The sequence below is a fragment of the Megalobrama amblycephala genome, linkage group LG6 (genome assembly GCF_018812025.1).
Source record: "Megalobrama amblycephala isolate DHTTF-2021 linkage group LG6, ASM1881202v1, whole genome shotgun sequence".
NCBI lineage: Eukaryota > Metazoa > Chordata > Actinopteri > Cypriniformes > Xenocyprididae > Megalobrama > Megalobrama amblycephala.
Window position 1 is genome coordinate 19,775,546 of NC_063049.1, and position 144,179 is coordinate 19,919,724.

General features: G+C 37.9%; 1 protein-coding gene across 1 annotated transcript; it reads right to left on the bottom strand.

Annotated features, from left to right (window-relative positions):
- Window positions 1-44,890: 44,890 nt before the first annotated feature.
- Window positions 44,891-115,419, bottom strand: znf804a (zinc finger protein 804A). The gene is made up of 4 exons (XM_048193256.1): window positions 114,673-115,419; window positions 54,614-54,757; window positions 50,991-51,121; window positions 44,891-50,522 (listed from the first exon to the last, which is right to left on the bottom strand). The coding sequence occupies exons 1-4, from the start codon at window positions 114,781-114,783 to the stop codon at window positions 47,498-47,500; spliced, it is 3,411 nt and encodes a 1,136-aa protein (XP_048049213.1). The 5' UTR covers window positions 114,784-115,419; the 3' UTR covers window positions 44,891-47,497.
- Window positions 115,420-144,179: the final 28,760 nt, after the last annotated feature.

Here is a 144,179-nt window from a genome sequence, read left to right on the forward strand (position 1 = left end):
AGATGTTGTTTAGAACTCTGATGGCATGACATCCAAACCAGAAGATTGGCATAAGACACAGGAGGCTCCAAATCATAACATTATCCATGTCAATCAGCATCACATGATCTAAACCAGGGGTACATACAGTATATACCAGGGGAAACTTGGAAAGATTTTGCTTTTGTAGACCCATAAAAAGAAATTACGACTTTAAAATATAAGAGCTGCCAATAGATTCAAATAATATTTTATGACTCAGAGCCTCCTGTCTTATATAAAGAACTTTTTCATTACTTTCTGGTCAAGAAAGGAAATAAATGGGTATATTATTCTACACTTTTAGAGGGGGTCTATATAGAACCCTAGGGTTGTTGACTCAATTTTAAAGAACTCTTTATTCCAAAAAGTTTCTATATGAGGAGAAATGTCTTAAATAATTGCATAATTCTTTGTTAAAGGTGCTCTAGATTCAAAAATTGAATTTACCTCAGCATAGTTAAATAACAAGAGTTCAGTACATGGAAATGACATACAGTGAGTCTCAAACTCCATTGTTTCCTCCTTCTTATATAAATCTCATTTGTTTAAAAGACCTCCGAAGAACAGGAGAATCTCAACATAACACCGACTGTTACGTAACAGTCGGGGTATACGACCCCCAATATTTGCATATGCCAGCCCACGTTCCCAACATTATGAAAGGCGTCTAATGGCAGAACGTCTGGATGTGCACAGCTGAATCAACAGACTACGTCCTAGCAAGCAAGGACAATAGCAAAAAATGGCAGATGGAGCAATAATAACTGACATGATTCATGATAACATGATATTTTTAGTGATATTTGTAAATTGTCTTTCTAAATGTTTCGTTAGCATGTTGCTAATGTACTGTTAAATGTGGTTAAAGTTTAACAGTACATTACAGGTACAGGTTTACCATTGGTTATTACTGTATTCACGGAGACAAGAGCCGTCGCTATTTTCATTTTTAAACACTTGCAGTCTGTATAATTCATAAATGCAACTTCATTCTTTATAAATCTCTCCAACAGTGTAGCATTAGCCGTTAGCCACGGAGCACTATCAAACTCATTCAGAATCAAATGTAAACATCAAAATAAACACTGTACTTACGCGATTAGACATGCTGTATGACGAACACTTTTTGTAAAGATCCATTTTGAGGGTTATATTAGCTGTTTGAACTTTTTTTTATGTTGTTTAAGGCGAGCGCGAGCTCTTGGGGTGTGGAGCACGAGATTTAAAGGGCCACACACCCTGAATCGGCTCATTTCTAATGATGCCCCAAAATAGGCAGTTAAAAAAATGAATTAAAAAAAATCTATGGGGTATTTTGAGCTGAAACTTCACAGACACATTCAGGGGACACCTTAGACTTATATTACATCTTTTAAAAAAACGTTCTAGGGCACCTTTAATGTTTAATGGGTTATTTCATATTTTTCTAGTTATAAAATATGTTTACAAGCTGTTTTATTCATAAAATATAATTACAATTAGAGATGTCAAAAGTACCAACTTCAGTATCAAGTCGGTAGTGAAATTTTAAAAATGTGATACTTTGAGCGCTGTTGAACGGATTCGTAAACACCTCTGATTGGCCATTGTGTTCACGCGCTCATCGGATATGTCAGTGATTGGCTACAATGATCAACGCACAGGAGCTTTTGAAAGCACATGGCAGTATTTGAATTAGAAAGCATTTAGAAAGTGTGAGCATTTGAAAGCAGGCAGACTGATCCACAATAGACGCCTGCTTTCAAATGCTCCCGTATGTATCTGCGTAAGCATTTAAAGGGTTAGTTCACCCACAAATGAAAAATTCTGTCATTAATTATTCACCCATGTGTTATTCCAAACCCGTTAGACCTTCGTTCATCTTCGATACACAAATGAAGATATTTTTGATGAAATCCGAGAGGTATATGACTCCTCCATAGACAGCAATTTAATTACCACTGTCAAGGTCCAGAAAGGTACTAAAGACATTGTTAAAATAGTCCATGTGACTACTGTGGTTCAACCTCAATGTTATGAAGCGACGAGAATACATTTTGTGCACAAAAACAAAACAAAAAGGTCTTACGGGTGTGGATCAACATGAGGGTAAGTAATTAATGACAGAATTTTCATTTTTGGGTGAGCTAACCCTTTAAGGTTCTAAGAACCTTTTCTTCTAAGAGTTAACTAAAAAAAGGTTCAATGGGATTCTATACAGAACCCTAGGGTTCCTGATTTAATTTTGGCATTATGCCAAAAATGTTCTATATAAAAAGAAATGTCTTAAATTACTGCATAATACTCACGTTTAACAGGTTATTGCAATTTTTTTATAGTTATAAATTATGTTTACAAGCAATGTAATGCATAAAATATACATGGGAAACACAAACATAAAATGTTTTATGAAAAAAAACACAAAGTGAATAATTGTAAAATTGTTTTTTAAATAATATCAATGATAACACTAAACTATATCCAATACAAAATACAAAACATCAAGACATGCTAACAACAGCAAGGCATGTGTTCGAAATGCATAAAAAAAAAAAAAAAAAATCTGATTTGGTATTGATGGGGTACTTGAGCCTTACTGATGGGGCTGTGGTTATATATATATATAATATATATTTTAAAAAAAAATCACCTCAGCCACCTCTTTTTATTTCTTTGTCTCAAAACTTGCCTCCATACTTCCCCTTGCCTGTGGGGAAATAGGATGGGGTGAAAGTGTCTGGAGCTTTCAAAGCCTCTCTGAAGAGGATTCAAAGTTAGCTTAGCTTTCATGTCATAAAACACTGTCAAAAAGTTTGTGGTTTTAGAAGTGTCATAAAGCCACCCACCATTAATTAAAATGAGAAGGGTTTTCTGAGGTAGCATACATTTCATCTTTACCCTTAACTATACAACTATTTGGAGAATTCAGCTTGGGCCACTATCATCTGTGAAAATTTGTCAGAATTAGCAATGCAGCTTCTTCATATCAAGCCTACTGTGAGATGAATTCAAAACCATGAGGAGATCAAAGGCAGGAAGCCTATATAGAGTAATAAGGGAAAGAATCCTTCAGATTTAACCAGAGATAATCAGTAAAAACACAAATCGCAGTAACACATCCTTTATTCAAGAGATGTCCATTTTGTGCATTACTGGTTTGACCATGTAGCTGCTTCACAATGCTGTAATGATCTTATTTTGAGCTGACCAAAACAGAGAAGTTAGATTACAAATGACACCCAGTATGGGGATGTCATGATTAATTATTATGATACTCAGATCGTGGATCGAGTTGGTGATTCTCTGTAATGACAATAAATTTTATTTCGTGAACAGCTGTCAGGCCCTGAGACAGGCTGCTAGGGAGTGTCAAGTGCACTTTGGCAAGTGCAATAATGAAAACATTATTCCCTAGATTGATATTTCTGGTAGGAAAATGATGTCTGTAGCTCCAAATTGAATTCTTCACAATAACAACCAACTCAGTTCATAACACAACAACAATTGTATATAACTATTATTAAAAAAAAAAAAAAAAAAACTGAAGTAAAGGCAATGGATACAATACCTTTTCTCTCTTATACACTGGAGCCCCTTCAGTATTCGAGTCCAATTCAGGGATTGTTTTAGGTCAACGGCAGATAACTTATGCAATCGGCTCGTTCACTATAATAACTTTAAAGAACTTCACGTGCATATTCACAATCTATAATGCAGGCAGTGCATCAAACGACAGGCCAACGAAGATGGAGAACAAGCTAGTGACATGTCCAACAACATCAGGATCTCATGTCAGGGCAACACATCAAAAAGAATCAGAAATGAGCTGTCTCTAGTCTCTGACTGCCACAAAATATCTCCATACACATTCACTGTGTCATTGTCTCATTATCTGTCATTTTCCTGCAACTCAATGCATAATAATGATGTCTTTACAAAGTGAATTATCAAAGCAGCCCAAGTCTTGTTCACATTCATTCAGGACAGAGGGAAGATCACATCTCTGATGTCTGCAATGACAGCTTGATGTGTGGAAAGGCAAGTGGGAACAAAAAAAGACGACTGATTATATGGAATAAATTTTGCAACATAAAATGTGTCAAATGTTTCATAATGTTAGTTTGATGACAAATTTGATGATCAGATAATTAGTTCATGTTTTTGTATTTTAAATTATTATCTGAGGAAGGCCAGACACTCTCAGTGACTATAGAGTCTTAAGAATTTTTTTTTTTTTTGTAATTAACATATTAAATCATTATATATATGAAAGCGAAGGCGAGATTTTAAGATATTATAAATAAATAGGGATCTTTTGTACATCCAAAATTACTAAAGGCGATATGCCGACCATAAATAATAATAATAATTAAAAAAAACAATAATTTAATTAAAGTGAATTAAAAAAAATATAAATGAGCAGTTTATTTGCTATAAAATAATTTTGGTGAGCATTTATTATTTTCAGACATCAGGCAATGTAGGCTGACGCAATCACTCAGTTAACTGCGCGCTTAGGATTCAAACAGTAGCATTAATTTTGTAAATTTAAGCTCAATGGTCAAATTTGTTATTAAAGAAAACATGGGAAGATAGAAGGAACTGCAAACAACAAGAGTCGCAGCATCAGCAGTAAGGTAAGAAGAATGGAAGAATGAGTTTGCTGTTAGGCCTATAGCGAGATCAGCCTTCCTGTTTGCTCTGTAAAAGTTTGACAAGCAAAACCTACAATTTCAAAAGACTGAACTAATTCATTTTTGTTTGAATTTTAAATCATAAAATAACCGCATACACATCAGCGCACCCGCGGCTTCCCAACTCTGCGCGCGCTCGCGGATCCGACGCTGCGCGATTCTACAAATGCTTGATCTAAGCTCATTCAGTGTTGTTTGTAAAAAGAGCTATAACATGATTGTTTGGTGAGGATGATGTTGAAGAGAGTCTTTACAGAATTAAATAGCTTAAAGTGATTGTGTTTGTGTGTTCTTGTAAAAATAAAGCAAATTTAGTTTTTATTTGTTATTTATTGTGTGCTTTGGGTTGAAACAACATTAAATCATTTGCATTGGTGACTGAATTAGATGCGGACCGTAACACTCTGGAAAATAGAACCACTAACAAGAATTTTTTTTTTTTTGTAATTAACTATTAAATCTTATATATATTTTTAAGATATTATAAATAAATAGGGATCTTTTGTACATCCAAAATTAATAAAGGTAAATAAATAATAATAAAAAAAAAAACACTTCATTTGGAAAACATGGGTAGACAAAAGAAAAGTGAATAACATTTTAATTTCATAGCAACTTTTTCAAAACTATGAAGGACTTTTCTCTTGTAAAAACAAATTTCTTTGGGTTGAAACAACACATTTGCCTGAATCTAACACTCTGGAAAATATAACAAGCTCTCACATTATTATCACTTCATTTGGGCAAAAGAAAAGTGAAGCAACTTTTTCACCTCTAACTGTGTTGAGTAGGAGGAGGCATTCTTAAACAGGAACTGAACATATGCAGGTCACAAATATGCATCCATATGCGCTATTGAATGGCCAGTGTAAAAAAAAATTATGAATATATGCTTATGTGGAGCACCTGTCACCAACTCTTTGAACTTCACAGCATGCAAGAAATATCTGCAGACTTTAAATGTCAAATTCAGATCAATGGTATCCTATCAAACTTAACTAATCTTTCCCTGGCCTTTTGAAGAAGAGCTACGCATGTGAAAACACAAGCTTAATTTCATTTCATTTTTTACAGAATGTGTTCAAATGAATTTTGAAGGTGAACTTGTCATCTCACCATATGCTCAGTATTTCTTGCAAAAAAAAAAAAAAAAAATCAGCTTTTGTCCCTTCAGACATTGATCTGCTGAGGTCAGCACACTGAAAAAAACATTAGAGAAGACAGATATTGTTTTCTTATAGCATTCAAGAGTAACCTTACATTGCACAGAGTGGCCTTTAAAATATTTTTTAACAGTATTTGCTGCATAACAATAAAATTTGCCAGAAGTTATAATATTTGGTCCCACTTTAAGGTGTCTTTAGCAACTATGTACTATAATTTGATACAAAGCACTTATTGTGTAGATACATATTTTTACATTGTACTATTTTTTTTTTTTTTAAATACATTACATCTGCAATCAATTTCTGTAATTACTTCTATAATTACACTTTACACTAATGACCCTTCCCTTACCCATACCACCCAACCTGTCCCTAACCTTAACCCGAATCCCAGCTTTTAACTGCAAAAGTATTTTGCAATACAACATGAACACAATTAGCACATTGTACTTTTTTTTTTTTTTTTGGAGTACAAAGTTGTTAAAGAAACTTACTGTAAAATGTGACTGAATATTCTTATGTCATTAGTAAAATTACAACACACATAGTGAAATGACTAATCTTTTGGATTTTTGTTACATCTTATCTGGGTTTCTCAAGTGTCTTTTTAAAGACAGAGAAAAATACTTCAGTCTGTTTTTTTTTTGTTTTTTTTCCCAAAGAATTGACTGTTTTGGCCACTTTAAAGGGGCTATAAGAATTTCCATGTATTAATCACTTTTTTGTTGCTAATGTATGAACAGCTTATGATGAAACTTAAAAAACAAGACCTTTCCTGACTTCCTAGGTTGTCTATGAAAGCCTGACTCGGGCTGGTTTCGCCAGGAAAATCAGAAGGATGTGACATTTATGCACGTTCCCGAGAGCCTCTCTTCTGTTTAATGACACATGAAATGAATGCTTATACAATGTTCAGGATAATGCCAAAAGAGCCATTTCTTACTATGTCGATGTGTCATGCAAAGAAAAGGGATTAATAGTCTCTATAATCTCACATAGCCTGATCTATATAGTCTATAGTCTCAAATATACTTTATAAACAAACTATCTGACAAATGTTCATATATTCATCTAAATCACTCTTAGCAGAGTGGATGGTGTATGGATGTTCGTTAACAGTATATCGCTGCAAAAAGATTTCCAACTTCTTTTTACTTCTAAGAATGAAAAAGAACTTTGGCATGAGTATAACAGGGTCTTGAATCACATTCAGCCTCTTGTACGTTGCATATGCATGAGTGAGAAGACGAGTGATTGCTGGCTGCAATTCTCTTAACGGCCACAGGTGTCACTAATAACAAGGGTTTCTGAATTCTATATCTAGCACCTTTAATAATATTAAAGGATCAGTTCACTTTCAAATAAAATTTTCCTGATAATTTACTCACCCCCATGTCATCCAAGATGTTCATGTCTTTCTTTCTTCAGTCGAAAAGAAATGAAGGTTTTTGATGAAAACATTCCAGGATTTTTCTCCATATAGTGGACTTCAATGTCCTCCAAATGGTTGAAGGTCAAAATTACAGTTTCAGTGCAGCTTCAGAGGGCTTTAAACAATACCAGACAAGGAATAAGGGTCTTATAGCGAAACGATCGGTCATTTTCTAAAAAAATACAACTGTATATGCTTTATATAAACAAATGATCGCCTTCCAAGTGGTTCTGCCAAAACCACACTTTCGTATTCTTCAAAAAGCTTACGCTGTATGTCCTACGCCTTCCCTATTCTACTTATGGAAGAACGGAACAGGCGCCGCGTTCATTCCGTAAGTAGAATAGGGAAGGCGTAGGACATACAGCGTAAGCTTTTTGAAGAATATGAAAGTGCGGTTTTGGCGGAACCACTTGGAAGGCGATCATTTGTTTATATAAAGCATATACAGTTGTATTTTTTTAGACATCTTTTTTTAAACATCTTTTAGACATGCCCCAACATCTTGGATGACATGGGGGTGAGTAAATTATCAGGAAAATGTTATTTGAAAGTGAACTAATCCTTTAATGATAATGCTAAATGATACAAATTAATATCATTACGAGTCAAAAGTAACACAAAAGTAAACACAATTGGTGTTGATGACAAGGGAATGTGGGGGTGAATAAGACAAATAACAATACTGGAGTACTGTAGCTCAGTCTTACTTAAAATGACATGTAGGACATCTATGAACAAAATGTTGTATTTATTATCTTGTATTTTTTTGTTTCTGTTTTTTTGTTTGTTAGTTTTTTTTTTCTTTTGTTTTGGGGGGGGGGGGGGGGCTGGACATATTAAAAGCCATTTTATTAATAAAAGTGCAATATATGTACTGCTGAAAAAAAAATGAACACATTTTAATTTTAATCAGAAACTCAGTCAAGCTGAAACAGCTTGATGTTTTCCAGTAATAGACCACTTTAAAATCAGTGCCCGACACTTGACGAGAAGGCTACAACTTTATAATCTTATAGACACTGTACAGACTCTGAACATGTGGTCAATTTTACTGCCAGCCAACTCAAGGGACTGGAACATCTGCATGGTTATAGAAAGATGTTTAAGAGATGCTGACTAAATAGCTTACCGCTGACCAAATGTTGATGGACTTTCTTTTTTTCTTTTTTTCTTTTTTTTTTGTGTGAGAAAATCCAGAAAAAGTACATTGCAAGGTTAGCATACAAAACAAAATGGTGGAGCTTTAAAGGCAGGAGAGTATCAATGTCAATGTCACAGAACTCACCAAAAATGACAGCAACAATAAAATGCTCAATAAAACAATCAAAAAACATGCTCAAGAACAGCTTAGATTCTTAAAGCTAATATTTGATACCCAAAAATTATTTGATATTTGAAGCCCAAAAATTATTTCATTTCAATTACGTTTTCCATTTTAGCATAAATATTTTCAAGGGCTCACCCAACATAAAGTTTAATAATCTAAAAGTCATCAAAAAAAGCGATGAAAGGGCCCTCGCACCCGGGATCACCGCCACCCATTGGCCTTAGGAAAACAGTGAACAGTGTGCGAAATGCATGTAAGCAAGTAAATACAGGAGAATTATGGCAAAGTCATTTCTAAGTGCCACACTTCCTGCTGCCAACAGGTGCCGCTTTGACCGAAACTTTGAATATTGCCATGTAGATGTTTTCAGGCCATGGCTGTTATCAAACATGGGAAGTTTGGAGCAGATCGGACATTGTATGCTTGAGTTAAAACAACTTCCTGTTTTGTGGCGTTAATTGTATACATTAGTACTTAGCCAAGTGTTGCATGATTTAACGTGTTTCTAACATGTTTGGTACTTCATGACATGTTTAAATGTGTTTCTGGGAGTGAATTACAGTGTAAAGCATGCCATTTCCTGTTGCCAGCAGGTGTCGCTATGACTAACTGAATATTGGCATGTAGATGTCTTCAGGCCAGGACTCTTATCACACATGAGAAGTTTGGGGCCGATCGGACATTGTATGCCTGAGTTACAACAGCTTCCTCTTTCACGGCGAAACATGAAACTTTGTCAGGCCGCCATGGACACACCCTTGAACAAAAACTCAAGATCTTCGCAATTTAACATCACTAAGGCCTTAAGATTAGACTGACAACATATGGTGTTTATCTGGTTTAATCTCTACGAGGAGTTAAAGTGTTAGTTCACCCAAAAATGAAAATAATGTCATATTACTCACCCTCATGCCGTTCCACACCCGTAAGACCTTCGTTCATCTTCGGAATCTTTTGTGTTGAATCAGCAGTTCGGATCGCCAAAGTCACGTGATTTCAGCAGTTTGGCGGTTTGACACGTGATCCGAATCACTGATTCGACACAAAAGATTCATAACGCTCCGAAGCTTAATGAAGCAGTGTTTTGAATCACTCTATAAGTCGTTATTTTGTTTTTTTGGTGCACCAAAAGCATTCTTGTCGCTTTATAATATTAATATTGAACCATAGTACTCACATGAACTGATTTAAATATGTTTTTAGTACATTAATCAATCTTGAGAGAGGAAGTACCATTGCTGTGAATGCAGGCCTCACTGAGCCATCAGATTTAATCAAAAATATCTTAATTTGTGTTCTGAAGATGAACAAAGGTTTTACGGGTGTGGAACAACATGAGGGTGAGTAATAAATGACAGAATTTTCATTTTTGGGTGAACTAACCCTTTAATCACAGTGTAAAGCATGCCATTTCCTGTTGCCAGCAGGTGTCGCTATGACTAACTGAATATTGGCATGTAGATGTCTTCAGGCCAGGACTCTTATCACACATGAGAAGTTTGGGGCAGATCGGACATTGTATGCCCAAGTTACAACAACTTCCTGTTTCATGGCGAAACATCAAACTTTGTCAGGCTGCCACTTCAGCGAAAACTCTAGATCTTCACAATTTAATATTGCAAAAGCCTTTCGATTAGGCTTATGTTGATCTGATTAAAGCTCTAGGAGGAGTTCGTTAAAGTACAACATCTGGAAATGGCAAAAACTGCAAAAAAAATTGCAGAGAAAAGTCAAAATATCTCACTTCCTGTTGGGTTTACAGATTTTGCACCCAGGGGCTTTTTTTGTAGGTATTGGGCTGTTACATCTGTCTACTAAATTTCATACTTAATTGACATTTTGTAGGTGTCGCTATTGAGCCATTTTGCCACACCTAATTCTGAAACCCATATCAGACGTACATTTTCACCACTTCTGAAGCGTGTGCAAAGTTTCATGAGTTTTCGAGCACGTTTAGGCCCTCAAAAATGTGATTCATTTCGGAGAAGAAGCAGAATTGACTGAGCAATTCCAATAGGGTCCTCACACCATCGGTGCTCGGGCCCTAATTAATGACAGGGATTTGATATATTACGATCAAAACAATTATGCTGTGCTGTGGTAATTTATGGGACCTAGAATTTTTGTTACATTTAAGAAAGGACTTCTTTCAGATTGGTTTCTAACTTGTTGCAGAACTACAGGTAAGAGTCACTTTGCTCTTTTCTGAAGCTTCTTATCTTATCTTAGACTAACCAGCAAAGTAAGAAATTTGCTTTGACATGGCCCATTTTAAGCACAGTATCTAGATTATTTGTTTTCTTTAAGCATTAGAGTGGCTTCTCATTTGCCTGAATTCCCTTTCTTCTCTCACACCTGCCAACCAATCAGCCATTAATCATCAGCATTATGCGCTCAGTGCATCTGCACTGCAGTGGCAGCCTCGTCCTACTCAGCCTCATCAGAGTCTGTCTGTGGGAGTTCAGTGAGGAAGGCTAATGGAGATTCTAGTTCTTCTGCCCTACAACTATAAGCACTTTATGTAAGCTCTCTCCTGTTGTCACAGAAATGATCCTCTTCCCGCTATTCCAGTCTGTTGCATACCTCATTTCAGACCACAAATGAAAAATCCCATCCCACTTAATCTATCCTTCACTAACTACTAGAGATTTCTCAGTACAGTGACATCCAATGGACTGCTAATCTGTTGTGAAGGAGGGAGACTTTACCTAGGCCTTTGCCAAGACTTTCCGGGCTTCATGTTGAGGATGTGGAACAGGTATTATTTCATGCTACAGTATTACAGTCATCCTCCTATACACTGTAAAAAAAAAAAAAAAAAAGATCATAATTTTACTGGTAAAAGGCTGTAAAATGCTATGATAAAAACCTATTAATTGGTTACTGGTAAGTTCCCTTACTCTAGATCTAATGAAACATTTCATGTAATTTTACGGTAAAAAAAAGTTAAATGTTCAAGTTTTGGAGGTGAAAAAGAACTAGTGACATTCTCAGAATCCTCTGTGTGGCAGCTCACATCTAATGAGTTTTCAAAATTCAGGTTTTGTTACATCTTATGTTGCTAAATTAATGTTTATTTCATTATTTTAGTGTAATGTCTGTGTTACCATGATAGTGTTTTAAGTATTTACCTTAAAAAACCTTCTTGTCATGAACTTTGATTAAACGTGGCTTCCTCTTTATCACCTGTGTTTTTAAGGTTGTTGTCAGTAAAATATAAAGGTAAAGGTTTTTTCTCTCTAAATTTAAGTCCAATCTGTAAAACTTATACCCCCAGTTTCACAGTCAAGGCTTAAGCTAGTCCTAGACTAAAATGCATGTTTGAGCTGCTTTAACTGAAAGTAACTTGCACTGACATATCTTAAAAAATGTCAAGAGCCGTTGTTTTATCTCAAGATGCACACCAGTAATGTTTTTTTTCTAGGGTATGTTTATAAAAGCTATTTAAATACCTTAATTGAAATAAAGCCTAATCCTGGCTTAGCCTAAACCCTGTCTGTGAAACTGGGCCATAGTGTTGCTTTTTATGGTAAAGTTCAGCAACCACAGCTGCCAGTTTTCTACTGTAAATTTCACAGATTTTTTCTTACAGTGTGTAGAGTTATATCTTGTAGTTGTAGAAAAAAAAAAACACCTAGAGACAAATCCTTGTCCCCATGCCCGCCTAGGCACATTTCTGAATAAGGTGGACATTCTTCTGAGCTGATTTCAATATTCGGGCTGATGTTCCCAGCTGCCCTTCAACATCAAATGTCTATCATCTGCTCTCCAACTCAACTGTGACTCTCAAGGTGGGAAAACAATTTGATTTTGTTTACAAGAAACTGTCCCACACCAGTTCCTGTTACCTTAGGCCATATGTCTGACTACTTCATCTCATTCCCACTTGCAGTGGAACAAACAGTGAAGACAAAGACTGTGGGATTTGTGGTGATACAGTTCAAAGAAGTGAATATAATAAAAAATAAATAAAAAGGAAAATAATCAGGGGCCAAGAAGGTGTGCAAGTCCATTGGGAATGATGGTATCCTCCTTGTCAGAAATGACTACTGGATTGTGTAGGGAAGGTCCAGAGGTACATGGCAGTCATTGCTTTGTGTCTGCCTGGATGTGGACCTCAAGGACACGAGATGCAGATGTAAACCAGCAATAGTAGAGACAAAACAACAATGATTTTAAAGGAACTGCACCATTCATCACAACTCCCACGACACCTCCACACCCTTTTACCCACTGCAAGTCATACTAAAGTGAAATTTTAAGATTCCCCCAGTGCCATTTCTCCAATGCTATTTCTGTTTTCATATCCCTCCTAACATCTCTGCAGATATTTTTTTATTTTATTTTTTGCACACAAAGACTTAACTTAGTAGCTACTGAAATCTTCTGCCCTATAGCCTCAAATCTATTTTTTTCACCCTGAGAACTTCTGAATTTGTTCTACAAATTGTGGTCATCATCTTGAGCACATTCTCACACAACTCACCCTAATCTCATGCCCACCTCTACTTCTACGCTTGTCCAAGAGAGCCTTGATTGTGCCTTTAACCAATTCTGCAACTGCTCACCTTCCTTGATGCATCTGACATTGCCTGAAATCATGATATTTACCTCTTCTTCTGTGGTGTCAACACAGACCTTACTAGAAGTTCTGTCCCATTAGACTTTACAAATAGATTTAATCTCTCTAAACCTCTAGAATCTAAAAGCTGGACTCACTCTTTTCTCCCTTTTTAAACAATTATTTTGGAACATGCTGTAATCAACATGTCTAGTCAATAACAACCTGCTGGACTATCCGTCCGACTTGCGTCACATTTAATCAACCTGCTTGACTCCAAACAATGACTAAGTTTCAAAAATAACAATAATGTGTTCAACAATAATGTGATTATTTCCATTAATCAGACTAAGGACTTAATTGCACAGACCTCTTTACTTTCATTTACATGCAATTTTCACTATTCATTGATTATTCACTAGGAACTGTGGTTATTTTTACCACCATTATTCACATACCTCAATGCACAGCACAAATGATGAACTCAAATACAGTACATATGTTATTGGCCACTGTTCACTGTTCATTTTGATGTTTTTGACCATCAATATACTTCATGTCGCACAACGTTGTCAACATGAACTTAGTTTCTTTAGCATCCCAAAAATGTGATTCCTTCTTACCTTCTTTTCAACCTGTTCCTTTAGTAAAATAACAAATCCTTCCTTGCTTTACCTCTCCACTCTAAAGCGACCAGTTACGCTCAATGATTCTTGATTATATTCTTTTGTGTGAGTTTGGTGTAAACCAAAACACAGCAAACTGCGCGGTCCAGAACAGTTGCTCTTGAGTGAGGTTCAAATCCGTGGTCCATGGTGTCAGTCATCGAACCTGTCTGGGATCTTTTTGAGTGCTTAAATAATGGACCAGTTTGGTGCCAAAATCTGACTCCCCACCAGATCATGTCTCCCTTGCTTCTCCCTACCACACAGGTAAATGGATACACGACAATGTGCTTTTGATGGCATTTACTGACACTGTTAAAATTTCCCCTAATTTCCCCACAGCAAAATTTGTGATTGGAATTTAAACTACACAATTACCACGGTTATATCGAACAACCTCAATTAGATCAAAATACTGTGATTATTAATTACAGTAAATCACTAATCACTACAGGCCTAGCTGGCTCAAGATAGTTGTAAATGACATGACATGGCAGGTAGTGCATGTTTCTGTCCTATAATTTCACCAAAAGGTCTGGCCCTTTACTACCTTCAGCCTTTTATTTGAACTGCACATGTGTGGTCATTGTGAACTCTATCTTGCTCCCTCTTCTCTCCACATGAAATTTTTTAACTTCACTAGAAACTTTAGAATTGAATAAAACAAGGTCGCAAAATGGTGGCCTGGCCCATCAGCTGCAACACACTCCCCCCTTCTTGGACTCATTCACCCTTTTTTAAGAATTTGATCAATTTAACAAAAGTTACATGGCCCTTTCAGAAAGAAATAGAGAAACATATACTTTTATGACTTTGAGAAAGACGTTAATACAAAGAGTTTGCCCTTTCATCATGTATCGACAACTCTCCTTGATATTTTCCCCATCACGCACAACAGGTATTGATGATCTCCTCAATGTCACAATAAAAATCCATTTCTCTGTGTGTGTTGCTTGAAATTGTAAGTGCCTTGTTGTTGTCTCCCTACGAGCGCTGTTGATGCTGTGTTTCTGTTGTTGAAGCTGGCAGGGGTTCTGTCACTATGAAAAGGCTTCACACTGCCTCTCAGTCTGACCTGCACACAGCACCAGTCCTCTCACAGTCTCGGCCATTGATCTTCTCTGCAGCCCGGCTCACCATGACCAGAACTTAGAAACAAAAGACTTCCCCTTTCTGAGAGATGGCCCTTATCCACAAAACGTCTATGACCTCTAAAGACACGCAAGTCTGACATTAAGCCCAGAGGCTGTAAGAGAGATCTTGTTTTGTAAATAAATATTATGCATTCAGCTCTGTAGACCATTGTATATAATGTGAATGGTGAATTCATCACAAAAGGTAATAAATGAGGTAAAATAAATAAATGAGAGATTCAACTCCTGAATTAAAATTTATGGCCACACTTTGGCCCAATCCCAATTCTACCCCTTACCCCTTCCCCTTTCCCCTTCCCCTTTGTTTCGCGCGTTCACGTGAAGGGGTAGGGGTGTCCCAATTCTCATTTGGTTGGAGGGGAAGGGGTAGGGGGAAGGGCCAGGTAGCCCTTCAAACGAAGATTTTTCGGGACCACACTTCAGACGAAGGGGTATGATAAATTTCCAACATGGCCGACCGAGCGAGCAGAGAGACCCATAAATGTAATTATTTTCTTACGGTAAACAGTATTTTAGTAATAAATAATCACTTGTTTTATGTTGCCTTTAATCTTGTGTTCATGTATACGGTTATGTTCTCCGAAAAAAGATTTGTTAAAATCGCTATGAAAAACGTTCGCTAATGTTTTTTACTTTATGATAGTTCCACAACATATTTTTTTATATTTTATTGAAACCCGCATTGATTTGACAACATAAATTCAAATCCAGTGGCAGCTAACTTGTCTTTTTGCCGCATGCCTGATTAATGTATTGTTTTGTTGTGGTTACGTCCATAAATACGTGTACGTTACATGATATAAACAAAAAGTGCATTCAGTTTGCGTGCTTATTCATCAGTATTGTATGTAGGGACTCCTGAGGAAACACGCAGGCTCATATGTTTTCGTGCAGAAAACGAGCAGCGTTTCTTGAAATCGAAATACACAGCAAAACAACTTTGGGAGTGAGTCATCTGTTAAACGTTTATGTTGCTTGTGCCTGATTACTGTGAGATATGTGCACTAATAGTAAAAATAGCTGTCGCCCAAGCAACAGAGATCACTACAGCTATCGATGGCATCTTAGAAGTGTGTGATAAACATCGGCGCATCTATGACGTAGGAGCTAGCGACGACTTATGATGACGTGTAATGGTCTAGTAGTGGTGTCCCATTTCTTAGGGGAATATTTTCAGCCCTACCCCTTGACACTCTGTTTCAAGGGGCAAGGGGAAGGGGTAAGGGGAAGGGGTATAAAATAGAATTGGGATTGGACCTTTATATTAAAGCTGCTGTGCGTAACTTTTTTTGAGTTCAAAATTTACAAATATTATATAACGAGAATGTACAACATGAATCCATTTTCCAAACCGTGTTTTTGTCTTACCCTGAATCATTTATGGTACACTTATAATAAGTGTTTATATTTGGACTATTTCAGACCGGACTGGTAGGACCCGCCACAGAGTATCACATAACTGCGTGACTCGCCATAGACATACACAGAGAAAAGTAGCTCCGGCAACAATGTTCTTCCGCAAGACACGTGCAGTTCTGTTTATTAACTGCTAGAGGGCCAAAAATCGCGGACTGTAGCTTTAAGTATCTACTACTATAACTACTATGTACTATATGTAAGGAATAATTGACGACGGACCATTGAATTCTTAGAAAATAATGCACACCCGAGGTGGTAATGCGGCCACGATGCTAAGCGGAGTGTGCATTATTTTCTAAGAATTCAATGGCCCGGAGTCAATTATTCTGCTTACATTGTTCCGATGTTGTATTACAAGACATTTGTCAGGTTTTTGTCCTTAAAACACTTGTATGTGGGAGTAATTTCTTATGCATCTCATCCCAAGCCTCTGTTGCTAATTCCAAAATGTCCTTTCAGAACTAGTAACAGAGGCTTGAGCCTTGATAGCAGAATAATACCGTCGATACAGTTATTAAGGCAGTTGAGAGAGAGAGAGAATAAGCGGCAGCAGTGTCCAGTGCTTCCCACACATAGACTTTACTTGGGCAGGCCGGCGCCCACGTATAATAACAGCCGCCCAAGTATATTTGGAGACACATTTTTGCTTTTATTATTTTTATCCTCTTATACTTTTATATCCGCGCAAGATAATGAAACCATCCGCGATCGATAAACTAGTCGTTTCATACCTGCTCGTTATGTGTGCGTCAGAACTGTTTACTCCCACTGACATTCCCACAGGCGCTGCATTTTGCAAAGTCACTAGGCGGCGCTGTTGCGCGTTCTACAAGCTCGCGCAACAGCGCTTCAGTCTGCTTCAAAGTGATTCTCAATCAATGAAAAGCGCAGATTTATGCCAAGTGATTGCTAATGAACTCAAGTTGATGAATTATTACAAAGTCTACTTTATGGCCTTTATATAAAATGTTTTAGACGATTGTAAGAATCTGAAGGATCAGCTTGCAATAGTACAGACATTTCAAAATAAGAGTACCTGTGTATTTCGGGCTTGTTTATAATTAAAAGTCACACGCTAAGTTTTTTCTTTTTCTTTTGGGCATTATTGGTATTTTGGTTACACAATAAATTGTATTTAATTTGATCTCCATTTAATTCATAGTAAATTATTGTAGTCTCTCCCACAGGAAGAAAAGACTAAGAACATTATTTGACACATATATTATTCATTTTATAAATTTTACTAGTAAAATCTGTGTCCCATTCACTGAGAGAGACACTATATGACAGCAAGGAGAACATAGTGAAAAGGTGAACCATTTAAATGCTGTAATTTTGCATAATTTACAATGCATAATAATGCATAATATTAGTATGTAATTAAATGTAATATGCTATGTAATTAAAATTAATTTCAATAAAAAAAAATAAAAAAATACTGTTAAAAATCACACATTACTTGTTTGTCACATGTAGTAGACCATTTTTGTGCCGTGGGTAATAGGAGGATTTTTCACCCGGCTACCACCGCAAGTATATTTCAAACCTGTGGGAAGCACTGGTGTCTCTACTAAATGCGAAATTCTGTCTACTAATAGCAAAACTATAAGTTTATCTCAAGGACCGCACAGTTATAACCACACTGGTAAGTCATGTATCTTAAGTTGCTAAACTATTTTACTGATTAATTTGTCAGAGCAGCGCTGACAGAACGTTTCTGTGCGAGTGTGTGTCCGTACTATGTACGTGTGTATGTTTGAAAGACAAAGAGAGAGGGAGAGAGAGTATGTGCTTTCAAGACACAATAAAACGTATTTTGTGGCAAAAACCATGACAATAATTTGTCGTTTTCATCCTATTGTTTACTATATTTACTTTCTTGGTCGTTGTTGCTGTGGGTTTTGGTTCTTTTGCTGTTATAGGCTGTAAGGACGTATTGAAATAACTGAACATTTTTTGGTGAAGTGATATGGAACTGCAATGAACAACTTTAGCGTTTCCCTGAAAATAACTGCACACCTTAGAACGTTGGTCAACCAATCAGATTCGAGCATTCAGCAGCCCGTAGTGTGTGTGTGTGTGTGTGTGTGTGTATATATATATATATATATATATATATATATATATATATATATATATATATATATAGTTAGGTACAATGTACTTTTTGCATTCTTGTTGTATTGCAAAACACTTTTACTGCTATTGAGGTGGGATAAGGGTATGGTAATAATAATAAAATGGTTTAAAATGTATTTAGGTGGTTTACAAAAATGATCACATATATTCACACATATATCTTCGCTCTCCCCGCCACACTGCACACTTGTCAAACATTTTGACGCCGAGTGACTTACATAGAGGGAGGTAATGCTACATAAATTCCATAATGCACTGTACGCCGTACCACTTTCTCTAAGAATACACCCCCACTGAATACAAGACGTTAGAATCTGTACTTTACTCTGAAAGGACTGTGTTCAATGGACTCTGGAAAGCAAGAGCCATTACATACTGTTTTTATGTCTTTAGTAAGGGAGGTACCACATAATAGGCCCTGTGTACCAGGAGGTTTAGACGGTACACAATAATGAAAGGTATTTGCTTCGCCAAGCACCGCTCCTAATATACAGCAAATTCAAAGAGACAACGCATAGCGTCAGTCTACCAGTATTCATGAGCACTTGAGAAGGAAAACATTTGGAGCTGAAATAGACCTCCAGTTTGTGTGAGGTACTGATAGTAAAAACAGAAGTTGGCGTAATGAATGTGGTTTGCTTTACTGAGAATCTGAAACCCCCTGGGAGACTGACAGTCTGGAGGTGAGCTGCTCTTCAGCATTCGTGAATGCCTGTTTACACGCTCATCTCAAATTGCGAGTCTTCGCCTCCCTTTGTTATTGTCAAACTCCTCTGTTGTTTAGTTTGTAAGAATGAACATGAGAGACTTGCGATCTTGACTGTGAATTTGGGGGCGCGCGTACGTGCAGTCAGATTTGTCAGAGACATTTTTCTCAGTGCATAAAGATCGTTTTCATATTCAGCGTCTGAATGCATGACTCATGGCTCTGAATACTGCAGCAGAAGGGAGCTCCTCAACCACTTTGCTAATTATCACAGATTGAATCATTTTTTAACAACTGAGCTCAAATGCAGTCAGTAAAGAGGGTGATCTGTCTAAATCATTTGCACCATGCATGGGAAATGACACTCGAAATTTCCTCTGTTAATTATTAAGCTTTCCCCATCAAATGGATTTTAAAATCCTCTTCTGTTTGGGTTTCTGTAAATTGAACTCAAGTTATGGCCTGATCTGTTAGGGCTTTGCAGAAGAAGATTTAGTAACGACTGAAAACTGTATGATTTTTCAAACTATAAAGCTTGGAACTTTGCCCGCGTCGTCATGAAAACAAAAATAGCGTCCTAACTGTTCAATTTGCCAGGGATGAAAGAGACATACGAAAGCATGAAAATAAAGACTGACATTAGCTATAATCTGTAGACATTTAAAAATACATTTTGAATAAGCACATTGGATATGGCTTTTTGAAGTCAAGACTTGTGCATTATCTGCTAGCACTGAAGTGAAAAAGAAGTGACAACGAAGGAGAATTTGCCCTTGTTGGTGTCAGCTCAATCAGCCTCCTTTGGAGGGCACTGTTTTGTGGCACAAACATATGCTTGCTATCGCAGCTGACCACATGTCCAGGCCTTAATAATATCTGACAGTAAATATATAACCTTGCCATCTGCTCGTATAATGGTGCTGTGCAAATCGAAAGCGCTAGTAACACAACATTGCAGGATGGCACCCTAAAGGAAAGAACAATAAATCGGCAGGTCGCGAGGGTCAGCACACTCCGTCTTCATTACTTAGATTAGTTTATAGAGCTAATAGAGCTGCATGGAAATGAGGCACTTGGAGCATGTTCTTCAAAGCAACATAACTGAAATGGTTTTATGTTGATGACCTGTACAAAATAAACAGATGTTGAAAAAGAGGAAAATTAAAGTTGGTGTACACACAGCATGCATCCTCGTATTCAAAAACAGCTAGACGGAGCACAATGGAATGGAACAGAATGTGGGGAGGGTCCGAAGACACACTGAGCTCTCAGGCTTGTTGCCAGTTACCCATTATTAAGATATTAATAAGACAGTGGAGCAGACATCATGTCTAGACTAGCGTTGCACAGTATACCGGTAATGAAAAGATACATTTCCATTAAAAAAAAAAACATTGTCAAAAAAGAACCCAAAACAGGGGGTTCTTGTTTGAGTTTATCACTCTTTTTTAAACTCTTTTTTAATTCTGTTGTGCCACACAACACATCTTAAAGGGCTGATTATGGCAAGATGGGCTTTTAATAAAACTTGGCTGTCTATGCCAGTGTTGCCAAGTCCGTGGTTTTCCCGCGGAATCGGGCTACTTTTACACTGTTACCGCGGGTTGTTTTATCATGTCCGCGGGTTGAAGCAACCCCAAATAACATGTTATTAATTGGGCGGGTTTTGTTGTGAAAACCTGGCCACCCTTGTCTATGCATTAAGAAGGCAGTGGCACATGACCTAGGGAAAATTGAGAAAAAGGGCTAGGGAAAGGGCTAGGCTCGATCCGACTGTCCATGAGCAAGATTACGATCTGTAGTTTTTACAAAAGCTCTAGAGCTGTCAAAAGTTTAACATCATCCGACAGGCTGAATAATAAATGGGGAGATCTGGGTTCAGGTAACATGGAGAAAGAGTAGCCTACACATTGTTGAAAATCTCTAGACCAGGGGTATCCAAAGTTGGTCCTGGAGGGCCACTGGCCTACAGAGTTTAGCTCCAACTTGCCTCAACACACCTGCCTGGAAGTTTGTAGTATGCCTAGTGAGACCTTGATTAGCTGGTCCAGGTGTGTTTAATTGGGATTGGAGCTAAACTTTGCACGACAGTGGCCCTCCAGGAGCAGGATCGGACACCCTTGCTCTAAACTTTTAGATGTTCCATAGTAGTTTTGACATATCTCACCCTTATATCTAGCATACTGCTGCTCTGCATGTTTAGTGGACTAATGATGCCTGAGATTCTGCTCTGTCTCATTAAGAGACCAGTAACATCACAATAGCCGCATTTCCACTGTTGGGCGAAAAGCGAGGTGCTAGTGCGTGCCAGGGCCAGACGCGTTCCTACTGTCTCTTCCGGGGCTTGATCAAGCCTCCTCAGGGCTTCCTTGGGGACAATGGTCAGGTTTTTTTGGCCCGCCGAATACCTTGGTACAAGACAGACCAACTGAGGCTTGAGGAGTAGTTATGAACAAAGGCAGAGTTTGAGAGAGTCAACATCGCTGTTCGTTTCCCATGTTTTCATATCAGGCTATCAGCTAACTTCAACATTAAAGACACAATTTTCAACTCAAAACTTACTTTCAGACACCAGCGAGTGTATGAAATAACTTCTGATTGTGATCCGATGGGGATTCTGATCACCGTATGAGGCAGAAATATATTTATATCTGATGCTAAAGGCTACTTATGCTAACAACATAAATGCACATAAGATTATGGAAAATACCAGAGACTGCTTCATTATAGTAGTGTATTTATTTGATTTCATGTTTCATCAGTACTTTTCCCTGTGCTTTTGTTGATACCTGACTTCTACATTCACACATGTCATAAATTATATAACTCCTGTTTTCTGCTCGTGAGCTCCCTCTGTTGCTCTGGCTGAAAGGATAACACTATAGTGAGATGGGAGAGATTGCGCAAACCTCCTCAGATCGCATAATTTCATGAAAAATTGCTCATTCTTTCTAAAGAAAGAATATGATATTTTATCAATATTTTTTAAATGTGTAAGCCTTTGGACTTAAAGGTGCCCTCGAATGAAAAATTGAATTTATCTTGGCATAGTTAAATAACAAGAGTTCAGTACATGGAAATGACATACAGTGAGTCTCAAACTCCATTGTTTCCTCCTTCTTATATAAATCTAATTTGTTTAAAAGACCTCCGAAGAACAGGCGAATCTCAACATAACACCGACTGTTACGTAACAGTCGGGGTGTACACCCCCAATATTTGCATATGCCAGCCCATGTTCCTAACATTATAAAAGGCATTAGACAAGGGCAGCCAGTATTAACGTCTGGATGTGCACAACCAAATCATCAGACTAGGTAAGCAAGCAAGAACAATAGCGAAAAATGGCAGATGGAGCAATAATAACTGACATGATCCATGATAACATGATATTTTTAGTGATATTTGCAAACTGTCTTTCTAAATGTTTCGTTAGCATGTTGCTAATGCACTGTTAAATGTGGTTAAAGTTACCATCGGTTATTACTGTATTCACGGAGACAAGAGAGCCGTCGCTATTTTCATTTTTAAACACTTGCAGTCTGTATAATGCATAAACACATCTCCATTCTTTATAAATCTCTCCAACAGTGTAGCATTAGCCGTTAGCCACGGAGCACTATCAAACTCATTCAAAATCAGAAGTAAACAATATAACAGTATACAATACTCACATAATCTGATGCATGTTTGCCGCATGCATGACGAACACTTTGTAAAGATCCATTTTGAGGGTTATATTAGCTGTGTAAACTTTGTTAAGGCACTGTTAAAGGCAAGCGCGAGCTCTGTGGGCGGAGAAGCACGGGATTTAAAGGGGCCGCAGCATAAAATCGGTGCGTTTATAATGATGCCCCAAAATAGGCAGTTAAAAAAATTAATTAAAAAAAATCTATGGGGTATTTTGAGCTGAAACTTCACAGACACATTCAGGGGACACCTTAGACTTATATTACATATTTTAAAAACATAATCTAGGGCACCTTTAACAAAAGCCTTAACATTGTTTTGTGCATTCCTGTGATCATGTATGAGTATGTGTGTGTTCTCATTTCATGTGAAATAATGATAAATATGGTTTAAATCAGCATTCAGCGTTGTGAAATTGGTGGGTTGTGTGACATTGTTCTACAGAGGCATGTTAAGGGCGGGTTTTAGGGTAGCGCTGAGGGGCTACAGACCCAACAATGGATATACAGCTTGATTTTGGCCTCGGGGCTCGAGACCCGCTCGGCATGTTGTTAGCCCTGGCTCGCACTGGCCTGACAGTGGAAAAGCAGCTAATCTGTCTTTGACAGAAGTTATAAATATATAAAAGACTACATTACATAGCAATCAATTACTCCATACAATATTTTCATTCATATAATTTATTCATTCAAATAAAGTCATTTTATTTCAGTTGGACAGACAAAATAAGGTGGACAGAGTAGCTGCACTTGAATATTAGAACATCCATCAAAAGAAAGCACATCATCTCAATGGGCGCACACAGACAGCTCTGTGCGAATCTTGTTGCGCACAAATCTGGTGTACTAGACATGCATATTATAATTATAATCGAACTGTTATTGATGGAGCTTATTTGTCATTGTTGTCACATAGGCTACAGCTGAGCCTGTGATAATATAATAATATATATATATATATATATATATATATCGGTCTTTATCTGAATAAAGATACACTATACAGGCATAGGTATGTCAATATGTAGGCATTATCTACAACTATAAGCAACTTGAGCAAATACAGTACCTCATGATATGACAAAATCACTTTGACTGATTTGAAATCTGGCTCAAACTCAGAGTACAAATTCACCAACAAATAAAGCCTATAAAACATGTCAGTTGTCACTTTTATAATCATTACACTAAAATGTATTACTTTTACTTCACTACAGCATAATTTGATCTGAATCTACACAATATTTTTTCATCAAATATCAACTGCAAATAAATAAATGCTCTATCCTTGCAACTTAACAATCAGAACTGACCCACAATAATGGGAATCGCACTGTGCAAATAGTGTTCAGCACAGATTTGCTTGCACCATTATCAGATTTGCATAATTCCTTTAGTGAACTGCTACAATGCAGACAGCTCATATAAATAAACACCACCATCAGTGAGTGCAATTCATTCTTAGTGAATTCCTGCCTAAATGTTTAAATGAGTTTTATGTGTAATTAAATATAATCTCTGTCTAGATTAACAATTTAGATATACACAATCATCTACTTAATCATATCCTTCAAGATCAAGTCTGTGATTTTGAAAACAAAGCCTACACAGTCAAATATTTAATTGCTGAGTTAGAAGTACAGCTGTTTTTACATAATATCCCTTGTTCAAACCTAAAGCAAAAATCAACTAATATCAAGCGATCCTTCTTTGCCTATATTTACATATATTAAATGTATTTGCTGATAATATGAGAATAAACAAGTTTTTGAAAGATAGCAGGTGCAGCAAGTGAACAGCCAAGCGATTCCCTGCCACCTTAAACATAGCAATCAACACACCTCACGGTGTACCATTTGCATTCAGACTCTATAATGATGCTCAGTGTAACAAACGCGATTTCAACAGGAGTCTGAGAGACATCACAGAGCTGGACCTGAAAGCACTAAAACACAAGAAGCCTGAGGCTCACTGGGAATCAACACATAATGCAGCATCATTAGCCCCTTAGCATGTCATAGACCAGATGCTCATTCATAAATGCTGAATATTAAGTGCACACTGTTCTCTCTCCATTGCTCTACCCTCTGTAAAATGTTTTAAAACAATGCAAACCAAAACCAATAGACACATGCAGAATCTTTCCACAACGCTCTATTCCAGTTCAAAAAGGACCTCAATCATTAAAGTGGTGAGGGCTCTATCAGCGCTGGGCCAGGTTGCAGAATGTAGAGACTATATAGCGCAATAATATTCACCTACTTTTTTTAGTGGCCTTGGTTCCAGATCCAGAAGGATATTTCTCATGCCTTTTCTCCATAGCATTTGCTTATAGGCCTATTGAAAAAAAAAAAAAAAAAAAAATATATATATATATATATATGTATATATATATATATATATATATAATATATATATTAATTTTCTTGATTTCCTTTTAGCTTTACATTTTTCTAATGAACAATGAAAGAAAAACAACCCCAACAATGAAAATTAAAGAATGAAAATGTTCTGTAATAGTTTACCCATAATGAAAATGCTGTCATTTACTCATCCTTGTTGCTCCAAATGACGTTTAAATATGAGTGAAGACAGTATGCTGATTGTAGCTGACAAATTCCAAAAAAGCACATAAATGTAGCATAAAAGTAGTCCACATGACACGCGCACGTTGTTCTATGGAGCCCCAAAGATGACATTGTGGTGGGAAAAAAATTTTCTTTTGTGTTCTCTCTGTTCCCCTGAGAAACTTTGCATTTGTTCGCAAAACCTTTGTGTGCCCTTTCAAAAACTTTGCATTTGTTTGTGTTCTTGGTTAGTGTGTTCTTTATTCTTTATTTGATACGTTTTTTTGTAAGCGATGCGTGTGTCGCATTTCGCATTCGTCTGTCATTAGCAAATCACTCCAGCAGCCTCGTTCAGCTCCCACAACACTCATCCTGCTCTGCTTCATACTACGGTAACGTTAATAATCTCATCCATGAACATGATTTCTGCTCGAGTCCTATCCCGATTCTTTTCCACCGGCTGTGAGGTGAAGATGACATCTCCCAAGATTCCTCGCTCAAACTTGGCATCATCAAGCTACGCCTTTGTTTTGAATAGGTGACCTCTAGAGGCGAAAATTTTTACATAGCTTTAAAGGTGGTACAGAGGATGTTTTGTTTTATGCATTTTTGCAATATTACTTGAAACTGTCTTTACTAACTGATGAAAGACTATTTATTAGGTGCACTGAAAGGAATAATATTAATATACATCATCTGTGCACGAGATAGGGACTTAAAAACATCAGCCAATCGTTTACGCGATCATACGCGTAAACGATGATCGATGAGAGACGTGCGCGGATTGGCCCTCTGGCTTGTCAATCACTGCCATGGCGTTCCTTGTGAGAGACGCGCGGCTGCGCGCTCTAGTAACTTTCCACACTCCGCATGCAATGTTTTTGTCAGGAGACAGGAGTAACAACTGCAGATTATGAGTCATCTGCGGTGAGTCCGACATAATGAATCCACGGCTTTAGGTCGCGCACACACTTAACGATTGTAAGGCCGATTATGAATGTAAATTGATACTTATGACTGATCGCGCTCAAACGCGTCCAGTCAGAGCCAGTTGCGTTTCTGTCTGCGATTACAGTCGGTGTTCAAATTCCTTGTGAAAGTATATAAATCTGCTTCAGGAGCAGGAAACAATCGCTGTATGTTGAGCACAGTCTTAGAATGTTTTAGCTAGTCGTTAACTGTGTGCCCGGCTTAATAACACAGCGAATGCCGGTGGTAAACAAACACTGAAGGAGGGGGGTTGTTCTTCCGCATGCGCTCATTTAAAAAATTCAGTCGACGAAAACATCCTCTGTACCACCTTTAATGACTATCATGTTTAATGAAGATCATTCATAGATGACTTACTGCATCCATTGTTTTCAGTAAATATCAGTGTTGCCAATTTAGGGATTTTGTCATTTTGTCAGTGACTGTCAGTGTCATTTTGTTTAGTGACTTCACCGTTCCTTTTGAGACTTTTTCAAAAGTTTAGGGACAAATCTAGCAACTTCTTGGACAAACCTTATCTAGATTCTTATTTGCCCACTGATCTATATTCATATTTATATAGATCAATGAATTTGCCATTATGATGTCGTTTAGTGACATTTAGCTACCAGTTTTTGCTACTTTCAATTGAAAGCAGTTGGCAACACTGGTAAATATGAAGATACTTTTTTCGATTAAAGATAAAGGTTGCATATGCACATTATGCAGTTATCATATGTATGCACAAGAACCACATGTAGGTTATATGAAAACCTCTCTAAAACGCACATATAAAAAGCATAGAATACACATACACTCCACAAAACAGATTATTAGATTAATGCACAGATAAATTGCAACTGTTTACATTTGTCTCAAAAAATAGTTACCACTTTGCATTTATGATATTTTTGGTGCAGATGCAAACAGTTTTATTTATTTTTGCATTCAATAATAAGTTTTACAGTTTTATTTTTGTGTACGATTTAACACTCCTGACTGCAAAAACACATTTGTATCAACATAAGGTAATACTTGTTTTATGTGCCGACATGCGTAGCATAAATTATTTTGCAGTTTATTTTGCATAACTGGGCAATAACATCATAACAACCCCCTATAACCAAACATAATATTAAAAATGAGATGCTTTGAAGATATGCAAACATGTTTGAAAGTTGGATAATCATGCTCATCACTAATGCATTTTCAATGCTGTTACTTAAATTTGAGATCAGATACTCAAGGGAAGCTATAAATTCTCTCAGTGCATCTCATGTCATCTCAAATTTGAAGGTTCTATTGAACAAGCAATATGGTATTACACTTAATATGCATATGCACAATGTGGTTTACAAAAGGACATGTTCTTGGAATAACATATTTTATTGTTTCTGGGACATCATTCATGTCAACAAATCCTTACCCTATTTCAACTTTACCCCGGATATCAGAGAATGATTGATAGAAATGTTTTTCCAGGAAAAACAAAGGATGTTGATCCAGGAGCATGTCCTACTTGCGTAAATCATGTTAAGGATATAGAAACATAGAAGGCATTATTAGTCATAAACAAATCTCGCTATATTGTGGTTTCTGAATTCACTTAGCTTTTTGTGTCCAGTGGCTTTTCTCATACACACAGGCCTGAAAAGGAAGAACAAATCAAAAATAGATCAAAGCGGCCCTGGGCTTGGAACGTCAGAATGTTTAAATTAAAGTCGCACTCAGTAACTGGGCCTCTTTCTCTAGGGTGCAGGGAAAAGAAAAAGAAAAAAAATCAAGTGCAATTTTTGAGTGGGTGCAGTTGCTTGTTATCTGGCCCTTTTAACTCGGGCTCTTGAGGGAAGTGCAACCTTTATGAGACATCACCGCAGACGCTGATGTGAAGAGCCCGGGTTTTGGAGAGACAGAGTGTATGTTGTAGGATGTGTGGTCCGTACAATCTGTCGGCATTCACAATGCATGCTCTGAGCCTTTCTGATGGTATTTTTCCATGCATTAGCTTGATGAGAGTCATGCACCAGGGGCTGGCCAAGCATCCATCCAATCACCTAGAAATGTGAAATCATGTGAATCCCTACGAGGGAAGATTCAACACCTTGGAAAATGTGAGTTGGGAATTGGTCTGTGTTTCGCCCCAGAGCATAAGCGGTGTGCAGTGAACAGTAGCTTGGTCTTTATGGTCAGTGAGTAGAGAAAGTTCCATCTTCAGGGCATGGCAGAGCCGGCCCTGACCAGACTGGAAAAACACGCCACTCTGAGCCGACATTTCCATAATGGAGGCTGTCTGTGTGATCTGGGCAAATAGACTGGGTGTTGCGAGGGGGGAGGGAAGCACCGCGAGGACCCACGCGGCCCGCGTTGCGGCAATTGTAATATTAAGATGCATTGAACAATACTCTCTAATTCTCCTCTCAGCTGATCTGTCTCAAGTGTTTGGTTTCTCTTTCAGTGCCCGCAAGCAAACAATTACAGTACCTATTGAACTGCATTAACGTGGCGTAATGTGCTCGATGCAATTACCAATTCTAATAACCTTGCCCATTTAAATAGAGATGGGGAGGAGATTGCCACATGGAATGGGTAATAGTTTGAAGTTGATCTCTGATTTTTATTGCGTTAATGAAAATGTAGTGCTCTGATTTGCCATTATAGGTCCATTGGTGTATGACATTCAGGGATAAGAGAGGTAATTTTTAATGACGCAGATGGCGGGCCATTTTTCACTCTTCAGGCCATGCACTTTTGTCTCTGCAGTGTGAAGAGGAAATATGAGAGACTTCAGGTTGACCAGTACCAAGACATCTTATCTATAAAGGGAGAAATATTTCACCCGACGTAGTATGACTGTCAGCCATTCAATTAGATCTAACCTCTCTTGAACAAGACATGGGAAGGAAGTCAAGACAATTTGGAATTACTTATCTCCTGGTATACAACCTCGAACGACAATACAGAAGTATCATCCTCTCCCAGCATTATACTGATTACACCATTAGACAATAACAATAGCTTCTTGAATTGTCCATCTCTATCTCGCCTAATCTGATTATTAGGCCATTAGCTACCATATGGAGATGGCAGAGATTGTGTGAAATTGCTATTATGCTGTAGACCACCACTATTTGTAAAATACAGTCATTAGGATGAAGACTAAATAACTGTGTAATGTAGAGAAGGCTGGAAAACATATGCAGGCCTCATCTGGCCTTCGTCTCCAGCTGACCATCAATACTGACTTTCAGCAATAGAACAGGGAAAAGAATAGAACACAAATTGAACAAAAGGGCATGGTTTGCTCTTTTTCGTATAATTTCTTCCAACAATAGGACTGAAAAATATTTAGATATTTTTTCTTGATTAACAATTAATTAGGTATCTATTGAACACGTCTAATCTTAAATAAATTGAAAAAAGGTATCTTTAAAGGGATAGTTTACCCAAAAATTAAATGATTATTTTTGTCATTCAAAACCTGTATGACACAAAAGATGATATTTTGAAGATTGTTTGTAACCAGCAGTATTATTTATATACTATTATAGTTTTTATTAACATTTTTTTCATGTTTATTTTACTTAAATTTTTAGGGTTAGGGTTAAGATTAGGGTAAAACACACACACACACACACACACACACACACACACACACACACACACACACACACACACACACACACACACACACACACACACACACACACACACACACACACACTATAGCCTTTTTGTCAAAATATCTTTTATTTCCCACAGAAGAAAGTAAGTCATACAGGTTTGAAACAACACAAAGATGAATAAATGAGGACAGAATTTTCAATTTTGAATAAACTGTCCCTTTAACACTGCCAGTGAAGTGCACAAGTAATACTGTATATAAAATCACTGTCAATTGAAAATGAGAAAGATAGATTCGATGTGCATCATGGTTAATGTGACAGTGCCGTTCAGTCTGTGTCAGATCTGATTACAACTAAAATAATAACAAGTTTGGAGAGTATGCGAGAGCCAACGCCTGCCTCAGATAGTAGTTTCCATAGCAATTAGGTCATAGTGATACTGGCAAATCCTAAAATACGGCCATGTCGGCAGTGTTTCTAAAAGCTGAGATTACTCTGTCACAGGGCAGTGGGTCTTGGAGAAGCCCAATCATAATGCTGGCTTTGCACTGAGAACTCCCCACTGATTAGGGCTCAACACCTCAAGTGACACCCTTCAAGTACAATTTGCTAAAGCCTTATCTACTGCTGCAGAGAAGCCCAGGAGAGCATTACCGCTATCTGTGCAAATTCCACAATGTTAAAGTACAAAAACACAAAATGTAATCTATTTATTAAGAGCAACAACAATATTCACCAAGATCTGAGTGCGCGGCCCCGTCCCAAATGGCACACTTAATATGCACTTGTGGTTCTGGAATGGCTCCCATGTGCATGTCTCCAAAAAGTCCATGAAACCATAAATTGTATGTCCATTTATCTTTTTATATTTTAAAAGAGTTTCACAAAAACAGTGGCCAGTTGCCATTTTGTTTCTTTACACACCATCTTCCAAGTCTTGGACAACAGATGGTCAGAAGACACTAAGAAGAAAAGTCTTAACTTAAATCAAATGCAGTATGATTAAAACCCCAACCATCATTTTCATCAACACCATCATAAATCATATAATCACGATTACATCTATAAGCCAGTAGGTAGTGACTAGGTAGATCTTTACTGTATGAATGATTCATTGGCTTGTTCAAAAACACTTATTCATCCAGAAACCAATTTAAAATAGAATTTTAGAATTTTCTCTTACTATGTTCATCACATATTTATCTTCTATCTTTATGTGGCGGAAATAGTAAGAGTACAGTAGTAGCCTATTGCATTTTTCATTGACTCATTCACTCAATTGATTCATTCACAATAATTATTAATTCATTTAGGAACAAAACGGTTATTATGCAAGATTCATTGAAACACCTTGTTTAATAACAGATCCGGCCAAAAATACCCCTGTGTTTGCTCTGCACACAAATTAACTCATTATGATCACTTATTATTGTAAAACGGTGGTAACACATTGATGCTTGTGTTTTAAATCTTTAAGTAAAAAATGTCTAAAAATGCCAACAAATGGCCGCTTTTATCATGTTTGTTTTGCAATCTCGCTAGTTTCCAGTGATTTCGTTCTGATTCGTTTTCTGATAAAACTTCCACTTGTTGGTGAAATGATGGGTTTGTGTGACGTTGTTCCAGAAAGGCGTGTTAAGGGCGGGTTTTATAGTGAAGTGCTGTGGACCAGGCTCAGGTTTTGGGCTCTGTGCTACAGGTCCGAGGCTAATAGCCCAGCCCGGCCCATTGAAAGCCTTGGCTTGCACTGGCCCGACAGTGGAAAAGCAGCTATTGATTTTTCTGTGGCTTCATTTGGACCTTTTCAGTGATGGAGCAAAAATAGACAAATTAACTGGTAATACTGTGTCTAAAATCTAGGTTAATCACCATTAACTTATTGCATTAACTGTTGTATAAAAGTAACCTCACACGCAATCGTGTTGTTTGAATTGTAGCATGTGCTGATTGTTTTGTCAGTGGAGGGTGTTTGATGAATATTTATTACATGTTTTCCACAGTGGGACTGAAACACAAGTTCTCAGTACTCAGGCCAGGCTTCACCTACTCAGCTTCCTTAAACACACTGTTGATTTTTCCATCATCGATTTCTGGATAATTCCACATAATTACTTTTATCTAAGCAGTCCTGATACCAGGACACTTTCCAGCTGGGACTTTCCTCCCTGGGGCGATGGGGTCAAGTTTTCTGAGTGCTTATTTTTTTTCCACAATTAATTAAATGCAATTAAATACTTGGAGTGCTCATGAGAGAAAAGTGTGTTAGAGAAGCTCCCAACACACACAAGCTCAAACCTCACTCTCTTTCACACACACACACACACCCCGTATGGGGGCTCTCTCACACTAGGGTCACGCTCAATCATAGCGCATTTCCGCTTAATCCAGCCAACCACTTGTACTGCAGTCATTTATGCTAAGCTCAGTTATTAGCTGACTGAATGGACAACGAGCGAGCGCGAATCACCGCTTAGCAATTATGATTGCTCTTTCAAATGAAGCATAATGATAGACATGATTCAACAGATCTCCCTGAAGTTGCCATGTCAATGCCGATGGAGTTAATTTTTCATTTATGAATGCAGGATTCGTTTCATTAATACGTGACAGTATCGTTAGAGAAATCAAACTGCTCACACATTGCCATTCCGAGAGTTGCTCGCATGAAAAAAAAAAAAAACCTTTAGTGAAAATCTATCATAAAGCTTTATGTTATAGAGTTGCAAAAGCATTTTTATCTCTGCAGCTGTCAAGAGCAATTGGACCAAAATGAAGGCCATTAGCAGAACAAGCAGAGCGGGAAAGCCTGAGTCATACTGTTGATTTTCTGATACTGCAAATCTGCACCTGTCACTTGTACCTGCTTCCATCACACATTACCACAAAACACATCCACAAGCTTATCTGAGACTGTTTAGATCAGAGTGCTTTTGTGAAAGAGAAATAGATAGGGAGTTTAGTAAAAAGTACCCTTAAAGGATTTAGTTCTATATGGAGTAAAGTATATTTTAAAGCATTGAACATTTTTTGGTTTCCTTGTCATTTTGATGTTTTTCAACTATGTACTTTAAGTGATGAATATGAAATACCTGACCATAAAGGGATAGTTCATTCAAAACATGACTTTGCTTCTTCTGTGGAACATTTTAACAGTTAAAAAAATTAAAGTATTCCAAGGACACAAACAAAATCCTTCAAATATCTTCTTTTGTGTTTGGCAGAAAAAAGTCACAGTTTTGGAATGATGAGTGAGTAAATAATGACAGAATTTAAATTTTTGGATGCACTAACACTTTAACATGTGTTGTTTTTTGTTAGGAATGCAACGGATGCTGTACGAGTCATTCATGTAGAACACCTGATGACAGCTGTTCTCTTGAGGGAATGCTGAGACCTCTCCATGACCTGGATATCAATATGTCCCTTACACAGTCAGGTACCATTGCTCCACAGTAACATTGTTTATAACAAGATATTTGCAGTCAGAAGCATCACTCCTGTTCAAACTGAAGGGGCCCCATGTGACCCACTCAGAGTTGATACCAAGTGTATGATGTATCTTTGATATTTAAGTTGCATTTGCACAATAACCAAACAATTTACCGCTAGACTAACTCATCTTAATGTGTACTCACACTCACCATTGATTGGCCAATATTCAAGGGCAAAATCTAGTAACTTCAATCGGAATTCACACAATTGCATGATAGGTTTCTACACGTGGATTTTGCTACATGCTCAAGTTGGTCATATGAATTCACGGCGTTAGCCAACAGAAAGCTGCTTGGTATGAAGGTGATTTCTGTATTAGCTATGTTTCATATATCACTACACCACAGACAATTGACAACCCTGTCGAAAAAAAACAGCATATGCTGATTAGGTATGTTTTGAAGAATGGCAGCTGGTTTGAGCTGCTTTATGCTGGTTCTGAGCTGGAGCTAGTTGCTTAGGACCAGCTTAGGACCAGCACTGGACCAGCTTAAAGGGGTCATATAATGCCACTTTTACAAGATGTAAAATAAGTCTCTGATGTCCCCAAAGTGTGAATGTGAAGTTTTAGCTCAAAATACCCTACAGATCTTTTTTTATAGCATGTTAAATTTGTCACTTTTTGAAGGTGAGCAAAAACGCTCCATTTTTGTGTGTGTCCCTTTAAGCCCTCTTCAGTCATTTTTGACCGAAAAATTGTATATTTTGAAATGTTAAAATTCGTAGCTTTATTGGAATGAGATGACACTTGGTGACTTTTGTCACATTAGCAATATGAACACACAAAAAAATCAATGACATGATTCGCACATGTTAAAGGGTCAAAAAAAAAGAGAAAAAATGTCACACTTACCTTCTTTGCGGTCAAAACAGGAAATGAATGGGAAATATGAAAAAATACGAAAACTCAGAGAATCTTTTGTTGGTACAAACTACAAATCAGCCACTGTGCAGAAAAAAGTGCACAGCAATGAAGGGGTGACACTCCTAAATGCCAAGAGTGCTAAATAGACACACCCAAACCCCCCCTCCCCCCACACACATATATATGAATTAGCACGACTATAAGACAGAGCAAGTTTATTAATGTGTGAAATAAAATCAATAATTCAGCCACAAAGCAGTAAAAAAAATGAACAGCAAGAAAGAGGTTACATTCAAAAACATTGAGAGTACAAAACAGAAACACACACTCACTTACACACATTCACAGACACACACAACACACCATTATACACACACAAATGAACCAGTGTGGCTGTAACAATATGGTCAAATTGAGCCAAAACTCAAATAAGAGGTTGAAATCAGATTTATTAAGCTGTAAAAAAACATACCTGTTCATTTTTGTTATATTTTTTATTGAATTGATGTTGTGTAACAAAATGACCTCCTCTGTGTTCAGGTTTGACAGTAGTAAAATTAATGCAAAAACTGACACTTCAAATCAACATTTCAAACCAAAAAATCTAAAAAAAAGTAGTCTTTGAGAATGTCTAAGTATAAATCAAAATCCAAAACTTATTAAAAATAAGTATTTGTGTCTAAAAACCACTAGAGAATTTATAAGCCACTTTATATAGAACTATATAGGAATCTAGTGGTTACACCATGGCATTACATAGGTTTTTCTTTTTTTACCCCCACCAGATGGCACTAATCTACCTTCAAAAAAAAAAGGTCTATATTTTAACATGGAATACTACGTAAGAGGATTAGGGCCAAGAAATAATAAAACAATAAAACCATCTCAAGATTAAAGTTGTTAAATTTCGAGAAAAAACTCGTTAAATTTCGAGAAAAAGGTCAAGATAAAATCAACATTTTATCTCGACTTTTTTCTTGAAATTTAACACGTTTTTTCTCATAATTTAATGAGTTTATTCTCAACATTTTATCGCGACTTTTTTCTCGAAATTTAACACGTTTTTTTCTCATAATTTAACGAGTTTATTCTCAACATTTTATTTCGATTTTTTTCTCGAAATTTAACAACTTTAATCTCGAGATGGTTTTAATTTTTTATTATTGCTTGGCCCTAATCCTCTTCCGTAGAATACTGCTTTAATTGAAAAATAATGAAAAATATATATTAGGAAAAAAATTTGTATTATTTTCAAATGGGAAAAGTAGCTAATAAAAATTTTATAAATATTGCATAGTATCATCAAATACCCTCAAAATTGTATAATCAAAAAATGTTATTGAACAAAAATATATTACATTGGTTTTCCTGAAAAACAAAAAAGTTACATTTCAAGGCTTCGGTCACTTTTGACCGTAAAGAAGGCAAGTGTGACACCTAAACGAAGAGGGCCAGAGGGTTAAATGCAAATGAGCTGCTGCTCTCAAGAAGAGGGCGGAGTTTCAAGACCTCATGTTAGCAGCGCTGATTACCTCACACAGACTCACTTAAAATGTTAGAAACTATTCAGCCTTTTATGTTCAAACCGGAGTTGGACAAAGATGGAGAGACTCAAGAAGAAGTGACAATGTGTAGAATAAAACGTTTCTGAATGGTTAGTTGATGAATTTATATAGCTGATGGAGTTAACTATCTTAAAGTCATTGATTATCATATTCTGTCATATAAATCTATAAATCGCTCATGTGGGAACTATTGTAAAATGCCTACAGATCTAGACAACATATGCTGCATGAAGATAGAACAGGTATAGTTTAGTTGAATTATGGTTATAACTTGTCATGTTGTCATTTGGTTTTATGACATGCTATTGCATTTGTGTTACATACTGTAATACAATAACATGGCCTCACTCCTTTGTTGCATGTTCTCGGGGGCAGGGTTTATGTAAATTTTAGGGTTAGTGATGTCACCAACCCAGGAAGAAGCTTGTTGTAGTCCCTACCGCCGTTTGTTGTAGTCCTTAAACAGAGAATTCTTTAAAAGAAAATATCACCCTTTGCTTTGAACTTTGAGCGTCCTAATTTTTCAGATGTTGTTTATGCTCTAACAGCAACATAACACACTAACTAAAGTTAAAAAAGTGAAATCATAATCAACCACCCCTTTAAACCAGCTCAAACCAGCTGCCATGCTTCAAAACATACCGAATCAGTATATGAAATTTTTGCCTTCAAAATTTTACTACTAAATGTGTGGTCAAATTTGCTGTCACTCTGCAAAATTTTGCTGCCGAGTTCTAGTTATTTTAATAGGAATCTGCGTGATTGGGAGTATCCATTAGGGTGAAAAAGTTCCCTACGCAGATTTTACTCATTTTCAGACTAGTTTTAGAACAGACCTTTTCTGCCAGTGAAATTTCATCAATGTGATCATACCTTTTTGCTTACATTAAGAATATTATACTGTTTTTGTTTTTCTTGTCAAGGACTGTCACTGGTGCCCCAATGCATAATGCCCTTGTACTTGCAGTCTATATGAATTTCACTTTATGTGGTGCTTGTAATTTTCATCATATTATAATACGTGATTTACAGGCAGCGAGAGCCTATTTCCGATATAAGACAATAAAGAAAATAGCTGTCAATGCGTAGGAATGTCTCCATTATGTTGAATTGGCCCTATTAGAGAACATTAAGCATATTCGGTCCTCTCTGAGCCTGCATTTATGACACGCATTCAGCCACTTCCAGTCTGGCTGAGCCTGTTTTGCAGGGGAAGGAGATAACAGCCAATCCCCAGTTAATAGCTACCTCTTGCCCTTTCCCTCATCATACAGTGGTGAACAACGCTTGATCTTGGTCCACTGAGTGAATACAATGAAGCACTGAGAAGCAGTATTTATTTATTTATTTATTTTTTTGCATTGCACTTGCGAGGGCAAAGTTTAATTAAATAATGTATTTTTTGTGAAGCAAAGACATTCTGTTCTGGCATGCTTAGGACAACGATGGGAAAAATACTGGGGAGAAATTTGCATGTAGTGGTTCTCTAAAAGAGCATAGCATGTTATTCACAGTGGCTCATTTAACATGGCCGATTGACTTGCACTTCACCAAGGCAACAGTGGTTTTCATTTCGCCTGCATGATGTTTTTTAATACAAAAGCAGTGCATTCTGAGAGCGTTACTTTAAGCATATTGCAATTTCACCACAAAGTCGAGTAACTGATACCTACTGCACTTAATTACTCTCAATTATGAGAACTTCAAATGACAGGACATCACATTGGTATAATTGCCGTTTAAGTAATTATCCTCATATACAGTTATTTTTGGTAGTCTTGTCAAAAAATATAGCTGCATTTCTCGAGTTACTATGTGCATAAGCACATATCTACCATGTGTTATTCTTTTCATTGTATTTTCTCATTTTACATAAACTATCAGTGGTTAACGTGAATGTATTTTTAAACAGCTTTCAAACTTTGTTAAATTATGCTACATGATTTCAGCCAGAGAAAAATGCTGTTTAACAGCCCTTGAACATTCTTAAGAGTTACTGCCAAAGCCAATCAATGGCACATTTGTAAATTAAGCATAGTATTACTTAAGGCAACACTATTTTAAGAATGCTCGCATATTTTCCCCCACAGTTGGAGAATATTTTGGCATTTAATTAAAGATGGCCTAAAGTACTGTTAGGACCAATACCAAGTGACAACAGGTTATTAATGTGAAAAACTAAAATGACCTTAATTGTGTAAATTGTCGGTGATCTGAAAATGACTAGAGTGAACTTCTGTGCATGTTCCTCATGAAAAGGTGTAAGAGGAAGTTCTTTCAGATAAACTTACTCAGAGGGGAAATTAAATGGAGCATTTTAGTGAAATATTTTTTGACAATAACAATAAATAAAAAAGCATATAGAAATTAATTCTAGAATATGAAAATTAATTCTAAATGTGAAACGTTCTCAACACAATACTCAGTACTGCCCAGAGGTTTGGTGTTCGGTCAAGAACAATATGAATATGTAGGCCAGTACATGACGCAGTGGATTCGTTTTGTTTTTGAAGAGAATGTGCCCCCACATACCTAAATTTGTTTATGTCTGCGCAAATCATTTTACACAAGACTGCTTTGTAAACGAGAATCAATACAAAGGAACAATAGAAAATAAGTTTTTGCTAAAAAGTTGTTACTCAAGGATGGATCAGTACCAACTGTTCATGATCCAGCTTATAGTCTCCAGAGCGATACTGGTTATGGCAGTAATGAAAGGGAGAGCGCACTCACTTTATTACATTTCATCGAGGTTGTTTTACCAGTTTACCAGTTTATTAAACACCCTTGGAAAAGGCATAAGGTCGGTATATATTTGTTTACTGTTAGTTACGACGAGTGTTTTTGTGTAATTCGCTGAGTATGTTGATGATAATGCAAGGGAGAGAGAGTTTATGGATGAGACTTTAAAGGGGCTCTATGTAATAATGACACCCAGTGTTCAAAATATTGTTTGGCCCGCCCCCTCGTTCAAAGACGCGGGTTGCCAGCTTTTACAGCATATGGTTGCCAGCAACAATAGGGAGCGCAATTGACAATGAAAGCTGAGGAGACTTAAACATTGTAAGCTGTAAGCTTAAACACTGTAAGACTTAAACACTGTGAATTATCTGTTTTGATATGCTGTTGTTCATAGAGATATTTAGATGGATTCAGAGGCTTTTTAGTAGAGATGCACCAATTGCAATTTTCTTGGCCGATTCCGATTTTTTGTTGGTGTGATCGGCCGATCCCTATTTTTTGCCGATTCCGATTTTCTTTCTAAGAATTATAAATGACAACATATACAAACAAAAATCTACTTTTCTTCAATGCAGAGTTTTATTTTCATTAAAAAAAACAAGTCTATGGGTTTTTTTATGAATGGGTTTTTGCTAAATCGCCTGAAATAAGGTCTGTGGTTAACAAAGCCTCTAAATACTTTCACGTTTTGATCTATGACATAAAATACACCGGTTATAACCCACTTGTGATTTTTTTAAACTTTTACTGTGTCTTAAAATCGGCGGTTGCTAACAAATTGCTAAAAGGGACTACTTCCTTTGGCGGGGACTTTAGACGTCATCATGACAAACAGGACATTTGGACAGCATTTCTCATGAAAAAGTGTGGATAAGTATTCATAACAGCACAGATCATAATCAGTGAGCATGTTTTTAAATAGAGTTGTTTTCTAAATAAAGTTTGAGGACGCTTGGTGGTGACGACGTTGATCCGCGACCATGGTGTGCTGTAGTCCGTTTATAGCCTGCTGTTAGCCTTTTATATCTGACGACTTTATTTAAGCTTCAAAATCTATAAATGTTGTGTTAACTTGTAAAGATTATCTTGATAGACCAAACGTGTAAGTGTCATAACCCTTTGTAAAACACAGAGCTTATTTTCTGCGATCTTCCAAAAGTCTATGGGAAAAATGCATAGGCTTTCAACCGAGGGAACCCGTGCGCCGCTAACTTCTGGGTTGGCCTAAAAAAACGCATCATCCCTGGGGCACTCTATACAAGCACTACTTACTGGAGCGAATGAGACGAGAGAGAGAGGAGGTGGGTGTGTGTCACTTCACCGTGACAGAGAAGCGAGCGGGAACGCGCAGCTGACGTTATTGCCTGATTCTCTGACCCAGTTCGTTTGCTGGTTTGCATGGTTGTAATACGCGGTGTTTTCCGCCAACTGGCAACCTGTGATGTCGAAATACTATTGGATAAACTGCAGCACGAGGTTTCGCACAGACCAAAACAAAAAAAGACATTCCGACACTGAACGCACATTTTCAAAGTAGAATATCTGGCTGTAGCATTGTTTTTCTGAGAAACAAGTAGGTGAACTTGGCATGTTTCCTAAATATATGTAAACATATTGGGGTATTTTTATGCTTTATTAAAGTAAAAATCTTACATAGAGCCCCTTTAATGCACATTTCTTGTACTGTGTTTTATTCAGCTCTTACTGTGATTTTCTGGAGTAAAAACAGACGCTTCATCTTTTGTGTGATGTACAATAAACTTCATAAAACTCATCAGTAATGTTTTGGCCATCATTCGGACGGAATCTGTTTGTTTGATGCATGATGCTCCGACCTCTTCTTGAAAGGGGTCGGGAGCAGCAGCTCATTTGCATTTAAAGGGACACACAAAAACGGCGTGTTTATGCTCACCCCCAAAAAGTGACAATTTTAACATGCTAACATCATTTTAACATTTGTGGGTTATTTTGAGCTAAAACTTCACAAACACACACTAGGGACATCAGAGGCTTATTTTACATCTTGTAAAAAGGGGCATAATAGGTGCTTTTAAAGTCCAGCTAATAGATAACTGTTTTTAATAGCAATTAAATTTGTTTTTCAGGAAACATTTGACTCTGTTATTAAACTGCTTCACTCAATGACAAGAAACTGTGAAACTGTGAAATTTTTACAGACAGAGGCACTGCTACATGAGTTAAGTAGATGAATGAATGATATAAACTAACAAATGCTATATCTGGGCTGAGCATGCTGCTTGTATTCTGCTGGTACAATATAATATAATAATCTGCATTCCTAATGATAATCTTTTTTTTTTTTTAGACACATAAAGACACAGAACATTAACAATCTGATGTAAACATTAACTATTAAAGTAATTATGTAAAAATGATATTTGTTCAAAATATTGGGGTCAGTGAGATTTTATTTTAAAATAAATTAAATCTGAAGACTTATTGCTACTTTTATTCAGCAAAGCATTAAGTGATAGTAAAGACTTTTATATTGTTCTATTTCAAATAAATCAAATAAATAAATCTTTTAAACTTTTATCACAAAAATATAAAGCAGCACTTTTTAAATGTTTATAATAGAAATGTTTCTTGAACACTAAATCAGCATATTAAAATGGTTTCTGATGGCCAACATGACACTGAAGATTGTATTTCAAAGTATTAGTGTTTTACTGTTTATTTTTAAAAGCAAATTATGCAAATAAAAAATCTTACCAAACGTTTCGAACAATATACACATGCAATACAATACTGCAATCTTATAGGTTGAGGCCTTTCTATTGAAATTACTAGCCCCTGACCCCTATTTTGACAGAAATCATCTCAGTACCAGTGCAGTGCATTTAGATCAATGACAGCAGGATCAATAAAGTGATCTAAGGGGACAGTCATTGGGGCCAGTATGAAGATAGCCTGTGTCATGAGAGCAACTAGGCAATTCATAGCCATCACAAACCATTCAGGGTGTTAAGATCCTGTGACCTCCTTCCCCTCACAGGGGAGATGTCTACAGCTCTCTGATGTGACTGAAACAGCACAATACATTCCCTGCTACATGCAGTATGCAAAAAGAAATCATAATACAGTAGGCAGGTGATACCTGGATGATGCACGTCATCTGAGGCACTTAATCAGTGCCAGTGGGCCAAAGATCACACCGGACAATGCCAACATGGCAGATGTAGAACATATACCACACACCTATAGTATGTATGTACTTCAAAAATGGTTCAGATGTAAGATCTACATCAAATTCAGTTCATATAAAGGGATTCAGATACAGCAATAGTTACTAACAGTTTGAACTACTAAATAAAAACTGATTTAAAGTTAAAAACCTACACTGTAAAAAGTAATACGCTATATCTACTCTATAAAATTTTGGCAACAGATTACAAGCAATATTATTAATTAAATTCACCAAATAGAATTGTGTTAGAATTAATCGAATCAATTCCTTAAATGTCAACCATTTAAAATGAGTAAAATTTAAGTAAAATTTAAACAAAAATATCTGAATAACAGAAAGATGTCAAAGATGAATTTAGATGTTGATTCTATTGAAAATATTTGGTCGCCATTATGGTGATCAGTGTTTCATTTAGTTGGGCAGTGTGACTCTTTGTTTTTTATGTCAGTTTGTCATTTTTGTAATGGTGTTTGCTAATTTTACACATTTTAAATGGTTGACTTTTAAGGAACTAGTTTGATTAATTCTAACTCAGTTCTTATGTTGAATTTAAATAATAATATTGCTTGTAATCTGTTGCCACAATTTGTTTTTTTGAACATATTACGTTTTACAGTGTATTCAAACTAAAGAATATGTGTATCTCTGTAACAAATCATACAAGCTGCAAAGATTCACCTCAAATCCTGCTGATCTGATCACTCATCAGATAATTATACACCCACTTAATATACATTGCAAAGCATTTACAGTCATGGTCTATATGCACATTTTTATGAGAATTACAGGCAATATGATATGCAGTACATTTATTCATTTATTTTTTGCTGCATGACAAATGATAAAACTGATAGTTCAGATATTAAAACATTTTTACATATCTCATGTTAGCACAGACCCTACCAAATCTAATATTTATATAGCCCACTGTGCATTTATTCAATCTATGCAGTGCTGTATATTATTGCGCTAAGCTGCTAGGCAATCGGAAACCGCCTACTGTTACTATAATCAACTATATGGTGGAAGAATTGTTTATTCCAATAATTACTAATCATAACTCTTTACTGCACACAAGTCATAGATTTTACATGGGTAAAGGGCTATTTGGCAATCCAGCTCATGCTCTGTCTAAGAACATGTTTTAGCCGTGGTCAAATGAATGGCCTGTCATGGTTTATTGGTTTCATATTCATTAGCCTGGAAACCCTGATTCTTGAATGTGTTTAGATGTTTATAGTATTTGATATTTCTTTATACGCTATTAATTTTTCATGCAGAGACTTGAGGCAATGAAATTTGTAAGCTTGCTACTGTCAAATCTGCTCTTATTGAGGTTAGCAATAACTTTCTTGACAATTTATTTGACTTACTGTGGGATTCGCTGTAACACGAGCACTTTAAGAGTCCCAGGCAGTCCCTATGAAGAAAAGCTACAAAGAGCTTCACTTGAGGTCAGACTTTAATACACACCACAGACGGTGTCTAATAAAAACCAAAGCCAGATTTAATAGTTTATAGTGCCTAATTCAGATGCTTCTCTTACCATTCAGAGCCACACAGACTATCCTTTCATTCTGTAATAATGAGGGTGAAATTATCCAGGAGCTCATCTTCGTTCAGTAATAAAAAAAACCCACTCTAAAAGAATGGAAGCGTTAATTAAAGTTTATTTAAAAGCTTGACAGTCCTGCGTGAGTCTGTGTGTTTTGCAGTTTCCTGCATCATTCTCTTGTGTATTTCCTTGACCTTGTGAGGAAAATAAAAAGAAAGGCAACAAACAAAAAGGATAACGAGACGACACAAATGAGATGCCTGGATTGTTAATTGCATCCCCAATATAGGATCCATCCTCTGAACGTGAGACTCTGATCAAGCGAACAAACAAGATGACTACGATAATGCTCCGATTCTGATGAATACGAGATCATGATTAGACCGGTACAATGCTCAGATTGCAGAGAATGCTTTTGTTTGAGGGTAGCCAGGCATTTGTTTATCCCTGGCTGTGAGAGGCAGTGCCGTACGTGGGTGTTTGTAAAGAGATGGTCCATAAGTCTGCAGGCAAGATACGCTCGGAGGAAACATAACATTCTAGATTGCAAAATGTTGCAATTTGCTGGTTTTATATAACAAAGGCTTTATGCAAATGCTGCGTGTCAGGGTAGGTAAAAGGAAATAAGTACAGACGTTAGTTGTTTAGCTGATTTCTCACGAGTACATGAGCCCGACAGCCATCATCCGGGTCGTCCAGGTTCAGGGAGAGGTGCTTAAACAGTAGTGTGGACAGCAGGAAGACCATGTTTTAGCTCTGTGGGATAGAGGTAGCGGGTGAGAAATCGTTTGCATCCGTTCCAGGGAAACAAAATGGCACAAGGGAGTGCTGTGACTGGGCCTATGAGTCACAAAGTATGAGGAAATCTACCGAGTGCTGTTTTGAGTGAAAAAGGTCGGCACACAAAACGGCTCAGAGAGCCTCCGATTGTAGCCGAGCAGAAAGAAGGTAATGCTGTCTAACAACAGAGGAGCCTTGGAGAGATGTGACTCAAGGACTGGAGGGGAAATAACAGCGGAACATCTGAGCTAATCAGTCTCATACAGGATGGCAGAATAATTCTGCATAATGATGTCACTCTCTCAGAGAGCTGCTGCAGGAGGCTGCCGAATGGAGTGTGAATTTTAAGCCGTGCGTAGTAGAAGCTCAAGCTTCCAATGGTCTAACACTGCCTCAGAGTTGCTAGAAAATGACCATAGCTGTCTCGCTCAATAACCTCTGCATCGCTTGTGCGAGACCTTAAAATGAAATATTCAACAGTTCTTTCCTAGCAGTGACAAAAACCCTGGATTTTCCCCGGCTTCAAAAAGCATGCATCTCCAGTGTGTTTGTACTCATATACTGTGGACTTTTTCACCTGAGTGTGTGGTGAACCCAAAAACACAACTTAAATGGACACACATGAAAGCAAGTGCTTGTTTCTTTGTTTTATTACATAGTACTTTAGCATCATTCATTTGGCAAAGTGGCGTAAAAAACATAGTTGTTTTATCTTATCTAAATAATTCATACATACAGGGTACCTGGCACAATAAAAACATAAAACATATGTACATGTACATTACATATTACATGATTTATAAATAGTACTGATTTACAGCATATACAATTTTCCAAAGCATGTTTTTTTGACTGCGGGGAAAAAAAAAAAAAGTATAACATTGTGCATTTACACAATTTCCTATGTGTTTAGGATTCAAGAATCAACATGAATTAAGAAGGGGCAATCTGGTGGTATTGGGGGATTTGTTGAACTGATGTTACAGAAAAACCAGTCTCTACACTACTTTTATTTTCATATACCACCTCATTTGGATGCAAATGTGTACATTGAGTAATGAAATTACATGCTTTTAAGATATTCAGAAAAAAAAAAAAAAAAAGCTCTGCTTAAATTCCTCCACTGGGGCATTTCTAATACAGAATCAGTCTACTTAACATTAACAGATTCATTATTATTATTATTTACTCATTAGGCATTGAATACAGCTATTACCTGTTATTATTGTTGTTATTATTGTTTAATTTGAAATAACCTTGATTTCTAAGTCCTGTTCACTAGCGGTGGTGCAATATCATTGTGGAGCTGTATAGCTTTTCATTTGTTAATTTTTCGGTTTTAAATAAAAAGATATCTAATAAAAAAACATATGGTTGAGCATAATTATCAAGTATTAAGTACAGTCTACTTTCCATATGGCTATTTGCAAAATCAATAAAGCTAAGTCATTTATTCCAGTTCAACACATCTCCTTTGAAAATAAAAGGATTGTGAGAATTCAAAGACACAGAATTTCAACTGTTCTTCTCTAGCTAACTTGACTTGCTTTTGGATTCAAGTATCTTAGAAGTTAGTATTTTAAATAAGTAAATGAATCCTTCTCTTGAGTTTAATCTCTTTCATCTGATGCAAGCAGGAGAAATTGAATCCTTTGCTAACAAAACCAAACTTCTGTTTTGGAGTTACCCTGAAGCAGGATTTCAATAAATTTCAGTTAAATATTTGTTAGAATTAATCATATTACCAGCATCACCAAGGCTTGTTATGTTTTTTTCTACATGTAATATGTAAATCAAACCAAAAATATTAATGAATTGAAAAGGGGAATTGCCTTAGTTGTATATGCTTATTTTGAATAACTGTTAATGTTAACTTTAACTCCACATGGTAGACCATTTGGCTGTGTATGGATATGTAAACCATTTAGATTTACACACTGGATAAAAAAATATATAGGTTAGGAAAAATTAAAAAAAATCCTTAAATAACTGCTACTGGGCAGGGTACTCCATGTTCTACAGATAGATCTAACCTATGTTCTCCTAATCCAAGCAGGTTACAATATGAGGGATACAGGAAACACCCATGTAAGGATTTGCACTTGGTAATTTTTGTGCTTCTTTTCAAACATTTTAGGCAACAGCATGTAAGATCTACAATTTGAAGTACATATTAAACCACACATAACACATTCTGTAGTCCGAACTTAACCGTAATTCTGTGTTTGTTTGTTTGTTTATTCACTGCACTGAGGTTAACCATAATTAGCAAAGTAAGAAATATAATTTGCCCATATCAGTTCAGCTTTCGAGTCACATTCAGTTCCCCATTACATGCTATGGGCTTTTTGATTTGCATAAAAACTACTCATAAAAATGAGCATTATGTATGTGTTCAACACGATGCTGTTGTAGCACATGGTGCATAGCGCTATTTTGCTGCATTCCGCTAGCCTTCGACAGGCACAGCAGCATTATATTTAAAGTAGTAATTACCATCGTACACTAGTGCTAGTGTGATTCATTTTAAATGCTGTCACACATGACGAATGTCTGTGTTACATCAATTCTCTGCAGGTTTACTATGGAGCTCTGAAAACTGCACATAATAACGCTTTGACCCTTTAGGACTTCCTGTATTCATTTCACTACAGATATGCAACCATCATATATTCTATTGTTATTGTATATATTATTATTATAACAGTATTTTGATATTATCTCTAAGTGTATATAGACTAAAGCGTACATATATACTATGTATTTATAATATTTTATAATTTATAATTTTGTAATTCTACAAAGATGTGCACCTAAATTGTATCAAATGATCATGCTCCTCTTAATCCAATAAAATGAAGGTCTTTGAGGTGATTAAAATCTGTCAAAATCTTCTTAACAACAAATACTAATAAAACAGGTACTGGATTTAATCAGGTAGGTGAGTTATATATTTCCTAATAAAAGTGTTATGCAGTTCTTTTCTGCAAGAATCTCTACTGACAACATGGCACAGAAACAGCATCCTTCCCAAACTGCAAATACAACTCTTTTGTATGTTACTCAAGGAAAACTTCCTATCTCAAAATTCTAACTAAGGGAGCAGTGCTGCGGATGTTTCTCTTGCTTCTGCAGTATAAAATAAATTTTTTTGTTACACAGAAATAGCTGTGGAGCTAGAAGAGAGGCTGAAGGGGAATGACAGCATGATGAGGGGGCAACATGGGTGGAAACATGGCAGGTCGTGGCAGGGCATGAAACGTCACAGTCATTGGGTGAATACTAGGGGGAGCCACTACCGATACCTGCGGAGGGGTCACGAAGGGAGGTGCAGTGGGCCGACAGATCTCCGGCCCCAGGGGGAGTCGAGAAACAGGCACTACCTGGGGGTAGATAGGGGGTTGTGGGGGCAAAAAAGCGCTGTGGTGCTGTAGAATGGTGTGACGTATTGTGATGGAGCCAGAAGGCAGGGAGGATGGCAGGTGAACTGGATGGAGAACAGCAGATGACATGGGCAGATGTGGCCTGGATAGGACAGATTTGAGCTTGGTAGGGAACACCTGCTGGTGTAGCACCTGTCCATGGCTCTGGATCTGCAGGAGACAGTGTCTCTCCATGCTTTCTGAGGGGGTCTGAAAAGATGCAGAGGGTTGGAACAGGCTGCTGGTGGTGTGGAAGCACTCCCTGCTCAACTTCTCCTCAGCCTGAATGCCTAGGTGAAATCTCTGCGGCGGGGTTTGAATGCTGTGCTGACATGATTTGTCGTGAGTGGCTTTTTCAGTCCTCTGCAGGGCTAACTCTCTCACATTAAGCAGGCAGGCCTGAGCAGCCGCTGAATACGTGTTACAGTTCTTTAAGGGGGTTTGTGCTGCTTTAGACTCGCTACTGAGGATGTTACTACTCTCCTTTGTCGGCTCTTTCGAGAGCTTTGAATCTGTCTCCAGTAGAGTTAGACTGCCCTTGGTGCATGAAGCATTGATCTCAGAGGAGGAGCTCAGTTGCCAGTCACTGCTCTCGACCACAGTATGACCCAGGGCACTGCTAATGGAAGTAAATGTCTGAGGATCAACCACACTGCTCTCTACATCATCAATACTGCATGAGATTTGGTCTGACCCATTCGAGCTGTCACACTCGCCTTTTAAAACAAGGCATTTCATGCTTGACTCCTCCACAGCCTTGTCCTGTTCTTCCAGAACACTGTTTTTAACAATGGGACATTCATTTGCAAGACATGGGGTTTGATCTTGGACATGTGACCGCCTCTTTCTTTTCCTCCCAATCCCATGCTCACAACAGGCAAGTTCTGTGCACCCATCAGAAATCTCTGCGGGCGACTGACAGGGGTCGTAAGACTCATCTCCATCACTTAAAGAATCTGTTCGTCGTCTTTTCGAACTTTGTCCTTCACATGGTCCATCTCTGTTGGTCTCTAGTGATGAAGGCGTCTCCTCTCGGCACCCTTCAGCTGCACTGGATCTCTGAGAGTGAGATGTGTCCTGGCTGCGAGAACACTGTCCTATGGTCGTTAGCTCCCCTGCAGTTGGATTGTCAGGCTTTTCCCTGCTGTTCCTAAGCACCTTTTCACCATCAGCACAGAACTCATCAGAGAGAATGGTGCAGCCCGCTGAGCCGTTTACATCGGCTGCTGCCTCCTGCCTCTTGCCTCCCAAGCCTTCCTCAACTACGGGAGCTGTGCTGCTGTCCTCAGCCTGATTTTGAGCTGATTGCTTTGACTTCTCTAATGGATGCACTTGCTGTGAAGTGGCGCCGCTAAATTGGCTATCAAGTCCTTCCACACACTCAGGTCGTCTGTGGAATTTCTTAGATTTCACCATATTGCTTTCTGTTTCCCGGTATCTGTCTCTCCTCCTCTTCCGTCTTCTACGCTTCCTTTTGCAGTGGCTCCTGTAATGACGTCGATCCCTGGTCCGCAATTTCTTTTCCACCCTCTTACTTGCATGAATCCAATCTTTTGAATGTCTACACCTGTCATGTGTTTTCAGCCTGACACAACTTTCTGTGTCACTTGAATACTGATAACACTTTCTGACCTTGCCTTCAGGTCCTTGGCTGGGACTGTTTCTAAGGCTGGCTGTGGATTCCTCAATGTGCTTGTCAGAGTGGCAGGATTTGAAACCTGAGCAGACAGATAATTCCTCATCAGTTTTGGGCTCAGTCATCTCCTGAGTGTCAGCAGACCTTCTAATCCGTGACCTCTTGAAATCAAAATGGAGGGGGTTGCAACTGAAAGACAGGGATGGCTCTGTCCTTGTGAAGGTCACCATCTCGGAGGGCCACTGGAAGATGGTGTTACCATCTCTGCTTAGGACAGAGAAAAAAGGCTGGCTGGGTTTTGTGAAAGAGTAAGGTGTCTTTGAAGTTGCATCCTCCACTTGTGTTTGTTTTTGAGCAGAGTCATTCTTAGGTGACACATCTGAGAAAGTCTTTTCCGGAGGTTCAATGATGGTTGAGTGCCCCTCCTCTGAAATGCTGTTCTCCTCTACTGTCACATCCACCGAGGTCTCAGGTTTACTTTCAGCAATGCTGCTTTTCAGGCTCTCAACAGAGTCCTCAGAGTCAAGAACAATATCAGCACTGTTTAAACGAAAGGGGGAAGTGTTTATGAGGGAGACGGCGGGACTGGGCACATCCTCTGAGTAAACGAGCAAAGCACACAAATCTGAGGCCGTTGACGAGGGGCTCTCCCTCTCCACAGGCATATCTGATGACCCCTGACTTCCAGTGCTGTCACTTTCTTGGAAGTGCTTGCCCTGCTGTGTGCCAGTGCTGTAAATTGCCTCCTCACAATTTAGTACTTTTTCCTCCATGGGGGAGCCGGGGAGGTCAAGCTCAACAGGGGGTGCTCTGAGTCTTTGTCTGCGGTTCCGCTCCATCGATCCCTCCTCCATACTCTCACAGAAAACCGCCGCTGATGACTCAAGCTTAATAGATGCTTTCTTTGGAAAGGAAAAAGAGAATGCAATTTTGCGTCTGAAAGTTTGCTTTTTGGCCCTCCCATTGTATGGCCATGGTGACTGCTTACTAGCTAAGCCACAACTGCTGGAATGGATCTGACCCCCTGAATCTTGAGCTGCACAGCTGTGGTTCTCTTCTTGGGCATCATCACAGCAGGACTCCCTGAAAGAACCCTCCACTGCCACCGTAGTAGACTTAAACATAGGACCACTTCCTGGGGCACTGCATCAAGAAAGAGAGGAAGAAAACACAGACAAAAACATGAAATGCATGTGCCATGTTCATTTACAGTTTTAACTAACAAAAATAGGGGGGAAATGAGGATTGGACTCCACAGGGAAACATGATGATGGTATCCAAAATGACTTCAGAATCAAATAACATATTGTGCTTCATGTGCTTCAATGAAAACAAGAACATCTGAAAATTTATACAAAGGAGTGAACAAGATCAATGTGACAAAATTGCTTATTTGATTAGTGACTTTAAATCTTTATTTACCTTTTTAATATTATTCTCTTTATTTCCATGTTTAAAAGAATGTTTCAGATGAAAAAGAGCAGATTTTCTTGACTTTTAGAAGACCCCATTCTATATATATATATATATATATATATATATATATATATATATATATATGGTACATTTTATATAAATATGGAAATAACAATTTAACAAAATGTCCCCCACCATTGCACCTCTCTGCGTTGTTCAGCAAGCTCGTGTAGGCGTCTGAGAGCTCTCTCCTGTTTCCTCTCATCCTTCCTGGATTTGGAGGCCACGTTGCGGGCAAACTCTCTCTGCTTCAGTTCCTTCAGCCTCTGAGGGGGGACAAAGAATCTCTCGTTCATTCACCTATCTCAGTATGTCAACTACGCCAAAGCAACAAAAGTTATTTGAATAATAATCCTCTTAGAGACCACAAATCTTTTTTCCATGCTTTAACAACCTTTTATTATAAAGACTGGGTATTGCTGTGTAGCACACATTGAGGTATACACAACAAAAAAGATTAAAAATCTCTTCAAGAGAGAAGGAAGGTAATTAAGGTGTTTGCACACCAATGTTATGTTTCATCAAATCCATTTTCTCTGCAAATGAAAAGAAGCTGAGGATGAGGTTGCTAAACTCCATGAAATTGTCCTATTTATTTTAGATAAAACTCAGTGATGCTAATTTGCATTTGTTTCCTGGTCTGAAAGGCTTTGTGCTTTGAATGCAAGATTGATGGAAGCTGCCATGAAGGCCTGATGCTAGGGCCTTAAGTGCATCTCAAGCAGTGAAATGTATTGATTAGGATTACGTCTGTACATGCAGTGATAATCTAAATTAACTTCCATTAAAAATTCACAAGGATATGATATTTATGGGTGTTTAAAGACTACATTCCTTTTGAAAGCACTAGATGTCTCCAAGCAACAACCAGCTCTAGAACAGTTATCACATCCAATTAATCCTGAAAGCTTTCTTTCAATTATCCATTAATAGTTGATGCTTAGCTTTAAGACAGATGACGAGCTCTTCTGAAAATCATTTTTATAGCAGAACGGACTATGTGTTGTACTTGGGCAAGGTAGACTTTGTGCTAGCGATAGCTGAGAGTAAAAACAACAATGGTTTCACCAGGCAGCCAAGAAGAGTCATCTGGCCCAACATTACGCATTCCACTCAGGTTGCACAGTTATACACAGTTCAGTGGCGCTGTAACCTCTCCTATTTGAGAAGGCTTCAGTGATTGCATTTACCGTGGCTGGGGCTCATAGTCAGGGGAATGCGAGGCGGTCACATCAGATATAATTTTGTCATGTTAAAGGGCCGCTCAGTGTGGAGTGGGCACATCAGGGTAACTAGTTTGATCCCATCAGGATAGGGTCTCTTTGTGCACCTGCCCTCTATCTTTCAGCACCTATCTTGTCGCTCTCTGCTGGCACAGTATGGGCAAACTCAGGCCTGATCCTCTGCGCTGGTTCACTGTCAGCCAGCCTTGCAGAAAATAGCAAACAGGTTGGCGTGGGCTATATTTATTTGACTCTCAGGTGCATTACTTGGAGGAGCAGCTCTTCATTGATTGTTAATGTATTTGGCGAGAGAAGCTCTGGAATGAGCCGTTAATGCATGTAGCCTGTATTTCACATGACTGGATGTGGTTACATCATTTATAGTAGGATGCAGCCCTGATGTGAGAGAGCTGTACTGCAAATACCCTGTGAAATTCTTTCATGTAAAGTGGGGGCAGACATGACCGACAGGCCACTTGAGAATGAATGAAAATTTTAACACAGTAATTTTTTGACCGGACATGTATCCTTAATTAAAAGCAACATTGAGACCAGTCGAAGGCAGACAGTGAAGGCTTGGCAGTGGTGATTCACACATTGACAGGAACACCAGGCTTTTCTGTAGCTCTGGGCTTCCTGTGGGGCCATGAGTCTCCCATACTCTATTATATTCTCAGCAGACATGCTCTGCCAGCTCCAGAGGGTTGCTGGGAAATTGTGCTATTCATCCATCAACCCAATTCGTTGAGAAGCTGTGCTTGCACTGTAGAATAGTTTGAACTGTGCAGATAGGAGGCCATGCGACAAACACATCTGAAAGACACAAACTAACAAGTGTAGCACCCATATCAGAGAGTGAGGGGGAGTGGCTTTTTCCTTCATAATCCATTCATTTCGCTCCTTTTGCAGTGTTCAATAGCAAGGTCATGGGTGGAGGGTTTGTAGATGGTGTTCAGTCAATAGTTCAGTGAGCCCTGTTATTGACAGCGCAGCAGGCCCCAGAGACTCCATGCATTTAGTTTCTGAGTGAGTCAGAGCACAGGGGTCAGGGCCGATATCAAACAGCAGGACAAGTGGTGGAATTAAAGCTTTAACTTGCTATTAAAGGTTACACTGCTATTTTTGGATGCTGCTGGTTCTTAAATCAACATATACTGAGTGTTCTTCCACCCTGCTCTACCTACATCCATCCATCCATCCATCCATCCATCCATCCATCTGAACGTTTTTTTGTCAATTAACTTTTGATTGATGCACACTGTAAAACTGAACGGTGAAATTAAATAAAATGAGTTCATTTCACTCAAATAATAAAGTTCATTGTACTTAATAGTTGTGTGAACTCAAAATTGGATTGTAGTAAGCTGAACTCAATATTATCGAGTTGCAGCAGATTTCTAATTCCCAGCATGCTTTGCGTCAGACTGTATAAGGAAAATAAATGTTGAAATTAAGCGTTATTTTGTGTGTTTTTGCTCAAGATTACCATAGGGAGACATAAGTTAGTGTTTGGTGTTGTGTTGTTTTTGGGATTCACAGGGAGTTCTGTAATGTTAGTTTTGTAAGGTTACCATTTGGTGAAGAGTAGAGCCTGTGGTTTGGTTGAGGATGGGCTGCAAAACTGTATGTTGTTTGATTATATACATAAAAGTATATAATGACAGTCTCTTTGATAGTTAAAATTGCATGTTTTATTTGCTATCTAACATTTAACCAAGATCTGAATGTGATGTTTATGTAAATGAGCTGTATGTAATTAACATTATGATGAGTGGGGCGAGGCTGAGAACTGTGGGAGCGAAGGAATGCCGGTGACATGATTGTTAATGAGAGACACCTGTGCACCACACTGGCCCTGCTCCGCTTCCGCGACTCTCGGCCCCACCCCCCAAAATTTAAGTTCTACCAACTTAAAAAAAGACTTAGTTTACTTAAATGTTTTGAGGTAACACGTTTCCTCAAATGTTTTGAGTATACTGAACTTATTGAGTTTGACAGTGCACAACACTGCTGCAAACATGTTCTTGTTGCTTTCTACGATTTGTTTGCAAACTAGCACTTTTGTTCACTTGTAATACTGAAATGTGTATAATATTCAAATGCCTCAGTGGACCTGGATACGGGTGGTACTATTAAGCTATTCTCAGCAAAAGTTCATGCACGTTGGCTTTATGGCTTAATACATTTGCAGTGCTTAAGAACAGGTCAACAAAACTAGCACACTAACTTGTTTATGCAGAATGCAGGGAAAGAGGCTTAACATTGTCTTGAGAAAAGAGGATAAACAACAGGAGCAAACAACAACAAAGCACTTGGACTTCCAATTGTCCTGCCTGCTTTTGATCTATGGCCTCCTAAATTAAAACTCCATAAGACCACCACCACTCCACTGACTCTGAGTCGAAGGGGAAGCCATTCATCTTGTGCTGCACACGTGTGCTACAAAATCCATTTGTTGTCATCTTCTAAAACACTCTATTATTGCTATGCATTGCATCAGAGGAAGTCTCAAGGGGCAGAAAACAGGCCCATTACCTGCTTGTGAGCGTGGTCGTACGAGTTGATGTGGTTGTCAAACTCCTGATGCTTGTAATACTGTTTGTCACACAGCTGACAGTAGAAGTTGGCCTTGAGGTCCTCCAGGGCTTTGGCCAAGGTTTTCCCCGTCTCAGCATAATCCTGGAGCAAAGGTAAACATCATAATCCATCAGGATAATAGCTTTCAACTTGTTAAAAAACATTTTATGAAATCACATAATTTAGAGACACTCTAAATGTAATGTCCTTGAGATGTAGTAGATGTTTTTGTGTTTTTGTCTTCCTTATGACTCAACATCATATAAATATACTAAAAAAGAAATTGATGGGGAAAACCATAATACAAGACAGAAATTGAAATGTCCTTTTCAATTACGTTTCTATACACATACAGTCATACATGAGAATTTTTCCTATTAATACAGAGAGACTCTTGTCCCTCAAGAAACTCTTTTTGTTAGATATAGTCAAATAAACTCACAGATATACACACAGATATTAGTAGACAAATTTATATATGCACAGTACACATGTTGCTGTCATACTGATATATATTTATAATTTGAGAGGGTGAATATTTGTGATGCTCTTCTTTGAAAATGATGCTCATAAAACCAAACTCAGCTCCCATGATGCCAGCCTCATTTTCTTCCTCTTCTTTAATACTCTTTATTAAATATTGATTTACAACAAATCTTAGATGGGAATACTTTCACCAGGGGCAGATTGTATTTCAAATCTAATTTCTTTAAAGCTCTGGATGTATGGAAACTTGCAGATTTAAAAACAAGATCTATTCCCAAAAGGTCTCCAATCCAAATGACCACAGGGAAGAGGAAAAGCACTTCCATTTTAATTGGAATCAGTATACCATAAAACTCTTTGTAGAGTCAAATGTGAGCCTGTCATTTCTGTGAAAAACAGCATGCAGAGAAGGACTAGTAAATCAGCCAAGGATGATTAAGTCAACTATCAAACTTGTCAACCAGAATGAGATGGCCAATAAATGATATACGATTGTCATCATCAGTCAAAGCTGACAAACATATGTCTGCTGTTATTACTGACATGATCGTGAGCTTTTCATAAAAGCATCAAACCCATCAGACTGAGAAACAGGGAACCCCGGCCCATTCAAATGATCTGATGCCTTGTGAAAATAGTCTGTCTCTCACTCATCTTAGGTGAGAATACGCTACCGCTAAACACACGTCTGTGATATGCAAAAATAATAACATCCCTCTCACTCACTCCCACTGTGAGACAGCATGAGACAATTGCCGTGTAATTGTACTTAATAAGTGGCTAGCTTACAGGTAATGAAAACTGAATCGCTTGATTAGCTGGATGTGCTAGGGAAAGTGACCCTTATTTTCTTTAGCTCAATAGCACTGGAAGGTTAGACCAAAATCGTTTGCTTTATTTCAGGAAATGGTTACTTATTCAGGGAAAGTCCTTCTGTGAGCACCTGGACTTTTGTGAAGCACTTAAGTTTTTATAAACTTATTAGCAACCCCCTGGATCTGAACATAACAGTGGAGTCAAGGGGGTTTTCACATAAAAAACTAAAATAAAAAAACAATCCAAGTTGGCTTTAGCAATTATTTTTCTACTTGATAGTGTTTGGGAGCGAAATTAAACAACAGAACGTATATGTGGAAAGAAGAAGAAAAAACACCAAAAGCAAGTGATGTGGTGTGAAGCTGTGAACTCATTTACACAGCAGATAGATCTAATCACTGCATGGGGGAAAGCAGCCACTTAACAACAACTTTGTGTCAAGCTGAGAAATCCCCCATACCTCTGTTCCTTTCAATATTTCAAAATAGAATGAGGTTGTTCTCAAGGGCATGTGACCATAGGCAAAATCTGAGGGTAATAAAAGAACATTACAATAATAAAAAACACATAAAACTCGTGATTTTTAGTGGTAATTTCTTAGGCAAACATCACTATTACTGTTTCTCATAGTTAGCACTTAGATAATACTTGGGTAATTTAATACTTAGTATTAAATTACCACACATAATGCATCTCCCGCTGTTTATAGGGACATAATTGATACTTGAAACCATGCAGATTTCTGAAGTTGTTGCAGAATTTAATAAAACAGGTGACAAAAAAAGACTTGCATTGAAGGAGGGACCGGAACCATATCTAGTGAATAAAATATTATAGAATTTTGGGGGAGGGCTCTTGTGCTAGTGCCCTGGCCAGTGTTGGGGAAAGTTACTTTTTAAAAAAATGCATTACAATATTGCGTTACTCCCTAAAAAAGTAACTAATTGCATTACTTAGTTACTTTTTATGAAAAGTAATGTGTAACATTACTTTTGCGTTACTTTTTCTAACCTGGGCTGGGCTTGATCTGTTTTTTTTTTTTTTTATATAACATCAAAAAAAGTTCTATTTTTGGCAAATGTAAAAGCCCTTTCACACCAAAAGTGAAATGCATATTTACGCCTGTACAGTAGAGGGCGCAGCTCAAACAAACCTTTCAGCTGTGCTGTCATTCTAGATTAAAGAACAGGATACAGCAGAAGGAAGTTCAAAAACACTAATCTAAAATAATTTTTGCTTATTAATATAGTTGAATTGAATCATTGAAGGTCAGCAGCAAAGACATTAGTTAATAAAGTGAGATTAAATAAAGTATATTTGCATAATTTAATATAGTTAATTATTACAAGTTTGCATGAAACTCTGAGATTACTGAATGTTTTCGTGGAAGTGAGATGAGTAAATATATGTTCACATTTAGTCTAGAACTACAATAACTAACATGTTCACACAGCGCATACAACACCTCTGCACTTTATTTCTCTCAACATGGGGACAAGGAGAGCTGTCAGTCAATAAATGTGAAAAAGTAATGAGTTAATTATTTGAAAAAGTAACTCAGATATTTTGCTGTAAATTGAAAAGGCAATGCGTTACTTTTCTAGTTATTTGAAAAAGTAATCTGATTACGTAACTTGTAAGTTACTTGTAACGTGTTACCCCCAACACTGGCACTGGCAACCACCTAGCAACACCCAAGTCACCACCCAACAGCATTGCAACACCAACTAATCATAAATAAATAAATAAATATGTGGGTAAAATAAATTATTTTTGTGACTAAACTAATAACAGAGTACTATAATGATTACATTATGAAGTTTGCTTTTGTACTGGCACGTCGGTCTCACAGCAGCAGTCTATCCTACTGTTGTTTTCTGTAGGCCAAGCCTAAAAATCAACAATCAATCAAAACTTTCCAGCACATTAAACACTGATGCCTGCTATTGTGATTTCTGTGCAAGTGATTGCAGACTATGTGCATTATATAATCAGTGTAAACGATTGTGGTACATTTGCCACATCCGATGCCCTAAGTGAAACTCCAACCTCAGCTCAGTAGATGTTAAGGTGCAATGTCCTAAAAGAATGTCCTCCTTATGGACTAGACTAGAGCTTATCTCTTTTAGATAGTCTCAAGACTAATCTAATACAGGGATAATTAATGCGGGCCACATTTAGAAACATTTTGCAAACTAAACATCTGTCTTTTGTTTAATATTTGTAGCAGCAGACTTCAGTCTGGCATTCTATTAAAACATCAAAAGACAAGGGTATTTACATACAGTGGATTACTGCCTGACTTAAAACAAATCCTGCGATAGGTTGACACACAGGGGGTGTTCATATAAATAGCACACTTCTGAAGCATCACAATGCATCTCCAAAATCTGAAGCGCTACTTAACATGGCTTCTCTTTTGTACTGAACATCAAGCACGAGAACACGAACCGTTGAAGATCAAGTGGCTCTTTATGCATTTGCGGGACTGCCTAACAAGGTCAACCACAAGGGTGGGAACCACAGAGCCACCTCACATCAGAAATTTATTGAAACATAAAGACAAAATATGATTGACATGAGGGTACATGAGTGGTGATCAGAGAGGCTGTGATTGCTCTTTTTATAGCACACCTGGGTTATGAGTGATGTCTTTTATGTGGCAGAGAAAAGGGGCAATTTCTGAGCGGAGGGTAGAGAGAGCGTATTTTGGTCCAAGTAGACACAATAAAGATGGTACTTCACAAAATCACATTAAGCGATTCATGAATTAAACAGTAAAATAAACCCTGTCTCAAATGAAATTAATTAAAAACAACATGCTGATTAATTAATGCACATTTCCTGAAGCCTTAGAACAATATCTAGTCAAGAAAATCAAAAATGCAATTTCATCAGGGATCATTTCATTTTTACAGATTCTCGCATAATTTATGAGGAAATAGAAAATATTAACTTTGCTCACGGGCAAATCTGTTGTAAATCTCATGCATATTTTCAGCCTGTTCTAATGAAGACTCTAAAGTCTTTTACAATAACCAGCAGTGATGGCAAAACACTTTGTGACAAATCACATAGATCAGAGCTGATCGTAATAATAATGTCATGAGCACAGCATCATGTGATTGCCCATTTATACATATATATATATACATACCAAACCTACTTAGTATTCAGCAACACTGATACACGCATGACAGTCAATCCTACCAGAGGACATTTAAAACTGCAGTCCGTAAGTTGTAAGTTTTGCATCTTTGTCGTCATCTCTGTTTGAAACCTGCAACTGCACTTATTTGTGGAATTATCATCTTTAGGTGGGTTGTGCATTGGCACGTCTCCTCAGCGCAGATGAATCTAATGTTTGCTGTCAGTCACCACACCAGTGTGAATACTGTACTTCGGAATCACAGATTGTAGTCTTGTATGACCAAAATAAGAATTTTCACAGGAAAATGTCATCAAATACCACGTCTGCCACTTTTGTTCTGACCAGCTGAGAATACAATAAATCGCGCTGCCAATGGAGATTAAATGTAATGGATCACGTCAAACTCAAATTTCCCATTACAAGCTTACCATTGTGAATCGGGCTAAGGTAAGGAGATAGTTTTGAACACTGGCTGGTTATGTACATGCTCAAAAATTGATTTTGGATAATTTTTTACCAATAAAAGTTACGGACTGCAGCTTTAAATATAATAGCTGTATTAATAAAATTATTCTATTAGTCTTATAGTATTTCAAATTAATTAATATTAATTATGTATTATAATTACATCAATAATACTCATTATTATTAATATTTATATGGGTGCAAGAAACCTTGACTAACATTATAAGTGGGGGAAAAAATTTATTCTAGAAGGATAAGATTAAAAAATGATTGCATATGGCCCTTTTACACAGTTACTTTTACATTCTTCATCTAATTACATTGTTCTGTGTGTTTAAACAGTGTCAGTCATCAAAGAGCCTGATTCAGTTCTTGATTAAGTATCACATCTTTCACGTCTTTTAAAATCAAAATTATAATTAAAATACACACTGTGTACACTAGTTCCACTTCAAGCTACAGCAAACAGCAAAAAACCACAACACTGACTCTGCTGGCTGGCGGAACAGTAGCGTAAATGTATTTTGACATGATCCGCTTGTTTCTGCCCACTCAAGTAGTTTTTTTATAGGAGTAATTTTACTCTTCCTCGAGCAGATCGGTTGTGATGGAACATTGACTGTACCATTCTCAATACAAACTCCTCTAATAGCACACCACTCACTACTACTTCTACAGTGTATAGACGACACAATACAAGGTTCAAGCCACACTTCACGGCAATGCAAGTTGAAGCCATTTTCAGAAACTGCACACTGACTTTGAAGCAGCGTAATAAACCCAACAGGCTCCAGCCTTAATAATGATGCAGTGTCATTTTACGCTGAAGACTGCAGGAGAGCGAGATCTCTCCGAGCAGACGCTTACATCTCTCCTGTTGTGATTAATTGTATCCCTTCTGGTGGGATTCCTGTTGGCTGTTGTTTCTAAATTGCTGACACACACTGAATCTATCTCCATTATTGACTGAAGAGTCTCCTCTAGAGGGCATGATGGGAGCTCCTGCATTTGTCTCCAGCTCTCGTTTGCTGTAATGTGCTCTTCCAACGACCACCTGATTACGACACGTAATTGTATGAGGATTAAGAAAAAGTGTTGTGGGTGTCTAGGGAGCAACACATTTGATAAGATTTGTGATAACACAATTTTCAGCCAACGACTACACAATGGCACACTGCTCCTTGGACAATGTAACTGCACTAAAATCTGCACTAGAAAGTACACTATGTGAATGGTGTTTTGGGTAATTTGGATAATTTTAGTGAATCTGTGTACATTTATGTAAGAAGCAAGAAAGTCAGATGCACCACTGATTTGCACTGAATTGATGGTAAGGCAAGTGACTGTTTCCCCAGGCTTAAGTAAATCACAAGAGAATCACTCTTGAACTTTGTATATTGTAACTTGACTAACTTGGAATGCATTTATTCTATAAAGGCGAAGAGGGTACACTTTAGCATCATTTAGCACAGGGTTTCAAAACAGCCTTCAGCCATGTTTTGTCATGTGAAGCACTTCATATCTGAGCCAGGCATTACATTACCTCTGAATAAACACTGCTGAGGAGGATATACAGTATCGCACACTGTATAGCAGTCACTGAATACTATTCATATTCATTAGCTGCAAGTTCTTTATGCTGTGAATGCATAAACAAACAGGTGCTTCTCACTTTTGCATGTATGTTTCTTCACGTTTTTATTATAAAAATTAAGGCTTGGGTTTAGAATTATCTGAACTATCAACAATAAATTAAAGGTGCCATTGAATTGAAAATTTAATTTACCTTGGCATAGTCGAATAACAAGAGTTCAGTACAAGGAAATGACATACAGTGAGTCTCAATCTCCATTGTTTCCTCCTTCTTATATAAATCTCATTTGTTTAAAAAACCTCTAGGTAAGACTAGGTAAGCAAGCAAGGACAACAGCGAAAAATGGCAGATGGAGCAATAATAACTGACATGATCCATGATAACATAATATTTTTAGTGATATTTGTAAATTGTCTTTCTAAATGTTTCGTTAGCATGTTGCTAATGTACTGTTAAATGTGGTTAAAGTTACCATAGTTTATTACTGTATTCACGGAGACAAGAGCCGTCGCTATTTTCATTTTTAAACACTTGCAGTCTGTATAATTCATAAACACAACTTCATTCTCTATAAATCTCTCCAACAGTGTGTAATGTTAGCTTTAGCCATGGAGCATACTATCAAACTCATTCAGAATCAAATGTAAACATCCAAATAAATACTATACTTACGCGATTAGACATGCTGCATGATAAATACTTTGTAAAGATCCATTTTGAGGGTTATATTAGCTGTGTGAACTTTGTTTATGCAGTGACAGAGTCGAGAGCTCGGGAGGGGGCCGAGAGTGCGCGATTTAAAGGGGCCGCAACCTGAATCGGTGCATTTCTAATTATGCCTCAAAATAGGCAGTTAAAAAAAATAATTAAAAAAAATCTATGGGGTATTTTGAGCTGAAACTTCACAGACACATTCAGGGGACACCTTAGACATATTACATCTTGTAAAAAAACATTTGATGGCACCTTTAAACTGCCATGACAGCAAAAACTTTTGTTGAGTTTGAGTTTTTTTGTAGATAATTGATCATATATTTGGAAGTCAAAGATTGAAACTTTTGTTTTGCTACAATTGAACTCAAAATAATATTTTCATTCTGATTTTTAAAGCATATTGTGAGATTATCAGAGCAATCTCTACCCTGTAAAAATAATTTTCTAAATCAGTATTTTTGCTTTAAATTTTCAGTAAACATCCTAAAAAAACAAAGATAAAAGTAAAAGCAATTGCCCAGGAAATTATTTATTTCCGAGAATATACTTAAATTTTTACTGGAAAATAAATAAGACCATTTAATAGTTACGGACAGATGGGACGGAGACACAGAGGTGAACGTGGATGGATGTTTATTGTCAAACAGCATACAGAGAAGCAGGTAAGTGAAACAGATGGAAGTTGCGGAGAGATATTGGTAATGATATTGTCCTTTGTATTGCAGGAACGTGGATCTTGGAAGGATGGGTGATCGTCGATGGAGGGAACACGCATAGGAGGTAAGTTGACATACACAGAGACAACAAAGCACAGAGACTGAGGAAACACGCTGGAGTGGAACAGGAAGGAAGCTTGGGAGTCTTGGCGATATAACATGAACTAGTCCTTTACGTGTGACCGTATAAACGAGACCGGACACTGACTGAACTGAGTGGAGTGCTTATATGTCTGGTGTGATGAGGTGCTGATGGGGAACAGGTGTGTGTGTGATTAGCTGATGGTGGAGTGAGTGCAGGTGAGGGCCAGGGAGGATGATGGGAAATGGAGTCCAGGACAGATGAAGACTGTGACATTAATGAGGTTTATGCAAAACGATAAATGCCAGTATGGTAAGAAAAATAAACGTAATTGTTGTTTTAATAGTGTTTCAATATTTCTACTGGACATCAATACAAAAAGGAGTAAGAAAATGATCTCTGAAAACGTTATGATTTGTTCCTGCTAAATTAAAACTCTTTATTTCACATCACATTGTGTGCACATTGTAGTTGTTGAGCACAATAGTCCATATCCAATAGTCCACAACACTGTACATTAGTTCCTTATTCTTGCACCACTTTTAAAAATCATATATTTGCTGGGTTTTGCACCAATTTCCAAGCATCCTTTTTTTTTTTTTGCTACTAGTAGTTGCAGAGAGTGGGTTGTAATTGGAGGCTGTGTAGACTGTAGACACAAAGCCTGGAGAGAGAAGAATCCCTGAAGACCCAAGTAAATGATAAGTTGACTGGGACAAGGCTGATTTAGGTGCTAGATGAGAATTTCAGCCTTATACTCTCGGTTTATACATCAGGGATCTGTAAGTGTCTCATGTGAGGTTTTGTACCAAAGTGATCTGCATTACAATTTGGCCTCTATAAGCACTAGCCCCCCGGCCGGCACTGGGAGAGGATGTAGTTGAATTAAGACAAGAGAGGAGAGGGAGATCACACACGCGCACACACACACACACTTATACGCAGGGCTGAGTTAAAAGCTGGTTTCCATCCGCTTTGTGCCTGTGGATTTGGGGCAGGGAGTAAAAAGAAGAATTCTCTTGTAAAGACTACAATCAAATGCCCTTGACTTGCAGCTGCAATTCCTATAGGAAAGTTGCACAGCACCCATTGACAAGGTAAAAAGTAAGAAAGACGCAAAAAAAGAAGAGAAAGGGTGTGGGACTACGCTGACAAGCAGTCAGAGGAGATGTGCCTCCGTTTGACAGCTGCTAATTTTCCTAAGGTTGCCCTCCTATTGTGAGGGAGGGAGAGATGTGATAATTATCATCTGCAATCAACTGAGGTTATGAAGGGAACAGCGTATGTTTTTCTTTGGCTTTTCAGAGACACGACACGGGAGCTTGGATAAATCACAGGGAGCATGCAGCAATTAGAGGGACGTTTTTCTGCTTGATGAAGCTGAGCTTGATAAGCCTTACCCAAATGTCTCAAAAAAAAAAAAAAAAAAAAAAATGCAGCTGTAGTCAGGTGCTCTGGAAATTGTATCTGAGGAAAGAACAGTGAGCGCTAAAACAACCTGTCAAAAATAAAGAAACACAAAAGACACAATTCAAATTACACATGATTCCCTTTCATCCCTAACAGGTAATATTCGGTTTGTATTGATCCTGTGTGCGCTAATTATTGATCTACGGTGTGCCTAGGAAATCAAAGTCAACTCATGCATGCATATTCATTTCATGCATGCATATTCATCTTAAGCATACATATTCATAAATAATTACATGCCGGTATTGTCATTATTATTGCTCCACACTGAAGCTGAAATGCAGTATGAACCGCAAATTATTTTCCAGGTCTGAAAATAAAACCAAATGTTTGGCTGAAGAACAGAAAGGGAAATGGCATATGCAGTACACTACTCAAAATCAACATGAGTAGTTCTTGCACAATCACACTGTTGCAAGCAAATAAGTCACAAAAACATGTGCATAGTGGGTTTGTAGCACATTTTCATTCAGTGGCATGCTTGTAAAAACTGCAATAGAATGTGAGCTGGAACAAACGAGATTAAAAGCAACCCACAAACGACAGTGACGATGAAAGATGACTAATTTGCTAATTCCCTCATTGGCATGATGGTGTGCTGAGAGTGTGAAGTGCAGGACTTACAGGTTTGAGTGTTTCTGTAGCTTGCAAGCTTCAAGCTTGTAAACAAGGCCATTACTAGTGCCTCATTTCATTTTAAGTGTTTTTTACTAGGTTTGAATCTCACACATTTACTGTAGATATCTCACAATCAAACTCTACCCATTTTCTTAATCACTGTTGGAGGTTTATAATATCTGGAGAAACTATCAATGATCATATTCATTCATCTCAGTTGGTCAGTTGGCCAAGAGCTTTGGAGTTTTGTTTTGGGAACTCCCTGTCCTCACCAAAATTTGACCACTCATCATCTGTATTAAACATCAAAGATGGATGAGGGGAAACTTAGTGTGCAAGTGAAGAACAAACCCCTCAAGTTCTACAAGGAAAACCATAAAAGTATGCAATACAGAGAGGACTGTTTTGATTGGCTGTTTTAGGATTGATTACATCACTCCGCAATTTCACATTTAGTGTGGACAAGCAAAAAGGGGGCTCAGTTAAACAATGAAAAAATTGTGAATATTATTTTGATGTTAGTTAATACAAATTTTCATGTCAGTTCACAGAGCATTACCTTGTGTTAAAAGACACAACATTTGAGCTTGACACCATAACTGAAGAAACGTAAAAAATACTCATGTTTTAAAGGTGATAAAGAGGATCTTTTCGTCGACTGAGAAACCAAAGACTGTTATTGAGTTTTTGAAATGAGCGCATGCGTAAGAACAACCCCCTTCCTTCACAGCTCATTTCGAGGGAACGCCTCCCAAAACGCGTGCACGAGTATTGGAACACGAGTGTTTACCACCGGCATTCACTGTGTTGTGTTAGTGGATTCATTATGTCGGACTCACCGCAGGTAACTCATAATCTGCAGTTGTTACTCCTGTCTCCTGACAAAAACATTGCATGCGGCGCCTGTAAAGTGTGGAATGTTACTGGAGCGCGCAGCCGCGCACGTCGCGCACGTCTCGCACGTCTCGCACAAGGAATGTCATGGCAGTGATTGACAAGCCAGAGGGCCAATCGTTTATGCGATGATCGCGTAAAGGATTGGCTGATGTTTTTAAGGCCCTACCTCGTGCACAGATGATGTATATTAATATTATTCCTTTCAGTGCACCTAATAAATAGTCTTTTATCAGTTAGTAAAGACAGTTTCAAGTAATATTGCAAAAATGTATAAAACAAAACATCCTCTGTAGCACCTTTAATCATACTTGTGAACTAGAGTTTGTGAGATAGTGTTGAAGATTTTGAAAAGAACACATACTGTAAGAGTATGCAATGCAAAAAGAATAATAAAAAAAAAAAAAGATAAGATGATATGAAGTCTCAAAAGATTTGTTTGATTCTTTTTGTTGGTTGAAGTGGTTGGTTGCAGTGGGTCAATCTAAGTATGTGTGTATAGCCCCTTTCACACAGTGCGTTAATCCCAGAAAATTGCCATAAAATTGCTAAAGTGCCTTCTATATGAATGCAAACATGTCCCGGGATTGATGCCGGAATCAATCCCAGGATGGGGACCTAGTAACATTGCCGGTGTTGTGGCAAATTATTACCGCCCTTAATGAAGTTGCAAGCTGATTGCCTAATCCTAATTCTACCCCTAATCCTAACCCCTGCCCCACACCTAATCCTAAACCTACCAATACTTGGGGGGTAATAATTTGGTGGGGGTAGGAATTCGGCACAATGCCAGGATCAGTCCCGGAACACGCTTAGTGAAACGGTAAGCAATACGCTAGCTAGTTTATGACCGAATCAGGAAAAAAAAAAAAAAAAAAAAAAACACAAGCGTGGTTTCTCACAGATCATAAGCAAACTTGAGACGCTGCAGAGACATTACACGTCACATCTTGATGTCACGTGTCTTTGCGGGATCTTTACGTGATGTGTGTGAACGCACGCACAAATTCCAGAAAAATCACTGTCAGTGTGAATGAACCAAAATCAAATGATCCCGGAACAAATCCCGGGACATATTATCCATGTATTTTAAGGGGCTTAAATGTCTTTGTGGAAGTGTTTATGTGTACCTGCTGGTTATTTTGATGAATAATATATGGTTGTGTGTATTATAGCATCAAGGCATCAATTTGTGTGGAGGGTGTGTGAGTGTGTGTGTTGCTGTGTATTCATTCATCTCACATCCACTGTGGCTGTTTCTCATTAAAACCAATGAAAATTTAATTGATAGTTCATGGTCACTTTGAAGACATAAATAAAATGTTTGAAGCTCGATCAGATTAAGTTAGGGGTCATATCTTAATTGTGATTGGTTAATCAGGAACCAATCAGTGACCAGGCATACATTTTTATTGATTTAAAAAAGACGACATGTGATGTCTATTCCAATGGGCGCAGAGTCTGAAGGGGTTAAACCTTATTCTAAAGTGTTACCTTAATTTCTTTAAAGAAAAAATCTTACTGACCCCAAACTTTTGAACGGTAGTGTATGTTCCTTTCAAGTATTTATTTATTTAGATGGCCATTAATGGACAAAGACTTTTTTGCAAACCAGATGGTGTAGTTACAGTATCTAGCAGCATAAACTAAAACTGCTGTGCTAACTATCCAAACCTTGACCTCTTGTTTTCAACCACATCAAGTGAAGATGTGTATTTGAACCACATCTAAGCTATAATATGACTTCAATAAGCTTTTCGATCATCAGAGCTATGTGATGCCTTCCCTGTGAGCTTTGAGTCTGCTGCTATTCTCACTCAGTGACTGAGCACATGAAGCCAAGCCATACCTTTTATCCCTCACATCATGCTATGTTGTTTAGTGTAGCATATGCGCATGTGAGCCACACTAAAGCACAACGTGACAGGGTTTAATCTAAGTTTAGGCTCCGCAGTCACTCTGTAATGAATGAGTAGCCTCAGTTTGATAGCTGCTAGCGCTGCCTATGCATCAGCGTTCTGCTTCAAATGAGCAGCATCTTCGAAGTCTCATCTCCACCACCTCAATCGATAATAATAAGAGAGACTCTGCCGAAATGAGACAGGCTGTAATTAATCCTTCCAATCGCGCCAGCCGGCCCCTGCCAGCCACTTCTGTCTTAATAATGTCGAAAGGCCTCATGACCCAGCCACTGAAACAACCATTTAATCACAGCATGACACAGAGAAACGGGCCAGGAGACACATACGCCACACATATCACATAAAGGCCAAGGGGAGAGCACAAAGGTCTGAAGGGTCCTCAGAAAATGCTTTCAGTCTGTTAACTCTACAAGCAAGACTGAGCTTCTTGTCCTGTTAAATCAGAAAATGAGAAAAGCTATTCAGAATGAAAAAAAACGTGAATCAATCTATTCAGACAGAACGTCCCTGGGTTGTAGGATTGAATGACTTCCCAGGCTACAATCAAACGTACAAGTAATAATGTCTGACAGCAGAAAGCACATTTCTCCATTGATGGCCATTCGAAAGTATCCATGTTTTCTTACTTATTTTTTGGGAGCAACATTTAAATGATAAATATTTCATTTTAGCATAGCAGATGTTTACCATGAAGGGCTCTTAAAAGCGTGAAATGGATTGTGGAAATGGAAATGACTTTTTTCCTGTCTGTTGCTTTTCATGTCAAATCTCAGGATAGAAAATGGGTTGGGACTGTGTATATTATAGTAGTGCCATCTGCCAATCATGGCATTTATGACACTGTTTGATTGGATCAAAATAACCTAGCAACAAAACTGAGTGCTCATGAGCAAAGATGGCAGTTTTCAAATCACATATACCATTCAAAAGTTTATGGTCAGTACATTTTTTTTGTTTGTTAGTTTGAAAGAAATTAATACTTTTATTCAGCAAGGACAGATTAAACTAATTGAAAATCCATTTACATTGTTAAAAAAGATTTCTATTTAACGTAAATGCTGTCCTTTTGAACTTTCAATTCATCCAAGAATCTTAAAGACCCCCTGTGGTGAAAAACAAGTTTTTAATGTTGTTTATATGTCTATGTAGTGTTTTAATATGCTTTAAGACAAACCATGTGCAAATTCATAAGTCAGCACCATTGCTGAGTATTTTATGTTTAAAACTGCAGTAAACCAAAAACCCGTGGTTTGAAATCGTGGGTGTTTGTGACGTCACAGACTACCTTGTAACCAATCACAACAACCTGCTGCCAGGCTTTACCATATCATTAACTATAAGCGCTCTGAAGCTGGAAAGTCTCGAGAGAAGCCAGGTTATCCCAGTAAATTTTCTGTTGATATGAAAAATTGTGTAGATTTAGCAATATAGCGAGTCTATTACGATGTTATGATGAACTATATGCCGTTCTCCACTGACGTTCTGAGTTGTTCAAAGCGTTTGTAAGGATACTGATCGTTAGAAGGCAGCTGTCTGACTCGCGAACGGGAACATGGTTATGTGCATATGTCAGTCAGTGTGGAATCGCACATCAAGTTCAGAGAGAGCTATTCAGTGAATTTCGGTCCATTATAAATTCTGATTTTGGCCGCCTCTGGAATGGATCAAACCGTAGATATTAGCCTACCTGATAAGTTCAAGTAAATACGCTGGACATCCGTGCTCATTCAAGGATGTGCATTTATTTCATGTAGCCACAACACAAACAACAAATCGTCACTGCAGAGACTCTCCGAGCTGGCGTGAGTGGAGGCGTAGCTAATTTGCATATTCATTGATCCGTGTATATTAAATGAGGCAAGGGTGTAGAGTTACATTCAAGCTATTTTAAGGCATGAATAATTGTTTTTCACTTGAATTTTTTTTAAATATGTCATTTTGGTGATCAAAGATGATAAAATAATTGACTACAGGGGGACTTTAACAAAAATGTATCATGGTTTTCACAAAAATATTAAGCAACTTTGATAATAATAAGAAATATTTCTTGACCAGCAAATGAGCATATTAGAATGATTTCTGAAGGATCATGTGACACTGAAGACTGGAAATTCAGCTTTGCCATCAAAGAAATAAATTACTTTTTAAAATATATTAAAATGTGTGGTAAATTTTAATAATATTTCACAATATCACTGTTACTGACCTCCTTGAGCATAAGATGCTGAAAAATCTGACGGCGGCTATTTGCACTAAGTGAAAATAGTATATTTTCTTAGTGATAGATGCTATTTACACTAGGCGAAAATAGCGATAGATTCTATTTACACCATGTAAAAGTAGCCTGTCAGTTCTTTGCAATAAGAGTAAATAGTAATTAGATGCTATCTATACTTTATATTGGCAGATACAATTTGCACCTCGGTATTTTTGTACATTAACAGGATGCAATAATATCATAGGGTGTAAGTGATTATATTTATTAAAAGTATTAAATGGATCCTGCCTTATTGGAAGAATAAAGACCCTTCCTACACCTTCCCTTAACCCTACCCAATAAACACTTTTAATATTACTAAACACTCTTTCTTAGTTTATTTCCACTTTTAGAACAATATTTTAGATTTTTATTGAAATTAAATGCGAGCTCGGCAAAAAGTGGATTCGAACCCGCATCGATCGCATTAAAAGCCAAGTCTGCGAACCTTAATCGCTACTGCTACGCCACTGAAGATGTTGAATTCTGCAAGCCTTTTTTAAAACTTGAGTGGCCCAACCAGACATTGGTGGGCGGAGTTAGTGTAAATAGCATTTGCCAACAAGGGACGCTATTGGCACTTAGTGTAAATAGACACTCCGTTTATTTTGTTGTTGTTGTTGTTGTTTCTTTGTTTTGTTTTTTTTGGGTTGGGGTCCTGTGCTGGCCAGGCAAGTGCCACTGAGATGAAGAGGAATGCTAACAGAGAGCTTTCTCCAGATATATCTTCCCTGTAGCATGCAGAACACCATTTGATTTTGAAGTGCTGGTCAAATCGAATGTACCGACAGCACACAAAAACAACAGGCACAAACAAACTTCAAAGCGCAAAAAGAGTGTCTTGGCTTTGATGACATGATATGTGATTACCATTTGAATATCCTGAGGCCCAATTTCTGCCCCTCCCACCCCCCAAGAACTGGAGCAGAGACCGAAAAGAACAAAAATGAGGGGGGAAAAATGTAAAATAATTCTAATGACCTACTTCTACTCCCTTTCCCCAGAGCTCTCTTACAGGGATCTGTTTGCAGGATTATAATAACAGGGCTCTAGGTAGAGAAGAGTGCAGGACTGGGGAGGAATACGCAAAACAACTTCAAGATCAGTGGGCCGAGATCAATGGGAGCTGATATTTCTGTTGTCATCATTATCTCGACATCATTTAATATCTGAAGAGTGTTTGCATGCATACACACAGACAGCGTTTAATTTCTAAATTATGAGGACCCGGAACAAGAACTGGTGATGAATTCGACATGTTTGTTGATAACGATCGTGTTGCATTGTGACACTTGCTTGTAATGTAAATGATATGCAAAAAAAAAAAGAGGCGGTGAGTTTCTTAACCACTTGTATAAGGATAAAGCAGTGAAGTTTCATCTGTGCAAGCATATGTATCATATATTTTTTAACATGTTTTAAAGACATTATTGTTATAGGTCATAATAGGTCATTCAAAAGTGGGGGATCAAATAAATAAATGGTGGATCCAGATCCAGCTTGTACCGCCATAGATTAAGCGATGCTTTGAGGAATTCACTCAAGAGTTCTGACAAAATGATTCACGAACTACATTTCCATAAACTAATGTCCTGATATTCTAACTCCTCTTTGCAATCTGCAAAAGGAAATCTGTTTGATTAATTCATAAATATTTCCCGTAAAAGTGGACATTCAAAAAGATTTGGTTTGCGAATGGATATGGAATAGATTATGCCATTGGCGTTGCATTACAAGCTGTCACAGGACATGGATTACCCATAAAACAGTTTGATTCATTCAGTGATGAATGATCAGTGGCCCAGTAATGAATGTGTCTCAGATAGCCTCTGCAAACAATTACTGTGACATAGACTTGACAGCTGTGATTTAGCTGTGATGGCATTATATGGTAACTCATAACCTTTGTAGGCCCCATGAAGACTGTAGCTGATGGAAGAACACAGAATAAGAGAGGCTAAAATGTAAAAGGTTAATATATTCTACATTTGTGTTCAGAGACACACAGAGATACCACAAACAAACACATAAATAAATAAATAAATAAATAAATAAATAAATAAAAACACCCAATATTAGTAGACCATATTATTGATTAATAAAATATAATTAATTTAATAAAAATATTTTTTAAATGGATAAAAACTTTAAGAATATTATAATGTTTTAATAAATTATTATAATGATTATTATTTTACAGCATGGGTTATATTACCTAATAGCATGAACATATTATTGAATAATAACATTAAATTAAGGTCATAATTCAAAATAATATAATTTATTATAATAAGGAATATTATAAAAAGGAATAATATAATATAATAAGGAAATATTTCTTTTGGTAACACTTTCAGTGTCGCTGTTACACATCTTACATGTAGTTGCTATAAGTAATAACAGTTAATTATGCATACACTACCCAAGTCCTGGGTTGAGCCTTTTGGGTCCTTTTTTTGGGTTATTTTTCCAGTGTTTGGTTAGTTTTTGTGTTACTCAGATCCTGGGTCAACCGAGGGGCTGAGTTATTTATTGTGGGCTTTTTGCAACCTCTTCAGGAGAGAGCAGTGCAGCTCTGTCAAATTGGTGCATATCTTCGGTAAAATACAAGTTTGTGTACGTTTTATTTGATCTAAAAATGTGTTATTCTTCTGTATATCGTTTAATTTTATGCTAAATTAAACGATATACAGGAGCACGACGTGAGTCACCTACACGAGTGTCGCGCCAGTCTTTTCGCGTGATGGAAATTCCTGATGCCTTGCATAAAATGTTATGATTTTTTTTCAAACATACAGAATATAAACACTTAGGATGTTAAAATATGTTCTCAGAATTGTTAACTGATTATTTATGGACAGGTTATGGAGCCAGTCACAACATTTTTCGGCAACGAGTGAAACGCAGGGCGGCCGTCTGAAGTTAGCAGTTCCCCCACCGAACACAAGTCATCTCCAGCATCATGGAGATCCATGGACAACGGAGACTGGTCGATTACACTTTAATTACTTCTAAATGTTTAATTTTTACTTAATAATTGTTAATATTAAAGGTGCTAAAGAGGATCTTTTCGTCGACTGAGAAACCAAAGACTGTTAGTGAGTTTTTGAAATGAGCGCATGCGTAAGAACAACCCCCCTCCTTCACAGCTCATTTCGAGGGAACGCCTCCCAAAACTCGTGCACGAATATTGGAACACGAGTGATTGTTTACCCCCGGCATTCGCTGTGTCGTGTTAGTGGATTCATTATGTCGGACTCACCGCAGGTAACTCATAATCTGCAGTTGTTACTCCTGTCTCCTGATAAAAACATTGCATGCGGCGCCTGTAGAGTGTGGAAAGTTACTGGAGCGTGTAGCCGCGCTCGTCTCTCACAAGGAACGTAATGGCAGTGATTGACAAGCCATAGGGCCAATCGTTTAAGCAATGATCACGTAAACGATTGGCTGATGTTTTTAAGGCCCTACCTCGTGCACAGATGATGTATATTAATATTATTCCTTTCAGTGCACCTAATAAATAGTCTTTTATCAGTTAGTAAAGACAGTTTCAAGTAATATTGCAAAAATGTATAAAACAAAACATCCTCTTTAGCACCTTTAATTGTTTAATACTGTATTTGTTAAACAAGCTTAAACGTAGGCAATATGTATTAAAAACATTATAAAATATGCTATACTATAAAATATGATCGAAATTAAAAGAATTATCATGCAAATCAGTTGTTATGTGGAGTATTTAAAAAAGTTTAGAAGATTTAAGTAAAACCGTAAACATTAATTCATGTATGAAGTAAAAGAAAAAAAAAAGAAGCTAGTATTATGGTAAAAATGAATCAACTCATTGACTGGTTAAATCAACCCATTATACTGGGTTAAATAAACAACCTAATTTGCTGGGTAAAATAACCTAACATGTGTTCTGTCCTATATTTACCCAGCCCTTTGAAAATGAGCAAAATTGGGTTGTGTTTTTTAGGGGGTAATTACAAGCAATCAATCCTAACTCTAACCCTAATTATGTAGTAAGTACTTGTAGTTAATTAATATTACTCAGTATTTTTTTTATAATGACGCTGTAACAACATCTCTAAAATAAAGTGTAACATTTAGATTTTTTGGGGGGAGGGGGTTGTTTATAGTTTCTGTTTTCAAACACTTTCAAATATGAACTCCTTTTTTCTTTTTCTGGTTTCGCTGTTCGTTACATAAAAATTTTGTCCCCATCAGTAAGTAAGCTTGGAGCTGTAATTATGGCTGGCTTCCCTTTCAGCTGCGAGGCAGGTTCTCTCAAAGACAGTCCCCACCAAGGTTCTATAAAAAGTAAATTGCACGTCAAGAGTATCATTAGGGTGCAAAATTACTGAAACAGTAATTCCAATGGCAATGAAAACTATTATCTCAACCAAATAATGAGAATACTGTATGTAGGCCATAGAAGCTAGGATAATGAGCAAAGATAATTAATAAAGTGCATAAGCATTACATTACAGCTAGCCAAAATCCACGTTAGTAACAGCATGTGCTCCTCTGTTCCATTTCCCATGCAGGGTAATGTAGATGAACTACAATCAAATCTCAACAAAGGGCCACACTAACCTTTGAAAGAAATCAACCAGACGTGAATTATTCTGATTGTCAAATGAATCAATTAGCCGTGCTGGAAGCCTCATTTTCCTCTCGGCAACTTTCACGGGCAACTTGAGAATGAACACGTGTGTCAACGCTTTAAAGAGAACACCCCTCAAATTGACAAAAGGCTGTGTATTCTTCTTTCTCTATAACTGATTGCAAGCTATCTGCCTTTGTTTGCGAGTGAGAGGCAATTAAACAAGTGGGTGCCTTTCTCTTCTCACAGCGTGATGGAAATTGTAGAAGATGGAATAATTCTCTGTAGTTAATAAAATAAGTGTCATAGACTGGAACAATGGTTGCAGGACCCACTGTCACCGCAGTTTGGATTCAGAGAGAAATTTCGTGCTCCTCTATTCATTCTTTTAATCCTCGCTGTCTCCATCTCTTGGGGAAGTGTTTGCTTTATCAAAACCAGGCTTAAGACAAGCAACCATGGAAACCGAAAAAAAAACAAAAAACATCTTTCCACACAAGACCCGCGTTCACGTAAAGCAGCAAAGAGAGCGTTTGGAGTGGTATTTTTGAACTGTGTGTAGATGTGATCAGAGATGTGATAATGTGTCTTCTGTGCCTTGTCTCATCTGAAGTCTGCTTGAGCTCCGCATCCCAACCCTCAGCTATGCCAACACAATGCACCGCCAAGGTTCTCGAGATTTACCGTTGGAAAACAGATGAGCTTAGATAATTGCTAAAAATATTTCTTTCAGAAAAAAGTTTTTGACATTTTGGAAAGAAAACAAAACACTAAAGTTTGTCCAGCTGCCTTTGTCATATACAATCTATGTTATTGTGGAACTCCTACAAACATGAAATCCTGCAATTAGTTAATAAAGGCTTTCTGAAGCGAAACAATGCGTTTTTGTAAGAAAAATATCCATATTTAAAACTTCATAAATTCAAATAACTAGCTTCCGGCGGACGACTTGTATGCATACTGCGCAAGTTGCTTCAAAATGTGGCCCCCATTCACAACCATTATAAAGCTTGGATATTTTTAAATATATCTCCGATTGTGTTCGTCTGAAAGAAGATAATCATATACACCTAGGATGGCTTGAGGGTGAGTAAATCATTTTTGGGTTAACTAATCCTTTAAATTAATAGTTTGATACAATGCACTTATTGTGTACATACATTGTACTTATATTTTAAAAAATTCTTGCATGTAATTACATCCGTAATTAAGTTCTGTAATTATGTATAATGTGTAATTACACTGTTGACCCATTCCTTACACCTTAACTCACCTAACTATACCACAAAACTAGTCCCTAACCTTACCCGTATCCACCTCAATAGCAGCAAATGTGTTTTGCAATACAATATGAACACAATAAGTACATTGTACTTATTTTTTGATGTAAGTATATAGTAGTTAAGGCCACCTAATATAAAGTGGGATCAAAATATCTAATCATCCTTAAAAGAAGATAAATGTTACTGTGAAGTAAAATTGCATGGGCAACACTTAAAGCCTTTATGTATAATGCATTATAAAATTATTTTAATGCATTAATTATTCCTTGTAATGCACCTTATAATGCGTTGCATGACCTCAACAATAATTTTAACCACAGTTATAATATATTATAATACACCTTTAGAAAGCATAATGCATTAAAACATGACAAACAACCAATTTCAGATGTAACAAGGAATCTGTGAATATTAAAATGCATTTTAATTTTGGTTACAATTATTTATGAAAAGATGTAATGCATTATAACATACATTATGAATATCTTTACAATGCATTATACATAAAGGCTTTAAAGTAAAGTGTTACCAAAAGTTCTAATTAATTAATATAATTTATAATATAACTTACTGTATTCTTATAATTTTGCTTCACAATATAATTTTGATTCACAATTAAATGCGTCTCATTTTAAAGTCACTTTTTAATAGAAAACAAGAAAGGGTTTTGCAGTGCAGAATAAATTAATAAATCTTATTTGTTGCACATATTTACAAGTGAACAGAGAATCAAATCTATGAAATAAGGAATCTGCTCAGTATGCTTTAATGAACAATCTAAAAGTACACTCGATAATTTTTTCATCTTACGCCCCACTGACAAATTATCTACCTTTGAGAAGCCATCACTGGAAATGAGTTCAATTTCTAATGTGTAAACCACATCACAAGCAGAACTAATGTGCGTGAACAACTTTTTCCATGACACCCTGGTCCTCCGCAACAAAAGAATCTCTCCAGATGTTCAGAGATGTTCACTCCAGGACAGAATGATGATTATGAGCGCTCACAGCCTAGTTTGCACACAAAGCACCCGGGCTCCCCTCGTTCAGCATGCTCTTATCAAGTTAATGAAATAGCACTGCTAGAGGGAATTTGATTAAGGATGCAGACTTTTAATCATGGAGGAATCTGAGATTTTTTTGGGGGGGGGGGGGTTGGTATACAGAGGTCTCAGTGGTACACGAGCAACAACAGAGCGAATAAGCGTCGACTGATAAGTCCCAAGGACAACGGGAATCAGGTGTCAGGAGCTATAAACATTGCGGCTCGGGCGCTAGCTGTGCGCAGTCTGTTGTTTGGGATCCTGTCGTGGGTTATTAGCAGCAGTGGGGGCTATGTTCGCTGGGAGAGTCCACGATCAGGCAGCTGCGTGCAGGCGGTCAGGGGAGGAAGATGAAGCATCTGGGCCGGAGGTCTCTGAGGACATGGGGTACATCTGTACATCAGTGATATCACATGCTGCTCTACTGACAACACTGACTCAATCGGTCTATCTGAGCAAACACAACTGCAACCCATGGAAAAAGACATTACTCTGACATATTAGCAATAAAATCAGATCTTTTGCCTTTAGCGTAATGAGTGCTTTGATCTGTGCCCCATTGGTATCAATGCAATTGTGTCTGATACCTCACAGTCTGCTCCAACAAAAGCCAATTATTAAAATCAATATGTAACAAAGCCCTGGGTATACTTCGTTTTTTTTATGCGTACGTTAGTGTACACGCACAGTTGAACGCACGGCCTTGGAAAGTATACTCCATTTGACTATACACAAGCGTTCGATGCATGCGCAGTTTTGAGCAATCTCTCGCCACGAGTTACGACCCATGTAAACATATTGTATTCTTTTATGTACAAATAAGGGTATTTTCTAACCTCTTCTCTCGTCTATGTAGGCCTCCATTGTTGCTGTAGCTTGCACGTGTTCCGTGTTCTGTTTTTGCAGTTTTTCTTTGACTACCTTGTGAATCAATGCCCCCAGGGCATGGTTGCTACCTTGTGGATAAACTAATTACTACAACAACAAAAAAAAAAAAAAAAAAAAAAAAAAAGAATACGCATGTGCGATACTTGTACAAGTATGTGCATGTTACAAAAATTCGGTTCCGTACGCACGTACTCTTCTGATGACTTAATTCGCATCACGAGCACTGTATGCTGACCCTCGCTTACGCGTAAAAAGTTAACTATATTTGGCCTTATTGTTTTTAACTTAGTGATAGAAATGAAAATTCTGTCATCGTTTACTCACCCTCATTTCATTCTACACCTGTCTGACTTTCTTTCATCTATGGAATGTAACATATTTTGAAAAATGTCCAAAATCCGTGGAGTCCAATGATTTTTCATTGACCTTCATTCTACAAAAAAAAAAAAAGTATCTGAAAAAAAAGTGTGATTGCTATTTAACATGTGATTTAAAAAAAGAAGACAAAAAAGGTCCAGGTTTGCTGTGCTTTTTGGTAGAGCCGCATAATTTGGCCAAAATCATTGTGATTATATATGACTATAAAATAATAATAATAATAATAATAAATACAAATATTAAACAAAATAAGAAATTTACCATTGTAAATATTACTAATGTAAACATTTCACTATAAAATTAAAAAAGTAATAATAAAAGTAATATTTAATAAATAATATAGTAATTTCAACTTAAAAAGTTACAACATATTTATAGCTGTTTTAATTTCTTTACTCCAAACATTCGGACACTAAAAATACACACAGTGCTGCGCTTTACTCTGAAACATGCAGTGCAGATATTTATCTTATTAAAGCCTTTGCAATTTAATAATTGCACTAATCCATATTGCAGTTTTGGTTTTGATTTGATTCATGGTGTTTTGTAACATTGTTAAAAGATTCTTCAAAATATCTTGTATTTTGCCAAAGAAAGAAAGTCATACAGGCTTGGAAAAACATAATAAATAAATTAAATAATGACAGAATTTTGGGTGAACCATCTCTTCAAGGCATAAAAAGAAGAGCAAGTGTATATGTGTTGAGGTTAGGTGACAGTGCAATAGCACCCTTTAAGCCCAAACAGAGTTAAAGCACACAACTGACTGTGAAATGTCTAAAAGGCTATGGCTTTGCACATAAAAGTGTTGGTCCCTTTTGACTGCATCGGTTTCAGTCCTCGGTTCATTTTGAAATGTCAGCTCTGTTTTGACTGCCACAATCACAGGAACTGATACAGGCATCTCTGCCATTCCAAGGGGAAATAAAAGGTGAAAGCTCTCAAAATCTCCCTTTAATATGACCTTTACTGACCTCAGAAACGGGTTAAGATGGGAGTGCTGGCGATGAACTGTTTTAGAGGGTTTAAAGGAACGAAACTCAATTTCATACAGCAGTGAGAAGCTGTAAGAATTGTAAGTGGATTTATAGGAAACGCTACCACAGTTAAAAAGAATTCAGAGTATGCATAGAAATATAGTGACAAAAATAAAAGCACAATGGCAAGTATACTGACACAAGTATAGCTGTTCTAATAGTTGTTATGGTTCTATCAAATCTGACACACTTTTATAGACTCTCTATTATTCAGTCTTATGCCAAGTTCATTTTACAGCAATCGACACTGCTTCTTGTCATAACTGTACAGGAATGTGTTTGTACTTCTGAAGTAGAGGAAAGATAAAAAGCCATCGATTCTTGTGATTTATCGTTGTAGCAGATGTTTCCTGCTGTTAATGTTAAACTTCCACCAGCAGTGAGGAAAAAAACTGATCTGATGATAATAAGAGACATGGCATGTGAATTTTCAAGCATATCACCAAAGACTGTGCAGTGTTTGTACCTGATGATCTATCATTTTACTTCTAAGAAAGATTTGTCTAGACCAATTATTAGTTTTAAACTGAACATATGAAAAAAAATCTGGTATTTTTTTTATTCATTCTCAAAGCTGAAATGTGTATTTTCAACCAAAAATGAAAATTCTGTTATCATTTAGTTTCAAACCCACATGATTTACTTCCTTCTTTTTTTGTCCATACAATGAAAGTCAGTGGGGTTCAAAACAACACTGAATTGTATATAGACCCCACCAAAAAAAACAAAAAACATTGAGACAGAAAAAAAGAAAGTCAGACACGTTTTGGAACACGAAGGTGAGTAAATAATGACAGAATTTGCACTGGTCTGTACGGTGGCCCAGTAGTGCACAACACAACGAAATTAAAAAAGCAAACATAAGTTCACAACACAACGAAATCGAGCCACAACACAACGGAAACAAGCCACAACACAACGAAATAAAGCCACAACACAACGAAATGAAGCCACAACACAACGAAATGAAGCCACAACACAACGAAATCGAGCCACAACACAACAGAATAAAGCCACAACACAACGAAATCGAGCCACAACACAACGAAATCGAGCCACAACACAACGGAATAAAGCCACAACACAACGGAATCAAGCCACAACACAACGAAATAAAGCCACAACACAATGGAATAAAGCCACAACACAACGAAATCGAGCCACAACACAACGGAATCAAGCCACAACACAACGGAATAAAGCCACAACACAACGGAATCGAGCCACAACACAACGGAATCAAGCCACAACACAACGGAATAAAGCCACAACACAACGGAATAAAGCCACAACACAACGGAATCAAGCCACAACACAACGAAATAAAGCCACAACACAACGAAATCGAGCCACAACACAACGAAATCGAGCCACAACACAACGAAATAAAGCCACAACACAACGGAATAAAGCCACAACACAACGGAATCAAGCCACAACACAACGAAATAAAGCCACAACACAACGAAATCGAGCCACAACACAACGAAATCGAGCCACAACACAACGAAATAAAGCCACAACACAACGGAATAAAGCCACAACACAACGAAATCGAGCCACAACACAACGGAATCAAGCCACAACACAACGGAATAAAGCCACAACACAACGGAATCAAGCCACAACACAACGGAATCAAGCCACAACACAACGAAATAAAGCCACAACACAACGAAATCGAGCCACAACACAACGGAATAAAGCCACAACACAACAGAATCAAGCCACAACACAACAGAATAAAGCCACAACACAACAGAATAAAGCCACAACACAACGAAATCGAGCCACAACACAACGAAATCGAGCCACAACACAACGGAATAAAGCCACAACACAACGGAATAAAGCCACAACACAACAGAATAAAGCCACAACACAACGAAATAAAGCCACAACACAATGGAATAAAGCCACAACACAACGAAATCGAGCCACAACACAACGGAATCAAGCCACAACACAACAGAATAAAGCCACAACACAACGAAATCGAGCCACAACACAACGAAATCGAGCCACAACACAACGGAATAAAGCCACAACACAACGAAATAAAGCCACAACACAACGAAATTGAGCCACAACACAACGAAATAAAGCCACAACACAACGGAATAAAGCCACAACACAACGAAATAAAGCCACAACACAACGGAATAAAGCCACAACACAACGGAATAAAGCCACAACACAACGAAATCGAGCCACAACACAACGAAATAAAGCCACAACCCAACGAAATAAAGCCACAACACAACGAAATAAAGCCACAACACAACGGAAATGCTCCCGACCACTAGGGGGCTCTCAGATCTCGGTAATATTAGTATTCCTTGCCACTGTTCTATAACGTCGACAGTCTTACAAAGATATCAACACCATGATTAGTTTTAAGTATGTAAACATTGTATATCAACAATATTAATTAAAAATCAACTACGTGCACAATAGCTTCATATTTATACTTGTGAATGATTTGACGCGATACAGCGCATGATGAAAGGAACATCCACCAATTCCACCAAGTGGTTAAAACGTATAATTTGTATTCATTACAATGACTTTGGTTAACATTTAAAAACAGACATGTTCAAATTCCAAAGCTTGTTAGTTCCTGTTGGTAAGACTGACAAGCTTTGTAATTTGAATATGTCTGTTTTTAAATGTTATAAGTAATTTTAATGATTACAAATTATACGTTTTAACCACTTGGTGGAATTGGCAGATGTTCCCTTCACCATGCACAGTGGTAGCACGTCAAATCATTCACAGGTATAAATATGAAGGTATTTTGCACGTAGGTGATTTTTAATTAATATTTCATGTCGATATACAATGTTTACATACTGTTAAAACTAATTGTAGTATTGATATTACTGCCAACTCTATAGAACATTGGCTAGGAAAACTAACTTTACCGAGCTCTGAGAGCCCTCTAGTGGTTGGGAGCATTTCCATTGTGGTGTGGCTTTTTTCATTGTGTTGTGGCTCGATTCCGTTGTGTTGTGGCTTTATTCCGTTGTGTTGTGGCTTTATTCCGTTGTGTTGTGGCTCGATTTCGTTGTGTTGTGAACTTATGTTTGCTTTTTTAATTTCGTTGTGTTGTGCACTACTGGGCCACCGTAGGTCTGGGGTGCGTTTCCCAAACAACGATGTAACTCGCTGCTGAACTACCATAGTACGATGCATCGTTGAACAAATCAACTAGCTAGTCACGACTGTTTCCCGAAACCGTATTGTCGCAAACCTGTCGTTCAACCACGTTGGTGAATGAAGTCACGCAGGTGGTGGAGTAATAACTTCTTTAAATGAATCCGTTTGAGATCGAATTAATGCTAGAATTTCTGCTATAAATTACAGACATGGCATTAGAGGACTAATTCTCATTTTCCTCAGTTATTTTGCTTTATTTCCAGATTAAATCAAATGCTTGTTCTTACGTACTAGAGCACGTACGCACATGCGCACTCTCCAAAAACGGTGCTTCAAATCTCTTGACAAACTAAAATATATAAATGACATTTGTATATATATTCGAAATAAAAGATATACATTGTACTTGAAGTCAGCTTGCTTATTTTGCTCAAGATAACGATTTATTAAGTTCACATGTTATAAAAACAGGAAACTATGCTTCTAACCACAGCTCGAGAGCTGTCGTTCCAACCACACAATTTTGCGATGCAGTTTGCGAATGTTCATTTGAACCATGATTTCGGGAAACACCAAATCGTTGAACTATGTAAGTAAGGACAGAACTTGCGATGTTAGTTGGCTAACGATGCTATTGGGAAACGCACCCCTGTATGTTTGAGCATCACAACCAACCTGACACAGCAACATTAGCTCAACCAATGGCATTTAATTGGGGGCGGGACTGTCTTTTTCTCCGACCAGTTATTTTTGCAAGTTCACTGCAAGTGATGAGAAAGCAATCAATGAAAATGTGTTTTCCTATCAGTGCATGTGTAAAAATTGGCATTGGATACTGGAGAGACATTCGTTTCACTTCACGCTGGGCACCATGACAATGAATTTATTCACATGATGTACACAGTCTGACAGAGTGAAAAGGTACAGTATGTAAGCAACTAATTATTCATCTGTTGCTAAAACGTTACTAGAATCCAGGGCCTTGACTGATCTGACAGCAACTGTGAAACAGCATGTTCAGATTTAGAATGAAATGACATTCGATGTGAAATTCTCACTGGCCATCTCAAAAACATGAGAAAAAAATGTTGGATGTAAACTGGGCTTTCCGTCTCAGTCAGAGAGCGTTTGCTTTCAAACCACCCTCTAAATACAAATTCTTTCTTGGTTAATGGTTAAATATTAATACGGTACTGCATGAGAAAGATGCTAGAGCTAGAGAATGAATCTAGTTTATAGTTCCATTTTCTGTGCACGCAGCCAAAGTGATCAAAGGTTTTTTTTTTTTTGCAGCCACTTTGAAATAGAGTCTGCAATATCGAGTTTAAAACTAAACCAATGGCAGTACTGCAATCCCAAACACAGAAAACAGAACCGCAAGCCAGATCCTAAAGGTCAATGATTGCAGTTAGAGTCTATTCATTGAGTTACAAACAGCAATGGATGACTTTGTTCAGAATTGCTATCAAAAATGTGGACACATGTTGACAGCAACAACACAAACAAAGATTTTGTTTTGTGGGGGAGATGTTGTTATACCGCAAGTTATAGAAGTGGTTTTCGAGATCTAAGCGCACAGGAATTCCCCATCTACTCCCCTGAGTCCAGCGCTATAGGGGCTAGAACAGCAACATTGCTTTATGGATTTTTTTTCTTATCCTCTCTGATGCTTACATCAGTGAGCGCTGCTCTTGTGTGAGCTGAGGCCATATCATGATTGGGTTTTTACAAGAAGCTCCAAGCCATTTGAATCTGGCTAGTAATATGTTTTTTTTATGACCATCCTCTCATTCTATCTGACAAATTTTGTGTGTGTTTTATAGCTTATCTAATTATGTGTCAGGTCTGGGCCTGGAAAAATATTATATCATTATACCCCCAACTTAACATTTTGCTAAGGCCACATTGCGTAATAAAGCAGTTGTGAGAGCAAGACATTCAAAACTCAAAGTGTCAATCAGCAGGATGCCAAAAAAAAAAAAAGCCATCGAGCAACACAATCACAACACAACAATTCATCTCCACCATGTCACAATTCATAGGTCAGTGTGTTATTTTTTTTATGTTGAAAACATGTGTCTGCTACAGGAAGGTGGAGACATGCCCTCACCACTTCTTTCAATGACTGATAAATCTAATACAGAGGAAGCATCTCCATTTGTCGAGCAAGAATTTTCATTTCAGTTCATTCGCATGTTTTACAATGAGTGGCACTGGAAATGTTTTAATGTTTTGCTGAGTGGTTGCAGCCGTTATCAGAAAAGCAAGGAGAAGGGAATAGCGACAATATGTTCTCACACAGTTCCGTTTATTACTTGTCAATGGCTCTCTACATGTATGAAATAACAAAAAACAATTTGCAAACAAATGCATTCCCACAACTGATTCACATCAATTGACATGCAGACATACAACTGTTTTTATCCAATCATGGCTCATTGGAAAAACGTGCCTGTACCTACATATTTTGAAAACTCCAGCGGTTTTTAGCTGACATGAACAATTTTTATATCTTTTAACTCAAATTATGATTACAGGGGCAGATTTTCAATTAATCAATACTCATTTTTATGCCATTCACAATACACAATATAATGTTATGACCTCAAAACACTTTTACCAGATTGCATGATTTGTACACTAATACATTTTGTCATTTGCATAAGGTAACCAACCCCCACATGTTTGACTTTTCTGACATAGTAAACTTGCTAGCTCACCTGGTACAGCATTCATGAGAAAGTCATGAGAAAAGAGCTCAAAGACTTCTAAAATGGCATGGTTGCTTCACCAAATGTGTATTTATTTGGCATTTGCTTGGTGGGGTTAGGTTAGGGTAAGGTTCATTGTGTGAGGTATTTCATTTTCAAACGCGATAAAGCATTAACCCTTTTAGCGCCACTCGCCAGATATTTAACTGCTGTGAACCAAACATTGACACATTCACATTCATATGTTTTATATTAAAACTAGTCGTGCTATTAGCACCACTCACTTTGAAAGTTTCATGAAACTTGCAAGAAGCAATCTAATATCATTTTGCAAAAATTTTGCCACAGGCTTGTTTTTTCCAATGAGCCTGAGTGTTTTTATAATATGGTTGTTTACATTTCAGTTCCACTTAATGAGCAAATACTCTACTCCAAACATGAAATCTATTTATCCAAATAGTTCTGTGCATAACGTAATTAATATTCATAAGCCTAATTAATATCAATAAGCTGCTGCTATTTTGTGATGTCACAACCAGCATGTCTGTAACCCCCACACCATCCAGTCCTTTGGATGTAATCTTGAACCTCCGTACATTAAAGATTGAAGGTGAGCAAACATCTCGTCAAGGTATAATGGTGTCGGATGACTTAATGGAGCTTTGAATGTGCTCCTATATCACTGCTGTAATGACGATCTCCTATTAATGTAAATTAAAACAATAAAGCCCCATTTCCACCGCAGGAACTTTCCCCAGGAACTAGGGACTTTGGGGTGGTACTTGGTGTGTTTTGACCTCAGCAACCAGGGTCTAAATAAAGTTCCGGGTAGAAATTCTCCCCTCAAAAAGTCCCTGCTGGTGAGGTAGTACTTTTTCAAAGTTCAGGAACCTTCGGGGGTGGGACTTGGACGCTGAACATGCTGATTGGTTGAGTTCACACAGCTTTTTATTTCAACCACCATTTTTAAAAGTCTGTTGAGGTGTGTGCAGTAAGAGTTGTTTGCTATTCGAATCAACATTGGAGTTTAAAAATACGACCGATGGACCAACGACGAGCTTCAGGCTTTATGAAGTTTATATGTGGAGGACAAAATCCAGCGGGAACTGGAAAGTCTTGCGCAGTCCTACGTCACCGGACTTATCTTCACAGTACTTTAGAACGCTATGGAAACACAGACAGCAACAGGTCTGGGGGGGGAAAAAAAGTTGCTGGGACGAATTGTTCTGGGTAACTTCGGTGGAAATGAGGCTTAAGTCTCAAGAGAAGCTTTGCGTTACAGTGATTTTATAGTACAAAGGTTAAGAGTTGCTTAGGCACAACATGAAGGATCGCAACAACAATATGATAAATAACTTGTTCAGCAAATAAATGTGTTTATTTATAACAACAATATTCAAAATTCTTCTGCCAATGCCAATAATATACTGCATTAGTCTACTGTAGGCCATTTATGGTTTCCAAGCAACTTAGTAAAAGAGAGATTAGCTTGATAATTAGAAGAAACTGATGTGTGATCACAGGTGTTCATATCTGCTACATTACAAGGAGCGTGGCCTATCCAATCAAAATTTTAAACCAGAGCATTTATATTTAAATTGGGTATTTCAAGGTGCACAAAGAATTATTTTCTTATTAAAAAAGGTTTACAGATAAAGAATATGATAATGTACTTGGAGGCAAACAGGCTAACTAGAAAAACCAAGACAACACAACAAAAAGAATTACTGCGCACACCTTTACTTTTGTGAATTCTTTTCAATGCATTTCAAAAATAATTGTTTACGCATTTGTCTGTTTACTTGTGTAATATTCTTATAAGATTATCCTTAGTTTGTGTGGGTGGGTTAGCGTGATTTAGTTGTTCCTCTTAGCTTGTTTCCACGCTGACTGATAATGACTTCTTGCCTCCATCCCAGAGCGTCTGCATTCCTCTATCTCAATCCCTCTACACTCAGACTCTGCTCATCTGTAACCACATTCTCTCCCATCCCCACACCCCCCCCAATTAAGGGTCTCTGTAACAGACCCTCTGGAGTATGAGACGTGGAGGCACACACAATCACTAGCCACACCCGAACACAGAGAAACACACACACATATGCAAACGGCCCGTGAAGCAACCCACACACGGTCATGCAACAGATATTCCTATGCAGTAAAAAAAGGAAAAGACTCCATTATGAGCCTCAAACAGCATGAAGCACATTCACAAGAGTGAGGAAAGATTAAATGCTGGAGGACTGAGCACTAAAAATATACTAATGCCTTTGTAACTAACCTACTCTGCTCCATTGCAAGTCAGCAGGGACCGCATTACAAGCGCCGTCATTCTATAAAGGATAGCAATCAAAAGAACTCTGAATGCGAGGTTGCCATAGCAGAGAGAGAGAGTGTATTTCTGTCTTGTGATGTGGCAGAGAGGATCAGAGTGAATACTTCAGCTCTAGCATATTTAATATGGTCATAGTCACTCTGCCCTGCCTCTACAGAGACGCACTACAAAGATTCGCAATGTATGGGTGTAACAGAATCTGAGCCGCAGATAAAGAGATAGCTGATTGAAAGGGAGAGGAGAGAGTGGCTGTTGTTGGCCCAGATAGCAGCAAAACAACAGAGATAATTGGATAAAAGCGAGTTTTGCTAGGGTTACCGTATCTAATCTGTCCAGGACTGCCAGTGTGTGACGGTGGCGTGGGATGTTCCCTAAAGCCCTTTCTGAGAGATAGAGGCACTCTAATTCACTGTACTGTGAACTCGCCACAGCTTGCTCGACAAGAATGTGCGACATTTGAAGAGAGAGTGAGAATTTGAAGAAGAGGGGGGAAAAAACGAGTGAAGGGACCGGCACTCTACTAATTGGTAGTTTTACTCTGTACCGCAATGGCACTTTTTAGATTGCACCAAAAAAGGGGTTTACAAAGAAAAACACTTCTTTCTAAGAAAAATGCATTTACCTAAAATTTTGAACTTGCAGATTCTGCTTCAGTTCTCACATTAGGATATAAACAGACATGTAAGTAAGGTTGTATGTAAATCTAATTGCGATTTTTCTGATAAAACAGTGAGAAAAAAAACAACAACAAAAAAACTACAACTAAACAACTACATTTTCGCCTGAAAAACTCTTAAAACTACAAGTTATGACAACAGAAGTAGTATTTTTAAAATTTTGCGGGTTTTCTCCTCTGCCATTGAACCTTTCTGGTTGGTGTGAGATGCATTCTGGGATACCTGGCTGTCTCAAGTCACCTCCTGATGCATCCATGATAAAAGGGGTGGAGCAAGAACACATCCAGTTATTCTGAACAGTACTTGGCTAGATGTAAAAATTTGAATTGGAACAGTACTTGTGCAGCGACTGATGACGTTTCACAAGACACAAGTACAGAAAGGAACGCATACTGAGAAAGGGCTATTGTAGTAGTGACGTTTGAAGTAGATTCATCATCTGCTTTACATTTACCTGGCACTGGCAGTCCTTTCACAAACTTGTCCATGCTTAGTGCAGAACCATGTATTATTAATATGTTTTTACATGGCTCCCTGCAATACTCAATTCTGATCTTTAAATCGTGCCATCTAGAGGTCTGTTATTGTAAGACAACAACCACTACAACTGACTTGGAATTGGATTCTACGAGTCATCTTGAGGTTATAAAATATGTCAAATTAATGTTTTGAGTTCAGTTCCTTACTTATGTGACTAGTAGCAGCATAATAAGCAGGATTGGGGTCTTGTATCACCCTGACTGTTCAGTACTTATATGCCCCCCTCTTTATAACTCCGGGCGCCCCCCAGTTTGGGAACCAATGCACTAAGACATCACGATTTCGCTTGACAACTTTTGTTGGTTGAATGAATTATGTGATAAGAAACATAGTACTTCATGTTACTTTAATGCATTTTGTACACAGAAAGACAAAATGCAACTGGCTCTTGTCACAAGTCAGCACTAAACTCAAACCCGCACAAAATGTACCAAGCATGTCACAAAATGCTTTTCGTCCATCAAATGCTTTGAATGAGATATGTAATTTATCCACAAAAAAAAAAAAAATAAAAAATAAAAAATCAGCATGCCACAAAATGCATTTCATTCACAAAATACTCCTTCTGTGGAGGGCATATGCATTTTGTTTACAAAAGAGGTTGTCATAAAATACATGGTCAAAAAACATTTCATGGACAAAAAGAATTTTGTGACAATGCAAGGTACAAAAAAAATTCTTGGGGAAAAAAATTGTATTTAAAGTCCTTTTCAAGGAGGCTATTTGCAAAGCCTCCAGGCAGCTATTTCGGGCATCCAAGACCAAGTCCTATCTATTTGAATGGGGGAATCCTGAAATCTCAAAAACTGTTTGGCAAACTCACCATTAAATAACATATTTCAAATCTGCAACAAAATCTGACATAATCTCAAATAGCATTAAAAAAAGCTTATTTTTCAGACTAGATGAGCCAATCTGCATGTGCAGTCCTAAGTGTGAGTCTCAGGTTTCTATGGGAACCGGAGCTTCTAACGGCAGCTGCAGTGATGTGATGACTTTACCAATCAGCGATTGGCTCTTTTACTTAGAAGGCGGGAACTATATCATCATATTGCACATTGCAGTTTCTCCCATTCATAACTAATAAAAGCGAACTGTCTTTCTATATCTATAGCCTTTGATGCCATCCACAGGATGAGAAATTTGTTGATGTATGCAAACATTCCGTCTTCCTATGTATGCAATGCATAAAAAACTTTTTAGTTTTATGTCTCATAATTCATTCAGTCTGCAAAATTAGTCAGATCACATTAGGCATATCATATATACTGTATGTAGATTATTTTAGTCCAATTAATTTTGAGCTCAACATTGAGCTCTGCAAACTGCTCATATGCCTACTGCGGGTTCATGCACACAGTGAGGCATGCTGGGACGCAGCTGAAATGAGATGATAAAGCACCACGACTGGACCACACGCTGAGGGTGTCTCCTGCCTTCTGGAGCTGCACCGTACCACCCAGTGAGGTTGAGCCTATAGAAATCTGTCATTCCTCTGTTGAGCCGACAGAGGGTCAAATTTCAGCATGTACAACGTTCCTCATTTATAAAGTAATGAGAAATGAATAAGTAAATGAATGAATGTACCTTGATGTAGCAAGAAAGTCAGTCTTGACCTCCATCGGATTTGTAAGACCTGACAGAAAGGCAACCACCAGTGAGGATGAACAATGGAGTAAAAGGTCAAACAAGGTGATTTTTAATGGAAAGCGAGCCTGCGCGGAGACAATATGCCAATCTGGTGCTAGTTGTGACAAAATGAATTCCCATCACAAAAGAAATCAATACTCATTGTAGCCTTCTTCCTCTTACACAGCCATTTGTCTTTTGAACAGAACCCTGTCACTTTTTCTGTCCGTCTGCAAATTATTCACACTTATTCGGTGGATCTTAAATTCCCAAGGTGCCTGCACAGGCATCTAGCTCCTACGAGTCCAGTTTAATCAGTAAATTGTGTCTTTTTTCGCCAGACAGAAGAAGAGGTGCTAGTATTGTGCCCAGGAGAATCTATCAACTGGAGGAGGATTGCTTTTCCCTCTCACGTATGAGGAAGTATATAATACACATTATTTAGATACAGGACAGTGGATGTGAAATGAAAGGAGTGAATTGATAGGTTGCAGACTCCACGCTGGATCTTGGAAAACCCATTTCTCTTCCATATCAGACCTTCAGCTGACACTAGCTGAACAACAGCTGCAGATATTGCACTCTGCAATTTTATTTCACTACATGTCTGATCGAGGGGTTGACAGCAAACAAGACGCCCGCCAAGACAGGGCATTTCTGTCTCCCTGTGGGTGTCTGCCTGAAAATAACCTCAAAAAGAGTGTGATAGGACATGCTTGTATACAAATATTAAATTGGTCATTTGAATAGTTAAAGAATTAGTTCAAGAAAAAAAAGATAATTGTCATTATTTACTCAGCCATATTTTTTTCCCACCGTGGAATGCAAAAGAAGAAATTCTGAATAACATACTGGTTGTTCTTTTCCATGCAGTAACAATGAATGGGGACTGTACAGTAGCAATGAATGAGAATTGTTAAAACACACACACAGAAAATCACCATAAATGTAGCATAAATGATGTACATATTACTCACATGATGTGTGGAAGCAGAAATTAAAGTAATCTTTTTGAGACAATCTTCCACTTCAGTGGTTGTTCACTGCTATGACCGGATGATAGCATCATCGAGTCAGTGAGTTAATCATTGAGTTAACAAATCATTCAGACCAGTTCTGTGAATTGGATTAGTCAATGCATTAAAAAGATCTGACTCAAAAGAACATTTTTTTTTTTTTTTCTCCATGAACTACATGAACTACCTTTTCTTCTCTAATGAACTACAAGGTGAGCTCATGTAGATGTCAAGACTTTCAGTGAATAATGACTGCTGGACTTCTCCAATCACTTAATTCACTTAAATCTGCCCCTTTCTTACAATTGACTTCAAGCTTGCATTCAGATCTCATGGTAATCAATATGTATTTTACATTTTGGTGAACTGGTGGCTAATTCTGGGGGGAAAAAAGAGCTGTTTAAGGATGGACCCTCATGTTTAAATATTCTTTTGTTGTTGTTGTATGTCATACCATTTACATCATAGGAATTCATACAATAGTACCACATTGTAAAATAGTTATATTTTCCTGTGAGATTGTTTGATCTGTCTCCATTCAATCAACAACCAATATACACAGAAGAACCAAGCCCTTCCCCAAATTATTTTCATTATCGATATACACCACTATATGGGAGAAAAAATCTGTCACTACTTCTGATTCATTGCATCTTTAAAGGGTTAGTTCACCCAAAAATGAAATTTCTGTCATTGATTACCAGTGTTGGGGGTAACTCATTACAAGTAACTTGAGTTACTCAATCAGATTACTTTTTCAAATAAGTAACGCAGCTCTCCTGTCCCCATGTTGAAAGAAATAAAGTGCAGAGGTGTTGTGTGCGCTGTGTGAACATGATGGTTATTGTAGTTCTAGACTAAATGTGAACATGCATTTACTCATCTCACTTGCACAAAAAACATTCCTCAAAATGAATAAAAACAGTGAAATGCAATCTCAGAATTTTATGCAAACCTGTAATAATTAACTATAATAAATTACACAAATATACTTTATGCATTTAATCTCAATTTATTAACCAATGTCTTTGCTGCTGAACTTCAATGATCTAATTCAACCATACTAATTACTTTAGATTAGATTTAGAAATAAGAGTGTTGAACTTCCTTCTCCTGTATCCTATTTTTCTTTAATTCAAAAAGGCAGCAGATCCGAAAGGTTTGTTTGAGCTGCGCCCTTTATTGTACAGGCGTAAATATGCATTTCCTTCAGCCTGAGGCTTATTCATTTCACTTTTGGTGTAAAAGGGCCTTAACATTTGCCAAAATGCAAGCAAGCCCAGCCCAGGTGAGAAATAGTAACGCAAAAGTAACGTAACACATTATTTTTCATAAAAAGTAACTAAGTAATGCAATTAGTTACTTTTTTATGGAGTAACGCAATATTGTAATGCATTACTTTTTAAAAAGTAACTTTCCCCAACACTGTTAATTACTCACCCTCATGTCATTCCACACCCGTAAGACCTTCATTCATCTTTGGAACACAAATTAATTATAGTCAACGCGACTACAGTGGTTAAAAATACAAATAATACAATACAATATACAATAAAAATAAGGACTTTATTCAACAAATTTGTCTCTCCCCTGTCATTCTGCTACGTTATTTAGGTTGCAGACCTTCAGCGTTTACGTCCGAATGCGGGTTCAGTATTAGCTGTGAGCAGCATGACGCTTGCATGTGATGATGACGCAGGAGCCGGCCAATAATACTGAGCCGGTGTTTGGACGTACAACCTGGAAGCACTGCAATGTTAATAGGTTATGAGAATGACGGGGAGAGATTAATTTGTTGAATAAAGTCACTACTTTTGTTTTGTTTTTGTGCACAAAAAGTATTCTTGTCCGACTCAGCTCAGCCATGCTCGATGGCACCGCGGATTCCCCACAGCGGCGAGGGCCCTATCCCGGGCTTCGGCACCAATGTAATCAGTGCTTGAAATGGGCCGGTACGCAGTACTTCTCTATTTTTACCTTTGTAGTACCGGCAGTTTTTCTTGCGTACCGGCACTTCCGAAATGTTGCATGTACGGAAGCCCGCCACGCCCTCCCTTATTCAGGAACACATTTTGAACTGAGTATCGGGAGTACCAGCACTTTTATTTTACCACTTCAAGCACTGAATGTAATGAGGTTAGTAGATAAGGGAAGGAGGTGGGAACCGGCAAATGTTCAAACACACTTTATTAATCATAAAATAAACTAACACCAAAATGAAAGTAAAACAAGACATAACGTGAAGTCCAGGCCTTGTCCTCTCTCGTCCTTCATTGTCATCACTCCTCCTTTTATGCTCCCAGAGCTCCTCCGTGAGAAACTCGAGACCGGTGCAGTGCGCAGGTGGAGCTCATCAGCAATTACGTCCTGCTAGCCACAGTAAAATCCATTGTTATAATGGTTTTGCACTGTTCTCCACTTAAAATTCATGACTCTACCTTTAGAGAATCAGGCGGTTGTTATTGAGTAGCCCTTTTAATCAGTCATCAGCCAAGTGTCTTTCCCTCTTAAATGAGAGCACAAATGCCACCAATTTCTGCAGAGAAAAATAACTGCAGTTGCAAATGTCACAAGACCCAAAATCAACAGTAATAAGCTCTTTGATCAATAATAGATCACACTGTCAGGTACAAACACGTTCTGCATTAATTAGCAGTGCACAGCGGAGGCTGACTCAGGTTCATGTGCTGCACCCCTGGCCTCGGAAACAGATCCGATAGGCTCGATCCTATGGAAATGAGGATTTTGATTAGCCTATGACATCTGAGAGGAGAAAGACATTAAGTTGGAGGCCACAGCTCCAGTGGATATCTGTCTGAGATCAGCAGCGTGAGAGAATTGCCTCCGAACTGCTGATATACACAGGGTGTGATCATATCATGAAAAAACAGAAGAAAGATTGACAGAGAAGCCATTTGCAAACAGATGATTTACCACAGGTAAAGGGCAGAAAAGTCAATTATATGATACGTGATCCTGTATTCAACACCTTAACCCTATAATGTAGCTACCTTCCACTCCCTATAAATGTACAATCCAAGGGATACACGGATTGATGATTAGATGCATATTAATTGTAACTATACTCGTTTTGTCAATGAACATGAATTTTAATGTTAATTTAGATTCTTCTACAGTAGATCAGGTTTTGTCTACACTGTGGGGACCAAATTTCCCCACAAGAATAGTAACACCTGAAATCACTAACATTATGGGGCAGCCAATGGTCCCCATGAGTATAACGGCTCAATAAACATACTAAATATTGTCTTAATGAAAATCTAAAAATGTAGACAGGTTTCTATTAAGTCCCCAACATGATATAAAAATAATGTGTGTGTGTGTGTGTGTGTGTGTGTGTGTGTGTGTGTGTGTGTATGTACCTAACCTCAGGTTGCTCCAGGAGGAGTGTCGCTGTTATAAAGTACATTATACAAGCATCTGCTGAATGACAGCTTGCATTTAATTTCTCACTAAATATAAATCTTGAAATGACACATTGCCTATATGTAATCACAGATATAGACACAGATGGAAAATTATAAAAAAAAGCGGGGACAAATATGTAAACAAGTGGCCTTAAAGGAATATTTCAGGAGGTTCAAAACAAGTTGAGCTCAGCTCAACAACATTTGTCGCATAAGGTTGATGAGCAGAAAATTAATTTAAAATAAAACAACTTATGCCTTGTGTGTGTGTGTTTGTTTGTTTGTTTGTTTGTTTCATTTAAAAAGGCACCAGGCACTTAAAATGGAAGTGAATGGATTTAAACGCAGAAGCTTATAATTTAATGAAGCACTTAAATTAATTCTTCTGTTAAATCATTAAAACGGTCGTTATAGGGTTTTAGATGTTATGTTGTCATGGCAACAAGTTGAAAATTTAAATATAACTTCACACAGAAAAGGTTAGTAAAGGACTGGGAAATGTGTTAACAGGTATATTGTTTACATTATTTGTGGCTATACTATTAAACAGTGCGCAACATGTAACAGTAGCAGAGTAAGTGCATCACTGTAAGGATTTTTCCTCATTCAAACCAAAATTTCACTTCACATTTCAATTCAGAAGCATGCAGCGTCATAATACCACAACCTGTTCAACTGGTCCCTTTATTACCCCAGCTCTATTTTTATGTGCGTAGGTTTTAAGTCAGTTCACAGCCTCAATGCCTCTGTTTATTACTACTGCTCTTCAAAGATGAATTGCATTAGTGACGAGCGCACTCAGCCCAATACAATAACCAAGCGCTACCTGGACAGGCGCCAGAACAGTTCTAACATTAGCTCCACATCGCATATGTCAGAGTCGGTGCGTGATCGGCTCCCCGAGCCTCTGATTGGGGCAGTCCAGAATGGCAAATCAAATCTGCTTTTACAGGGGACGGCTGTAAGTGCTAGAGAAACACTGACCACACATTAATTATTAAACACGGAGATATCAGGCTTATAAATGCACACTGCAGATACACCTCTACGGCGGCGAGGAGATGCTATCTGAACCTCACAAATAGGGCCCTTAAGTGCCCCTGAACCTGAGATAAATTTGGGCAATCGAAGAGCTTGTACACACCGCACAGCAAGATACTGAAAGATTGCACGTCTCCATTAAACTGCAGCAACTTGTGCTCAGGTTATTTTGAGGCAAACAATCGAGGCTGGATAGTGAGCAAGCAATGTGAGGGCGAACATCACCCCGCTTTGCGGTGACAGCTGTAGTCATTGTGCCATTTAAAGCAAGACCACGGGAGCACAGTATTCAGGCGAACGCGCCAATATTTACAAAAGCATTGTGCAAGCACAATGGCCGACACAATGCCTCTGGACCGCAATGAAGAGGTGAAAATCCCTTCAAAGCTTCCAAGTCAATAATTGTTTGCTTAATAATATAGATAAAACAATGTTTTGTTTCCTTTTGTTTGCAAAAACGACCCTTTCGTCTCACTAGGGTCTGTTGTTGACTAATATAGTGCAGGGAATCATGCCTCTGGCAGCGTTGTAGAATCCCAATACATGTTCCCTCTGTCATGCATTTCAAAAAGAAGCTTAATTAGTCTTCCAGCTTTTAAGATGCTCTGGCTAATGAATTTCATTAAACAAGAAAGTGGCCTGATATGTGGGCACTACTCTGACAGATGAGAGGAGGGGAGTGGGTGGAGAGGGAGGCTAGCTGCGTGGGTAGTCCAACAAAGATACAGCCTCCAGCAAAGACTTTATAAAACACACAAAGATGCCCTGCAAAGCTACTCATTATGTAGACAATGACAGCCATCATACTGCTGGGAACGTACATTCTCCTGCATCCCAGCAGTCTTCTTTTAATGAAGCGGGTGTGGGATAACTGGGAAGAAAGTCTTTGGGGTCGCAGAGATGCTTTTACCTTCTGCGAGTCTGAGCTCTCTGCTGATACTGCGAGAACATAAGCCAACTCCTGGCACCTGCCCAGGCCCTGAGCCGAACTCGACCCCTCCCCTGGGTCCTAGCCTACCCCCTCCCCTTCATGTAATTTTAGTCCACCACTCTACAATCGCACCGGAGCTTTTGAGCAGAGCCACTACACAGATAAACACTGCAGCAAGGAAACTAAAACAATGTATTAAATGTAACCCAAAACATCTCAAGGTGGTCTGCACTTTCAAACCCAGCACTGCGGTAAAGCACTCAATTTATGAGCTGGATACGGAGTGTTGCAAAAACCAAGAATGCATTTTAAATCAGTTTTGAATATGTATTAAAAGGATAGTTCACCTAAAAATTTAAATTCTGCTTCTTACCCTCATGTTGTTCCAAACATGTCTTCTGTGAAATAACAAAAGGAAATATTTTGAACAACTGTTTTTGTACATACAATGAAAGTTAGTGGGGTCTGATCATTTCAAGCTCCAAAAAGGACATAGTGAACTTTATCCATATGACTTGACTGGTATATTTGACTGGTATATCTTTTGTGTCATGAACAGTTTCAAATGTAAGCCTCTCAAAACAAATCAAAACAATGATTAATGTTATATTTAATATAGTCTTTGTATTTATGCTTTGATCAATGTTTTTATTTAAAGGTTCCGTAGAACGTCTTTTTAAAATATGTAATATAAGTCTAAGGTGTCCCCTGAATGTGTCTGTGAAGTTTCAGCTCAAAATACCCCATAGATTTTTTTTTATTCATTTTTTTAACTGCCTATTTTGGGGCATCATTAAATATGCGCCGATTCAGGCTGCGGCCCCTTTAAATCCTCACAGCTAATATAACCCTAAAAAAGAATCTTTACAAAGTGTTCGTCATGCAGCATGTCTAATCGCGTAAGTATGGTATTTATTTGGATGTTTACATTTGATTCTGAATGAGTTTGATAGTGCTCCGTGGCTAAAGCTAACATTACACAGTGTTGGAGAGATTTATAAAGAATGAAGTTGTGTTTATGAATTATACAGACTGCAAGTGTTTAAAAAAATGAAAATAACGAGTCTTGTCTCCGTGAATACAGTAAGAAACGATGGTAACTTTAACCACATTTAACAGTACATTAGCAACATGCTAACGAAACATTTAGAAAGACAATTTACAAACATCACTAAAAATATCATGTAATCATGGATCATGGCAGTTATTATTGCTCCATCTGTCATTTTTCGCTATTTTCCCTGCTTGCTTACCTAGTCTGATGATTCAGCTGTGCACAGATCCAGACGTTAATACTGGCTGCCCTTGTGTAATGCCTTGAACATGAGCTGGCATATGCAAATATTGGGGGCGTACATATTAATGATCCCAACTGTTACGTAACAGTTGGTGTTATGTTGAGATTTGCCTGTTCTTTGGAGGTCTTTTAAACAAATGAGATTTATATAAGGAGGATATAAGAAGGAGGAAACAATGGTGTTTGAGACTCACTGTATGTCATTTCCATGTACTGAACTCTTGTTATTTAACTATGCCAAGGTAAATTCAATTTTTAATTCTAGGGCACCTTTAATTTGAGAGACCTCAATTCAATCTATCATACACTCTAATGGCTTGTTTCCACCGAGTGGTATGGTTCAGTACAGTACAGTATGGTTATGCAATTATTTCTGTTTCCATTGTCAGAAGTTGTGAATGGTACCAAAATACCAAACCGTACCGTAGCACTTTTTTGGGACCCTTCCATTGGAGTACCTAGCACAATAGTACCAACAGTATCAGTACCAAAAGGGTGGAGCTACACTCACTCATTGGTTGACAGAGAATCGTCACTTGCGCATGCTACAAGGGGAATGACAACACAATACCATCATCATTGTATCATCTTATTTTGTTTCGGCTGTTTTTTCATGCAGCATTCAGCCTTTGGTCAAACAAAGCTGCTGTATTTCATCCAATGTTGTTTACTGTCACTTTCTTCTTCACGCGAGAATGACATTGACGTAAGGGTACTGTTGGCAGTGGAAACGCAAGCCGGATCAGGATTTACCGTCCCAAATCGTACTGAACTGTACTGAACTGAACCATACCACATAAGAAAAAAATGCTACTTTAGTGGTACAACAGCATGTCACTGGGTTAGTACCCTTAAAGGGATACTTTTGTACCTTATCTACCCTTAAAAGGTAGTATATAGTGTAAAGTTTGAAGTAAACTGTAAAGTAAACCCTAATGCTCAAAATACTTAATTGGTTTGAGCAGGACACACTTAAATTGAACAAATTAGTTCAGTTAGATTAACTGTTATGAGTATTTAGAACTTTCTTTTTCTTTTGTGTTCACAGCACTGACATATTTCAAGTAAACTGAACTGTTTCATTGTTTTGAGTTGTATGAACTCATATCTTTTAATTTAGATTAACTTTAGTTTAACTGAAAGTGGGCTGGGATTTCTATTTCCCATATTTGCCCCTGGCACTCGAAAGGGAGAGTAAATGCTAAAATTAAGTGTTATGTAATGTTTTTTTGTGAAAAAAAAGTAATGGTAAGGGAGATTAAGTAGTGATCAGTGTTTTATTATGCTAATTTAGAAGAGTTTCTGTTAATGTGGGTTTTGGAGAGTTTCCATCATTGTGACAAGTGGTGCATGCTGCTTTGTTTGAGAGCAGGTAAGTTTCATGTTTTAAGTTGCTGTACTCATTCAGAAAGGTCTATACTATGCTATTATTAACATATTAGACAATTAGCAAGTTGGCATTTTCTGAATTTTCTTATTAGGTTTTACAGTGAAATAAATAACTCACGTAATTTGCAAGAACTCAAAATAAAAAGTTAATTAACTAAATCTTTTATGTTAATTGCTATTAAAATGTATGAGTTCGCTAACTCAGTACTTCAAGTTAGGAGAAATTAACACACGAGTACTACAAACTCAAAACTTGGTAGTTCTGCTTACTTAAAATTGGGAACGTCATAACTCAAAAAATTGATGTAACAGATTACCTCAAATTTTTTGAGTTAGCTCAACTTATCTGGGTTTACAGTGTACCTTAAGGATTCACATTACTAATCTAAGACACTAATATACAGTTTAAGGACAGATAAGGTACAATTTGTCCCTTAAATGGTTCTTCTCCAGTGACAAGGTACCCCCAGAGGTATAATTTTTGCACATTTTGTTCTAGCAGTATACGATTGTACTGCCTCAGAAGACTTAATTTTACATTACCTTCCTGTCCTTTTTTGAGCTTGAAAGTTTTGGACCCCTTTGACTTTCATAATATAAAAAAAAAAAAAAAAAAAAAAAAAACAGCTCAAAGAATCTTCAAAATATTGCGCACACACAATTAGCAAGTTGGCATTTTCTGAATTTTCTTATTAGGGTTTATATATATATATATATATATATATATATATATATATATATATAAATGTGTTCCACAGAATAAAGTCATTTGAGTTTGCAACAAAACAAGGGTGAGTAAATGATGAGGTATCCCATTAAAGCAATCTCAAGGTGGTCTGCTCTTGCGAACCCAGCACTGCAGTGAAGCAGTCAATTCATGAGCTGGATATTGAGAGTTGCAGGACCTAAAAATGCATTTTAAATCAGTACTGAATATGTATTAAGGTGAAGGAGGCTGTAGGTATAGAAACGGGGTCAAATTCGCCATTCATCGCGGAAAAGGGAAGTTATAAAGGAGATAATGTTTTCACACAGGTGGAAACATTCTAATAAAGAGGATAAGTGTTTGAAATGACATTTACGCTCTCAACCGCAGCACCACACACACAGAAACCCCGCACGCAGAAATCGAAACACACAAACACAGATACTTTCTCACACACAGGGACCTGCTCCATAAAACTGTCTCTTTGAGCTCCGCTGCTTTAATTTACACAGCCAGCACCAACTCTATCTCTCTTCACGCTGACCATGCACATTCCCCGGGATCCTTCCACTGCCATTACCGCTGCTGTTGTTTCAAGCAGAGATTAAATGAGAGGCCAGAGGAAGATAAATTCTGAGGATCTGCTAGGCTGCCAGACCAAAAAAATCAATGCTTTTTCTATGGGAGAATTCTAATGAAGGTACAGAGGAACTAGCCTTACAAATCACCGGCAGGTTTAGAGCATTTGAAGCTCTATGTGATCTTCAGAACCTTTTGTGTAAAGCTAAAGAAAGAACTAATTGAGGGTGTTACGCAAAAAAAGAAGCCTCTCGCTCTAATGTGTCAAATGTTTGTCAGTCAGATGCACTATTTGCATTGGGCGAATAATGCATGTCAACAAGATGCTGAATTAATGGTCAGAGCTGAAACATACGAGGGTTTGTTGTTGTCATCAGTATCTTCTGGCACAGTGAGCATCTCACTCACAAATACAGCTATTCAATCTTACTTTTTTGGCTCTCAGATCTATCTTCAGATTTAAAGCCCCGCTTGTATGTGTGATATTGATTATTGGACCGGTGCTGACAGCATTGTCTACAATAAAAATGCTTGAGAAGAAAGTTTGGGGATGTCATTAAAAAGGAGAGATTACAGGGGTCATTCAAAGGTTGCTTTGGGGACTGTTCTAGAATGCCATCAGGAGGGAGTGGGGGATTATGGGATAGTGTGTGTATACACAGACACACACACATACACCATCCTTTGGTCAGAGGCTGAGAGAGATCCTGCAGTATTTCTGTGTCCAAAATCAGAAAGACCTGTCTGATGCAACGTGTGCCTCTGCGGTGTGAAATATGCACATATTAAAACTTACATTTCACACTGTCTCTCAACCTGTGTAATAAAAAGGGGCCTATATGCAATAACAGCTGTACTTTTCAACCAGATTTCAAATGCTATGGAGTTTATGGCTGAAAGCTTGTCACAGCACTCTCTTATTTGGCTGTGTTTGTATATTTGTTTGTAAAACTTTCATCTCACCAAGCACACCGCAAGACAAGCAGTCTCACACCAGAGCTCAGGGGCAGAAGGCGTGAAATTGCTGTGATCGTGTGCACGTGCAATATATGAAGTGAAACACCACAGGCTTTAAACGCATGACAGGCACCGACGACGTTGGAATCCCAGAGTCGTAAGTCAACCGGTTTTCTGAACCGAACATCAACATGGATCGCTTTGTTATCTGCTTAGGTGTTTATTAAAGCTTTGAAACAGGGCATTAAATGTCAATAATCGCCATGGCTACCACATGAAAGGCTGGTGGTTTGGTGGTTTTCTCCTTTCTGAAGTCCAGATTAAAGCCCTCACAGAATGAGAAGACGTAATTATGGGGAAGCAATCGGAAATGATCTAACCAGCAGATTTCAAATATTGTTGAATATTATAAGTTAATTAGGAACACATTCGTTCAAAAGTTTGGGGTCAGTTAAATATTTTTATTTGTTTTATTAATAATTTATTCAGAAAGGATGCATTAAACTGATCAAAATGTACATTTTTACATTAGATTTCTGTTTAAAATAGATGTGGTTCTTTTGAACTTTCTGAAATCACAGTTTCCATAAAAATATTAAAGGGTTAGTTCACCCAAAAATGAAAACCCTCATGTCATTCTACATCCGTAAGACCTTTGTTCATCTTCAGAACACAAATTAAGATATTTTTGATAAAATCTGATGGCTCAGTGAGGCCTCCATTGCCAGCAATGTCACTGAACCTCTCAAGATCCAGAAAGGTGCTAAAGACATATTTAAAACAGCTCATGTGACTACAGTGGATCTACCTTAATATTATAAAGCGACAAGAATACTTTTTGTGCACCAAAAAAAAAAAAAAAATAAGGACTTTTCAACAATATCTAGTGATGGGCGATTTCAAAACACTGCTTCATGAAGCTTCAAAGCTTTACGAATCTTTTGTTTCGAATCAGTGGTTTGGATCGCATAAACGAAGCCTTGTTTACTGAAATCACGTGACTTTGGTGCTCCGAACCACTGATTCGAAACAAAAGATTCATAAAGCTTCGAAGCAGTGTTTTGAAATAGTCCATCACTAGATATCGTTGAAAAGTCGTTATTTTGTTTTTTTCGCGCACAAAAAGTATTCTCGTCGCTTTATAATATTAAAGTAAAACCACTGTAGTTACATAAACTGTTTTAAATATGTCTTTAGTACCTTTCTGGGTCTTGAAGGTTCAGTGACATTGCTGGCAATGGAGACCTCACTGAGCCATCGGATTTTATCAAAAATATCTTAATTTGTGTTCCAAAGATGAATAAAGGTCTTAAGGGTGTAGAACGACATGAGGGTAAATAATAAATGACATTATTTTCATTTTTGGGTGAACTAGCCCTTTAAGTAGCACAACTGTTAATAAAATAAAATAAATAAATGTTCCTTGAGCAGCAAATCAGCATATTAGAATGAAGGATCATGTGACACTCAATACTGGAGAAATGAATTCTGAAAAAAATTATATAATCATTTCATCAGTGATTTCAATACCTCTTTGAACACTAACACTATCTGTGTTCTAGTTACAAATAACAATGCCCAAATCAGACAGGCCAAGGCTGAAATGTCAAGTAGCGTGAGTTTTTTTCTTTCTGACATCTCATGATCTTTAAACACACAGTAGACCTCCATCAATTAGTTCTTGTTCTGATCATTAGAAACTGCTCACGAGCAGAGCTCAGTCTCCCAGCAAACCCTGGTGAAAGGGTTTAAATGCGCGTGGAACACAAACACATTGACGTGCACAAATACACACAGGAGAAATAAGAAAACAAGGCACAGACACAAGTACACAACCAGGTTCACACACACGCGCACACACACTAACACAAGCTGCAGTTCAATATTCAACAGCTAAATAAATGTATCAAAGAGGAGAGTGTTTTGAAATTGTAGCCAGAAAAATATAATCAGCATTTTGTAGTGGATGTTTATGGTGATTAGGTAGTTCTGATGGATCTATTTCCTACAGTTATTTTGTACACTTAAACATAAATCAGTCTACTATCAAGCTCAAGTGCTAGTGTCTGACCCTGACTCCGCCTCCCAGATCTAAATGATTGCAGATTAAGAGGCGGCTGGCAGGAGACAGCAGAGGCGCTGCCTCTCCAGTCTGACTCCATTTTGCCCAGAGACGAAGGTGACGACACTTGAATAATTAACAACCACAAATAGAGACTTTAAGCCGCTCTCTCTCTCTCTCTGGAGTAGAAGAAGAAAATAGAACATTGTGAGACAGGAAAGCCACTCTTAGAAATACCGGCATACTTTCCAGGCACGAAGATCAGTGTTATTATACTTTCAGTTTTATTCTGTATTCAGCTTCAGTATTTTTTATTTATTAGGATGCTAATTTAGTTAGACTCCTAATATAGCACCCCTTTGCTTCCATGATGCATACTACACTTTATCAGAAACTGTACCATACTAAAAAAAAAATGAACCCAAGTTTAAGGTAAAAGTTTTATTCACTCAAATATACTACAAAAGCACACCATGCTACTTGCTGACAATAAAATGTGCTATAAATGTGCCACTGCTACATTTTACAGTAAAGTATAACTACCCTCAGTCTGGCATCTCTGGGACATTTATGATTCAGCAGCATGCACCGGACCTGCTCAGATTTAATGTTCATTTCAGATGGCCCGCACTGGATAACGACTATAGTCAGTGGTTTTGCGTAGCAGACAGACAGACGAAGATTCCGAAAGGATAAAATTCCAGTATGAAGTTTTAATCCAAACAGGCAATAATCCAATACAGGGAAGAGAAACACACCAAACATAAACGTGACCGAACAGAGAATGAAAGAGAGGGCACAACTTAATGGGATAGTTCACCTAAAAAGAAAATTATCCCATGATTTACTCACCCTCAAGCCATCACTGTAAAAAAAATCCCAGTAAAATTTATGGTAAAAAACCGGCAGCTGTGGTTGCCAGAACATTATCTTAAAAAAATACAGTAGCAACGTAAAAAAAATCTGTTACATTTACGGTAAAATAACGTATTTCATTAACTGATATAATGTTAATTTACCAACCTAATGAAGTACTAATATCTGTTTTGTATCTTTATAATACACTGACAACCACCAATAACACAGTGGTGATAAGAGTCACATGATGAATCAAAGTTCATCACAAGCAGCTTTTCCACAAGCTCAGGAGGACAATACTAATATATAGAAGGTGCACACAGTGTCATTCACACACACACTAAACACCATCATGGTAACATGCATGAAATTTTAAAAATGCAATAAACATTAATTTAACAACATTAGATGTAACATAAAACCCTAATGTACATAACTGATTAGAAAAAATGAGAAAAACGAAGAAGTTATTTCAACGAAAATATATCAAATGTGAAGTGTCACGCAGGGAATTGTGGAAATGTCAATTTACGGTTTTTCACTGTAAATTTTACAATGAATTGTTATTTTTCACTTCCAAAAACTGTGAATTTAACGGTATTTTACCGTAAAATTACATTAAATGTACCATTAGATCTATTACAGTTATTCACCGTATATAGTACGGAAACTTTCTGTAAACCAATTGACAGTTTTTCACCGCAGCATTTTTACAGTCTTTTACTGTTAAAATCACGGTCATTTTTTACAGTGTAGGTGCATATGACTATCTTCTTTCAGACGAACACAATCGGAGATATGTTTAAAAATTTCATTTATAATGGTTGTGAATTGGGGACCACATTTTGAAGCAAAAAAAAAAATGCATCCATCCATAATCAAAGTAATCCATACGGCTCCAGGGGTTAATAAAGGCCTTCTGAAGCGAAGTGATGACTTTGTAAGAAAAATATCCATATTCAAAACTATAAATTCAAATAACTAGCTTTCGGCAAACAACTGTACGCATACTGCACAAGTCGACTTGCACCAAATAAGTAACCCCTGACGCGATGTATGACGCAGGATGTAGGAGTAGCTCAAGCTTACCTTGAACTGCCTCTCAAGATTCAAACAAATATGGCTGGGCAACAAACTCAAGCTCCTTTTCTCTTATATTAAAATCCTCCGACATTTCTCTTTAAAATTTCTTGTTTTAGACCGGTGTTTTGTTTTGCTCTATCCTCTGCGCTTCCGCATTCGTCATTGCGTCATGCAATCAGAGGTTGCTCTTCCACCACAAATTATATTATAATAAAGTTTTAAATATGGATATTTTTCTTACAAAAACCCATCGCTTCACTTCAGAAGGCCTTTATTAACCCACTGGAGCCATATGGATTACTTTTATTATGAATGGATGCATTTTTTCTTTTGCTTCAAAATGTGGCCCCCCATTCAAAACCTTTATAAAGCTCGGAGGAGCAAGGATATTTTTAAATATATCACCTATTGTGTTCATCTGAAAGAAGATAGTCATATACACCTAGGATGGCTTGAGGGTGAATAAATCATGGGATAATTTTCATTTTTGGGTGAACTAACCCTAAGTAGGAAGAGAAACGAGACTAATTAATTAAACAGTTGAAACCAATGTAAACAAATGAGAAGTGGGAAAACTGAACAAAGGAAACAGGAAACTAATGAAAACATACTAAGGTCCAGTTTCACAGACAGAGACTAGCCTAAGACAGGATTAGGCTTTAGTTCAATTAGGATATTTAAGTAGCTTTTATAAATATACACTAGAAAAAAACATTACTGCAGGGGCGGTTTCTTCATTAGGGCAATGGGGCGACGCACCACCAAAGTGAGAAAGGGACGGATTTTTCAATCACATTCAACCACAGAGTTACGCTAGCTGTCACTGCTAGGCTGTTTATTCTGCCTCTGGATATAGTCCAATCAGCGTCGAGTCACGCTCTGTGGAGTACCGCCTCTTTTTGGGCATTTCAGTCTGGCGAAGATTTGCCCCGACTGCTCCCATAGACTTCCATTCAAAGAACTTTTTTTTCGAACTGCAGGCACTGCAATGCAATCTCTATGGGTTCCGGGAGGGCTCGCACTAACGTGCTTTCGTCATCATACGTAACCTTATCTTGTGCAGCGATTGGTGGAAACAAACATACCTCTATTAATACATTTATTTAAGCTGAAGTGACATTTAATAATTTCCTCAGTGCATAATTTACATTTCACAGACATATTCTCCATCTGTAAAAGTTAGAAAGTCGAGAAAATATTTCCATTTTGCAGTCAGGCGTGGACGAGCCTTCAGCAAGCACAAACTTCCGTGAACGAGCGCCGCCGCGCGCCGAACAGACGGAGTTCAATAAGTAAAATACATTTTGCTCAAAATATTTGTTGAAAAATTGTTTTTGTTGGCGAACATAATTATGTCATATGTAGAATTTAGAACCTACAACTACGTGTATTTGTACGATAGCAGTAACTGTGTAAAGTGACTATTCTAGGGTAATCAAAATAATAATAATTATTAGTCTGTTCTTTTGTTTTTATTTATTTTCATTTTTAGTTTAGTGTATTTAATTTCTGCTTCAAAAACATTTTGTTTTTAGATTGTAAAGGTACAATTTTAGAATGTAGCCTAGGCCTAATGTGATTTGACCCCTTTTTTGCACATAATTTATAGCAGATACTACACAGTTACATTCATGTTTGTTTTTATAGCCTTCAATATGAACATTGTTTCTTGGACAATATTGGGCAGGATCTTAAATAACATTTTTTTTTTTAAGTTTTTTTTTTTTTTTTTTAGATATCAGCCCTATGGCATGCTTTAAATACTGAATTTTCCATGTTTTAGATACATTATTATATCACTTGTTAAATGGATATTTAACAATTAGCCTATTCATTCCTGCATTTCTAAAAAATTTTTTTTTTTTTTTTTGCGCCCCCCCCAAATATTTTTTGCACCAGCCGCCACTGCATTACTGGTGTGCATCTTGAAACAAAACAATCACACTGATATATTTTAAGATATGTCAGTGCAAGTTGCTTTCAGTTAAAACAGCTCAAACATGCGTTTTAGTCTGGGACTAGCTTAAGACTTGTCTGTGAAACCGGGGGTAAAAGTCTGTGAATAACAAAACTGACAAGCCATAACTGTGACAATTAGTAGACTGCCTGCTTAATATCTGCTAACACTTTATTTTGATGGTCCTCCAACAGATATTCTACTGACTGACTTTGCAACTATATGTCAACCCTAACCCTAACCAAGTGTAACCAAGTTTGTTTTGAGGAAAATAATTTTATTCAGCAAGGATGCATTAAACTGATCAAACATGAGCGTAAAGATTTCTGTTTTAAATAAATGCTGTCTTTTAAACTTTCTATTTAATCAAAAAATCCTGAAAAAATGTATTATGGTTTCCACAAAATAGTAAGCAGCACAACACAAATGTTTTCAACACTGATGATAATAAGAAATGTTTCTTGAGCACCAAAGAAACTCTGTATGATGAACTTAAATAGGCAAATGTATTTATAAAGTGAATTCTGATGAGAATTTAATTATTATCAAAGCTCAACAAGTATGAAATACATGTGAAACAGCATTCATGTTACAGTCTAGCATTCTATCATCCACTGGCACAGTGCTTCAGACTTCACACAGATCAGAAATCACATTGAATTAAGTATAATGTGTGAAAATAAGTGTAAAATTAAGTGTTTTAAATGTGATTTTAGTATTTTACTCATCCATTTACATGTAAATATTTAATGTATTATAAATACAGTAAAATCAAGCTAAAAACAGATTCTGTCATTACATGAATAACATACGTTTTGGTGTCTCTCCAAATGTATGAAAATGTATGTGTGCCAGAACCGCACGAATATTAATGAATAGTAATGAGATCAGGTTGGATTTAGAAAGAAAGTGAAAAAAGAGAGTCTAACAAGGCAGAGTGAGAGGAGGTGAGAGAAAGAGAGAGAATGAAAGAGCAGGATAAGAGCAGAGCAGACGTTAATTGACTTGAGTCAAAGACAAAGGGCCTACTAGTATTCAGCATTTTAATAATATCATTGCTTGCTGAAGTATCTGAATACTAGACAGATAAAACGAGAGACAGAGAGAGGTAGGAGGTTCAGTAAACACCTACACACTTAACTCAGAGCTCATCAGAAATACTGTGGTCACCTGGAGGACTCCTCACAGTCCGCCTCTTTCCTCGAATCCATATCTGTATTCATTCTCAAACACGGACCAATGGCGATCGTCTCCCTGAGATCGGCTCCGGTAAAGTGGGAGGTGGGCAGCGGTAAGGCTCAATGAGCTGAAGGTCTGCCGCTGTGTTACTCAGTGTTCACGCGGTCTTCTGCAGCACATTTTTTTTTTTGAAAAGGAGGAAAAGAAGCGCTTCACTTCTATCAAGCATCAAATCAAGTGAGACGAGGCAGCTGGGATGCTCTGCATTATAATATCACTCAAAGGAATGGGGAACATTAAAAGGCTCTCAGCACTCATATTGCGGTGAGTGGCTAGGAGCAACGATGGGGACTCGTTCAATTACTGGCACAACCACAGGGCTCTCTTTCCAAGTGCTGCACCTGTACCTTTCCATATCTACCACATTTATTGCACTGCAAATTTCACACTGCATCTGTATCATTTAGCATGAATACAAAAGCATAAGGAGTGATAAAGGGATAGTTCACACAAAAAAAAAAAATTCTTTTTTTACTCACCCTCATGTCACTCAAAACTTATATGGGTCCCACTTTATATTAAGTGGCTTTAACTACTATGTATTTACATCAAAAAATAAGTACAATGTACTTATTGGGTTCATATTGAATTGCAAAACACTTGTGCTGCTATTGAGGTGGGATATGGATAAGGTTAGGGAAAGCTTTGATGGTATGGGTAGGTTTAAGGGTAGGGGTAAGGGTTAAGGGATGGGTCAACAGTGTAATTATAAATGTAATTACAGAAATTAATTACAGATCTAATTACATGCAGGTGTTTTAAAAAATATAAGTACAATGTAAAAACATGTATGTACACAATAAGTGCATTGTATCAAATGATTAATTTAAATGTAAGTACATAGTAGTTAAGGCCACTTAATATAAAGTGGGACCCTTATATGTTATTTTTCTGTTAAACAAAAAGGGGAATTTTGAAGGTTTTTTTTTTTTTTTTTCCCAAAACCTATTCGAAGTTCTCTGATGTTATACTTTTGATTTTTTTTTTTCTCCATAATTAACAGTAAATGCATTGGATCTCATTACCAACTATCATGTCATGGAACCAGAGATGCTACAATGATGAATAAAAAGGTGAATAAAAACAAACTAAAAGTTTTGGTGTACTTTTATGATCTTTTTTGCAACTCAAAATAAAAGGGGAAAAAAAGGATAAAATGTCAAGTTTGGGGTTGGTATGATTATTGATTTATTGATTGATTGATTGATTGATTGATTGATTTTTGTTATATATACATCTCTTATTCTCACCAATGCCGCATTTAGTTCATTGAAAATGCAATAAAAAAACTGTAATATTGTGAAATATTATTACAATTTAAAATAACGGTTTTCTATTTGAACGAATTTTAAAATTTATTTATTCCTGTGATGAGAAGCCTGAATTTTCAGAAGCTGTTATATCAATGTCAAATGATCCTTCAGAAATCATTCTAATATGCTTACTTGGTGCTCAAGAAACATCTTTTATTATTATTATTATCACTGTTGTGATCAGTTGTGGTGCTTAATATATTGTTATGGAAACCATGATATATTTTATCAGGATTCTTTAATTAATAGAAAAAAAAACAGCATTTTTTGAAACAGAAATCATTATTACACTTTTGTAACCCAAACTTTTGAACGACAGTATAAGTATAATGTAAGCAAATGTATGAAATCATCTGCCAAATGCATACAAAAAAAGTTACAAATTAAAGTCACATTTTTTCTTTTACTTTCTGAAGCTCGTGGTCACTATTAAATGTCTTTGAATGGAAAACAACAACATAAATATTCCTCAAAAATTCTTTGTTTGCAATCCACTGGGAAAAAAAATTATAGCATGCAGGTTTGGATCAACATACGGGTAAATAATGACAAAATTTTTATTTCTGGATGAACAATTCCTTTTATAGTGGTATGCTTTCAGGGTCAGAGTGGATGTGTCACAGGCAATGATATGGCAGAAAGTGTCCCTCAGGAGGCAGGAACGCTGTAAGGAAGCCTCACTATATGCTGCCCTTCAGTTGTACAAGGCCAGAGCTCAGGGATGGCAGGGTATTTTTACTCCACTGCTTACGAGTGCAAAACCCTTCCGACGCGTAAAAAAATACCTGGCAAAGTTCAAGCGATTATATAGAGGCAAGCGCTTTGGAGCAGGAAATCGGTCTTACCGAGTTAGATGCTTATTCTGCATTGAAACAGCAGGTAAATTATAGTTCCTTGTGGCCAGCGACTTAAATATTTATGAGGGTAAGATGACAACAATGGGTTGACGGCATTGAATCGCCATAAACGTTTCATCTCCGAACATCAGGTGAGCGAAACACAGGAAGGAGAAAGGGTAAAGCTGCCATGCTACTGTGTAATTGTGCTATTATACCTCAGCAGCAAGCCTACAGTGAAACCCCGCTGTGCCTTTGTGCCTTCTAAGTACACAGTTTATTCAATGGGGTATTTTCTGTGAATCAGTGTGAAAATGGGTTCACCGTCAGTAGAAAACATGGGATTAGCACTTTTATAAGGGCCCCTGGAATCTGCACCATGCTTCTTTTGTGCAGAGAGGAGGAGAACAACACAACCAGGGCAAGAGATTTGATTTGTCACAGTGAATACCTCCAAAACACACACACACACAAAGAAACAAACACCGTGTCTGCGGGGTTCAGAGAGAATGATTCCATTGTTATAAAGTTAACAGCACTGTGAAATGAAATTGATGCAGCACTAGAAGGCAAAACGCCACGTTCAGGGTATTTAAATGAACCTGGCGTTTATGAGTAACAGAAGGCCATGAATGGAGTGAATTTTAATCAGCCGAGCACGAGCGTGCCACACATTTGTCTCGGGCGTGTGTAAAGTTAACTACATCTGTCTGCATTCGGCAGTGATGACAAGCCTTGGGTTCTCCCCGTCTGTAAATAATGCATGCTGCATGGTGTGATATCTAAACGCTCGTTTCTCCCTCACACCTGGATGGGGCCGAGCGGTAAAACGCGGCAAAAGGTTGCAGAGGCTAATCGCCCGCACCACTACATTAATTACCCCACAGCAGAGCCCGTGCACGGGGCCTGGTCACGGCTAGAGCTGGATTTCTGCTGTAATTCTCAATTAGGAAGGAACTCGGAGTGCGTCCGCACACACATACACATTGTGCTCCCACAATGCAAATTGTCGGGCCAGCTTTCCCAGCAGGGAAAGACAAAGGGTAAGAGGAACATAATAACATTTTGCCCTTTTTCATTCCCTCTCCTCCCTTTATTTTAGTCTCTTTCTCTCGCTCTCTCTGCGATTAAGCCAGTCTGCTGCTGCCTCAGCTCACGGACGCAGGCAGTGGTGATTAGGGCTTCACAGACTTTTGTGCTTTGGATGGTGGCATGAAGATAGCAAGCTACAGGATCATGGTACACTACAAAGAGCACAATACATGAGACGAAAAGGAATATGAGAGCAACAACGGCAATTTAATTCTATGCATACGTTAGCAACATCCAATCTACACAATCCCCTGCGCAATCAACACAAGAGCTGATTATAACACCTGTTCACTCTGCCATGCATCTGCCAATAGAGGCACTGTGACCATACATACTGTATAGATATTCAACATAAGGATCCTTTCCCAGAGCACAGTGGTGTCTAAAAGGGGCATCACTGAGTGGAAATGGATGCTCACATCACAGCTCAGCGGGGAGATGGGCTGACTTAGCAGCGATTGTGAGGAAATCAATACGAGCGTTGAAATAACCCCATTGATATGCATATTCATGGGAGCTAAAGCAAGGGGCAAAATTCCACTCAGGCGCTTGAGCTCATTCAGTGTCTGACTTTATAAGAGTCCGCTGACATGGCACAGCTCCAAACAGGTACTCGTTCAGTTTAATACAGCAGGATGAAGTTTTTACTGCCTTATTGCATCTGGATTTAAAAAAAAAAAAAAAAAGCAAAGCAAAGCAAAGCAAAACAAAGCAAAGATATTGTACAATATACAATATTAAGTTAATTCTTAATAAACATAACATATAATTCTAATAAAAATAATTTGAATTTTGTAATTGTTTTAAGTTTCAAAATGGTGTTAATCAGTGTTTCATGCAATTTTCTAATGTCTTTTTCACAGCTGTCTATAGTAGAACATGGTTAGGGTCAAGTTCCTTGTTGGGTCATTCAACAGAGATACGCACAACTTGTTTTGTTTTCTTTTTTATCTCAACATTATTAACAGGTTAACTCTTTTGCTTGAACCAAGCGATGCGCTGAGAAAGCCGGGAGAGCAATACTTCTAATTACGGAGATGGATTTCACTGAGTGGCTCTGTATTTCCTAGCGCAAAAGTCCACAGAACCACAAGAGTGACAATAGGAGCACTCGCACTCTCGCAGTTATCTCGTTATTATCCTTCCTCCTCTCCTTTCCTCTGCGTCTGAGCCACGCTGAACAAATGTTCTACAGCACAAAGCTTTTCTTCTGGACTAAAATATCACTGCACCAGGAAAGAGAGCCAGATGGCACTGCACCAGCGCTGGGATAAGCACAGCTTTCTTAGTCTGCCTTTCATACCCATACATCTGAGAGTGTGTGTGCACAAGTATATGAGATTTACAGCTGCTCTATGCAGCAGAGGGAGTAATGAACAAAATTTACAGTGTTACAGAGCAGCGGCAGTGATGCACACAATGCTCCGCCGTAATTTTACATTCACTGACACCAGGTTCTCCTCGCAACAGAGTGGGAGATGTGTCAGATCTGATAATTGCATTGAGATCGAGCCGACAATGGCCACCGAAACCTCATTCTAATTTTCGTTCGTGCTTAAGAAACAATCTGTTGCTGCATTCACAGTTACGCCACCCAAATGTTCCCTCAGCATTAGCCTTTCAGCTGGAGGCGGGAGGCAGATGAGCAGGATTGGCGCTTGATCCCGAGCCAAGAGCTTCAATATTTCATCTCCAATCATTTTTGATTCTTTTGAAAGGAGGAGGCTGCTGTCAAGAAATCTCTGTTCCCCCCAACTGACAGAGATGACACGGGAAGGCTTGAGAAGAAAGCAGTGAAAGAGAGTATGAAATTTCACTTCCACATTTAAAAGCTTTGAAAGATGCTTCCTTTCAGCAGCAGAGCGCTTTAATTAAATTACACTGTACGGCTGCATCATGCATCGTATTACTTTGTATTTATAATCCTGCTTAACTCGCCAACGAATTGAAAAACAATCTTCAGACTGCTCTTAAAGTAATTATGAAAAATAATATTTTACTAACATTGATTTTGTTTTAAAATTCCCTTTTGTGCTGCCCTAGATATGGCGGGTTTATATCAGAGAGTTTGTGAGGAAATGGAGGCAGTTTTGTGGGAGCACAAACAGGAGGATTATTTTGAGGGCAAGGCCAGAAATGTACGGTTAGACTAAATCCCAGGCCATAACTGTGAGTACAGATTAATTTGATCCCTGTCCATCTGTTAGGAATTTAGTTATGGTCACAGGCTAGAGCAGCATTTGCTTTCTCCATCCGCAACTTTCCTCGTAAACAGGAAGTACCGAAAATGTACTCATTTCGCAACACTTTTCTAGAAGGATCATTCCTTGAGCAGTTTCATTTTAGTGCTCCTGTTACAGTATGATTGCTTGTGGAACGCTTATTATCTATCATTATAATTACAGTTTGATCCATTTACACTGAAAAAATGGTAACGTCTAAATGAACTGGTTTTATTAAAGTCAAAACATTATTTAACATCACTGAATCAACCTAAATTCATTCATTCATACCAACAATAGCTCATTAAGGTAACACTTGCAGGTTACCACTTTTTATAGTGTACTTATACAGATTGTTTTACTATAGTAATCACAGTATTCTTGCTATGCTTATTATTTATAGTCAAATGTATAACATGTGTTACCACAGTACAGAAAAGTTTCCAGAGGCAAGATTCCTGGCTTCAAAACAGATGCAAACGCTTCCTAAGCACATGATCAAACACACATTCGTACGGGAAGACGTGGTAGTTACCAAGTTTTTGTTGCCATTCTTGCTGAGGGGACCTCGGAAAACTCCCTTGATGTTTCGAAAGTGTCCATTGCTGAGGTGAGTGGAGCTGATGACAATGTAGTAACACGCCATGGGGGACCCGAAGCTTCCATGCACAGAGTCCAGCCAAAGAGAGAGAGAAACAAGTCCAGCCAACAAGCCTTTTCTTTTGTTTCTCTGTTTCAGATGAAAGGCACAAGCTCACTTTCCCTCAGTCAGGAACGGAGCGAGTGTGTTCCCTCATCCTCTCGGATCTTCAAACATCAGTCATTTCAGCTCGGTCTGTTCCAGTCACTTTGGGGGCTTTATCTGATGTGCCTCTGCTTCTTATAGTAGCCTCCAGCAAATGCGTTATCCCGCTCTCTCCTCTTCCGTACAGCGGCAATGAGAGTAAGGCAGAGCTGCTCACTCGTTCTTTCCTCTTCCTCAGTCTCGGCTCTCTGCGCTGGGCTGAAGTGTGTCTGGGTTGAGTCTCCTGCTCGATGCGCAAGTGATACGCACTAGTGAGAGAGCTCCGCTAGGTCTGGCAAAGGAAAGCATGGTGTTATAGCGCACCGCGCGTTGCCGGTCCAATGAACGGGGCCAATGGCGAACAAGCCCCTGGTCTGATGGCGAGGACTGGGATGAGAATTGCATCTGTCACATGCTGCTTTTCCAGATACACTGAGTCAGCCTCTACTCTCCAGCCAACCAGGATTCAGCATCTTTTTCCTCTCACACACCCCCTCTCTCTCTCCCTCATTAGTCCTCTCTCTCTCTCTCTCTCTCTCTCTCTATCTATCTATCTCTCGTGAGCGCGTTCTTTCTCAGGAAGGAGCTGAGGCAGCACTCAGGAGCAGGTAAAGGAAGGCTGAGGTGCTGAGAGAGACGCTTCGGTATGTGTTACATCCACTATCATCCATCTTTTATCAGGTTAATGTGTGCAAGAGCTGCTATAAAAAGATTTATATGTTCAACAGACACAGATACCTGGAAATCAAAAATGCCAGGTGGTGAAGTTTACACACAGAGGATATTTCCTAATGAGGAACTGTAGAAATCTATAAAACCACTGCTATAATCACATGCTGATATGATGGAACTGAAGACTCATGACTTCTTTATGAAGAAAATTACATTATAGATGCTAACTGAAGAAAGATCAAACAGCAATTTTTAACTCATTTTATTTTAATGAAGACTGGAAAAAACAAGCTTCAAAACAGAGTGCCGTTTGAGTATTGGGAATCCTGTGTCAGAGTTCTCTAGATGCATTGCATGCCTATTTAAGGACTGACTGCAGCACTAAACAGAAAGAGTTAGAAAGAGAACAGTACTAGCTTCTACAGAGCATGTGGATGCATGAAACATGCCAGGGAGAGAAAGAGAGTTCCCTTCCCACCCCCCAATTTTAGAAGAGCAATAAAGCCTCGTAACTAAGCAACGCAGTTTCTGAATCAATTCTAAATTGCATACAGTAGGAGAGGCAGATGTAAGGGGCAAGACGAGTGGGTGCACACATGTACAAATGTGTACAAATGTGTCTTTCAATATGGTAAGAGACATTGTAACTGGTAACTTTGCAATAAAAAATAAAACGATGGGAAATATGTCATTTGTGGATTATATTAATGAAAACTACAGCGACAGGAAGACGTCTTGGCATGTTTGAGACTGCAGCATAATTGATTGGAGTGGAAGACAGATATCTTGGAAAGCACTGTGACCAACTGCCAATTAGAATGAACCATCAGGGGCTGATTTCAAATGGGAGAACAAATGCTGTTATTCGTTTCATAAGTGTTTGAACCTGCTCTTGAAAATCATTCTTTAATGCAGAGGAATTCTAGGCGACAATTCAACGAAAATTTGTCCTAGAACAGCCTAGAGAACTTTGAAACAGTGATTTAATAATTTTAAATATATATATATATATATATATATATATATATATATATATATATATATATATATATATATATATAAAGTATTGAGAAAATTGCCTTTAAAGTTGTCCAAATGAAGGCCTTAGCAATGCATATCCACTCACAAAAATACATTTTTGATATATTTATGGTAGGAAATTGACAAAATATCTTCATGGAACATCATCTTTACTTAATATCCTAATGATTTTTTTGCATAAAAGAAAAGATTGATAATTTTGACCCATACAATGTTTTGTTGGCTATTGCTACAAATATACCCATGTGACTTATGACTGGTTTTGTGGTCCAGGGTCACATATCATAATATATAAGTTGCCGTTTTATGCTTAGTAGCTGATTTTTAAAATCCCACTGTGTATATATTGCTGTATAAACAGTATGGCAGAATATTTACTGGTTAGCACATTTCTACTAACACATATCATATAGCCCAGCATGATGCTGATGTTCCTATGTACAAAAACAGACTTACCCTAATAAATAGCAGCATTCAGCTTTGATTAAAATCAGCAATACCTACACAAAAATGAAAACTTATCGTATTTTCAAAAGATGGATGATTTTGAGATGGCATATAAATTGCTTAAACAAATCATCATTCATTTATCTAAATGCATTTATTGACCACTAAATCATTAGGTTTGTAATGAGTGTGGTGTGGACCATTTCACTGAGAGAAAACATCAAATGCATTTCCGATAAAGCAGCATCTATTCCCCTTAACCAGCCGATAACAGCAACCACAAGGAGACCATTATTAGTAAACTAATGGAAACAACGTCGAATGAACCACTTTCCTTGCAGTAACAGCCAATTCTGTGGAGAGAAAAACCATTGAATAATAACTGCAACCGTTAGGAAGTGGAGGAAGAAAGTTTTCCTCAGAACTCCTATAGTTTGACCTGTCAGCTGTCAGGGAGATTTGTTCCAAGTGAAAAGCTGCACTTCGCTGGTGCTATTGGTGTGGTCATGCAGCATACAGTGGTATTCAGTTAAGGGCATGCACATAAGGCAGATTGGGCCCCTGTTTCCATCTGTCTTTCTGTCAATACTCGTTGAGCTGCCCACCAACCTCTGCAGTTCAAGATAATGTGCAACCAGTAAAGGCTTTAGAAATAACTTGCGTGTGGGTGGTTCGATTCTTCTCAGAAAACAATGTTAATATATTCTGCAATCAGCAGACTTATGATGACTATATCTTGGAAAGCAGGATGTGTCTGTTCATTATCAACAACCAGCAGTAAAAGGTGCTGTCTTTTTATTTTTTAATATCCACTATACATACAGACACAATCCAAAGTAATTTTTCTCAGTTACTCCCCAACAAAGACATAGCTACACAGCCAAATCTTGTAACTACAGTGCTGTTTCATGGTCTGATGATAAAGCGCAGTTGTTGGAAAGGACAGGCTTTGTTCTTTATAATAATGGCATTCAGATCTGAACAATGAGCCGAGTGCACAAACACAAAATTAGCTTTGACTGATTGCTACCTGTGCGATCGCCTCGGCGCTACCTCCCACCCAACATGCATGACATTTCATAAACCAGAAAATTACAAAACCCCATTATTCTTCTATAATATGCAGCCATGCATGCAACAACTTTCATTTCTCTTATGTGTTAGCACAGCAGTTCCAGGAATTGTGAACATGGCAATTAAACAGATCTGCTGTCATCTTCCCCTGTGTGGTTCAGAGGTAGTAGAAAAGTTTTTGCCAGCATGACAGAAAACTTTCAACAGAAGTGATGTTGTTAGAAGAACAGGATTTCTGCTGAGAGGTTCATATTCTGTATTCCAATATAACCAATTGTGGACGGGGCTTAAAGCTGGCATGAAGGGAAAGATAAGAAAGTCTTTTCTTCTCTAATGTGATGTATATCTGAGTGAAAAGGCTTCTTGAAAAAAATGTAGGGTGGGACTTGATTTTGTCCAATAGGAAATGACTGAATCATTGGATGGTTGTGGTTTGCTATTGCTGTGATGTCATGTGAGTGACAGGTTGTCCCGCCCTCATGCCAGTAAACATCATCAGAGATGAGAAGAGATGTCACTGCAAGAGGGGGAGGGAAGGTACTTCGATTAAAGATTATGAGGGCAAATGATTTCTTTTCTTTTTTTTCTTTTTTTTTTAAGTATGATGTGCATGGATAAATGATTTACTATAAATACTGCTATATTCCATTAAAAATTTGATTTCATGTAGTGTAACTCTACTATATTTATAGTCTCCATATAGCAAAAATTCCTTGTATAATTAATTAAATGATTTACTCTTTTTTTATTATAATGTTTATATAAAATAAAGCTAATACATGTAAAATGAGTGGTGTGTTTAAGTGGAGTGGTAATTTTAATTTATGCCAGTAACTCTATTCTTTTGAATCCATTCTGTAAAATTATTAGTTCAGATTTGTTCACTGATCCTTTCTACAGGTTAAACCAATATGCATGTAATTTATGGCATTATTTTGATGTTACTCTGTTGCACAAGTAAATCACGGAATCATTCAACCAACTGATTCATTCATAATTAAAACAACTCTTAAAAGTCGCGCTGCAACTGAAGTAATGACAGATCATGTAACGGATTGCATCGGCTGTTGATTGGCTGAAGGCAGATCTGAATGTGAGCTTTGATTGTAAGATAGGGGTGAGGTTTAAGAAGACTAAATGATTGGAGAAGTCCAGCATACATCAACAGAGAGAAGTCGGTCTTTTTATTAAAATTTTATTAAAAATTTATGAAGTAATAGGTGTGTTGAAATTAATCATTTCTACATAGCATCGCGATGCGGACGTGGATGATTCTGCATCGATGCAGTAATAGATCATAATCGATTAGCCTCTGATGTCATTCATCACATTCGTGCTTCTTGTGCTAGAGAAAAATGGAGGAGGGAGGTGAAATATAAAAGCGAGTAATAAAAATGCACCCACTATTTTAACATTTACAACATGCGAGCGTGTGTGTGTGTGTGTGAGAGAGAGAGCATGTGCGAGTAAGAGTGTGTGTGTGCATGTGTGCGTGACCGTTATAGAGGATATTTACGTGACGTCACGTCAGCTGTTGTAACTGCGGTTACACCCACTGAGTGGCAAAAAGACTGAGTGGCAGCAATGATTTTCAGCGTGAATGCTGCGAAAAACACACAAAACACATACAAAACGGGAAAAAGCTTTGCGATTGACTGTACAAATAGATTTGACACGAAATCTGAGGTATATTTTTACAAACTGCCGAAAGCTAAAGAATGGGTGAATGAATGGATCGTTGCAATTCACAGAAACGACTGGACTCCAGGCAGCAAAACGTGGATTTGTAGATATCATTTTGTGTCATAATGTTGGATTTTGGGGTAAAATCATACCCTATATACTGTATTGTATTGTTATATATAGTATTGACAACTCATCAATTAAATATTTACCAACTTATATTCTGCATAATTGGGTGTTTTCAAATAAACACTGACAAAAACTATACAAGTTTTAGGGCTGGATGATATGACGATGTATATAACATTGATATAAGTGATCACACGGATTTAGACGTACCTATATTGTATTTATATAATGCGTTCACAGGCAAATTTGCTTCATGTATTTCCCCAGCGTCAAAATCAGGCACATATAAATGTCAGGAAACACGATTCCTGGCTGCATGACAATATCCATGAATTAGGTTTCTTTGACAAGTTGTAAGGAACACTATTGAGCCCAACAATTCAGTTGTAATTGAACTGAATCGTGAGACCAGTGACGATTCACACCCCGTTTAAAGTAAAAGAAAAAAAAAAAAAACATGCCATGGACAATTCATTCACAATAAGATGTATACCATTCATTTAGAGAATAGATTTCCATTTCATGCTGACTTTAATATCCTCATATGTACAAATTTTAAGAGTCTCCAGAAAAAAAGTGTTTAAGCATCCTGCAAATGACAACATAGAAGATCTAACAAAGATGTATCTTTTTTTCTTTTGACTTGTATTCAATTTGATAACTTAAATTTTTTTTCTAAAACACTGATTCATTCATGAATGAAACACCACTACTGCGTGCAGGCTTCAAGCACAACCGTAATAACATGCATATACTGCTGTAATATTTACAGTTTGCAGAGTTAATGTAGAGTGTGCACAACCATGCTTACATCTAAATATATAGATTCGGAGGTAAAAATGCATAACCATGGGGTATTTTCTCCTTTTGAATTGAACAGAAGCTATGCCATGTTGTTTCGCTACAGTGGCTCTTGTTGGCAAAGGGAGAGAAGTGAATCTAAAAGGATAACACACAGAGAGCTTTGTTAAACAAGGGAACTTTTTGGCAACAACCACACAGCTCCGACAGATTTAAAGCTCTGAGCTCAAGAGTACATATGGAGCAATGAGCCAACCGCTGCTCAGGGAAAACTACTCAAACTTCACCCAGCTGACAGGAGAACAGACAATGTCAGAGAGTCTGACCAGCTGGAAGATTCTACCCCACTTAATCTCAGACATATTTGCAGTAAGTCTCTCGAGGTGCTGGGGTATAAAGATCTTAGTGTAAGAGCAACTAAAGAAACCCTGTAGCCACTTTACACTGAGGTGTTCCATTAGTCGAACAGCATTATCCAATAATAGCTTCAAAGAGCGAAACTTTAACTCATTTTCTATCACATTTGGATTGCAGAATTTGTTTTATACTGTGTGGCAGATAAGAACGGAAGCTTTCCTCTCGGTGTGCCATATGGACATCAGGCTGTGGTGTTCTGAACCGTAGCCTGCTCCCAAATTAATTAAGTCGTTAATTTGTAGCACAAGGGAACATTTGAAAATTGTTTAACTCATGTCACAGTCTGTCGTATTCAAGTTTATTTGAACATGTCTGTCATGATGTCGTCCTAATGCTATCATGCAAGTCTGACATAATGGGTCGTGACAGCCTGTGAAACAACTCTGATAGAGTCTTAATAGAGCCGCTTACGGAAGGTCAGCTGAACCTTTGATGAAACCCTGAGAAACAGAGTTCAAAGAGAAACAGCTTTGATGCCACGTATGTCTGTAGCCTTATTACGATTTATGAAAATAACTGTGACGGTAGCTAAAGCGAAAAGTACAGAGACAAACGAATTAGTTAAATGGATGGGTCCACATCTGAGGTGAAGTCATATCGGAAAATTGTCATTTCTAACCCAGTTTTACAGTCGGTGCGTAAATGGACTTCTGTGTTGCAGTTGCAGCTAAAATTCAATAACCGCACAGTAATCACTTTACCCTTTAGAAAATTATTGATCTGGACACAGTCGTCTCTGGCTGACTTGATATCAGAGTCTGATATTCCTATGGGTGCTAATCTAGCATCACCGAAGCCGCTCTCGCCTCACTTCTGAGCAGAAAAGTTGACGGGCCTCAGAGACGAGCAGTTTATTAGCACAGCTTCCACGGCAACTACAAAGGTGGATACTAAAAATACTCAGCAGTGGCTGTACAAAGCGCACACCCTCCCTGCATGCAAGAAATCTGTAAATGACACTTCACAGCACTGAGGATCTTCTCTGACGATGGAGTGATTCAGGCAGGATGGCATAAAAAAATGACAGCTAGTGGCTTCAAGTGTCTTTGTCACACAATTGCTGATATTGCGGTGGTTTCTACCTTCCATCTTCCTCAACACAAGTTGAGATGCGTGCAAGCTGTATGGTGCTCTCTGCTGCCCTGTGTGATGCCATGTTCAGAATTACTAGCATACTGCTTGATGTTTTAGAGTATGTGAAACCGTATACATTATGCAAAACTAAACATTTTGAACAGTAGTAAATTATGCTGTGTTGTTGTTGTATAACTTCACTTTGTTGCATGTTCAGTTCAGTGAATGGTGTTGAATGAACTTCACATTTTTATTCCACTTTTGTGGAAATGTCTCTCTTAACATCTGGCAATTGAACCAAATAATGAGACAAGAAAGCATTATTAAAAATAGATTGATATTGCTTCTTGTTAATTCCTCTTAATGAAAATGGATTCAAGTGCAATCAAGTGCATTGCATGGAATATAGTACTTTACATTTTACCAAATGGTCATCCAACTGTTCTATGCACACAAAAAATCTGCATACTGTGTATACATAATGCATAATTACTTCCTTCGAAAAAAGTAGAATATATTTCCTTTCAAACACAATATTGTCTGTGTGTTTTCTAAGTTTGACTGTGGTCACAACAGTGGCCCCAATTTAAGACACATGATGTCCTCACTTTATTTCTGAACTAATTTATTGTTTAAGCACTACAGATCTGAGCAAGCACCTCTTTACATTCTCAGCATGATTGTTAAGATGACTAATGATTGAGTCAGTACATCCAAACACATCAGAGCTGACAGCAGAATTGATTGAAATGCATGCAGTATAGGTTGTTTTCCTAATTAGAAAAGTTTCATACATGAAGCAATTGATAGTACTTTTGACATTTTACAACTGAAATAACATGCACTTGCATAAGATAAAGACTCCAATTATATCAGTGGCCTAGGCCACTGATATAATTGGAGTCTTTATACTCTCACTGTCTACTTTATTAGGTACACCCTTGCTAGTACCAGGTACCCACTTTTGCCTTCAGAATTGCTTTAATTCTTTGTGGCATAGATTCAACAAGGTGCTGGCAACATACCTCAGATTCATTATTGAGATGATATCATCACACAGCTGTACATCCATGACGCAAATCTCCTGTTCCACCACATCCCCCCATTTGAGTATAATGAACTCATTGTTGTGTTCAAGAAACCAGTTTGAGATGATTTGAGCTTTGTGACATGGCACGTTATCCTGTTGGAAGTAGCCATCAGAAGATGGGTGCACTGTGGTAATAAAGGGATGAATATGGTTAGCAACAAACCATAACCACCGGCAGCCTGAACCATTAATACAACGCAGGATGGATCCATGCTTTCATGTTGTTTACACCAAATTCTAACCCTACCATCTGAATGTCGCAGCAGAAATCGTCATCAGACCAGGCAAAATTTTTTTCATTTCTTTTATTGTCCAATTTTGGTGAGCTCCTTTGTCAATTGTTGCCTAATTTTCCCGTTTGAAGCTGACAGGAGTGCCACCTGATGTGGTCTTCTGCTGCTGTAGCCCATTTGCTTCAAGGTCTGATGTGTTGTGCATTCAGAGATGCTCTTCTGCATACCTCGGTTGTAAGTGATTATTTGTGTTACTGTTGCCTTTCTATCAACTCAAACGAGTCTGGCCATTCTTTTTTCTGACCTCTCTCCTCTACAGTGGGTTTCTCTCTCATGGGTGCTGCCATATTGTGATCACATGACCATCCATATCTTGCAAACAGATTTTAAATCTATGATGAACAGCAACATTACATTTAGGCCTGTTATTATTTTGTATATCACTAGAAATTAAAGCAATTTGAATGTGACAAAACAATGTGACAAAAATAGCGATGTAGCATTTTGTCACATTTCTTGTTGGAAAATGTCTTGGTTACTAGTGTAACTCTCGTTCCCTATGGAATGTCGAAATACCAACACTAGGGGTCGCACTTGAGCCCTGAAGTATTCAGAAAAGGCCAATTGATTTGGCGTTTGGAATTTGCATGCAAGACCATGCCCCCAACATACAGGTATATAAGGCAAGCCCGCTGCACACACACTTCAGGTTTGTTCTGAGGATCCGAGACAGCGTCTCAACCCCTCAGAGGCAGTTCAAGTTGTGGCAGGAGAGACACAACGTCTCTGTTCCTGTCATCAGGGAATGAGGGTTAGTCACTAGTAACCGAGACATTCCCTTTCTGTCAGTCACTTTCGATGTTGTGTCAATACTAAACAACTTGTCCCTTGTCCATATACTAAACAACGCAACTTGAACTGCTTCACGAGGCATGGTGGTGCAAATGCAGACAAGCCTCCGTTTGCCAACAGTGTCACTACGTTAACTCGCAACCTACCAACATCTAGGGTAATGACCTCAAGTCTCCCAGTCAAGGGGACCTACTCACCTCTAGGGAGAGGTCACTCAAGCCACAAGCATCTTCTGATTTTCAAAGAAAAGTTTAGTTTTTTATGTCCAAGTAAACCTGGTTGTTAACTTTAGGAAGTGTTTTCCTGTTCTCGCTGAGAAAGGAACACTACAGAGACCACATTCTACCCAAAGGAGAAGGTTTATATGTGGAGAGTACATCCTATGGACTTACCAGAGGGGAGTACTACATAGGGACGAGTCCCTTTGGTGGGCTCCACCTGACAAGGGGGAGACTACTGGCTTCACATCGACTGGTGACAGAGCCATCTCCATCCAGGAGAAGACACTGGGTTCACTGCTAGGGAAAATACATTGTATGGAGTCACCATTAGGGAACCACTATAATCGGGCTAGGTGCTCGAGGACCAGGTTCAAAACTTGCAGATCTAAGATTGGTCTCAACCTGCCTCCTTACTTTGTTACAATGAAGTAAGGACTGCCTTTTAGTGGGGTGGAAAGCACTCCACTGTAACTGGGCAGGCACTGTAACAAAAATAGAATTGTGTAGCCAAAATGGATAATTCTGATAAACCAGCACGACGGACTGGGCAGCTCTAGCCATACATCCAGACTCCATACGAGTGGCACCAACAGAATGATATCTGGTGTATCCGAGGTGGGGGATTTGCAGCGAAGCTAGGGAAGCAATGGTGGAAGGCTCTCCATCCCTCGTTACTTGTGGTGAATGATGTGTTGAAACACCTAGCTTGCTTTCCAGGTCAGCTGTGGCGGTGACTGCTGACAGTCAAAGAAGCCGGGCCTTGTTAATACTAATTACACGTACCTGCTGTGTGCAGACCCGTTGCAGAAGAATGTGGAGAGGTGGCATGCTCGCATCCACCAAGGTTCTGATGCGAGTGTTCGATGTCTGATTGCCGAGAAGACAAGAGCCATGAGCATCATCTACGTATATGTGTGACCCAGGGAATTAGGAAATTGCTCTTTTAATGACCATGTAAAATTCACTACCCCCTCAAGATGAGGGCCATGAGCATCATGTGCATGACCCAGGGAAAGAGGAAATTGCTCTTTTAAGGACCATGTAATATTCACCGCGAACAGGTCCACAGCCTTTCCTTTCCTGGGTCGCCCGTCTCAGGAACACTTTGACGCCTTGTGAGGGTTCTTAGTATCCCGTCAATGGGTGGGCGGTGCAACCTTCCTGTTAATGGACCTCTAGTGTTTGGCTGCCGATCCAGGCTTTTGTGGGGCTGGTGCCACTTTCGCAGGCCACCCTCAGTAACGAGCAGGCAGAGCTTGAGCTCTCGGGGGTCTAGAGCAAGACCCGTGCCAAGGCAAGATGTGCTTGATCACCTGTGTCTGCTTCTTTACTGCTGAGAACTGGAACAGGAACCAATCGTCCAGCCGTAAGCACTCGGACAGGGTGGAATAGACCACTCAAGCCCAATGCTCACAGCTGCCTGGGAAAGCCAGGACGGACGGGACGGGTACCAGGACGGGAATCAGCTGAGGATACTCTCGATCTCTTGAAGAAGTACGAGAGCCGCAACGTCCCAACGGGCATGCTCTCGCAGTGACAAGTTGCTGAAAAATGAAAAATGCAGTTATAAGTAGTTACTCCCCAACACTGGTGTCAAACATTCTTTATAACAAATTTCTGTTCTTTGGGAATAAATTACACAAAAAATGTAAAACAACACAGTGGTTGAAAGACATAACAAAAAATATTGGATATGCACAAGTGAATATAAACAGAATTCCTGCAGTGCAATGTCTTTTTTGTGCTGTATTTCTTACAATTGAGTAATATCATCCTTATCATAGCAGACAGGCCACATTAGAATACATATTGTGCCTCCATTCAGAGTCTCTGGGGAGAGCAAACATGTATGTTAAAAAGACACCACCTCATTATGAATCAGTCTATGGCCTTATGTCAGGACTTCTAAATCTAGAAGAAGCAGAGTCATCCTCTTAACATACAAGCAGTGACACTCATGAGCTCTCAAATAAAAAAAATTAACACAGGCCAGTTTTTTACATAAATTACAGTGAAAGGTGATGCGATTTTGCTAAGGTGGATAAAAGTGATTTATAATTTGCTTTAAAATCTCACATTCATCACTGAAGGAATGTTCATCTGAGGAGAAAAAAAGCAGATGTATAATCTCTATCAATATTCAAAGTGGGTATGTCAGGGAAATGGACTAATGTTTTGCTACTTGAACAAGAAAACAAATCAATTGTGATGCTGAAGCATAATAAAGTGAGCAGGGGAGACACCAAAAATTAATCAACAATATTGATTGTCTAAAAGCCATTTCATATTCAAGGCATCACACAGCCAGTCTTTCACATCAAAATGTTTTTGCCTTCATCATTTAGTTTAAATACATTTATATTATAAAATTATAAATACAATTAAATAAATAAATATTACAAAAGGACCCCCATTCCTCCCTCAATATGTATATTTAAATTTTTAATCAACATTTCCCAAGTATTCCCATTTCCATGTCCTCAGGGGTTCAGAAACTAATTACAGAGGTGAAACTAGTGTGGAGAAACCCCAATACCTCCTCATCCTCCAGAAATGGGTTTTGTTCTGCGCATACTAGTTTTCTCATTGTTTAATATCCATATAACATGAGCAAAGCCAGCACAGGAAACATGCCAACTGTCATGTTCCTGTGGAAAATCCTAAATCCTTTCAAGTGGTTTAAAATTCAAATTGCACCAAATCATTCATTACATGTGCATGATTCAGTGAATACACACAGAAAGCATTTTTAGAGGCGAATGAAAAAAAAAAAGTGATGTAAGACACAGTAACCCAATATAAAGCTAAAGGATTTGTATGTGTTCTGTTTACTGAACATTGTCACATTATTTGGTGGAATTTGCAGCACTGAAGACGTTTGCCTCAGCTATCTAAATTATGCATGGCAGAGTAAAATAAGAAAAATGTTCGGTAACACTTTACAATAAGGTTCATTAGTTAACATTTGTTAACTACATTAGTTTACATGAACTAATAATGAACTGCACTTATAAATACAGTAAATACAGCAACTAATGTATTGCTCATGGTTAGTTCATGTTATACACTAACTAATGTTTAACTAATGAACCTTATTGTAAAGTGTTACCAAATGTTCTTTTTTTAACAAACCATTAAAAATGTGAAATTACACAAGCACCAAATCATTGGTGCTTGTGCCTGTTAAACTAACTTACCCAAAGTTTTAACTCCTATCACATATTGCCAATTAATAACACATGCTCATAATGTGCTCATAAGTAAACCTACTCATGTCCATTGGCATTTAACCTAAATGGTTTACTGGATGTTATTCAGGATTCTATCCATGAGTCAGGGTTAAACGAGTCCTCTGCCTCTGAGGCAGCAGGGATTTTTATCATTTCTGCATCAACAGGGACTATATGATAGCATCTCCCCTGGAGCTCTGCCCTATCTTAGTTCATCTTATTCATCTACCACTGAAAGGAGTGCTGATCCTCCCGGCTGGAGAGTTTGGAGGTGTTCATGCACAGCTGTGGGTAATGGAATATCTGCACCGCCCAAAAACAAACATACTGACCACAGACATGTATATTGCTATAACACCCCTTGGGCAAAACAGCGAAAAACGGACCACTGAGGAGCTTTTAACAAACACTAAGAGGATTTGGTAGCATCCATCAGTGACAGATATACTGCTGATAGATTAACTTCCATTTATTGATAAGGTCTCTCTCTCAAGGTGTAATGTCTTTCTACAGATTATGATGGATCAATATCAGTTGATAGGAGATTTATGTTTAGTGATATCTAAACATTTGATGTTGTGAAACTGCTCTTTTCTGTAATTGCTAGGTTCCTGTGTGTTCCTGTAGGAGCAGAGGCCCTGTGCTGTCTTCAAAATGATATTTTATGTTCCACTTAAGAAAGTAAGTAGTGCAGGTTTGGAAAAACACAGGGCTTTTCACACTTGAAATAGTTAACCCTGGGTCATTTCAAACCCCAGGTAAATGGAATCCTGGGTTATCTTGATTCACATTTCACACTGCTCATAATTTACCCGGGTTAACAATTAATTCTGGGTATTCATAAGCTGACATTTCACATTGTCATTGATTAGATAAACACAGCACACGACCTGTTTACACAGCTCTAGCATTGCGCATCCTCTGTACTAACGAGTTTGTATGGAATGAACATTTCAGACTATAAAAGGAAAGAATGAAATGGTCTCTACTTCACTCAAATTGTCACGTTTTCTGTCAGCATTTGACATCTTTTCTCTCAAACTCTGAATTTACAGTTTATATCCAATGCGCAGTCTTTCCATGACTGTCCAAAGCAGGCAAATATGTGTACGCGATTGGCGTCTAGCTGTAACATTCTAACACTACATCCTTTCACACTGTACAAGTTTGGCACCGCAATACAGGGTTAACACTGCAAAACAGGGCTAACAGAGCAGGGTTTCATAACCCTGGGTAAAAAGCAGTGCTAATACTGCTTCTAAATTGCAAGTGTGAAATGTTCCTTTTCCCGGGGTTAAAAGCAGTGTTTAGAAAAGATGGGGTGAAATGTTCTTTTAAATAAGGTGTTTGACTAAAGCAAAGGTAATCTAAATGTAAAATTAGGATAAATGAGCATGCACAATTAAAAATCAAAACTGTTGTATATGTACATATATTATATAAGAGCATTAACACAAATTTCATGATTCGATTAGATTTAGATTCAGTAGCTTGCGATTCAATTCAATTCTGGCAAACACTGAGTGAACAGGAGGAACTTAAATACACAATGGTGATGAACTAAAAGATGAACAGCTGTGATGATTGGTGTTAGTATTCATGGTAACAGATTAGTGGGGGAAACTCAAAAAAAAGATGAAAGAAAACAAACTAAAAGTCAATGATAACAAAGACAAACTGAATGTGACTGTGACAGTACAGAGCTCACCAGTGCCGCCAGCCAACGGCGGAGTAGAGGAGGGGAGAAGCCAAGATGGTGTAGCAGTGACTGATGGCATCTGGGGGATGAACGACGAAGACTCGGCAGATGGATCCATAGGCAAAGACAGAGAGCCGATGGACTCAAGAGACATCGCTAGCTGTGGAGATCTCAGCGACGAATGGAGGTTGAGCCAAAGTACCCAAGGCTGAGGCAAAGCTGGTATGACTGAGGACAGAGGCAACACAGAGGGGGAGGAGGAGCCCGCTGCAGCCACAGGGGTGGAGGGACAGAGCACAGAGGACAGCCTGTAGGTCCTTGGCAGGAGTAGAGTGATGATAGACCAAGGGGGAGCTGGTGGGACGAGGGAGCCCGGTGAAGCCACTAGGGTGAGGGTCTCCAGTGGAGCCAAAGGTTGGAGGAGCCAGGTCGACAGGCCGAGATAGAGAAAAGAGGTCAAAGGTGGGAGGCGGAGTCACAAGATCCTCTAGCACAGGTGCTGCAGGTGGATGCACGACCTGCGACTCGACATCACAGGGGCTCCCCAGAGATGTCGCAGGGCTGTGGACATCTAGCAGCGGCGGGGCTGGAGGACTGGCTGAGCTTCACGGTGCTACCAAAGCTGACAAGAGCAATGGTAATAACACAGTTTATGCAGGTTAATGCAAAGAGGAGATCATGGTCCATATAGTCAATAGTGCTGTTTAATAACAGCAATGATTAAGGTACCGGGTGGGATAGGGTGGGAATTAATACTTCCTCATTGAAGTTGATCAGCCAGTCCTCATTTTCCATAGTCACTCTTCCCTCGTCCACTGATGTCATGGGCTCACGCCCCTGGTCAGACTTATGATGGAGCTCCACTTCCGGGGTGAGGGTTGGCTCTGTCCACTTTCTCTCTGGCTCTTGCTGATGCGTCGCAGTGGGTGGTAGCTCTCCGTCTGCAGGGGGCTCGCACGAGTACTCCGTGGTCGATGGAGGTGATTCAGGCTATGGGTCTGGCTGCGTTCTGGGCCGGGGTGCAACGCTCTCCAGAGGGAGGTCCATGGGGTGATAGTAATTCACCCCCAATCCAGAACAGATTCTTCAGGGCTTCATCATTGTAAGGACAGGTGATGGCAAGATGACAAAAACAATGAGTGAAGTCATCTGAGCCACAGTGTGAAACTCCATTTTTTGGTCTGGTCATCTGTCACAGGCTGTTGTAGAAGGAGGCAAGCAAATAATTGCAAAAAAAAAAAGAAAAAAAAAAAAAAAAAAGAAAAGTGGAGATGAGGTTAGAAAGCATGAAGCTCGCTGTGTCAGAATGCCAGTAATGGTCATTAAATGGCTTTTCTGAGGTAAATGTAAGTTACGTTTAAACACTGATTGCACGATATTACATTTCAGTAGGTTGTACTGTATTTTTCAACATACCTTGTTGTGTTCATTCATGTTTATTTTGTGCTATAACTAGTAGTAAATAATAACAGATGATCAGTTCACATGTGCTTTGTGCTGCCGCTTCTTTTGAACTGAGGTGGCTACAAAGATCTGTCAAGCCACATTAAAGAGCACCAAAACGTTACTGAAATTGAAAGCGGAGACTTTGTTTCATATTAAAACCAACAAAGCACAAAGTTTATTGCGATTTATTGGATGGGATGGGATTTAAGAATCTATATCAGTTTGTCAAAAATGAGAATTGATTAAGACCGAGCAAGTGATATTTTCAACCCTGCCTACTGGCTTGCTATATGTTGTGATTCAGTAAGATCCAGGCATACGATCAAGGATTATGTCAGTGATCAAATTTGAATAAGGAAAAACTAATTTTAAAAATTAAAATGTAAATAAATAAATATAAGAATTAATATCCAAAGTATTGTATCTAACAGATGAAGTTTGTGAAGAGCATAGTAAAGTAAAGAGAAAGTACCTATTGTACTTCTTTTGCAATCATGTAATGATGCACTCAAGACAAAATGTACCCTAGCAGGTTTGATTAGGTCACCAGGGTCGTTATAAAGCACACAGAATAACTTAAAGGGGTGGTTCAGTGTCTTTTTTCTAGGCTTGATTGTATTTTGGGGGCGCAGTTTAACATGTTATGCACGAACATGCTTCGTTTTTTTAAAAACAGTATTTTTCATATATTTTACCTTTATTCTACACCTCTGTTTCCAGTGTCATTTGAACGTCTCATTTGACTTCCTGGTTCTATGAAGCCACTCCCTCCAAAATACGCAATGTGCACAGACTGGGTAGCTGGCCCAGTGTATTGTGATTCGCTGAAGCATCCGGAAACGCCACGCACCTTACCGTTAGTTGTTACATGTGCTTCAGTGGAAATGTAAATAATAGCATCTATATTGCTGTATCAAATTGAACCCAAATCAGACCCAGATGAAGAGGGTCAAGCAGAACCTCTGCAATCGCGTTTTTAAAGGACATTTATGAATGGTATTTCATTTCGTATTTGTGTCAAAGTGTTTAGATATGCTGTCACTGCTGTTTGTTAGCTTTCAATATACGGTTTTATCCTGATTAAAGCTTTATTGTAGCTGAATACATGACTGAGGAGTAGCATTTTTGTAAAGGTAGTGTTTAATTTATAGCATGAACAACTGTTTGTCTATGAACAGAAGTTTGTTGGTGTTTGTTGGCCTTTGTTAGAGAAGTATGCAATAGAATTTAGCTAACTGGTTAGCGAAGCAAAAACGTGTTGGTCTTTGTTTACGTCCATGATGCAACCAAAAAATAGCAACAGAACTATACATTTAAAAATGTACAAACAATAAAACATACTTACAGTTTGGGGCCAATAAACAGCAGCTTCTGCTTTTAAAGTGGGAACTGCTACTTTCAGTAATAGCCTTTGTGCAAATCCAGCATTGAACTCGTGTAGATTCTAGTGTAGACAATATCACTGATTATTATTATAATGGGTTCTATTATCTTTTGACGTGTCGCGCCGCTCGCATACAGTGTAGACAACTCTTCCGCTTCGATATGCCGTGCGACATGGCCTCGCCCACTTTGTTGCGTGTTCCTGGGGAAGTGTTTTGCAGGGTTTATGATGTCACCAACCCGGGAAGAAGCTTGTTGTAGTCCAAACCGGTCATTTTTGTAGCCATTAAACTGCCATAACTTTAAAAGACAATATCTCCGTTTGCATTGACCTTTCAGCGCTGTATCTTTGCAGATACTGTTTATGCTCAAGCAGCAACATTACACACAAACTAAAGTTAAAAAAGTGAAATCGCAATGAACCACCCCTTTAATAAGCGACTGTGGTTTTAACACCTTTAAGACCTTTAAAGGTGCCCTCGAATGAAAAATTGAATTTATCTTGGCATAGTTAAATAACAAGAGTTCAGTACATGGAAATGACATACAGTGAGTCTCAAACTCCATTGTTTCCTCCTTCTTATATAAATCTCATTTGTTTAAAAGACCTCCGAAGAACAGGCAAATCTCAACATAACACTGACTGTTACGTAATAGTCGGGGTGTACGCCACCAATATTTGCATATGCCAGCCCACATTTCCAACATTATAAAAGGCATTAGACAAGGGCAGCCATTATTAACGTCTGGATGTGCACAACCAAATCATCAGACTAGGTAAGCAAGCAAGAACAATAGCGAAAAATGGCAGATGGAGCAATAATAACTGACATGATCCATGATAACATGATATTTTTAGTGATATTTGTAAACTGTCTTTCTAAATTTTTCTTTAGCATGTTGCTAATGTACTGTTAAATGTGCTTAAAGTTACCATCGTTTCTTACTGTATTCACGGAGACAAGAGAGCCGTCGCTATTTTCATTTTTAAACACTTGCAGTCTGTATAATGCATAAACACAACTTCAGTCTTTATAAATCTCTCCAACAGTGTAGCATTAGCCGTTAGCCACGGAGCACTATCAAACTCATTCAAAATCAGAAGTAAACAATATAACAGTATACAATACTCACATAATACGACGCATACATGCCGCATGCATGACGAACACTTTGTAAAGATCCATTTTGAGGGTTATATTAGCTGTGTAAACTTTGTTAAGACACTGTTCAAGGCAAGCGCGAGCTCTGTGGGCGGAGAGCACGGGATTTAAAGGGGCCGCAGCATAAAATCGGCGCATTTATAATGATGCCCCAAAATAGGCAGTTAAAAAAAAAAAATCTATGGGGTATTTTGAGCTGAAACTTCACAGACACATTCAGGGGACACCTTAGACTTATATTACATCTTTTAAAAACATAATCTAGGGCACCTTTAAGAGAACATGGCAGATATATATAAACACTGATGTAGAAGCACCTAACCCCGGTTGTAAGCGTAAACTTGACATAAACTGTAAACTTGTCCCTCACATCTGATTGGTTGATTGGAATTTTGTTCCAAGATCATCAAAGATGTTGATCCAGGAACATGTTGCACTTGGTGAAATCAGGTTCTGCGTAAAAGAATAATAAGATTCATAGAAAAGATTAATAAGATTCATAAGGTATAATTTAATAAAATAAATTAATAAAAGACATCAATAAAAAAATAATAAAATTGAATAAACCTGAATATGAAAAATTTTGCAAACACCAATATGCTATATATACTGTACATTATCCTGGGTTAGTGATATATGATCTCTTCTCTTAAATGAATGATAATGATGTGGGGGTAAAGACTGGAAACTCAGATTCAAACTCAAGAGGAAGTGAATGTGAACTGGGGAATGGTTGGTTTTCTATATACTATTGTGTTCGTGTGCAATGCACTTAACCCTAGGTTACTCCAGGGGCTCTGCTCCCTATCATATATACTGTAAATTCCACTGGATAAAAAGCATCTGCACATAATCTAATAATAACCTTTCTATATTGCCAATAGCCAACCAAGTGCCCAGTATCAATAGTGCAGAAATTCTGTAAATATGCAAAAAAAAATAGCTTTGTGAATGGGCTGTAGTTGTCAAGTTGTAACCCAAGCAGCACACTTAGTCATTGTACTCAGGTCCCAGAAGAGGATATGACAGAGAGGAATATATCAAGTGACAGGAAGTGAGAAAATAACTATATTAAAGATGAAAGAGCTCCAACTGCATGTCTCTTCAAGCTCTGTGCGCCTACTCTTAAATGAAACACTACAAGCTATGAATACAGTACATATGTGTGAAGTCAATAAAATGAATTGACCGGAGAGTAAAAACACTTAGAAGAATTCAATATGCAAGATGATCAACTGTGTGCACTACAGTGGCACATATAATTTCACAACCCAATTCAAATAGCACTTATATTATGATCTTTCACTTCTCTTCATCATAAGGAAATTAATACAGTAAAGCTATGGAATCCATGTACTGCAAAAACTTTTTTCTTATCTCTAGTCTATTAGTAAATAAACCCCTTTAAGGCAGATACAAAACCCCACCGCTTCTCTAACCGTACATTATCCCTTACAATTATACTGGAAGCAAAATGGTGTAAGATTATAAAAATTGTATGGACAATATAACTTGTTTTATTTATTGTTTTGAATTAAAACAATGTTTTCAACCCATTTATATGTTTTGCTTATTTCAAAAATTTGCCAGTGGGGTAATAAAATTTAATTATTAATTATTATTAAATATACTTATACATATTATATTTTCTTAAAACACGCTTTATTATCATACACAATTTTGCTTCTCTAGTAACTGAAACTGGTTATAAGAACGTTTAGATATTTGTACTAGAAAACAAGAATACGGATAACATAGCAAATGGTAATTGTGGAGACCTGTGTTAGTACAAAAATAGCAGCACTCACTAAGCTCAGAGAAAATCAGCCCTTTATGAACATACTGTACTGTGAGCTGTGGCACCGATTACACCAGGCAGCTAAGTTAAGCAGCAATTACCTGACAACCCCAAGAGATCTGGAAAAATACCCACTTGCGAACGTGGCACAATAAATCCATTTCATAATTGTCATTGTATCTGTTCATATGACAATTACCACCATGTTAATGAAATCATCATCGCTAAATGATCTCAATGGGCACAACTGCTACACTGATGGGGGACTTATGGCATTTGCCTGATGGCAATAAATCCTCCAACAAAAACATGCTTGGGGAAAAGAAAAATATACTTTGCCTGCTTATGCAGCAATATGTTTACTGATGTACAGCTGGTGCATGAAGTGGGACGGTACTCACAGGAACAGAATACCAGCAATTTTGGGCCATTCTGTTCAGGACTGGAAATTATGCTTAGATATTGCCGGCACTCGTAAACTTGATATTCTCTTCTGTACCTGCTTGACAAGACAGTCTACCCTCTTGCTCACACTAGACAAAGACTGAAGACAAAGACTCGCCAGAGTTGGCGTTTGGACGTAAACAAGGAAGCCTGCACTGACTTTACTAGGTATGACAATGGTTCAAATTGTTGAATAAAGTCGTTATTTTTATTTTGTGCACAAAAAGTATTCTCGTCACTTCATAACATTAAGGTTGAACCACTGTAATCACGTTGACTTTTTTAACCATGTTTTAAACTAACTTTCTGGACATCAAAAGGTGCAATGACTTTGCAGCCTATTTGTGAATCCGATACCCTCAGATTTCATCAAATATCTTAATTTGTGTTCCGAAGATGGACGAAGGTCTTACAGGTGTGGAACGACATGAGGGTGAGTACTTAAAGACAGAAATTTCATTTTTGGGTGAACCAACCCTTTAATCTAAGAACTATCTATTCACATTCATTGTCATGAATAGGAAATAGGTGGCCAATACATTAAACTACATTGGTCGACTGATATGGATTTTGTTTTTTGTTTTTTTGTTTTTTTTTGATGGCCCTTGCCGATATCTTAGATAGCACGGTGGCTGATGTCTGTTAAATTTAAAATTACACTAGTAGATAGCCTAACTGTAATGGTTAGGTTCAGTTGCAGTTTCGTTTTCCTGAACTATTAGTTTAGCTCTGTATTTCCCTTTTGTTTCTATGGTTTCAAAGCATTTTCCCCTTTGTTTCTATGGTGACTCATTCTTTGATTGATTTGTATCACCTGCTCCTTGTTATGCCATTTGGTTTCGGTCTATTTATAGCCCTCATTTCATGTTCTCATTTGTCTGTTCTCTTCTTTGTTTAGTTGTTGTTATTCTCCTGTGTGTTTGTATTCTTCAAGCTCCTGTGTGTTTGTTTGTTTGTTTTATTGTTAATTACTATTGTTAATATTACTGCTGCATGTAGATCCTGCATCACATTCTCCTTCCTGCACCCGCACATGACAAAGATGGTGAATAACGCATGCTGTAGAATTTATATTTATTTTACATGAAATTTACTGTTTAAAAAAATAATAATAATTTGAAAAATAATCAATAGGAATTTGAAAACAAATCAATATTTAAACTTTAAAAAAATAAAACCTCTAAAGTATAATCAAGCTCATGTAGGGAGGCAGACTGATTGTACAAATATCCATTGAGAGGTTACTGTTTTGCAACTGAATATGATTTTGTGGAATATCCACTTCAAATGTCATTTCATTAAGCACACATGCAGCTCTTCTTGTGGTTTTCAATACAGAATCTAGGATTTGAGGCTCAGAAGATGATTAAAAAAATCCAGCAACATAAGCAGAGGTCACGGGAGACTGATGGGGCAGTAATGGGAGAGATAGAGAGGGAAAGACACAAGGAATCAGATGGCAGTGTGTTCAGAAGCGAGTGCCTCGGTATTGACAGCAGATCAATGCCTGTGGTCGTGTATGCGCGGATATAAACAATACAGCCAAATGCTGTGGTGAAGGTGATTGTTTGAAGATGACCCTGATCCTGCTGGAAAACAACCCCCTCTCGTGCCCTTTGTGCTCAGCGGGCATGAGATATCACATTCAAACACAGAGAGGAGGCGTCAGCCTTCAATCCCGCGACAAAATCAAGAGGAGGAGAGAAAAAGAAATCAATGCAAGACAACCTGGAAGAAAACAGGAAGCTACTCACTATCTCCCCCTGATGCAACCAATACCTAAAGTGATAGCCAGTGCTTGGGCTGCAGTCTCAGGCTCAGACAGACTGATCGATGCCTGGTGTCCGGCATTAACTCTGGGACCCACGTTTCTTCTGCCAGACTGAACACGATACTCTGTGGTCAAAGAGTTTAATCTTACAATTCATCCCGCAACAATTAAAATGTTTGATGGTGAGAATCCATCGCCAGTCTAGACATGGGTTCCCTCAGAACCTTTTTTTTCCCACAGAGATGCTTCTTGATGGTTCCTTTCAGTCTGTTTACTTCAAGAGTAATGCTTCCGATTTTTCATGGTTCAGTACTCACGGTTGTGGCACAGTTTGGTAAATGCTCAGTATGTCGCTATTAGGGGTGTGTCGGTTAGAAAATTTGTACCGATGACCAATATTTATTTTTAGTCAGAATGAAACAAAAGAAGCAACAGAGATCTTCTTCTATAGTACATCTGAGTGTAATGGATTGGTGAAAAATAAAATGTAGGGTGGGATTTGGTAATATCTATTGGTTGTTTGTTGGATGAAGGGAGATCTGAATGTGATTTGCACTCAATTGTAAGAAAATGGCAGGTTTAAGTGGACCAAATGATTGGAAAAAGTCTAGCATACAACACCAGAGAGAAGTCAGTGAAGATCAATTTAAGTATTTTGATTTATGATCTATGATAGATGAATCACTCACAATAAGAACAATAACATCCATTTATAGTATGGATAGGATCAATTTTCTTTTCATGCCAACATAAGTATTAATAATAGTATTAATAGTAGTAGTATTAACAAAAAAAAAAATACTTAATTCATTTTATCACACTTTTACTTGGAAATTCTGTCATCATTTAATTATGCTGTTTACCTTTCTTCACTGGAACACTAAGATGATTTTTTTTTTTTTTTCTGGACCCCACTGACTTTCATTGCATGAATGAAAACCTTCTTTTGTGTTCCACAAACTGTTTGTATTGACACACACAATCTTGACTGCTGCTACTCATATGTTCTTTGTATTTGTTTTCGATACATTAGTATGCTATAATTACTTTAGAAAATTGACACCTTACAATTCATACACGTTTTCAAAAGTGTAGTTAGACCTGAGATTAACTACTTACCGAACTGTGGGTGGTAAACGTGTTTGCTCAATGTTTAAAAAAGGAACATATCACAGAAGTATGATTTTCCTTTTTTCAAATAAAACAATGCAACCCACTGTGCAGACATATTTTTAATCATTCATAGCTCCTTTCACATAATTCATGTGGAATCATTATGTCAGAATTATAAGCAAGTTAACATATGACCATTCACATGATCAATTTCACATGCAAAATTTTTATTAGGCATTCCAAATAAAAGGGATTTACATGTATCTTAAAGTGCCCCTATTATGGATTTTTTAAAATTTTCTTTCATGCAGTAATGATAAAGGATGGAGACAAACTTCAGTCATTCATGTTAGCCCAGATGAAAAAAGTACACTTCCATAATGTACTTAAAGTGCTCTGTTTTCACGCACTAATTTAAATACATTTTTTATTTAACGTATGCACTGTTATTGATACTGTTAATAATACAGTTTCCACATGTGCACTGCAATAAATTAGAAATATACACATCGGTTTGTTGATGGACATACACTTATTAATGCTGATGGTGAGGAATTACAGTTGCAACATCTCATGATGAAAGTCAAACTGAGTAGGGCATCATTGAGAAATGTCCTGCTCAAGTCGTCCTTGAGATGGAGGCTCGGTTTGAATAACTAGTTCTTTCAATATTTCATCATGGGACTCACGCTTAGATTGATATGGTAAAATCAACGCTGAATCAGTTGTTATGGTAATGGGCGTTTGTTTCTGATTTGTGGTGTAAGCGGTATACCAATCACAACAGATTGGGCCGTCTGGCCAATCAGGGCAGAGCAGGCTCATGGAAAGTAGGGATTTAGAGAGACTGATTCATCCGATGAGTCTTTTTAGAGTCATTAGCCCTATTCGGACGGGACTAGTTTCACAGGGGGACGTTAGAGAAATTTCTGTTTCACAGACGTACTTTGAGATTTTAATCCCGTCCGAATCTGCCATGTCTGTCTTTTTCTCACACGACCTCTGTAAAAATTCCAGAGCAAATTACCTACTGTTTTTCATCAAACTTGGCGGTCCTCAGAGAAATCTAATCCCGTCCGAATGCGAATGTCTGTGATTGTCTGTGATGAATGTCTGCGAATGTCTGTGAAATGTTTTTTCCAAAACGCTTTTTCTTGTGTGTTTTGGTCAACGTGAACTACCGTACAATCTCTCGCTATCAAGCCGGTATTCAAGTTTCTGCTTTTTGCGCACCGATAATGGATGTAGATGTGTTTCGTACACTGCGAAGAAATAAAAAAAATAAATCAACAAGAAGAGCCAAATCACGTAAACTGTTAAGACTGGCTACTGTAATATCACTTTCAGGTAAGAGTACTTTCATTTCTGCACTTAATTACATAACGTGTAAATTATATAAGTTAAAACTTTTTATTCCAGTGGGTTTATTATAAGAACCCAGTTCTATTAAATCATGATGATAAATGTATGTTTAGTTTTTTCACACTACAATTTTTATAAAATGTTTACAAAACACTAAATGTGTTACGACGTTTTACTTTATATTTCAAAGTGCATTCTGAACACGTGATCTTCTGAAATGCCCACATGTAAAACACAGACACTCCTACCTCGGTAATAAACACGGAGATGTTAGTCCCGTCCGAATCCGTACATAAAATCACAGACGTAGGTTGATAAGAATTGTTACTCAAACGTCGTTTGGAAAACTAGTCCCGTCCGAATAGGGCTATGACAAATGTGATGTGCAATGTATATCATGATAAAATTAAAGTTGTTTGACCTTTGATGCATGTAAACCTAGGAGACCTCCTAAACAGAATTAGGGACCTTTCAAATATCATAACAGGGGCACTTTAAAGGGAGTTTAAAAAAATGAAAATTCTATCAATTACTCACCCTCATGTAGTTCCAAATCTATAAGACTTTTGTTAGGGTGAGTGTACCCATTAAGCCCACTAAAATCTAAGTTTAGGTGTTTTTCATAGATATTGACATGGTTTATAAGAAAAATAATTTGTTAAAATTATTATAATAATTTTATTTGTTAAATAATTTGTTAAAACAGGAAGCTACTCACTATCTCCCCCTGATGCAACCAATACCTAAAGTGATAGCCAGTGCTTGGGCTGCAGTCTCTCTCATTTAAAAATGTATTAATTCGTTGATGTACATTTTAGAATATAAAATAAAGAAATTTTATGAATAAAGTCAGAAGTCTGGCATGGGCTTAATTGGTACTTTTGGCCAACTGTGTTCAAATAAGCCCACATTATGACTGATTCACAAAATATAAAAATTTACTAATTTTAAAGAAGTAAAACTTCAATTTATTTATTCAGTGACAGGGAAGTAATAATAATAATAATAATAAAGTAAAATAATAATAATTTATTAATGTTTGATTACAGCCCTGGGTGGAATGAGTAAGTGCTAGTGGCTGGGCCTCTGGAGTTGTAGATAGAGTCAAGCTGGAAGTTTGACCGGGTGTATCGCGGGAGCCAGCGAGTTGGAGCTCCATACTCTGGGCTTACGGGGGTCTCCTATTGGGCCCCCCATGCCCAGAGTCTGGAGCCTTAACTCAGCTTGGCTCCAGAGTTATGCCCGGTTATACATAAGGAACTTTAGGACACAACGGGCTCCATCTCAATTGAATTAATGAGTGTAATTTGTAGGCCTATCTAAATATAGTTGTAAATTAAGGTAGTAAGTAAGGTAAGTTAAAGTTAAAAGTGCACAAAGAAAAGTTATCATTAAACACTTTCACCCAGAAAATTGATCAAAGTTTGTAATTAGAGGCAATCCTCACTGAAACATAAGGTGGGCTTAAATGGTACCACAGTGAGTAATGATGGAAAAAAAAAAACAATGTTTTCCTTTAAAAATATAAGATAGGTTTACAAAGACATGCATGGAGCTTAAATATAATGTGGACTAAGCATTACTGTAATTTTCTTTGTGCTCACATTGAGAAATGTTAAGATTTTTTCATTCAAGGTTAGCTTCTGTTAGCTAAAGTTTTCATTTGTTTTGGGGCGCTGTACCATTTAAAGGTGATAGAGAGGATTTTTTGTCGACTGATAATCCAAAGACTGTTACTGAGTTTTTGAAACGAGCGCATGCGTAAGAACAACCCCCATCCTTCACAGCTCATTTCGAGGGAACGCCTCCCAAAACTCGTGCACGAGTATTGGAACACGAGTGTTTACCCCCAGCATTCGCTGTGTCGTGTTAGTGGATTCATTATGTCGGACTCACCGCAGGTAACTCATAATCTGCAGTTGTTACTCCTGTCTCCTGACAAAAACATTGCATGCGGTGCCTGTGGAGTGTGGAAAGTTACTGGAGAGCGCAGCCGATGATCGCGTAAACGATTGGCTGATGTTTTTAAGGCCCTACCTCATGCATGTCACAGAACCCTTGTTTCCCTGGACTTCATTTCCCAAGATCCTCCTGTTCTCCACACCTGCACTCACTTCCCTCGTCAGCTCCTCATCAGCACTCATCACCTGCACCTGGACTCTATTGTCAGCACTCCCCATATATTGCACTCACTCCCTTCACTCCTCGTCCGTTCTCTGTTGTGTTAAGGTTATGTTTGGTGTTCCCTGTCTCTGTTTAATAAAGTACTCTGCTTTATTGTGGAAATCCGTATCAGCCTCATCTCTACACCACCGTACCGTAACAATGCACAGATGATGTATATTAATATTATTACTTTCAGTGCACCTAATAAATAGTCTTTTATCAGTTAGTAAAGACAGTTTCAAGTAATATTGCAAAAATGTATAAAACAAAACATCCTCTTTAGCACCTTTAAGCCCATCTTTAAAAAAAGTTAATTTATGAAAATAATTTGCTCTACAAAACAATTCATGATGTATTTATTTGTAAATTAATGTAAAATGAATCAGAAAACATTTATTGTTTGTAGTTCACATGCTTAATTCTTTGGCAGTCTATCTTTCAGTAGGGTAAAATGGTTATATGGAACTGCAGTATGTTTGATTCCTTGACTATTATTGTCAAGTTCACTTCACAGTACAAAAATAAATAAATAAATAAACAGAAAGGAAAAAAAAGAAATAAAATACCTTAACTTTAAAAGAAGAATTTGTAAACATATCCACATACACGCTATTATTTTTTCTTTCAGATTCTCTGCTTCAACATTTCTCAAGAACTAAATAATTCTCCTTACATTAGCCATGGATATCACATAAAAGTAGTCAAAGACTCTATAAATATTTGAAAGAGAAACATTGGGTTCAAACTGAACATCTAATTCAGCTGTGCCAAAGGCACGCCCAGGCCACACAATCATTCGCATTTAAAGTGGCTGCAGAGTTGTGAGGTGGCAGCGACCCATCCCTGGTAATGGAAGAAGAAACAGCCAGCCAGTGCGCGCTAGACAGATGGTTCCCCTCCCAGAATACATCTCATTTAATGATCTCATTCTAGTGGGTGTCATGCTCTCCAGCTTTGCTGTTGCTGGCAATTCTCAGCCTGAGTGGAATCATCTATGTATCATATAATTATAACGACCTGCGTCCGGCCCCGCGTTGTCACGCTGGATTTCATGGAAGTAAATGGAGCTTTATAGTGATAATGCTAGAGTGAACATATTCCTTATCCCCCTCATCGCCAAGCAATAAAATGTTTTGCCCGTAGTTAACCATCATAAAAACAGAAGAATATGGGAACAGATGAAGAAAAATAATAGCTTGATACACTTATGTAGCTCCCATCTTAAACAAAGTAATTACACACTCCAGTCGCCATGCTGTTGAAATGAAACCAAGTACATACCTCTCCATAATACATATTTGCATAGTAAAAATATCATCACTGGCCATCAACAAAGGTGGACTCGACAGGCTTTTAAATCTTGTTTGCTCGAGAAATGCTATTTGCAGTTTGATTTCTCCATCTTTTCCGACCGCCAAGATGCCACCCCTCCCTAGCCCCACCATCCTCTCCTGCAAAATGCATCAGCCTTCCTATTTGTCTTGGTAATAGGTCTAGGTAAAGCTTTTACTCTCCGCACAAATTACCACTATAATATGCTCTGTTAATCTATCTAGTCAGGCTTCAAATTTAAAAAGGGACATTTCGCTGAATGGAGGAATTTTCAATTGCAGGCAGATATTAGATTATTCTCGTCTTGATGGCCTGATGTGCTCTTTTTTCCATTCGGATTTTGGCTCAGTAATGGGCTTGTGTGGATATTTCATTCACCACACTCTATGCAGCTGACTGCTGAATAGGCAGGAAATGGATGTGATTTTATGGCAATTGACTGAATCAATAATCTCCATTTGTGGCTGTGCATTGTTGTGGTACGTCTTACTGCAAATGAAACCTTTATGAGAAGACAACTGAATAATAGCTGCTTTCTCACAAGCAGTACAGTAAAACCTTTTGACACGCTGCAAGTTTCACCAGCACATTTTATATCATGCAAATAGATATAACAA

What these genes read in the sequence shown, in the direction of transcription:
- znf804a (XM_048193256.1), bottom strand. Translation starts at nt 114,783, where the DNA reads ATGGCGTGTTACTACATTGTCATCAGCTCCACTCACCTCAGCAATGGA. An exon ending in ACGACCACGCTCACAAGCAG is followed by an intron (nt 51,122 to 54,613) that starts GTAATGGGCCTG and finishes GTCCCCCCTCAG; the next exon opens with AGGCTGAAGGAACTGAAGCA. An exon ending in CAACGCAGAGAGGTGCAATG is followed by an intron (nt 50,523 to 50,990) that starts GTGGGGGACATT and finishes TTCTTGATGCAG; the next exon opens with TGCCCCAGGAAGTGGTCCTA.